The sequence below is a fragment of the Leuciscus leuciscus genome (genome assembly GCF_965113295.1).
Source record: "Leuciscus leuciscus genome assembly, chromosome: 10".
Classification (NCBI taxonomy): domain Eukaryota; kingdom Metazoa; phylum Chordata; class Actinopteri; order Cypriniformes; family Leuciscidae; genus Leuciscus; species Leuciscus leuciscus.
The window spans coordinates 2167952-2312130 of NC_138734.1; the positions used below are offsets into that span (position 1 = coordinate 2167952).

General features: G+C 38.9%; 1 protein-coding gene and 1 long non-coding RNA gene across 5 annotated transcripts; one reads left to right on the forward strand and one right to left on the reverse strand.

Moving 5' to 3' along the window:
- Positions 1–16971: 16971 nt before the first annotated feature.
- Positions 16972–91590, reverse strand: insyn1 (inhibitory synaptic factor 1). 4 transcript variants are annotated; one of them, XM_082182286.1, is made up of 4 exons: positions 90866–91590; positions 90351–90453; positions 89363–90141; positions 16972–17876 (listed from the first exon to the last, which is right to left on the reverse strand). In XM_082182286.1, the coding sequence occupies exons 3-4, from the start codon at positions 89504–89506 to the stop codon at positions 17112–17114; spliced, it is 909 nt and encodes a 302-aa protein (XP_082038412.1). In that variant the 5' UTR covers positions 89507–90141; positions 90351–90453; positions 90866–91590; the 3' UTR covers positions 16972–17111. The 4 variants fall into 4 exon arrangements, with proteins under 4 accessions (XP_082038412.1, XP_082038410.1, XP_082038413.1 ...); XM_082182284.1 differs by having other exon boundaries at positions 90351–90652; XM_082182287.1 differs by lacking the exon at positions 90351–90453.
- Positions 91591–122197: 30607 nt separating this feature from the next.
- On the forward strand, positions 122198–122685 carry LOC309507167. Its single transcript, XR_014209064.1, has 2 exons — positions 122198–122392; positions 122426–122685. It is a non-coding gene; the product is annotated as an uncharacterized lncRNA (long non-coding RNA).
- Positions 122686–144179: the final 21494 nt, after the last annotated feature.

A 144179-nucleotide genomic window follows, 5' to 3' on the forward strand; every position in this document is an offset into this window, starting at 1 on the left:
AGTGTTTTTTTTTTACCCTTAATTGCATTAAATTTACAATTAAATGAAAAAGTGTTATAGTTTATTTTGATATTAAATGCAATAAGTTGAACTTTAGAGTGCTTTTTCACTCACTTAAGTTATGATCTTTACATGTAATTGCATAATTCTTTTGTCATTAAATTTTTTGTTAGAGTTACTGCCGAATGTGACAAAGATTTATGGTAAACTAAAATATACTTTAATGTCATCCTTATTGAATCTTAAATGTCATGTATTTGAATATATTAGTATTTACACGTGTAATGATGAAGTTGCAATTTAGAACATTTCAAAATATATTAACTTTAAATATCGAACAACACACTAGAGCTGAGATTATAATCAAGTGCTTCACATGTGCTTTAGTAAGTCAACATGTCAAAACATTATTAAAACACGATCATTTAAAATGATCAATTTAACATTATTTTAAATTGCATTTTTACTGATGTTTAGGTGTGTTATTAACAGTCATGAAAGTGAGCTATCTTGTTAATATGATATTATCTGCAAGTACAGTTTTTATTTTTTATAATTTTTAAATTAAGATTTAAAAAAATACGTTTTGAAGTAGTACAAGTGCACATTCAATGCAGTTAACCCTTTTTAATTGCATGGCATATTTGCTATTTATGTGTCTTTTTCCACAAAGGAAATATTGATTATACTGATAGAAAAATGACTTTTGGTTGAAATCATGTAAATATTGATAGGAAAGCTCATTGTCATCGTTGGGCCATTGTGAGCGATCCGTTGACTGAAACAGTCTTTCCTCTCTATTAAGAGCGGACAGATTTGTGGACCTGTGGACTTTTTTAAAGGACTGCTATAGTCCTGCACTAAAGTTCATTTTTAGCTCTCCACTTCTTCACGATGACAGAATCTTGGCATGCGCTTTTATGAATAGAACTGAAGTACTTTCCAACCGGCCAATAAACCGGGATCCCAAGCACGGCGTTGGGAAGAAACTCAGCAGCAATTCCACGGACACTCGAACGGATGCTCTCGAGCGCCTCAGGAGTGATTGAACAACAGGACGTCCAGGGAATCATTATTGCCTGATTTTTGAGGGTGTGTGGGACATGAAATAATATTGATTGAGTCTTCTCAACATGTGGTCTTGACTCAGACAGTAAGACTGTGATGGCGGCTCTCGAGTCGAGAGATCAGGAGATGAGTCTTCATACTGACACTTCAGCCTCAGTGTTTTAGGCCAACTGTAAATATAAACCATCAAATCATGAAGAAAACTTCTGGAGTTGACCATACTGGACCATACTGACCATACTGGACCACACTGGACCATACTGACCATACTGGACCACACTGGACCATACTGACCATACTGGACCACACTGGACCACACTGGACCATACTGACCATACTGGACCACACTGGACCACACTGGACCATACTGGACCACACTGGACCATACTAGACCATACTGACCATACTGGACCATACTGACCATACTGGACCATACTGACCATACTGACCATACTGGACCACACTGGACCATACTGACCATACTGGACCACACTGGACCACACTGGACCATACTGACCATACTGACCATACTGGACCACACTGGACCATACTGGACCACACTGGACCATACTGACCATACTGGACCATACTGACCATACTGGACCACACTGGACCATACTGACCATACTGGACCACACTGGACCATACTGACCATACTGACCATACTGGACCACACTGGACCATACTGACCATACTGACCATACTGACCATACTGGACCATACTGGACCACACTGGACCATACTGACCATACTGGACCATACTGACCATACTGGACCACACTGGACCATACTGGACCACACTGGACCACACTGGACCATACTGGATCATACTGACCATACTGACCACACTGGACCATACTGACCATACTGGACCACACTGACCATACTGACCATACTGGACCATACTGACCATACTGGACCACACTGGACCATACTGACCATACTGGACCATACTGACCATACTGGTACTGGACCATACACTCCATTTAATTTGTTCCCAAATTCCTTTTTTTTTTTTTCTTGGTTTACTTTTTTTATTTTATTCCAAAAGCATGTGTAATTAATTGAATTCATTAAGCTTTAACGATTTAATGAATAATTTGTCATTTTTACAATAATTGGATCCTATGAATTTTTTTTGAACTTTTTTTCCAGAAATTACATTTTTGTGGATTCTGTGCTTTACGGTTTAATGATCAAAAACATGAAACTTTCTTTAACAATAAGTAAGTTGATCTTATTATTAGTTTTACTTTGAGAAGTACATTGTACTGTACGATAGTAATGTATTTCTGTAATAATTTCTTGAAGTTAAATCAAACTTTTATTTTGGCCTTTGAGTTTCCGTGTGTATATCTGACAACAGTTTTATCAAATTAAATTGTTATACAGTAAATTCTGTTTTTATGACGAGATGTTTTCAGCACTGTGGAAAATCATAAAAAGTTGATAAAAGTGTAACCCCTTTAAGACTGAACTGCATACTGGATACAAGTTTGCTATTATCAATAACAATATTTTACAATATACATATCTGTGGGCAAGAGTATGTGCTTAGTAGGATACATATGCAAAACAGGAGAATGATGGACTAGACAAAAAAATAAAAAATAAAAAAGTTGCTATTTCAGCAACTAACACACGTAATGGAATTTGAACTAGATTAGCTTGAACATGATTTGCTCCTGCTGAAGATCCACCTCAGGAAACGTGGGAGGATCTCGCTGATTAAACAAATTCATAGATGGAATATAGTTCACCACATACTTTCAGGCTCATAATTAACCTGTGCCAGCGCTCCACGCCTTTACATATCACAGCCTTTTCTTTTAGTCAGATACCAGAAAAACAACAACAACAACAGGAAAATCACACACACACACACACACACACACACACACACACACACACACACACACACACACACACACACACACACACACACACACACACACACACACACACACACACACACACACACACACACGTCTATTTGTCAATAATATATATATATGTCTGTCTCTCTCTGTAACGTTTAGCAGATGAAGGAAGATAAGAAACACTGGATATGATCAAGATAGAGTTTACTGGTGACTCACATGAAGAACAGCATTAAACAAAAACTGACAAAGAACTGAACAGAACAGGGAGTAAAAATACACAGAGTGAGATGAGGGAACTAACCAGACACAGGTGGAGATAGATCAACTAATCTATCTATCTATCTATCTATCTATCTATCTATCTATCTATCTATCTATCTATCTATCTATCTATCTATCTATCTATCTATCTATCTATCTATCTATCTATCTGTCTGTCTGTCTGTCTGTCTGTCTGTCTGTCTGTCTGTCTGTCTGTCTGTGTGTGTGATACATTAACCAATAGATTTGATCTGTGATATCAATATAATTATCTTTAAATAAAAAAAGGACATAAATCTGTCTGTCCAATTCACCTGTACCAGATGTTTCTGGCTCTCTGTATCTCTTATTTACATGTTGAACTGATCTGTCAGCGAAAGCGAGCCCTGCTGACCCTCACCTGTGATTGCCACTGAAGTGCTGACAAGCTGACACACTCGTATACGCTTAAAAGGAAAATAATAACGTTGTGTTTTTCTTTCAACCTTATTGTGCTCTGTCAGAAAAGTGGTTGCTAGACACATCAAGCATTAGATTTTTTCCCAAACCAACAGCTTTCCAAGCAAAAAGTGTTTCTATTCAGACACTGTGCTTCAAGTGACCTCAATTCCCAGAAGCGAAGAGCATGAATTGACTCATTGTCATTGTGTTTGAGTCTTATTTTATTTTTTTTAATCTTTGCAGCTAAATCATGCGGTATAGATTTAAGATAGGTTTAGAGATTAATTTACCTGAGCTTGTCTTTCACATATCCTTGCAATCTTATTAGACATTTGCCTACTTATTATCAGTCACATAAAATCATACGAGCATTTGAGTGAAGCTTTGTTTGTTCTTAATATATATATATATATATATATATATATAATATATAATATTAAATATTAAAGGTATTTAATATTAAATATTTCGCACGAAAAAGTTTTGATTATAAGCACCACTATTTAGATTTTTACATATAATTATATAAATGTTATATGATGTTATGATATAAATTGCATTTAACACTACATGCTCTTGTTTTGCACAAGCACCAACATTTGCTCAATATGAGTGATCAAGCTGATATTATTTACATCTTCCTCAATCTCAGCATGTAGGGTTAAGTAGAATAAAAAAAATGTCTGTTACTTTTTAAACACATAAGACCATAACTAGAGTTATAAGGAGCCTTTTGAATTAAACCAGTCATCATTTATTTTTACATCATGCCAGACACCATTTATTCCAGTTCCTATTGAACAGATGAATGAATGAGCTTAAATATGTGAGCATTTGGTGGACTGAGTGAGATTAATCTAAAGATACATACTGTTTTACATGATGTTTAGCCGGTCTCGAGGCCATTCTTTGAAGGCCTCAGTATTGTCTCGGTCTCGACCGCATTTGTACTTGGTCTTGTCTCTGTCTCAGAACAAGAGGACTCCGGAGTTTTTTATTTCAAGACCGGCCAAGACCACAACTGCAGGATGCATTGTCTAATTTATTTGTTAAAGGTACACTATGTAACTTTTTTTTGTATTTGACTAAATATAAATAATGAGTCAGTACATCATCAGTACTTCTTCCACCATGTGTTTTTGTCTAACACAACGAGAGAGAAAGGTTGACATGGAGCCGCTAAATCTCCAACCTCCAGAGAATCACCCATTTTAAACAAACGCTGAACAGAGGAGAGACTGCTGGAGAAAAGAGAACGAGACAGAGCTCGCAATAAAACAAGAATCAACATCAGCTTGGCTTTTCAGTGACGAGAACTGAGGGATTTGAAATTTTGTAAGAGCAACGTGGAGCTGATGGTGATTACTCAACAGGAGAGTAAAGTCTTGGTCTCAACACACGCTGGTCTTGGTCTTGTCTTGGTCTCAACACATGCTGGTCTTGGTCTTGTCTTGGTCTCAACACATGCTGGTCTTGTCTTGGTCTCAACACATACTGGTCTTGGTCTTGTCTTGGTCTCAACACAGGCTGGTCTTGGTTTTGTCTTGTTTTCAATACATACTGGTCTTGGTTTTGTCTTAGTCTCAACACACGCTGGTCTTGGTTTTGTCTTGGTCTCAACACACGCTGGTCTTGGTTTTGTCTTGGTCTCTACACACAAATAAAACAAAAACAAAAATAAATAAAACAACCACCATCAGCGGTCTGACACACACATCTTAACAGCTAACACTGACTGAAAAATCTATACTTTTCTTACACAGAACAACCTCCAGGACAATAACCAGTCTGGTTTCAAAAGCGGCCACTCAACTGAGACTGCCCTGCATTCAGGTCACTAAAGCTCTGAGACAGGCAAGAGCAGCTTCCAAATCCTGAGCTCTCATCTTGCTGGATCTGCTGCGTTTGACACAGTTGACCACCAGATCCTTCTATCACTCCTAAAGACGAAGGGCATCTCAAGTACAGCACTTCAGTGGTTCAGGTCTTCCCTCTCAGAAACATGTTTTTTCCCATCACTGTTATCATCTATCTACTGGAATGCCTCAGGGCTCAGTGCTGGGACCGCTTCTCTTCTCCATCTACATGTCATAACTGGGATCTGTCATTCAGAAACATGGTTTTTCCCTTCACTGTTATCATCTAGCTACTGGAATGCCTCAGGGCTCAGTGCTGGGACCGCTTCTCTTCTCCATCTACATGTCATAACTGGGATCTGTCATTCAGAAACATGGTTTTTCCCTTCACTGTTATCATCTAGCTACTGGAGTGCCTCAGGGCTCAGTGCTGGGACCGCTTCTCTTCTCCATCTCCATCTCATCACAAGGATCCGTCATTCAGAAACATGGTTTTTCATATCACTGTCAAGCTGACGACACACAACTCTACCTCTCATTCCAGCCGGATGATCTGATGGCAGCTGATCACATCTCAGCTTGCCTGACTGACATTTCTTGCTGGATGAAGGACCACCACCTTCAACTAAATATTGTGAAGACAGAACTGCTTGTAATCCCAGCCAACCCAACTTTGCACCACAATTTCTCCATTCAGCTATACTAGGTTCATCAACCATAACTTCATCCAGGACAGCCAGGAACCTTGGAGTTGTGATTGATGATCAATTGAACTTTACAGACCACATTGCTAGAACTGCCCTCTCCTGCAGATTTGCCTTATTCAACATTAGGAGGATCAGGCCCTTCCTATCGGAGCTATACAACACCTTGTCCAAGCACTTGTTCTATCCAGACTGGACTATTGTAATGCTCTCTTGGCAGGCCTTCCAGCATCACTGTCAGACTTCTGCAACTGAGCCAGATGCTGCAGCAAGTCAAAACCAAGACACACACTGATCTTGGTCTTGCCTTGGTCTCAACACACACTGATCTTGGTCTTGCCTTGGTCTCAACACACACTGGTCTTTGTCTAGTCTTGGTCTCAACACACACTGGTCTTTGTCTAGTCTTAGTCTCAACACACACTGGTCTTTGTCTAGTCTAAGTCTCAACACACACTGGTCTTGGTCTTGTCTTGGTCTCAACATGGTTCTGTGGTTTGACAAACCACATTACATGTTTAATTGAACATATGATTAGCCACAGTTTTGCAGATTCGGTCCAAAATGTGGAAATACAGTATACAAATTATTCTCAGGATTTATTTTTATTTTTATATTGTTTTATATTTATACTTTATTCAAACCTGAAAAAAAAAACATTTAGATGAAATCCCCCTTGGTAAGATAGTATTGCTTATCATAAAGGAAGGATACATTATAATATGGTCCCTCTTTAATGTTCTTGCATAGTATGTAAAGGTGTGTGTGTGTGTGTGTGTGTGTGTGTGTCCCCCCCCCCCCCCCCCCTTAAATGTGATCTTTAATGTCCCTGCAGTAGGCATAGTAAGTACTTTTTCAAATAGGAGCGATAAGACTCAGATGTTAGTCAGGGGTCAGTGCTGCATTGTCTATTTAGTCGCCTTCACTGGAACATCAAAGATGTTTCCACAGACAGAAATCACACATGAATAAAAATCACACCAACCACTTTGTAGAGAGAAAATATTAGAAAGGCTGAGGGAAGAGAAATGGTTTGTTCTGGTTGCGGCAGGAAGTAAATGACAGAGATGAAACAAATGAAGTCTGAGTAGCTTCTCTGAGTGAGCCGATTCTGAGTAATCAGTGTGACTGTATTGAGCTCTCTTCTGTACGGACCCTGATTTGCCACCAGAACACACAACTGTCTGCATTCACTACAGAGCCCTTGTTTTGTCACATCTCTTGCATTTAAAAACAGAAAAAGTATAAGAATAAGCACAAAAGCGTGAAGTGATTTTGGGTATCGAGATGATGGGTGAAGATTTGGATTTTGTCAAAATGAAGGTCCGGTCGTCTTTAATATGTGTGGTCGTTGATCGGATCACTCAAACCACAACTAGCCTACACAAGCAATATATGGTATAATGCAGAGGTTGTGCTACAAATAAGTATCCATCACTTTGATGAGATGTAATCTTTCCATCACGCTGCATTTTTATCATGCTTTATTATTTGTATAATATCCATGAAAGAAGACATCCATACAGTATCATAAAAACTTCTGTGTCAAGTTCTGTGTAATTTTTGTGTATTTTTTTTTAGTAATATGAAAGAAAAAAAACTGAGTGTGATTAAGCAATCTAGTCACCCGCTTCATTAATGAATATCTCATTCATTTTCCCACTGAACAGCATTTAAAATCTGTACTTTCTCTCCTCAAATCCTCACATCTCTCGCTGGGTTTATATTCACAAGAGTGCTTAAAATATTAGTTTTTTTTTGCCTTTTGACTTATTTCAAATCTTCAAATCCTCCTTTACTGTTTCTTAACCCTAAAAAGCCTACTGTATCATATTTGATAGATGAATTTCCAAGGCCTCTAAATGATCAAAACTTTGCTGATAAACCTGTCGCACACAATCTACTCCATTCCTTCTGTCGTCTGATTGATAGTTTAGACTTTTGTAGCAAGTAAAAGTATAATTGCACAAAAATCCACCTTCACGTGTCTTTCTGCTGTGACATCTTTACTGATTTGTATTAAGTAAACGCAACAATATCTTTTATATTGTTAGTAATATTTCAGGATGAACACTTACTAGACTGAAGCAACTGACGTTTACTTGATTATCCATAAAAATGAGAGTATCAATTATGATCCTTAAGGCTTCTGAGAAACGTTTATTTGTTCATCTCTCAATAATCAGTGTATTGCATTGCATTATCATTTATAACTACAGACTATCAGAATTTTCATCTTACTTTTTGGCCTCATAAATATCAGCATATTTTTGCTTGAGCCTCTTCGTGTGAGCTTCGTGTTCTCACACTTTTTCTAAAGGTTCAATAAACTGTTCCATTTAAAAATATATATTTTCGGACTATTATTTTGTATGTCAGGCTGTACAGGGTTGAGTAGGAAGGACTTGTTGTATTTTGTATCTGTCCAAACGACAAAAAACACGTTAAAATATTCATCAAAGCTTTTAAAATCCAGTAAATGACCAAAAGTGTTTTATCATGGCAAGCCTCAGAGACTGTCCAGAGCGCGTGCATGTGGACGTCGAGTGTATCAGAGAGTTTTCCCCTGACACACACACACACACACACACACACAGAAACACACATCTAACAAAAGTCTTCACACTAATGAAATGTCCCTGTTCTGTTTAGGGATGAAGTAATGATGGCCCGGAGGCAGTGCAATGCTCTCGTTTGAAAGCCTGTCTGCTAGTAGTTAAAAATGTTCTCCACTTTTCTGCTACCCTCTCAGATTGAAGGCTTATTAGTTCCCGTCTCTTGGACTGCAGTCTCCAATAAGACTGTATCAGCAAATCCACTTCATTATCCTCTTTAATTGGCTAAATAATCCCTCTCGCTCCCCACTGAACTTGTTTGTTGGTGGGCAGACTGGCGCTTTATGGCTGACTGGAGAAGATCTAGTCCATTTTTACACACACACACAACAATTGAAAAAAGATACACACTGTCATACAAACTCATCCACATTTCGCTTCGGGGAGCTAAAGCTCTGTAGTCGTTGGATCGCTTCAATTACCAGCCCGAGCTCGTTCATTAAAAGGCAAAGCTGTCGATGTCGATCTGATCAGCTAATGGCATGTTAGCAAAACCAGAGAGGGAACTTCACTCACAGCGTTTAGCCCTTTGAAAAGAGGAAAGCGAGATCGGCTGTAAAGGTGCAGCTCTTGGTTAGTTTTTCTCCTGATAGATGGCTTCTTCTCGCCGCCGTGCTTTGCTTGTTTATGTTAATGTGTCTGATGACCTGTTGGTCTTCAATCTAACTGGAGGAAATGGCAGATGGAGCAGCGGGGTGTGATCCTTTGATTGTTATTCAATGCGTCCTTCACCACAAAGCCTCACCAACATTAAACACACAAGATGAATGGAAATGTGCACAAAACGCCGAGCTCGGTTTGCCAGCGTGAGGCCAGACGTGAGCCGTGTCTGTTTACTGCCATTGCTTGATGATTGTTTGTCTCGACTGCAATACACAAATCTACACTGATTCTTTCATAATAATGCCTTACATTAATCAAATCCCAAAGTCTACCAAAAATACCATAGTTAATGCAAATTAAACACAGTTCATGATGTCAGTGGTGGTCAATAGCAAGTTACTGGAGTTTTTGGTGACACTTTACAGAGTCTTTATATAATGTGCATAATAAAAACATTTTAATGCATTAATAATTATATGACCTCATGAATTGTTACCGCAGTTATAATACATTAACACTTATCTATTCATTGTTACACCTTTACTTATAAGTAAAATGCATTAAAACGCACAACCAATTTCAGATGTAACTTATTATAATGCATTTTAACTTTGGTTGCAATTATTTCTGAAAATATAAAATGCATTATAATGTACATTATGAATAATCCATTATACATGAAGGCTTTAAGTAAAGTGTTACCAAGTTTATTTTTGGACTGACAATCATTTTGGCAGAATCAGAAACCATTGGACATATTTTAACAAGACATTATTAATAAAGTTGTATGATAGACGTTGGCAAGGAATTCTTTTAAGATGCCGGTTTTTCTTTTACTTTCTTGATAACCTCTCATTCGCTTTAGCGCTCGACAGAAACTCTCCTCTCCACAGTTCATCGGCCCCTGGACGTTTTAAGAAGCTGTTTTAAGAGACACAGAAAGACATCTGAGCCGAAGCCCACAGCGGTGATTCCCAAACTCTTCAGAGAGCCGTAGCGATGGGACGATTCACTCAACTCGCCATGCAATAGGATTCACAATACTGGTTTCACGATACGACTTTCTCACAACAAAATGAGATTTAAGACGTATTATAAATGAAAAAGTTTCCTTTTATTATTTCTCAGTATAATAAAACAATGCTGCACCTTTCTTTTCTTTTATGTCATATAAAATAGATAAAACTAAATTGAAATTTCAGATCCACAGACACTTTCTTCACGCTCTTCTTGCTCAGAGGAATAGCAGAGGAAAAGTCTACGTAAATTCTACGTACAACAGTGACAGGGGTTTCACATTGTTATATAAAGGCAATGTTTTAATACTATTTGTTATCATTTGTATCATTACACTTGCAAGAGTTAGAAAAATGGAACACATTTAGAAAAATATGCCATATTAAATCAACAAATTATTTAAAAACAATTCCATGTACACATTTAGAGATGGTAAAATAAATACAATACCTGGTTCTCGCAGCTTTCTCCTTTCTCCGCTGGTCTTTCTCTTACGGAGATCCCAAAGGGACATTGTGAAAATAAAAAAAAAGAGATCGGAGGAAAAATTATTTGGCAATGCTTTTGCGTTCCTCCATGCAACTTTAGACTCACTTTCTCAGGGGAACACACAAGTCTGTGAACGACCACAAAGTTTCTTGGGGGAACACACAAAACATTTGCTAGAGAACGCAAAAGCATTGGCTTATTTTTCCTCACATTTCATATTTTTTTCATATTCAGCACCGTGTCCCCTGCGTATCCTCCAGATGAGGATTAATTTTCTACGACGACACGAAAACACCAAAGCACTTTGAGATCTCAGTGGCTCCGGTCAGTGTGGTTAGGCTAACATCTTCTACGAGCAGATGGAGGAGACTGCAGCTTTGGTGATGGTTTAGATGCTGCATCATGTTTGTTGTGCTATTAGTGTGTATTAACCATAGACTGTAAAAAATATGGACAAAGCGTCTGTGACGTCACCCATAGACTTTCTGAAGAACGGGTTTGAAGCCGTTTATGGGGGGTATGGGCGGCGCCATCTTGGAAAATCTTGGGAAATACTAACCCCGCCCACCTTCTGGCCAATCCATATATGGGTAAAGGACGCGAGTCCGGTTATTCTGCAAATGGAACAGGGCGCGTCACTCAGCTCGCTCTGCTACTCCGGTTATCTCTGTATGTATATTTTAGGCAACAATAAAACGAAGTATGTTATACAACACCATACTAACTCTTTTCATTTTCATTTGAAGAAATCTTAAACATTATAGCCACACAAATGTGGTTCAGGCAACGCGTATTGATTATATTCACTGCATGTAACGTTAGCCTATTTATAACGAAACGAAATATAAAACTAACCCTGCCTCTTTTCGTTTACATATAATATAAAAATATTAAACATTTGAATATGGTCCAGGCAATATGTGCATTTGTACTAAACAACAGATGTTGCAGTAAACAACATTCCAGATCATCTTCGTTGTATTAAAATCCTCAACCTAGTCTCTTTTTGTTAAATTTCAGTTTTATCAATATTAGCCATTATAAAAGTATAAGTAAAAGGTACAAGAAGCTATACAAATAAAGCAAACAATTCAGTCAAACATACAAAGTCAGCGCTCTAGTCTAACCATACAACGGTAAAGTTAAATATTATAAAGTTATGAAACTGCATTTAGCCCTCAGCCAAAACGATTGGCCAGGGAACAAATTATAGATTCACGAGACCAAATATCGCCCGTTAGATATACACAAGACGAATTATATCTCATGTTTAACCACTAAAGAGACGTCAGAGTCAGCGGCAAACGTCAGAACGTCTAGCCGAGGAAAGGCTGTTCCAGGCGGGGTACATGAACGCCGAGCGCCCGGTCATCGCTGCATCTCACAACCCGGATAAAATGTTCATAAATCTTTATAAATAAACCACAGATTTGAGCTTTAAACAACTACATTCTCGCCTGAAAAACTCTTAAAACTACATGTCATGATACAGAAACAGTTGTATTATATTTCAACTGTATATTAAAAAATGGCGCTTCTTATGTTGTCATTCTCCTCGCGCAGCCTATGCTCGTTATCAGCTGTCAATCAAGCTGTCAATCAAAGTTAACCACGCCCTTATTTGTCATACATTTTATATCTAAATACCATCTAAACTAACGAGTTAGAAAAAAATTCACCCCCCTCACAGTTGTCAGGCACTCGGGACCTATCGAAACATACAATAAAAGTCCATGGGACCAACCTGTAAAAACATGAATTTATGCTGTGCAATCGGACATTTTAACATGGGGTCTATGGACATTTGCTCCCTTTTGGGACCTGCCCCTAGCGGATTTTCGATGTATTGCAGTTTTTCGCACTTCCGGGTAGGCTTCATTTTTCAGATTAGAATGTTGCCGCTTGGTATTAACATCTTCTTGCAGGATCTGCACACAGTTTGTGTTCAGTCTGTTTAGTGATGTATGTCTCGAGACCGGTCTTGGTCTCGAGACCGGTCTCGAGACCACTTTTACGTGGTCTCGGTCTTGTCACGGCCTTGACGGTCTTTGGTCTCGGTCTTGTCTAGGTCTCGCTGTCTCAGACCAACATAGTGGTCGGGGAATTTAGCAATACAATACTACAATATCCACGACGACACAACGTTCGATAATGCAACATTATTATCCGCAACGGAACGGATTGAAGCGCGCGTCCGAGTGAAAGTTCGGCGTGTGCGTGAGCCACACCAGAAAACACTTTATCCGCGCCACTGATCGCAGCGGCAACGAGCACTTTGATCACTTGAATTAAAAAACACATATCAGTGACATCATGATGGGTTTTAACTTCATTCAGGAGAGTTTGGGTAACTGCACAACTGACAGATGACTTTGATCGCACCGCCAACGGTGTGTGTGTGTGTGTGTGTGACGTGTGTGTGTGTGTGTGTAACCATAGCGACAAAACGACCAACTTTCGGATCCTGCACTTAAGCCTATAATTTCGTTTTTAAAAATTGAATTATGTGAGACTCCGAAATCGGCAGAGATAGGCAGGCATTTGCTTAGATGAATTTGTGACTTTGATATCTGTGTGTGTGTGTGTGTGTGTGTGTGTGTGTGTGTGTTGTTTGATTACAGTATTGTATTTAAGATGGTGTTAGACTAAATAAATGGTCTTTTAAATATCATATGCATATCTCCGTTGTGTTGACTAAACATTAGGCCTAATCCAAGTTTATAATTGTGTATCTTTAATTTGATGTTACGATTTCATCTACACATTAAGTATAATTTCAATTGGTTACATATTTCTCATTCTTTAGACAGTTGTTGGAGGAGCAAGATGGTGTTGGAGGTGTTTGATGTTTTGTCAGATGAACCATCAGTACCAGTAATCTCAGTCCTCAACAGTACACAAAAGTTAAGGGAGTTTCAATCCTCTAATAGTGCAGTAACAGCCGTCATGCAATTGCTACACATAGGCCTAGTTGATCTCACCCAGTCTGCAAAAACATTTACAGTGAGCTCACAGTCACACACATGACATGGTCTGTCTCTGTATTGTTCTGCCTGTGTAGTTGAAGTAATACCGTCTAATATGTATTGAATGTAAACTGCGGCTGAAACCTAGTATGCTGCTGTTCTTGAATTCATACAAGTTATTGCTTAGCTTCAACACTAGTCTGTTTTTTTTCCCCTCCGGTCTCGACTTGGTCTCGGTCTTGGTCTCGACTTGGTCTTGGTCTTGACTTGGTCTGTCTTGGTCTTGGTCTTGGTCTTGTCTTGGTCTCGATACCCTCTGGTCTTGGTAGTGTCTTGGTTTCGGTTTAGGCGGTCTTGACTACAAGTCTAAGTCTGTTACCACCTCGTTGAGTCGTCGCTTTCATTTTTAGTCTTCGGAAAGTCAGAATGTCCACACCTCAGATTCGAACAATCTACGCTTGTTTGCCATGTTGGAGGTCACAGCTGACCTACAGCGCCCCTGCTGTTCAAAACATGTATCACCATTCCTTTAACATCTCAATCCACTTGAATCGTCACATATTTGTATTGATTTTTAACCAGTCTATCGTTACATCACACCTTTTCCATTAAGGGACAATGTTGATATAATAATGAGTGAGTCATCGAGTCATTCATTCATTCATTCATTCAGTAACGAATGAGTCATTGAATCGCTGACTCTCCCGTTTCGTTCAAAGCCGCAGATTTGTTCACTGACGAAACACCGCTGTGTTTATCGGAGACGCACACCAGTTCTGCTGTGGCTTTCATCTGAACTATTATTTCATGGCAAAATAGAGAAAACAATACTGTTATATATCAACATCACATAACATTACCTTTTTGTTTGTTTGAACTGTTGCATAAAATCAATGTCACATTCGTAATCATGTGGATATTCGGGAAAACTGCATTCTTGCTCGTATTAAAAACAAGAACTCACACAGGGTCGTCTTCTGTATCGAAGAGAGTTTGTCTTCAACCGATCTCTATGTGTCAGTCTGTGTCTACATCTGTTCTTTATGCTAGTAAGTGCTAAAAAACTCTTTATATACAGTACATATCTGCACGCAACCTTTCACACACACGCTGCTTGTGTAGATGCAGTCAGTTTTGACCACAAAAGATGAGGTCATTTGATTGGACGTCATGTATTTGATCTTTTACACGGTTTTAACACTAGAAGTGACGTTTTGCCTGTTGGAAATACATGCTTGGTTTGAATGCTATTTTAAGGTGGGATAGAATTAAATGAAACTAAACTTAGCATTATGTTCACATACCCCAGTTTGGGAAGCACTGGCCTACAGAATCCCCTTTGATTTACACCAGTCGTCATCAGTCAGCGAGCTTGATATCACTCCACAATCCGACCTCGTGACCCGCCTTCAGGATTCACAAGATGGACGTCTTGTCTCGGAAAAGGAAGAAGTGTGTTTGGAAGGCCATTAGACGGAGGTTTTCAGAGCAAGCCGGTCGTTCGGGATCTATCGGCCTGACCGTCTCGACTCCCACGGGAGATGAATCCGAGTAAATGATTACGCTGAGGGGGTAATTAAGAACAATCTGTCTTCAAACACTCATTTTGCTGGGCTACTTTGCCCTTCATTTGCCTTTCCATTTTCTCTTATGTATAATTTCGCTCTCTTTTCCCTCTCTCTCTCTCTCTCTCTCTCTCTCCCACGCACTCACACATTTCTTCCCACCACAGGATTGTTTTGCACTGTAGAGTAAATACCAAAAGCTCTAACAGAGAGGCAGGTTTTTGTCAAAGACCCTCAAAGCCGGGAGACGAGGACCCGAACGAACGCCCTCCTCGCGAGGATCGATCAGCTGTGCTATTGGCAACATCCCTTTGAATAAAACACAGCACTATTGAGTTCACAATCCCCACTGGGCACAAGAATGGGGAGACATAACCTTTCGCATCTGGGCTTTGTGCGCCGGGATTCAAGTCGTCCCCCCCGACGACCCCGACCTCCCCGCCGAGAGGAGAGAGGCGAGAGAAGCAGAGTAAATGTCAGAGAGGAAAGCAGGCACTTCAAAATACGCCTGTTTCTATCTCTTCCCTCATCCGTCCAAACCAAAGGCTCTGAACTCTGGGAACAATCCTCAAATATGCCAGATTTAGCTCTCTAACATCTGTAGAGGTTTACACTTCCATTCAAATGTTTGGAATAATTAAGAGTTTTTTTTAATGTAAGAAGTCTAGGCTACATTTGTTTGATCGAAAATACATTATAAACAGTTGTGCTGCTTCATATTTTTTATGGAAACCATCATACAGGATTTTCAGGATTCTTTGATGAATCGAAAGCTCAAAAGAACAGCGTTTATTTTGAAATAGAAATCTTTACATTGTAACATTTTAAATGTCTTTACTGTCAAAATAATGCATCCTTTCTGAATAATTATTTTACAAGAATGTAATTCTTCTTTATTGTTATTTACAATAAGGTCTCATTTGTTAACATTAGTCAATGTATTAACTGACATGCACTAACAATGAGCAATACGTGTGTTACTGTATTTGTTAATGTTAGTTAATGAAAATCCAGCCGTTCATTGTTTGTTCATGTTAGTTCACAGTGCATTAACAATTTTTAACAAATACAACTTTTGAATTTATTAGTGTATTAGTAAATGTTGAGATTAACATTACCAAAGATTAATCAATTATGTAGACGTGCAGTTCATGTAGTGAACTAATGCTAGCTAATGAAACCTTATTGTAAAGTTTTACCGAATAAAATTAAGAATATTTTGTATTCCTAAAAATTCCCATTTTAACTTCCAATTGAAATTGTAATATTATTTCTCAATATCACTGTTTTTGATGTATTTTTGATCAAATAAATGCAGCCTTGGTCAATAGTGTAGTTTTGAAACTTTCCTAACCACTAAAGTTGTCGTATGAACACTTTTAAGAGCTGGTTATTAATAAATCTTAAGCTGAATAACGCTCAAAAGAAACTAATCTCTGATAATGAATGAAGAAAGAGTCGAGAGTGTTTCATGCAGGACAAAAGTCTTGAAATTTCCCCATATATAATTTATTTAGTAATTCATTAGTGTTTTTTTTATTTTTTAATCTATTATCTATGTATTTAATATTAAATAGTATATAGTTCTTTGTAATCCTGTCTCAGGTCCTTCTTGTTTCGTATATGCAAAGTTGTCTGTTCTCTCAGAGGTCCTTGCTCTTCTGTTTGGCGGGGACGTATGGCAGTACAGTCTGAGTGCTCTTATCCGAAACCGTCTGTGTGCTGCTGTTGCGTAACAGTTTTTTCCGGCAGCCCGGGTTAAGAAGACCTTTCCTCGGGAGCGTATGAGAGCCAATCATTGACACCTTCACTGGCGACGGGCCCGCGGACGCCGTTTCCCGACAATTGTAGAGATCGGAGGAGGATAGCGGCGGGATCGGAGAACTGGCTAACGGACTCGGCTCGCTGTCCGTATCCGGGGTCCCACACTCGCCTTTATCGTCCTCCTCGCCGCCGTCCTCCTCCTCGTCTTCATCGTCGTCGCAGCACAAGGCGTGGTAGAGGATCTTATCGCTGAAGCGGACCCGTTCTCTGGTCCCGGAGGTCCGGGAGGTTTTCTGGCTGTGCGTTGAGCTAGACGCCTCTTCGCTGGAGGAGTCCGGTGTGATGATTAAAGGTCCGTTCGGGACGGGGAGACCCCCGTTCATCTGCGAGTACACGCTGGCGGTTGTGGGCCTCGTCTGGGCCTCGTCCGGCTCATCCCTGTGTGCTTTCCGGTTCGCCGACTCCAGGAAGTTGCAGAAGTCCCAGCTGTCCGAGAGCATGTCCTGGCCGAGGAAGTCCAGTCTGAAGGCCTCGCCCAAACCTCGCTCGCTACTCGAAGTGCTGCTCGCCGTCGCCACCGTCCAGTCATCCGGCTCCAGGTCCAAGTCAAAATCCGATGTGAGTTTGTCGATCTGACCCACCACCTGCGTGAGAGAGAGAGAGAGAGAGAGAATGATGAAATAATGGCTTTTCCTTCCTTGATCATCAAACATGCATTAGCGTCACCCTGAAGGTCAGACTAATTTAACTTTGGTCAACTTCAGTTGCTCTCGGAAAGCGCTGAAGTGATCCAAGGATCATGATTCATTTTATTAAACTGTTTGAACAAAAATTGAATTGAGTTGACTTGCAGGGCCCTCGTTGTCCAACACAATATTCGATGGAAGTGTCAGTATATGAAATTAATTTTCACAATTATTTTGTGAATCCCAGCGTGGGCTTTTATGATTCGCCCAGCGATCTATCTACACACACACACACGCACTGCACATTTATGATCTTTTCTTTATTGAATATTTTTCCCTTTAAAAAAACACACGGTTGAACTATATATATATATATGTGTGTGTGTGTGTGTGTTCAGTTTCAGAACCTAAGATAAAATTATTGCATATACTGACAAAGCAATTATTATTTTATAACCAATGAATGTTTGAATAGATTACAATTAAATACATCAATAAATAAATATATAAATAAATAAATAAATAAATACAAGACAGTTTAGGCATCACATACTTGTTCAGATATGAAAAATAGATTATTAATTTTGAGATTTGCAAAAGATTACAGTATTATAAAATGATTAACGAGTATTATGGGGTGAAATATTAGAAACTCTGTAATATCAGTCCAAATGGTTCTGATTTGAATGCTAAAATCATGCTGTTGATTTAATAATAATAATAAAATAAAATAAACTCCCAATAACCTAAATAACCTGTGCGTTTATTTCCCAACATTCTTTCCCAATGTTGGTCTCAGCAGTTAGTCCAGTTAAGATCTGAATAAAGACTAACCCTTTAACCCTTTGTGGCCTTAAGAATGAGGAGAATTTGATCTAGATGTTCTTCAGACCCGTGTCACAAGGTTTCTTGGTTTAGGTGTGTTTTTTTTCCTGTCACTTTGTGGCATAAACACAGAAGGATCAGATGAAAATGCCCTGCTGGCATGAGGGATTAAAAATCTAATTCATTTATCCGGCACAATGACTCCAAAGGAGCAATTAGGAGCTCTAAATCCCTGATTACACCGCAGCGAAAGCCAGAGGAGGGCTGTGTTTCCGTGATCCGCTCACTGATTTAACAGATGAGTTGCCTGAGACACTTTTTCTCATCTCTATCTGTAATCACTGACTGAACGGGTGATACTATATTTAAGCATGTGCTGCAAAAGCCGGTTGTGGAGTTTGCTCAGACGCTTATGGACTACGACAGCTTGACTTCATGAAATTGCTTCGTTTACTATATGTTACTTGTATTGTGTTGTGTATATAGAGTTCATTTATGACTGGACCTCCCATTGTTTTTAAGATGTTTTCCCACCCATATTGTGTCAAATAGCTGGAGAAACATGACGTCCTGCATGATTGAAACCCCTCACAAAACCTCTTTAGAGAGAGATGTCACATTTATTAGGCCAATCAAATGATAAATTGGCTCGGAAACAGCTTTTAGGTAAAGGGCAATTGGATTGAATTGAGTGACAGATTTTTAATAATGTTCCCATCATCACTGCCACCCAATAGTTGTCCAACCCTGTCTGTCATTGTCCAATTAAATCATAGAACTACCAGTTATGATAACTTCCATAAAACCACAGCTGTTTTTAACATTGATATCAATCAGAAATGTTTCTTGACCATCAAATCATCATGTCAGAATGATTTCTGAAGGATCATTAAAGACTGCTATGCTTTCTCCCTCTTTTATTATTTATTTATTATTATTATACCTCCTTGGTTTTCAGTCTATGCTCCTGATTTCTGGTTCATGATGCTCATGACATTGCCTGAGCAGTGTAACGTATGCGATGGCGTCTCTGGATGAAGGGTAGGAAGCTTAAAAACACACACTGAGGTGCTGAGGATGTGAGATGAATTGCTGGCCCAAGGGCGGATGAGATAGCTTTGTTTACTAGATTACTCGTCCCGCAAAAGCAGGATTTAATTCAATCAATGTTTTCCGGATAGTCTGGCACCGTTAGACACATTTCACAAACCGCTGTCATCCAAGAGAGGAGCATAATTTTATCTATATTAGGTCCGTTATGACTCATGCCATTTTTAATATTAATTGGAACTGCAGCACATCCTCACAGGAACAAGTGCACTGTCAGTAAAAGTTATTTCCAATTCCAATTGAAAGGTGAAGTGTGTAATTTCTGAGCCTCTAGAGGCACCAGACGTACACTCATAAAATATAAAGTTTCCAAAAGAGTTTTTTTTTTTTTTTTTTTTGCAGTGATGCCATAGAAAAAAAAAAAAATTGGCTCCGGAAAGAATCCTTCAGTGAACAGTTCTTAAATATGACCTTTTGTGCTTTTTGTGCATCTTTCTTTAGTGTGTAATGTTGCTGTTTGATCATGAAGAAGCTCCAGTTCTTCTCTATATCAGTGTCAGTGTTTCTGAACTCCTGAAACGCCTCCATTGTAGTCTTCTTGAGTTTCTTCCGGGAACAAACGTCACAATATTCCTCATTATAATAATCAATACGCAGAATAAAGGGGCGGGGCCTGGTTGAGTTAGTTAGTAGTGTGTTAAACTGGTGGTTATGGTAAGGGGCGGGACATTTCCCAAACACACTCGAAGCGCTCGACCAATCACAACACACTGCACCAGCCGACCAATCAGAGCACAGTGTGCTTTTCAGAAGGAGGAGCTTCATAGAGACAGGAAGTAAACAGAGCGTTACTGACAGACTGGGAAGAGAGGAGCCGCAACAATGGAGAATATGAGGAAAATAATCAACATTCAAGCAGGAAAACCTGTTCTAGTAGAGCCTGAAAACAAAACCAAGATTTTTAATAATCTGAAGGACCTTTTTCCACTATAAAGAACCTTTTGTGCATTAGATGTCGAAGGTCCTTCATAGAACCATAATGACAAATAAAGAACCTTTATTTTTAAGAGTGTACGTAGATAAAAAGGTTTCTTGAACACTCCCCGTCTGCTATTGGTCATTAACCAGTGCTTCTTCTGATAACTTCTAAATTAACAGGTTTAAAAACGGTATGCAATCGAGCACAAGTCATTTTATAGGTCAGATCTGGTAAATCTGTCTCATGCTGGGAAACGTACAGTTTATTTTGGTCATTGGCACTTGACTTTTTTATTTATTGCATAATAAACACTGCATTAGCTATTGAACGATATTACTTTTACATTTGTTGGCTCAAATTTGAGTTATATGTACGCATAATTGTATGCATGCTTATTTCACATATTTTTGTACAGCATAGTCCCGTTTTAAGCCATCTAAATCCATTGTTTGAGCCCACCTGCTGTGTCGGGCCGGATGTCTGTCTACATTTAACACAGGCAGAAGGAAGTATGTTAACACTGCACAAATTATACCTCTCCACCTCCCCCCTCCAAGTGCAACACGAACTGCTAACAGAAACAGAAAACGTCTAATTTGGCTGATAATGTCCGTTGTGCGGCGTAATCACGGAAGCAGCCGCCTCCGTTCCCGCGGCTCGCTCGAAGAACGCAGGCATTCCTCGGGGGAAAACAAAATCATTCAAATGAGCCAGCCTAGGCGATGCCCTCACCCCACAACAGCTCCTGAAGCAATCTAACTAGATAGCAGCGCAAGCTTAAAGGGTCTGCGAAACCTTTCTAGGTCACAGATGGGCTCGACGCAGCCACAATGAGCAGTAATCCCTGCGCCTTTCCTCCGAGATGCAGAGAGAGGGAGTGGGCTATGGAGTAAATTATTGGGTAAACAGATTGCCTAAGTGTAAAGGATGAATGAACACATCAGGAAGAAGTCATTAGCGTTGGGACACGTTGCGTTTTAACTGGAAGGAGCACAATGAGAACCTGCAATAGTAATTACAGTCTATAGGGTAAAAATCACATCCTTTTGTCGGCCTCGGCCCTCATAATGGCAGAGATTGCAGCTGGATTATTCAACGCAGAACAGATTCCTCTTCCCACTCCGGCGCTTTCAGCTTACGCTCGTCTCACTGTAGCTAAATTACACATCAGCAACATCCAGGAAAACTGCACACTGTGGGCTGAAAGACCTGGCGTTCAGAACCATTATATCTGGTGTTGCAAATGACACCAAACTGGCCTTTCTGCAACTCTGAAGATGTGTGAAAACAATACGTTTATAATAAGCAAGTCAATATTGAGTTACATTTTAGATACAATATGGCCAGTTACTTTGTAACAAAGATAGGCTCTCTCTGCAGTTACATTGCAAGCGAATCACGGAATCATTCATTAATCTGATTACTTCAAACACACCAATTGATTCAATTAAAAACACAGATGAGAGATTCTTCATGAGAGAGTCATTGAATCATTCTCTCAATAGTCTATTATAAAGTGTTTCTAATAGATTATACTACAATATATTGGCATATAAAAATCAAATAATGGCACAATCAAGAATGGTTTGTCACAACTGAATCACTGAATGTCTAGAGTATTTTAACAGTGTGTGTTTACTGCTAAATTACAACTTATAGAAACGCTATTCTATAAATTCTGCATTTTTAATGCATTCAATTCTTCATTCACAGATTAACTGTTGGGAAATGTTGATGTAAAAACAGTAAAGGCATTAATAAAATCATAACTTTTTAATAAATTGCTGAGATGGGATTTAGTGACCTCTGACCGAGAGGGAAAAAAAGGGAAAAGTTCCTTGTATATCAACACAGCTTTGATATTAAATATCTAAAAATAACACATCCACTATGACATCATGTAAATGTGTCTATGGAGTGTAGATCAATGCTCAGGACGTTATTTCTATCGGCGTGTTCCTGACGTCTTTTGCTCTACCTCCGGAGAGCTGCGAGGGATTAGCGATAGACTTGCTAGCAGGGCTACGATCTGTACGGGTACAGGACACTCCTCTCCCATCCGTGAGGAACTGTAGGACACTCCTCTCCCATCCGTGAGGAACTGTAGGACACTCCTCTCCCGTCTGTACGGGGAACGGCAGGACACTCCTCTCCCGTCCGCGAGGAACCGCAGGTATAGCGGGAGCTAGCATACAGAGGTTAGCATTCCTACGAGTGACAGCTGACTCCCCGCCAGAGCCTCCTGCTAAATGTCATCTGTGGCGCTGGTCCGTGAATAACACGCACTGGAAAGGCATGAAAACACGCGCTGCTGTTGTTCTGTGCTTTAGCTCAACTCGGCCCTGCTTTGGGGTCACTTTCATTTGTATTGAACATGTTTACTGCAGGACAGTTCCCTTTCTGTGTTCATACACAACTTTAATTGTGAATAATACATTTACAAATGCAACTGTATAAAAGTATATGTATAAAGATATGTTTAATTTATTAAATAGATAAACAGGTAATCACAGCTGTGTTGATATACAAGTAAATCACCAAAATCCCTTCTCAGCATGATTTATCAATACCTAAAATTATTTTATCTATAAACATCAACATTTGCTGACACTCAACAGTTAATTTGTGAATAATTTAAAATGTTGCATTTTAGCAGTAAACACACACTGTTTATAAGAAACGCAAAGCAAACACACTTGTTTTCCCCGTGATTTGATCGTGACGAACCATTCGTGATTGTGCCATTATTTGATTGTTTATTTGCCAATATATTGTGGTATAATCTATCAGACACACGTCTCAGTGCTTCATTCTAGAAGGAATCCATTTTTTTATAACAATTTATGACTCACTAAATCATTAAATCATAAATATGTAACAAACAGTTAAGAGCGTATAAATAATCATAATCTACATATGCCCCCGGTTTCACAGACAAGGCTCACGCTAGTCCCAGACTAAAATGCTTGAGCTGTTTTAACTGAAAGCATTTCTTAAAATATGTCACTGTCTTTGTTTTGTCTCAAGATTCACACAATAATGTTTTTTTTTTTTTCTAAGGCATGTTTATTAAAGCTACTTAAATGCCCTGACAGAACCATAAGGCCTAATCCTGTCTTAATCTAAACCCTGTCTGTGAAACCAGGCCATAGTCATTAGTTCGTCCCTCATATTTAAATATTTACCTCATATTTTGGTTGTTTTATTGAACTTGTAGGGTCTTTATCCCCTCTGGACATAATATTGGCCACTACTGTATATATACAATATATATTTAAATGTATATGATTTTGATTGACAATCTCAAAACTCTTCACAGATAAATTTTTCACAGTTGTTGATGTGTAGTATTTGTGCTTCTCATTTCATCTGAAAAGCTTCTGAAATAAAGGCATATGTAAGTTGTGAATGTGTTTGTCCAGTACTGTCCTGCTGAGAGATATTACAGTAATACTGCTGTCCTACTTACACTTCTGCTGAATACTGCAATCCTGCGCATTAATAATTGTGGGCATTTATAAAGTTCTTCAGTAGAAAGTCTTTGAGTGCTGTTTTCATGCTGTCTATGTCTCAAACAACCAGCACAATCAGCCTACTTTACATAACAGTATACACACCAAAAAGAATAATAATAATAATAATAATTTCCATCAACTCTAAATAGCTATAAAAAAAGAAAAAAGAAAAAAAAAAAGAAGAAAGTTTGTCAGGCAAAACTTTCCAGTCCCCCTGAATGATCCATTATATAATATTCAGCCTCTAGCATGAGTTTCCCCAAGAATCTGATTGAAATGTGAGCACTATGGGAACAGAGAGCTATTAAAACCGCCTCTCCATAGTTAGAGGCCGAATTTGATGATTAGGAACTGCAAACAATTACTGCAACAGCGTCACATGCTGATTTCAAAGTGAACCGTTGGTAAATATTTCCTTAATGTATTTCGCTCATGCAGCGATTCAGACTTTCAAGCGCAGAGAAATCAATTCATCGTCCGCTCTGTTTAAGTTCACTTTGGGATGCATGCGGGACGTGCTATCCTGCTCCGGCCTTTCTATTACATTCTGCTGGCGGATTCATCATCGTCCTTATCGTTGTGAAATTTGCTTAAGAAAAACATTATAATAATAATTTCAGCAAAGGCATCAGATTCTCAGTCCAGCTGATACTGTAAATGAATATTAAAGGTGATGTCATAGAGCAAGAAAAGGTAGAGACAACGAGGAAATAATCACAGCTCCTACGGCGCACGTACGGGACATCGGGTTTACAGGTTATCGGGAGTCTTGTGGAGTCGGACTTTCGACTCGCGGACAAAAATAAAGTCTCACTGCAGCTTTTAGGGGTTGAAAACGGTTTATCTGAAGTAGATAACACAATATTTTGGGGTGTAAAAAGAAAATGAGAAACCAAATAATGGTAGTCATGAATGGTTCGTCACAATCAAACCATGCACAAATTATACAATATATATATATATATAAATACACTCACCTAAAGGATTATTAGGAACACCATACTAATACTGTGTTTGACCCCCTTTCGCCTTCAGAACTGCCTTAATTCTACGTGGCATTGATTCAACAAGGTGCTGAAAGCATTCTTTAGAAATGTTGGCCCATATTGATAGGATAGCATCTTGCAGTTGATGGAGATTTGTGGGATGCACATCCAGGGCACGAAGCTCCCGTTCCACCACATCCCAAAGATGCTCTATTGGGTTGAGATCTGGTGACTGTGGGGGCCATTTTAGTACAGTGAACTCATTGTCATGTTCAAGAAACCAATTTGAAATGATTCGAGCTTTGTGACATGGTGCATTATCCTGCTGGAAGTAGCCATCAGAGGATGGGTACATGGTGGTCATAAAGGGATGGACATGGTCAGAAACAATGCTCAGGTAGGCCGTGGCATTTAAACGATGCCCAAATGGCACTAAGGGGCCTAAAGTGTGCCAAGAAAACATCCCCCACACCATTACACCTCCACCACCAGTCTGCACAGTGGTAACAAGGCATGATGGATCCATGTTCTCATTCTGTTTACGCCAAATTCTGACTCTACCATCTGAATGTCTCAACAGAAATCGAAACTCATCAGACCAGGCAACATTTTTCCAGTCTTCAACTGTCCAATTTTGGTGAGCTCGTGCAAATTGTAGCCTATTTTTCCTATTTGTAGTGGAGATGAGTGGTACCCGGTGGGGTCTTCTGCTGTTGTAGCCCATCCGCCTCAAGGTTGTGCGTGTTGTGGCTTCACAAATGCTTTGCTGCATACCTCGGTTGTAACGAGTGGTTATTCTGATAGTTGCTCTTCTATCAGCTTGAATCAGTCGGCCCATTCTCCTCTGACCTCTAGCATCAACAAGGCATTTTCGCCCACAGGACTGCCGCATACTGGATGTTTTTCCCTTTTCACACCATTCTTTGTAAACCCTAGAAATGGTTGTGCGTGAAAATCCCAGTAACTGAGCAGATTGTGAAACGCATTGAAGCAACTGCCATGTGATTGGTTGATTAGATAATTGCATTAATGAGAAATTGAACAGGTGTTCCTAATAATCCTTTAGGTGAGTGTATAATTTGTGCATGAACTGATTGTGACGAACCATTCATGACTACCATTATTTGGTTTCTCATTTTCTTTTTACACGCCAAAATATTGTTATAATAATATATTATTTAAGTTATATTATTCTGCAAGTTATTTTTTATACAAACGACATATATTTTAAAATATTTAAAATATATAATTTTGAATAAAAAAAAAATCTTCACAATTATCTGTTCACAAATATTGATGTTTTTTTTTTATTTTTTTTATTTTTTTTATTTTATAAACATTAATAACAACAAAACCACCGCACCACAAATTGGTTATAAAGAACAAAAATGTGAAAAATAAATTAGTATAGCCCTTCTGTCCCTTGGTAATCCAATCAATTCTATAATTGGCATTTAAAATGTTTCACAGATTAATTGTTCACAAATGTTGATGTTTAGATTAATAAGAGGATAACCAATCAATAAAATGTTGAGATGAGATTTAGTGACCTCTATATGGTCAAGTTGTATTTCCTAAAAAAAGTGCATCAAATGAAACTCAATGCAACACAAACCTGTGTGTCTTCACTACTGAAGGAACCAGGGAGTTTCAGTCAGAGCTCGTCTGATGCCGGAGTAAAGTATCGGCTATACTGTATATGTGTGAGAGAACAAGTGAATCCTTTGTCATGCATTAAGATTTCAAACGCGAGCATGTTTTTTTCTTCTTCTTTTTTTTTTTTGCATGGATCCGCGTGAGAGCTTTAACGGATGATCTGGGTCACGCAGACCAGATTGGTACGATGTGTCACTCATCCCGTGCTGAGTGTGTGAAGTGTGTGTTTGAAGTGCTCCCCCCGACCGTTAGCGGCTAATTATCCCGTCATACATGGGAGCATGGGCTCGGGCGTTCATTAAGCACACAACACCCTCCTTTTTATCTAGACTCCGGAATAACACTTCAAGCAGACCTTAGCACATGCTGCATATTCACACACACACACACACACACACACACCACGAGTGGGGCGACGAGGCTCTCAACAGCTGGATAATCAGAAGCATGAACACACAGCTGTATAATGGGTGTCAGTCAGTGGCTCCTGTGATCTGACGCACACTTTCCTCTGCTCCTAATTGCAGTCGGATTGTCAAAAGCGGTCATTATTTTTCCTCTCCTCTTACAGAAGCTTGGCTGTAGTCGTTTCAAACTCTCAGAGTAAGGCTGAGCTGAAGAATTATGTGGGCCACGGCTATAGATATGCTAAGGCTATCTTTAGATATAGGCTTGGCTAACTTTGGATGTGGGTTTGCTGGCTATTAACGGCACTGAGCAGTTCTGTGATACTGGGCCGCTCTGTGGATCCCCGTTACATAACTCGCCGACTGCTTTACCTGAGGCATACGGCCAGATCCAGATACAAGCACGTATTCATCACTGTTTGAAATAGGGTTAATTTAGTTTAATTGATGTCATTTTCGCTGTGTTATTACCAGGTGGCTTGCACAGGTTCTTTAGGCTATACATGAATTATTCATTGCAAACAAGTCACACGTTAATTGTTGAACATAAGAATTACTTACAGCACATCAAAGTCTCTGAGAACTGCCAGCAATTCAAAATGAAATGATCATGTGCGTTTGCATTTCTGACAGTATAATGTTATTCATGTGTTATAAATGTATTATAAGCAGTGCATTTCTAAAAAGAGAGATAAAGCATCTACTATGACGATTATGTAACATAGCTATTTCTGTCCATGAGTACAGCCAGTAATTCACAATGAAATACTCTGACCGTATAATAATGTCATACATGTGCTGTGTACAATAAGCAGTAAAATTGCTTAAATAGAGATAAAACATCAACTTTACAGATCATGCAACATAATCTCTCTTTCAGTCTCTATGAGTATTGAGTCAATCATAATGGGAAAAAACATGCATTTTTTGCATTTTTGACTGTGTAAATGTTATACATGCATTATAATTGTGTTATAAACAATAAAATAGATTATATAGCGATAACTTGATTATTATGTAACGTAACTGTTTGCCCCTGATTACACTTATTCATGACATAATCATGCACTCCTGCATATTTGACATTATAATAATGTTATATACATATGTTATAAGTGTATTATAAATGTGTTTTGTATGTGTGTTATGTAGCGATAAAACATCTGTGAAGATTATGTAACAACTCTTGTTCTGCCAGTCGTTTGCAATGAAATAATCACATTTGCATTTCTGACTGTATAATAATAGTAGTTATACATGTGTTATAAATGAGTTATAAGCAATAAATTTGCTCATGCAGAGATTCTACTATGAAGATTATGTAAAAATATCTTTCTATCTCTATAAATGATGTGTTTAGGTGCGTATGATGATGTCCATGTGTAATCTAGCAACGTCTCTGAGAAGCATCTGTGGAGATACTCGTGACGAGGGCCTGAAACAAGAAGCATATAGTTGCATTTTTGCAATAGACTATTTGTTTGTGGTTTCCTCGTCCCAGGACCTTGTTTTCCACAAAGAGAAATACAGTCCTCTATCAAATCAGCTCATGATGTCTGAGACGGTGTGCACCACTATTCAGAAATGAATCAGAAGGTACAGTATATACAATGGATCAGCTCTGCCCATTAGAAACACACTGTAGATCATATTTGCCGTGAATGATGACGACAAAAGGCTCAACAAAGAAAGATTTCAGCAAAGAGAGGCACGGCAAATCCATGGCATGACTGTCGAAAGTCAAAAATGAGGTTTTCTCGCCTACACTATATCTCAGTGGTTGGACACATCTTAACACTGTCAGCATGTGCTGTAGTTTCTTTCCCTTGCTTTGAACCTCATGATTATATAATGAAGTCATTTCATCAGTGAAATAAGTGTTCACTGAACAGATCTGGAGCATGCACTCGATTGGCTGATGCATTTGCTTATGGCAGTCTCTGGAGAAACAGCAGAGTAATCTGAATTTCACTTGCATCTCATAACTTATGTTCTCTGTATTTTCCCCAAAGATTTTCTAATGCTTAAAAATTTGAATATTTCTCACATTGACTTCACGACACAAGCTCGCAATACACTAAATCCTCCGTAACTACCACGTTTTTTATTACCGACTTTTTCATCTGTTTGAAGAAACAGTCGGGAGTTTATTTAGACTACCTGACGGTGGCTTAAAGAGAGTAATTTGTGCATTACAGTGATGAAGCCCACAGCCCCGCTCTCCGTGGCTGACAGTATAATTGGAAGTTAGACAGGGAAGCACATTTGAAAAGACATAATAGAAGTATATTAGTCACTAATTAAGTCACATGCATTTTTCTCTTCCCCTGACACATTCATCATCTTTAAATCCCTTCATGTGTTACTCTGTGAATAAGTGTGAAGCTGTGTTTATACGTGTGAGTGTGTGTGGATGTGAGACTCTCCGAGAGAGTGTACACAAAGGGCACAGGGGTAGTAATTATCTCTCAGCATGTATAACCTGGATGACGTACTGGAAATGGCCAACACATTGTAAACTGAGCAATAGAAAGTTGGATTTTCACACTGTTTCTGGAGGTAATGCAATTAAAGATGCTCAAAGAGATCTGCGGGATTTCCTACATTGAAATAGACCATTCCTTAAACCCGATGTCATAAAATACATAATGGCAGGGAGTTCTCTGACTGGCTCATAAACAACTAAACAAAACAAATCCTTATATTGTTGCATAGTTACATTTTACTTCAATATTGACTATTATATCGATATTTGAAGGCTTTCAACAGGGACTGTATAATGTTGAGATCCATCTTTTGACATATTTTAATGAGGGATTCATTACAATTCAAATATTTTCCACTCTTGCATCGTTTCCTTCTGGTTGTCCAATGAAACACAAAATCTGAAAGCATTCATTGATGCTCAAGAAGGAAACGATGCAACAAGAGTGGAAAAGATTTGAATGCGATGATCAAGGTAACATACTCAGTTTGTCCTTGGATAAACATGTAAGTATCTTATTTAGCTACTGTACTTAATAAAAAAATTATAATAATTGCATGTCTTCATTAAAAGTTTACACCCCCCAGCTATTAATAAATTGTGTTGTCTTCTTGAGCATTAATTAATGTATGCACCTTTACAATATGCACATCGCGAGAACCATGCTTTATGCATGAATATGTACGATAACTAATGAAAGATACGGGTGTTGAATCTCAGTAGTGGAAAGCGTGATCTGAGCGTCATCAAAGAATTCATATTCAGAGTCTTGGATCGAGCAGAGAAACTATCAGTCTCTTCATTTTGTCTGCATTGCTTGTGATTTTCTTTTTTAAAGGGAATGTTTGTGTGCGTCCTGCTGCAGTTTCCTGCCAGACTTCATATTTTCCCAGACTGTGGTTTGCCCTTCGTCACTCGTGGGGCAAAATCAGGAATTAAAATAGTATTGGGCGGGAGACTGTGAGGAAGACTCTCTCTCTCTCTCTCTCTCTCTCTCTCTCTCTCTCTCTCTCTCTCTCTCTCTCTCTCTCTCTCTCTCTCTCTACCTCTCCCTCTCTCTCTCTCTCTCTCTCTCTCTCTCTCTGTCTCTCTCCCTCTCTCTCTCTCTCTCTCTCTCTATCTGTCTCTCTCTCTCTCTCTCTCTCTCTCTCTCTCTCTCTCTACCTCTACCTCTCCCTCTCTCTCTCTCTCTCTCTCTCTCTCTCTCCCTCTCTCTCTCTCTCTCTCTCTCTCTCTCTCTCTACCTCTCTCTCTCTCTCTCTCTCTCTCTCTCTCTCTCTCTACCTCTCCCTCTCTCTCTCTCTCTCTACCTCTCCCTCTCTCTCTCTCTCTCTACCTCTCTCCCTCTCTCTCTCTCTCTCTCTCTCTCTCTCTCTCTCTACCTCTCCCTCTCTCTCTCTCTCTCTCACAGACTCTCATTCTCTCGCTGATACCGCCGGCCGTCAGATCGATGTCTCTCTGGCGCTCTGCTTTGTTTCTCTGGCCCACACTGCATCTGTTTAAATAGCTTCCGCTTTCTCATTTGGAAAAATCCCATATATCATTACCCAACAAATGTAACTTGCACTCCCATACTGAAGTGAAAACTCCAGCATTCTGAATAAATAAGGACAAAAAAGAAAGCCAGTGATTTATGTTACTCTGCTCTCAGAGCTGCTTTTATACGGCATGAAGCAAAGCAGCAGCAAATCTATTTCCATTCCTCAATCCTTTTTGTTTTGGACTTGTTCAAGGCCTGGATCATCAGAATCACCTTGACACGGCCAGGTAACGCTTCACAATCAGTGATGCAGTGATCTGATGTATGGCGTGGCAGGATCCAGGCGTCCAGATGAGACAAAAACATCGACTCAATTGCTTGAATTGAGCAACATGAGTCACGCTGTTCAGTTTGCTTAATCAAGAGAACAAAGCTTTTTGATTTTGTGTATTATTATTCAGATAAATCACAGGGGGTGTTGCAGTTTAAAATCAGCTGGGTTGTGGAATATTATTCACAGTTTATGTTATGAATTTTTATGCATGTTTGAAAGGATGTTAAAAGACTTAAGAGGGAGATTAAAGGATTCTTAACCCTCAGAAACACCAGCCTTGATATTGATGATGTATTTTCTTTTTAGAGTCATTGGTTATTAAAATCATATGCATATTTATGCGTGTTTTGCTTCGGGGTGAATTTTTGAGAAAAAACAAAACAAAACAAAACAAAAACAAACAAACATTGCAATATTTCTATGTTGGGTTTTCAAGGTTGCAACATTTCAGAATGAAGGATGGAACTGGAAATATTCGGACATTCTGGGCTTGACTTTCATGAGAAACATGAAGGCTGAAATTTCAATATGTTTATACAATTTCATATACAGATATATCAATTCTAGTGCTGGGCAATGATTAATCACATCCAAAATAAAAGTTTGTGTTTACATAATATATGTGTGTGTATAATTTGTAATAATGTAATATAATTTGTATATTATATAACTACACATGCATATGCATATTATATTTTTATTTAAAATATTTATATTTAAATATAATTTAAATTATACATATATTTACAGTATATATACATGCAAATATTTCTTAAGTATATACATGCATGAATGTGTAATTATCTATACAAAATAATTATACACAGTACACATACATATATTATGTAAACACAAACTTTTATTTTGGATGAGATATACACACACACACACACACACACACACACACACACACACACACACACACACACACACACACACACACACACACACACACACACACACACACACACACACACACACATCCTCACTCTCTCCCCTCCATCCTCCTCTCCCTTTCAATTTCTGTCTTCCGATCCATTCCTTCCCTTTCCTCTTTAGCAAGACCTCGGAGAGGCTGTGACACCTTTATCAGACTTGTTAGTTTGCTGAATCAATGGTTGCGGTGTAATCTGAATGGAGGAGCGGAAGCAAAGGTGAGTCTATTTGCAAACACAATCACAACAATATATCCAGCAGTCCCCGGGGAACCTTCTGCCCGCTTAACCTCCTAAAACACACACTAAATCTACAATCAGGGTCTATTCAGCAGCAGATGCTGACAGGTTATTAGCATCATAGGATTTATTCAGTCATTTACTGTCAGGAGTTTCCGAGTCAATGGTTAATTTTCGTCATGGTTTGAAACGAAAGAATCACTCATTGCACTGGCGTGTTTTCAACTGGGCTCAGATCCACTAACACAACTGGAGAAGCTCGGCTCGTGTGTAAGTTTGTGATTTATCATTATCCTTCTGTGACCAGTTTTGGGTCAACGTCACCAGGAACACTTCCATGTAAAATACTGGGGATATTCATTAATATTAAACTTTTACCGTGACAAATAAAGTATCTGAATGAATTTAAAACCCAACAGGGACAATATATGCTGTACATATGCTATTCATTCATTCATAGATTCATTGATTCATTGATTCATTTAATTGATTTGGTGATTCATTAATTGATTTATTGATTCATTTCATTGATTCATTCATTGATTCATTTAGAATTTGTATATTTGTGCCAGAAGATTAGCTGATTATTAAACTTTTAACGTGACAAATTAAATATCTGAATGAATTTAAAACCCAACAGGGACAATCTATCCTGTACATATGCTGTTCATTCATTCATTCACAGATTCATTCATTGATTCGTTGATTCACTGATTGGTTCAGTGATTGATTGATTGATTGATTGATTGATTGATTGATTGATTGATTGATTCATTGATTCATTGATTCATTCATTCATTCATTCATTCATTCATTCATTCATTCAGAATCTGTATATTTCTGCCAGAATATTAGTTGATTCAATAGCCTAATTCATTTTACATTATCCAGCTAGCATGAAATGCTTTAGTGGGTGATTATGTCTGGTTGCACTGCAATACTAGAAAATCAGATTCAGTTTCTTACAGAGCCAATAAATGTTGCTGATAGAGTTGGATTCAGAGCGGCTTGGCTCAGTGCAATAACAGCAGAAACTCATTCTGACTCAAGCAGACCTCGGTGTGACAGCACGAACAGGGCAGCAATTATATCAACAGCATTAATTATTAGCCTTGTCCACTTTTTTCAGACAGAGATGTCATGTCAGATGAAGTTTAATTGGTTAGAAGTGGGCTATTAGTTTAGAATGTGGGCTGGTTACAGATGGTGAAAAACTCATAATGATTTGTGGTGAATTATGAAGAACATTCAGATTAATTGACAATCATTTTACTGTCACCTGTCAGTCCGGCAAGCATTTGATGATTCGCTAAGCTCCGCCCCCTCTTGATTACAGTAGATCCATATATAGGGCTATTTCCATAAACAACACTAATTTCGCTAAAATGTGCTTGCTGGAGTAAGTAAATATTTAATGTTTATTATTCATATATGGACTCGGATTAAGTGTGGGATTGCAAATAATTCTTCTCAGTTACACTTTATTTAGATATTCTACTAACTATAATTAGCTGACTTGCAAAGTTACTTATAGTTAGTAGAATGTCTAAAGTGGACTATCAAAATAAAGTGTGCCGTAACAGAATTGGGGGCTCGTCCGGGATGCGAACCTGGGACCTCTTGCACCCCAGGCGTGAATCATACACCTTTCTCTGACATTTTTCAGTAAAATAATGATTAAAAACTGAAATTAATTAGAATTAAGACAACTGAAAAACAGAGAAAAGCATATTTTGAAAAAAATATTAATATAAATAAACTGAGCTGTTAATAATGTTTATATGCATTCATTCACAAAATAGTGTACATCACAAACTACAATGCACACTTTTGTAACGAATCATTCAAAAGTCGTTTATTTACTTGTTTATTTTTACATGCCGTCAGATGCTGTTGAAATGATGCATTGCTTTGGGATGCATCTTGCTTCGGACTTGACTGACAGATGGCATTCTGACACATGCTTTCTATCCTTAAAAATCCACTTTTTGTTGTTGTTGTTGTTGTTGCAATTATTCTGCTTATTGTACATATAAAATACAATAAGTTTTAGTCAATAGTCCCATATTCATAACTGTGACCACACAGTCTGTTTACAATGTCTTTATACAGTGTGTGTGTAATATATATTCCTTCCTTCCGTCTTTCCTTCCGGAAAGGTTGAGATTTGCTTCAAAAATAACAAATGATCACTAATATAAGATCAGTTTTATAAAGCTGAACATCTGCTCCCTGCTTTCACAGTTAGTTATCACCCCTGAAAATCTTCAATGGCATCGGCATTCTGCCAAACATGCTTTCAGTGCCGTTATTAGAGTGACTTTTAGAGCCGACTATTAGAGCTGAGAGATGTGAAATATGACACGTCTATATGATAGATCTGCATCTCACGTCTCACAATGCCTCTGGAACATGGACAACTTAAAATTCATGTACATTTAATAGTCATATTTTCAGAGTAATTGCAATAATTATCTGTATCCCTGAATCATGGTACAAAGAAAAAGGAAAAAGATGTGAAAAAGTACAGAAATATGCTGTATGTGCTTCACCATTGCAGAAGAAACTATTCTGCACAGCAGACGTCTTCTCATGAATGCTTGGTTATATATTTACATAACTTAAACAACACTTCAGAGGATATGTAGTAATGATTTGTCATTAAAGGCACAGTGTGTAAGTTTGGCCACTAGAGGTCACTTATTCAAAACAATAGCAGGCGTAGCTTGATGACGCTGTGAGTGAACAAGTTGCGATTGCTTTGGTCCATTCATGCAACTGATTATGTACAATTGTCTGCGGTTTCCTACATTATCGGTTGCTAATGCCATGTTGCTGAAAATGTATTAAATAGTTCTCTGTGCAATAGTCTTACCCCTCAAAACATCTAGTCATTAGTTCATCGTATAAGTCATTAAATGCAAAAAGGTTGATCTAGTTGTCATAAACTGTCAAGCATATTTTCTACACATTTCTATTAGACTTTTTGTAATTGTGCCATGAATTGATGAATTGTGCAGGTGAATCTTGACTTTCACTAATGAAGAGAATGTAGATCAACCAATGAGAAACCAGTTCTCCTGTCTTTCATTCTGATGGCACTGACACAGATATTTACTTTTGAGAGATGAACTTAGGATTTTGAGCAAGAGACTGGCTTTTGCTGGCAATCCATGGTGTTTTGCTATTTGTAAGAATTGTTTTGAGAAATGCACTTACTTACTGTTTTGTAAAAGTCGAGGATGATTCGAGAAACGTACCAAAGCGACTGAGAAAAACTGTAATAAAAGCTGGATGAATTGTGTTGCTAAATATCATGCAATTCTTTTTAAAACATTGTATGTTGGAGAAACTGCTAGCACAAATAAAGCTGTTTCTGATTATGCTATGTTAGCCACTTGACAAAACAGTGTTGTTGGATTTAATTATTTTTAAAAACACGTTACTCGCGGTAAATCAAGAAAACAAGAGATTCAAACGTTAAGACTAACCGTGTTGAGCTACATAACACTGATTTGTTTTCTGTCCAAACAGTTGCCCACCTGTCTAATTAAACACAGATTATATTAACACATCTTTGATGTTTAGATGGTGGATGTATGTATGTATGGATGGATGGATGGGTGGGTGGATGGATGGATGGATGGATGGGTGGATGGGTGGATGGGTGGATGGATGGATTGATTGATTGATTGATTGATGGGTGGGTGGGTGGGTGGGTGGATGGGTGGGTGGGTAGGTGTATGGATAGATAGATAGATAGATAGATAGATAGATAGATAGATAGATAGATAGATAGATAGATAGCAGCCATGAAGTGTATCATCTATTCATCAGTTAACACTGTTAAGATTATGTTTGATTAATGATTCTCTATATAAATCTCTCTTCAGTAATACAGTTGTTTTGGCGGCCGATCCTGGGCCTGTCGTCCTGAACGCGGTGTGAAATCCTCCCAGTTAGAGGTGAATGACTGTGTGTGTGTGTGTGTGTGTGTGTGTGTGTGTGTGTGTGTGTGTGTGTGTGTGTGTGTGTGTGTGTGTCTGTGTGAGAACATGTACGGGACGAGCTCCTGCATGACGCCGGCCCTCAGCGCTCTTAGAAAGGCTTTATGAATAATGAATAGCTCTGTGTCTGTGTCTGGGTCTGAGCTCGGTGTCTCTGCCGGCTGCTGCAATACTCTGACACCTCGTGCCATCGTCGGCTCGGGCACTTTCAGACCCAGATGGAGGAAAACAAAGGGAAGAGAAGAGAGATCTATCCTTCCGGGAAAGGGATGGAGAGAAGGAGATAAGTGACTAGTGCTGATGAGTCAATGGATGGGATGGGCCTGTTCCTGACAGACGAAAAACAAGAGAGAGAGAGAGAGAGAGAGAGAGAGAGAGAGAGAGAGAGAGAGAGAGAGAGAGAGACAGAGAGACAGAGAGACAGAGAGAGAAACAGAGGGCAGACAAGGAGAGAAAATGAGAGCAGGGAATGGGAGAGAGACTGTGGATGAGTCGAAGAGAAAGCCAGGCCTGACAGAGGGAAATACAGTGTCATGGGCTAAAGATATGATAAGCACAGAAAGCTGAGAAAGACAATGAAGAGAGATTTATACTCACTAATTAAAGGGACAGTACACCCAAAAATAAAAAAAATGCATTCATCAGAAAGGATGCAGAAGCACCACAGGCCCTGTTTACACCTGATATTAAGATGTATTTTGGTCGATTGATCACAAGTAGACGAGGGAGACACATTTTGAATCCGTCTCTTTTGTCCACTTTCATCCACTTCTGTCCTGATTTCTTCGAGGACAGGGTCATGGGCAGGTAAATGTATCGGCTTATTCAGATTTTTCGATCTTATGGACAAAATATGGGCATAATGTTAACACATTAGGTCAGTAGGCGGTCTTTTGTGGCTGTTCGATCACATAAGCATCTAAACTACGAAAGCAATCCGGTCAGATGTGTTTTCGACTTCCTCTGGAAGTGTTGGAAAGTGGACAAGCTCAACATGTTTTAGACCCCATTTACACCTGTATAAGCATCGTCCACGTGTGATCCGATCGACCAGAACCACTGCGACTGGATTGAGTCAGTGAGTAAGTGAATGAATCATTCAGACTGAATCAACAGATTCATTGAACAGATCAAGCTTTAAAAAATTATTCATTATTCTCCATGTTTCTTATGAACTTGAACGGCATTAGAATAATCACTGTACATTAAGACAGTTGTAGTGAATTACAAGATTTCGGAGAAGTTGTTTAAATATGCAAATGAGACATTATCGAATGCAATATGCTCAAATTTGCATACATTTCCAGGACAGAAATCTGAACATTGGATAACTGGATAAACTGTGAAGTTTAGTGTATTTAGGTGGGGTTTTTTTGAGAAAACTGCCTTTAAATACAGTATATTTACTGTATTGTAAGTGCAATAGATATAAAATGCAATAAAATAAACACTTAAATGTGCATTTGGGATGTTTTCTTTCGACTAGTCTGAAAAAAAGGAAACAAAATGGCCCAAAATCTCAAGACTGACCAGTGCATAAAAACAAGTTTTTATTTATTTCTCTAGTGTCTTGCCTTTGACACTGGACTGAACCCTCAAAATGACAATATTTTTCTTCATGCACGGAATACACAAGTCGCTTTTGAAATTATTGAAATATTTTTTGTTTCAAGTCAGGACACACACATGTGTTTTCTAGCACTGTTCAAAAGGCAGTGACGTCACTACACTAGTTGCTCCGTTTGGTTCTGCACACACTATGCAGATTTAATGTAAAAGCGGTCTTCACTTTCATTAACATGCATGCAGCCAGTGTGAAGCTTATGCGTTCATCCAACCAATCAGTGATGAGCAGTACGGTGACATCATAAGCATGGCTGAATGCCACACAATAAGACTGAACCGTCAAATCAACCCACCGAAACACACACTAACATGCACACACTATATCCGTGCGAAGTCCAGTGTTATTAATATAAAACATCCATGCATGTATGGCTTTCACAGTAACCTGCATGATTCCATGCCCACAACGTTCACAAACGACACTTCCCAGTCCTGACCAGGCAGCGGACAGAAAACCACTGCCTTAACTCATATGTGCTGTCTGAGGTAATGTAATTGTGACTGAGACTGAAGTTAAGTGAGGTATAGTGATGCTATTTTACGGTACATGCTTTTTGCACAAGGTAAGAAGGATGATCTCATGCATGTCATCCGACGCTCTGGGATGCCCACGGAAACATGATCCATCTTTTAACATATCAGAAACAACACTTAACAAGACTCTAGGCAACATGAAATCAAAATATACCACATTTTACATATTGCTGGAGTTATTGAGAACAATTCATCAGTGCACGTTATTCCAAAGTTTCTTTGCAAATGAGGTTGAGGAACAATATTGTTATTCATTAGCCAAACAGATATTGTTTTAGGCCGCTGTTGCAATGCAGTCTTTTTAAAATAGTGCAAATAGTTAATGCATTCATTTTATGCAGGTTAACAATAATGCAATAAAGGTTACGGCAATAATGGCAAATAATGATAGACTGGAAAAATAAGTGTTACCCTTGGGATCCGTCAAGAAGACACTCTAAAGGTGAGCGTGATGTTCAGCCTCCATGTTCCCAGGAGAGAAATGGACAATCAAACCCGGAGGAAAATGTGATTGCTCCGAGGATTCTCTCAGGAGTTATGGACATCTCAGCTATATCTCTCTGAAGGATCAACTCTGTCTGTCATGTTATCATTAGTTATGTTATGTTAATGTTATGTTTATTATGTAATGTTATGTTAATGTTATGTTACAATATGTTCTGTTGTGAATTAGTTCATATACTGTATATATATATTAGGGCTGGGGGATTTAACGCGTTTAATCGCAAAAAATTGAGGAAGTGGAGCGCACTTCAGAATGGCGGCTGGGATTCCCCTGGGAGGAAGTGCTTAGGGACGATCATGAGCGAAGTGCACCATCGAAGATCACAGAGACATAAGGTGGGCTCTTTTGACCACCAAAATCACCCTAGTAACCACATATTCATTTTGGGGTTCAACTTTGTCCTTCTCTTGAGAGTTAAAGCTGTTCAAATGCTAGCCAAACAAATTGTTGATTATAAAATGAATGAATTGAGTTGAATAGGCTTAATTGTGGACTTTGTGTATTTTCTTGTGTCTTTGGGCGTTGAGAATCATCAGCAGAATGATTTTTCAAAAAATATTAATAATGAATTGATGGGCAATAACAATGATTTTTATATATACAGTCTTAAGTGAATCAAACTAAAATTATTAATTCAGCTGATTCAAACTGGCCGATTAGTTCATGAACGAAGCATGTGAATGTCTTTATAAATAGGTTATTGAATCATTAACCCAAAATGCGATTGATAAAAAAAATTTTTTTGCGATTAATTTGAGATGTTTAACGCATAAAAAAAAAAATTACGCAATTGACGCAGCACCTTTTTTTGCCTCGTTCTAATGACTTCCTGTTGCGGCTGCTATTGAAAAGGCCGAAAATATGCCATCCCGCCCCTCCGTGTTCGGCGATCAGGTTTCATTCTCGCAGAGCTTTTCCGCTCCGTGTGTGTGTGTGTGTGTGTGTGTGTGTGTGTGTGTGTCGGCGCGCTGCTGTGCTCTCTGCTCAATGTTCCGCTCCGTGTTTGCGCTGCGTGTTCTGCTCTGTCGTTAACGGCCCAAACATGTACCGATCACGCACTGGAAAAGCAAAGTTCGCTCAAATAACATGAAATTTCTCAGTAGTAGACTTCTGTTTGCTGAGCTGGTATAGTCATGCTGGGCAACAATGGTAAAATGACCTGCTCTAATCACATGCTCTGGTAATAATAGCTTTGTATGACTATACTTTATTTTGATAATTAGTCAAAAAATAAATCTGTTAAGTCTGAGTATGTTGTATAGAACTGAATGAATGCTGTTGTTCTGTTTTGTTAATGTTACTGTTTTATATATTTGTTGTTATGCTTCTGGTTTTTTTTTTTTTCAGTGTTATTTTTTGCATATATTATAAGGTTGTTATGTTGTATGTTATATGGTATGTTATTGTAATGTTTATGGTATATTATGCTACAGTATATGTTTATGTAATGTTAATGTTATGTAATAGCATGTTGTGTTATAATAAGTGTGTTATACACACGCAAGACACTGGGGTTATTTTCCTCAAGAGATGATTATCTGAGGAACATTAGGCTTCAGTAAACATCTAATGTTGCCTGTTTAATCTCAGTGTTTTTGTCTAATAACTTAAAATAATTGGGACATGAAAGAGATCTCATTTGGGATTTAAAAAAAAATCAATTACTCATTGACTAGCATGAACACTCATGAATATATCACAGAAGTAAAGTCAATGCTGTTTTGTGTCGACTGTCAAATCACTGTCAGCATATTTTCATATTCTTTCTATGTTGATGCAGGAAAATATTCAATATGTGAGTTTATCTGTTCTAAGCCGACCGTGTCTGAAGATCTCCGTGAGTGTTCATTCTGTGTGTTTATTTGTATGTATGAGGGGAATGTATGTTCTTGTTCTGCATGCTGGTGTTCTTTAAATGGCCCTTGATTTGAATCTCCTGACAGAACATTCTTGACAGCTCCGGCCTGTTTACCTCTCTCTCTCTCTCTCTCTCTCTCTCTCTCTCTCTCTCTCTCTCTCTCTCTCTCTCTCTCTCTCTCTCTCTCTCTCTCTCTCTCTCTCTATCTATCTATCTATCTCTCTCTCTCTCTCTCATAGTCTACCTCTATTTCCCTCTCTCTAGTATGCTGACCGTTGCTCTCTGGCCCCTAAAGCCGTTGTCTCTTCTGCTCTGCGTCTGCATCTGAAAACCCAGTGGATTTACAGAGTTTACTGTCAGCTCCCCTCTCTCTCTCTCTCTCTCTCTCTCTCTCTCTCTCTCTCTCTCTCTCTCTCTCTCTCTCTCTCTCTCTCTCTCTCTCTATCTATCTCTCTCTCTCTCTCTCTCTCTCTCTCTCATAGTCTACCTCTATTTCCCTCTCTCTAGTATGCTGACCGTTGCTCTCTGGCCCCTAAAGCCGTTGTCTCTTCTGCTCTGCGTCTGCATCTGAAAACCCAGTGGATTTACAGAGTTTACTGTCAGCTCCCCTCTCTCTCTCTCTCTCTCTCTCTCTCTCTCTCTCTCTCTATTCCCGCATGCTTCCTGCTCACGCTCATCTTTCTCTTTCTCTCTCTCCCTTCACCACATGCTATTCCATTTTTCATGCCATTCCTTTCCGTCTGGTGACACTGTCGTTATTCTCATTATGATCTCTGTGCTTCCGTTGTCTTAGTTCGCTGGAGCGAAAGTGACCGCCAAGGTTTAGATGGGTCGTTTACTTTCATATATATATATTGTAAAAGTCTGTGTGCATGTGATCTGGATGTATTCTGCATGTGATCAGGGCTGTTTACTGTAAGAAAATGGATTCAGTGCCTATTTCAAAAAATGATGAATGAAATAAGTCACAGTTCAAATATAAAATGAAAAATACTGCAAAGCATGAGTTCAGACTCTGATAAGTTTCAGATGGAGGCAGTGTCACTTTTCCTCCAGCACATCATGTTCTCAATCACAACTCACCACTTACAGTTACAACTGCAGATAGAGATATTTGACTCATTTCCCGCAGATTTTGAGCTCTCACCCAAAGTGTGCACACATCAAGCCACCTCTCACAACTAAACTGAGTTATTTTTCAATTCTTATTGCGCTTTAACAGTCAAATAAACACAAAATAATATCAAAATGCCAGTCTTGGCGAGTATTCATGTACATTTTAAGTGAATGTAAACAGTTGAGAAAGAAAACACATGTGTAACTGTATAATGGATCCATGCATCAGGTCTTAAAGTGACAGTACTGGTTTCTTGATGAAGTAAAATGTTTTTTCCACATGGGTTAGGGTTCCAATCCGGAAACAGAGTAAACATAAAAAGGACTGGATGATGAATTTACATAAAACCCAAACACAGAGACGAGACCAAGCACGACTGATTCTGACACCGTTTGCCCCCATGATGTGCTTAGAAAGAAGGCCAAGAGTGAAATCTGTACACTCAGCATGTGCTTGCACAAAGTCAACATGTCTTTTAAGTGTGCTTAGATAAATATGTCTGCTGTGTGTGTGTGTGTGTGTTAGTGTGGGAGAATGAGTGTGTATCTATGGTTTTGCGTCATCCTGCAGCGCCCCGAGAGCTGGGATCAGAAGTGAACATCTTTCACACGCCGCGTGCGCACTAACAGTGTCAACAGTCGGTGCCGAGCTTCTGCGAAACACGAGACATGAATCTGAGGAAGGCTCTTGAACACAGCTGTGCTCTCGCCTCAGACGCAGAGGAAAGCTTGACTGAGAGACCGTGAGTCACACTCACCTGCCTCGGGCCTAATTTAGCTCATATTAGCGGAGCACCACAAACAAGGTACTAACACACGGATAAACGTCTTTCACGCTCACAATGTCCTTCATCGGCACTGCAAAATATACAGAATCGACAGCAGGACAGTGCAAAAGTCTCTTAAGATTCCTCCAGTCTCTGGCTATGTTTACATGCACAACTTTTGTTTCAATCGGACTGAATTAATTCCGATTGATGAATCTGAATGTAGTGTTTACATGGACGCTAAACAAGTGATCGGGTTTATGTGCGCGTTTATAAGATTAAAACTGGAATATATTTTTTGACATGCACACATGTCAGAGTTTGAGTTTGAGTTTCCTGCTGTTTGCGCATAATAACCATTCTCCTTCATTGGTTCTTTATTCGTTTTAAACAGCTAATATTTACCCATTTCTGGTCATAATTTGGAGACGATGAGCATATGAACCGTTGTGCCGCTGCTTATATTGATCACGCAGTAAAAATGCATGTAAACACAGACTGCTGCCTTACTAGCACTCATTATTAAAAAAAATACAATATAATGATATTATAACAGCTATGATACACAACAGCACATATATATTTACATGTACTGTATGTATAGTTGATTAAAAATAAATTTTTGGTGGTGTCACGGCTTTTGTATGTTGGGGGTAATAGAAACTGATTGTGAGAAACTGTGCTTTATTAAAGTATCCATTTTGGAGACTTCTAGGGCAGGAGCTAAAGGGAATATGTGTGCTAACTGTGCAAGCCTGAGATATTTTAGTCCGTGTGTACGAGGAAGAGCTCAGCACGGACGTTTGAGAAGCTGACCTTTCCTCGACACTCGAAGGTGTGTGAGTCTGTGAAGCAGCTCGAAGCACAATCCCCATCCGTACTCAATGGCCTATTCAACATGACACGCACTCTCACACCGACAACAGTTCTTCCCCTTTTCCTGTCATATCTTTTTGAATCATGTAATTCCTCACTCTCAGAGCCCATAATTTGCCCACCGTGACCATATGCCAGGCATTTCTTTTCTGAATGGGTCAGCCATCACCAAAGTACTCACACAATATTCCTGTGTTTCCAAACAGTCCTCGTTTTTTACAACTCCATGACAGTGGAGAGAGCGGCTTTATTAATGGACGAGGTACATAATGACAGAACACACATACATTTACTTAGCTATCTAAATAGGGACATGCCACAGACGTAATGGTTTTTATACTGTACAAACTTACACTGAACAAAATTATAAACGCAACACTTTTGTTTTTGCTCCCATTTTTCATGAGCTGAACTCAAAGATCTAAGACTTTTTCTATGTACACAAAAGGCCTATCTCTCTCAAAACTGTTCATAAATCTGTCTAAATCTGTGTTAGTGAGCACTTCTCCTTTGCCGAGATAATCCATCCACCTCACAGGTGTGGCATATCAAGATGCTGATTAGACAGCATGATTATTGCACAGGTGTGCCTTAGGCTGGCCACAATAAAAGGCCACTCTAAAATGTGCAAAAATGGCAGGACCTGGAACACGCTGTCAGATACGCCGATCCAGAGCATCCTAATATGCCTTTTGTGTACACAGAAAAAGTCTTAGATCTTTGAGTTCAGCTCATGAATGGGGGCAACAACTAAAGTGTTGAGTTTACAACCCTACATCAGATTTACACATGAAGACGTCTCTAAAGGGAGGTTTTTGGAGATTTTGAAAGGTTTTGGTCATTTCTGGGTACAAATTTGTCCCCAGAATATAGTTAAGTAATAATAATAATAATAGTACATTTTATTTAAAGGTGCCTTTCATGGCACTCAAGGACACCTTACAAAATTCATAAAAAAAGACATTAAACAATCAAATCAGTACAGCAACAAACATTAAATCACATAAAAGCCTGCCTAAACAGATACGTTTTAAGACGAGATTTAAAAATTGAGAGACTAGAACTGTTGCGAACTTCTACAGGAAGAGAGTTCCATAAATGGGGAGCAGCATAGCCAAAAACTCGTGACCCCATAGAAGTTGTCAGAGTGCGTGGCAGAACAAGTGTAAGTGCAGAAGCAGATCTTAGAGTGCGGGAAGGAGTGTGTATTTGAAGAAGATCTTGAAGATATGAAGGAGCCAAATTGTTAAGTGCTTTGTAAGTTAAAAGTAAAATTTTTAAATGTACACGGAATTTGACTGGGAGCCAATGCAACTTCTGTAAAACAGGGGAAATGTGTTCAAAAGTGGAAGTTTTGGTAATGACTCGAGCTGCAACATTTTGCACTAACTGTAATTTATGAAGAGATTTGGAAGGAAGCCCATAAAACAAAGAATTACAATAGTCGATTCTTGATGTTACAAGAGCATGCACAAGCGTATCAGTACTCTTGAGTGAAAGGACAGGACGCAGACGATTTATATTGCGAATATGGAAGAATGCAGAATGGGTAACTCTATTAATGTGAGATTCAAAAGACAGAGTTCTGTCAAGAATGACACCCAAACTTTTGACCTGATTCGATAGAGGAACAGAACAGTTATCTATTTCCATGGAAGAAATATTCGACTTACTTATTGTGTTTTTTGAACCAACAAGAAGAATTTCTGTTTTACTGTTGTTACATTTTAGAAAATTACTTGAAAACCAATTTTTTAATTCACTTAAGCACTCACCAAGAGCAGAAGAGGGAAACTTTGAAGAAGGTTTAGAAGACAGGTAAAGTTGGGTGTCGTCGGCATAACAATGAAAATGGATATCATATTTCCTAAAAATGTTGCCAATAGGTAAAAGATAAATAATAAACAGAAGAGGTCCTAAAACAGAACCCTGGGGAACACCAGTGACAACAAAAGTGGGTTTTGATTTAAACTGTTTAAGTTGTACAAATTGAATGCGATCTGTGAGATAAGAATGAAACCAGCTTAAAGCCATACCAGTAATTCCAATAGATTCCAGCCTGCTCAAAAGTATGGGATGTGAAATGGTGTCAAATGCTGCACTAAGGTCAAGAAGTATAAATATTGATAAAAGACCAGCATCAGCCGCTAGTAATAGATCATTTGAAATCTTTACAAGAGCAGTTTCAACACTGTGAAAAGCACAAAACCCTGATTGTAACTGCTCATATAAACTATTGCAAGAGAGATGTTCGCGGAGCTGAAGAGCAACAATTTTTTCCCCCAGGATTCTCCCTTAAGTAGGTACACACACACACACACACACACACACACACACACACACACACACACACACACACACACACACACACACACACACACACACACACACACACACACACACACACACACACACACACACACACTTTGACATAATTCAGCTGCTCAGCTCCTTCGAATATTACCAGTTGCTGTTTGCAAACACATAAGCCCACATAAACCAAATACATTTCAATGACGTGAGTGCAAAAAGACACAAACAATGCATAAAATCATTAGTTTGCTTCTTTCTGTACAACAGAGTTTGTTAGATTGTCTCCCTTCAGGCATATTTCATTATCTTGTAGCTCACACATGATTTTTGTGGGTTTAGCCTTCTGCCAACATTGACAAACAAGCTCTACTCCAGCTCACAGGGAACGTTCTGGCAAGGTTCAGTCAAGGTTATGAACAAACGTTCTTCGATTAACATTAATTGAATGTTTGTTCAAAGAATTCTGGTAATAGTGTTCTCAATATGTTAACACAATTTTATTTATATATTTTTTTCTGAAATATTTCAGTTGGACGTTTCATCTAACATTTTTCAAATGTTACTACTTGTTTCAGAACGTTCCGAGAATATAAAAAAATAACGTTCCCACAATGTTTGAAGGATGATACAATGAATTGTTTCCTTAAGAACTTTAAAAAAGGACAATATGAAATGAACAAATACTGATTGTTATGTGCTTTAGGGTCTGACTTATAAGTTTGTGACACTTGTTGCTGAAAATGAGAAATTAAATAAAAACTGTGAGCTCTCAATGACAATACAAAGTATAATACAATTATTTTGCCAAGGTTAAAGAGGGAAAGGTGGGTCAATTTGATGGGTCAAAAATCCCATTCATTTTCTCAATAGGGGATTGATTTGTAACAACAAATTATAAACCGTTAAAGACAGACGTACTGTGATCTACGAGGATGTTAATCAGTGATATATGCTTCAGTTGAAGCCATCAGACCACATTATTTCATCTTGTTTTTTACATTTTTATCATTTTTACATTTTTTTAAATAGCAGAATTCCAGGTGAAAATTGCATTTTGATTTCGAAAAGAAATCTTCATGAATCAGAGAATGAATAATAATCGAATAATCGAGTGCATAATATGCATATTTTGTATTAAACATAAAATGTTTTCTATATACATAATCAACATCATTAAATCAATCGTTTTATATTTATAGTTTTTATTTCATTTTTATTATGTCATTTGAAATACTTCATGGCATTGTAGTTCTCCCTTCATTAAAGCCTGCTTGTGTTGTTGTTACTTTTTAGCTTCAAATTAAAGCTTGTAAAGTTGTGATTCACCTCGACTCTGGTTGGTTTGGTTCATGACTCCTAAATGAAGACGTTTTTAAAATCCCTATTTACTTCTGCTGAAAAAGAGGACGGCACTGTTGCAACGCATTGGCAAACTCCTCTAGCATTGTTGCATTTTAGCATTAGCGAGACATAATCAAGCTGTATTTCTTAATTTGCTAAAACTTTTGTCACTGATAGCCCAGGGCAAGACATCTGAAACTTTTCTATTAACATCCTGCAGAGTGGTTTCCCTCTCTTTGACATGCAACAATCATTTATTCGTGATGAAAATAGATTGAAGCTCCCCTTAGTTTCTAACCAAAAGCGACTCTAAAGGGTTCTACTGAAGCTGCGGAGTTTACAGAGCTTTCAAAAAGATTTTATTGCTTCGCACAGAATTACTGTGTATTTAAGTGAATATTTTTGTAAGATTTCAAATGACAATCCATCTATCGTTGTGTGTTTCAGTCACAGAGACGACGCTGCCATCACAATGTGTTAGTTTTGCACTAAACAAAGCACTTATAGCACTGAGGCTTGAAGTTCAATTTTGGTCTCATCCAGCCACAGACTCTTCTTACAAATTGGCGAGTCTCGCGCGCCTTGGGCAGACTAGATGCGATATGAGATCTTTCAGCAAAGGGTCCCTTCATGCTTCCCTTTCCCAGCAAGATTCATGAAGTGTATGTTCTGCTGTTGGACAGTTTCTCCTATCTTTGTCATACGAGAAGCTTTAGGCCTTTCCTACTGACTGCTGTCCCACATCTTCTCAACTTTCAATGACAATGTGCTTGAAGACATACTGGATATTCTTTATATTCAGGCCCCATTTTCACAAACCTCATCCCAGACATGCTAGAAAAATTTCTCAATGCTTCCTAATGGTCACGTGTGTATTGCTCTATAATCACAGGCATGTAAAGTAGTATTGTCAACCTGAAATCAGATAGTAAAGCTGTATCATTTCTCAACATTGTCGCTTAAGTGTCTGTTAATGAAATCTGGAAAATGTAAACTCTTTGACAACCGGCTGTTTTTCGCTTAAAGTCCCCCTGTGGTGAAAATCAAGTTTTTAATGTTGTTTATGTGTCTATGTGGTGTTTTTAATCTGCTTTAAGTCAAACCATGTGTAAATTCATAAGTCGACAGCATTGCTGAGTATTTCCTCCTTAAAACTGCAGTGAACCAAAGACAGTCTCAAAAACACGCTTTGAAATCGTTGGTGTTTCTGACGTCACAAACTACCTTGTAACCAATCAGATCAATGTGTGATCGTCAACCAGTGGATCTCTGAGCTGAGTGAGTGAGTGGAGGCGGGGATCATTTGCATATTCATACATAAATGTGGCATTTATACTAAATGAGGCAAGGGTGTCGAGTTACATTCAAGATATTTTAAGGCATGAATACATTTTCTTCAAGGACAAAACACTTAAATATGTCATTTTGGTGATCAAAGATGAGTTTTAAGGGATAACATGATTGATTACTGGGGTACTTTACAACAGCTGGTCATATCTTCACTGGTTTTAGTATTGTACACCCTCGCTCAGAACAATACTGACAAACATTCAAATCTCTTAATGGGAAAAAAAACGACCGACATTTAAATCTCTTAATTGTCTTTGAATGCTCAGACGTGAACCCGAGTATAACCGTTATACTGCATATCAATATATCGCCCAGCCCAAAAACCTGCTCTCTGGTAAAGTGGCATGTACACATAACGCCATGACTTTCTACGCATTGTGAAAGCGCTATACAAAGAACTAACTCAACTAACTCTCATTCATTTGCAACTGCATGTCAACTAACTCTCATTAGAGTATTAGTAGAGTGTTAGGTTAGGGTTCAGGTTAGTAGAATAAGTTGCAAAGTTACTTATAGTCAGTAGAATGTATGTTGGCGGACCATAAAAATAAAGTGTTACCCTAAATTTGACTTAACGTGTATCAAGTACAGACAGGTGGGTTTTATATAATTACCTGAACGTAAGTTCAAGGATAATTAATCTATTGGGTGCATATATGTGCATCTATTATGTTCTATTGTTTATCTCTAATTAATTCAGGGAAATATCTTGATTTTTTCACTATTTTTATTCAGTGAAATTTTAATGCATACATTATAAAATGTGTAAAAAGGGGCCAGATTTACTAACAGCTTGCACCAGCACAAACCCTCTTCTGGTGTATTTGAAAATGACTGTCAGGATTTAATAAAGACGCAATGAGAAATTGGCGACATGAGGCGTTTATTTTTACGGCTGAACTTATTGCATATTCATTTGTAAGAGTTTCCATTTCAGACGCAAAACTTATAAGAGGAGGGGTTTTAAAATAAATCATGCAACATAATTTACTAAGATTTGCGGTAGTCAATTTATTTGTACTAGCGCCATTATTTAACTCGCGTTCGACACACTGCGATAGTTGCTCAGCTTTTGCTAGATTGCATTGGTTATAATGGAGACAAGCTGCTGCATCTGTGCTCTTGAGCGGCTGTTCACACGACACTGTTTTCAACTAAAAACGGGAAAACTTACACGTTCATTTACACGACAACAGTGTTTTGGTGGCCTGAAAATGCTAACTTTTGAAATCGGGTTTCAAAGTGTACATTTTTGAAAACTATACCATTATCGTCTCCATGTAAACAACAAAAACGTGAATTTGTGAAAACGGTGATGTAATGAACGATATGTTTCCTTTACAAAGTGACATCGCCATCTACTGGCCTGGCATGCATAATAAAGTGTTTTCAGTGGTTTTCATGGATGTCGTTGTCTAAACTCGAAAAAAGCAAAGGAAATACGTTTTTAAGTTTTAAGTAAATTTTTAAGACATCGTCGTTGTGTAAACATGCCCTTAATGTGCGCACTGTCAGTATCAACCAACTCTCATCGACACCGAGTTTTGGATTTGAGGGATTTACAGTGTCAGCCGCCTCCAGATGGCTAATGTTCCTACAGTGACACGGATGAGGGCTGGAGAAGTGTTCGTGAGGATGAACGTGGATGATTACCTCTAAACTAAATGAAAGTCACAGGTTAGAAGGACAGAATGGCTTTAGTTCTCGTCCACTTCTACACTTCTACTGGTCGTCGCAGGAGCCAGACAGTGGGAATGGATCGTGTTCAGAGATGAAGTCTGGACGGTCTCCAATGCTGGGGGGAATATGGGTCTCGGCCAGACAGCGGTGAGGTGACCGCCGGACATGTTGCTCCAACACACACATACACACACTCGCTGTGCACTTGTCATTTGAATGATGAAGCACCTGGACCCTCCTCGTGTCTCTCGTTTTCTCTCTCTCCTTCATGAAATCCTGTTACACTTCACTCGTGTATGCCAGTTCTACTCTCTGAAGCAAAGCTCTCTTTCTTTAGCCTGTCTTTCACTCTCTCTCTCTCTGAGACTAAACAGTGTGCTCTGATTTGTGTGTTGTTTTAGCACCTAATTCACTAAATGCATGAGCTAAATCAGTCACAAAATCTGCACAATTTCAGGACTTGTGAGTTAATTTTCGGTTGCATAGAGCTGCACAATTAATCGTTAAAAGATTGCGATCCAGATTCAAACATTCACGCGACCTTATTCCTAAATGACAACGATTCTATTAAACCTTTGACAAGTAGGATAACAGCGAATATTCAGGTCTGCGTTCTGATCCAGAGAGAGCAGTTGTCATGCACAGGTCTTTTCAACCACACAGTATCATATTTGTCTTACAATAATTCACAGAATCACTGAGATAAAAGGTTATAGTTCAGATATAAACACTGATGTCTACGGTAGCAATCAAAATAGAGTGAATCATCTTTTGAAAGTAACATGGCACGTACAATAAAGATTGTGTCAACTACACCGTTACACCAGTAGGTGGCGGCAAGTGACTGTTAAAAAAATGTATGTGTCATTGAATCATTCACTTAAGAGATTTGTTGTTTTGAAAAAGTGCTGATTCATCCAGTAATGAATCAAGTGAAGTTGAAGTGATTCATTGAATCATTCATTCAAATTGATTTTTTACAAATAATTCATTCAAATAAATAAAAAAGTTTGTAACAGACTGCAGATGGCCTGGGTCTGTGGTGGAGTAGTGAGTTTGATGTGTCAATTAAACTGGAGGTTCTGTGGGGTGCGGACTGGATCCACTCCAGTCCTAGAGCTTCTGAATAAATGGGGTTTTGGGGTTTGGACTGATGGGGCAGTGAACCCGAGGTCAGTCCTAGAGCTCATCATGTCTGATTTTAGGGAAAAATCGGGTCTATTGGAGACGTCAAAAAGATTGTTTTTAGGCGCGTTGAAAGATCACCACAGACACAGTACAATCCACATGGGATAATCTCTCAGTATAATAAGCAGCTGTACAACATATGATACACCGGTGTTTTGCCAGTTTATCTCTTTTGATTCTCTTTATAAGAGAATATATGTATCCACTGTACGTCCGACTGACTGACTGACTGTATTCTTCCTTTGATTTTAAACTGAACTCAAATGACACTGAGAATTGGGTAAGAGAGAAACATAAACCACTTAACTGGGGGAATTGAAAGATGCAAAATAAGATATATATGAGAAGTTTATTCTATGTATCATCTTTCTACTACTTTAATTCATTTTACTCTAATTAATTGTATAACTGTATAATTTATCTCTTTTAATTCCGTTTATAACTGTTTTAATTTCCCTTGCTTTTATTTTTAGCTTATTCTCTATGCAAAGAACTTTGAATTGCCATAGTGTGATATTTTAATTCCTTTCTATGTAAAGCATTTTGAATTGCCATAGTGTATGACATGTGCTATATAAATAAACTTGCCTTGCAGCAATCATGTTATTTTGTGTAATTGTCTATTCAGAATCATGATATGTGTTTTAGACAAAAGTAAAGTAATTATTGTTAATGTATCCAGCTCTACTGCACAGGATAACACACTTCACTGCAATCTGACTCACTTCACTTCGACTTTACAATCTCACTGCATCACTGTCATGCAGGAAAACCAGAAGCTCTAAAACGCCCGGAAGCATTCCCAGTTCTCCATCATTTGAAGAATAACTGCTGTCATGATCACTGGAAAATGTAAAGAAAGATCGGTTTAATAACGGCACCTTTATTTGCAACAGGAGTTTTGAAAATAATGCACAATTTGAATAATGAGTCTAATTTATGAAGAAACAATAGAAACTAAATTACATACACAGTGACTTTTTGGTTACACTTTATTTCAATGGTCCACTTTAGATATTCTACTAACTTTAAGTAACTTTGCAACTACATGTCAGATAACTCTCATAAGAGTATTCAAGTCAAGTCAAGTGCTTATTTATTGTCATTCTTCTATATAACAGGTATACATTAGAACGAGATGGCGTTTCTTCAGGCCCATGGTGCAACACATTACCCAAAACCACAAATTACTTTAAGTGCAAATACTTAAAACAACAAAAACAAATAAACACAAATATGTACATGTATATATGCACATATCCACATATCCACCACATATAAAAAAATTAATTAAAAAAATTAAAAAAAATGTTTTTTGGGGTATTAGTAGACTGTTATGGTTCAGGTTAGTAGTATAAGTTTACATGTAGTTGTAAAGTTACTTATAATCAGTAGAATGTGTGTTGAGGAGCATCAGAATAAAGAGTTATCAGATATTAATCAGACAATCTAATACTCTAATGAGAGTTATCTGACATGTAGTTGCAAAGTTACTGGTAGAATGTCTAATGTGGACCATCGAAATAAAGTGTTATACCGCCTTTTGTCAACATTAACTTTATATACTATATGTAAAATATGCAAATACTCACCTGTTCAGTGCATTAGCACCTGCTTAAACAGAAATGCAGGCAGTGTTCTTTTAGTATTATTACATGTTATTATAAAAGGGATAGTTCCGGTCCTTGATTCTGATTGGTTGAGCCGCGTTCGGAGCCGTTGTAAATGACTCAGCACACACACATGTGATTACATTAGTGTTACCGCGCGTTTGTGATGCTTTGTTGCTGCATGTGTTGCTTAGCAACATCTTTGGAACTACATTGCTTGACGGAGGAATAAATGTGTTATAACGTTATATTTTTTGTTGCTGGTGTTGATTTTATGAATAAAATAAATATTGAAATGAATATTTTCATGGAGTAACCGTTTTATAAAAGCAATAAGCCCCCTGAAGCCGTGCTTTACAGTGGATTTAGAACAGCTGAGGGGGTTTTAGGCACTCCGCTATATCCACTGTAAAACACGGCTTCACAGGGCTTACTGCTTTATTATAGTATTTATTAATATCTAGAATAAGCTTGTGTGTGTGTGTGTGTGTGTGTGTGTGTGTGTGTGTGTGTGTGTGTGTGTGTGTGTGAGAGTGAGTGTATGAGTGTGTGTGTGTGTGTGTTTATTAACTGTGTGTACGGGTGATTTGAGGTCTCATCGAGTGCCAATGCCGTAGCAGTGAGAGAGAGAGAGAGAGAGAGAGAGAGAGAGAGAGAGAGAGAGAGAGAGAGAGAGAGAGAGAGAGAGAGAGAGAGAGAGAGAGAGATCAAAGGCCACAATACTCTCCATCCATACAGCCTGTCACCGCTTCCCCTCGATCTCACCCCTCCATCCCTCAGCCAGACTCCTATTAAAGTGCACAGCACTGACGGACAGATGCAGAGATCACTGCAACGCATGATGGATCTCCACTTTGAAGTTATGCGATATAGCACAAGCCATTTTAAGTAAATCAGTTTGTTTAGATGGTTCATTTAAATCAAAAGGTCCCACAAGTTCCACTGATTCAGTCCCAGTTCAGCATTTAGACAATATTTAGTGGCTTATTCATGATGCTTTGTTTTCAAAAATTAAATTGGAATATAATTCTAAAATGGTTACACTTTATTTTAAGGTGTCATTGTTACAGTGTAATTATATATTAAATACTGAGTAATATTAAGCAACTACATGTACTTACTATAGGGTTAGGGTAGGATTAGGGTTTGGTTGAGGGTTAGTTGCATGTAATTATGCATAATCTACTGTTATTACTTTTGTAAGTACATATAAAATATCTGTAAAATAAAGTGTTTGAACTATCCTCCTACATACGGTCGCATTGTAAACAGTGGGGCGGTTCTTCTGCCGGCGCGACCTTTCAACGTGATGACGTAGTTCCCTGTCCGTTTGTTGATCTTGGATGGCATTGGGGTGAGCAAATTATTAGGAAATGTTCATTTTGGGGTGAACTAATCCTTTAACATGACAATAATAAAAAATAAAAAAACATTAATTCATCTTAACTGGTTTAATTTTAACATGTACTAATACATTATTAAAATTAAAAGATGTATCTGTTAATATTATTTAATTGATCAGAACGGTTGTATATTTAATACCTATCATTAACAAAAATTATTACTTTAACAAATGCATTGCAATAAACACCATTAACTAATATTAACTAATGGAACCTTTTTAGTGTAAATGTCTCTGTTGGTTTTATGTTGTCGCTCTAATTGAATCTTTACAAGATCTTGAAAAAAAAAAAAAAAAAAAAAATGTTACACTTTATTTCGATGGTCCACTTTAGACAATCTACTAACTATAAATAATTTTGCAACTACATGTCAACTAGCAGTCATTAGAGTATTAGTAGATTGTCTGATTAATATCTGATAACTCTTTATTCTGATGCTCCTCAACACACACTCTTACTGACTATAAGTAACTTTACTACATGTCAATGACCTGAACCCGAACTTGCAAAGTTACTTACAGTTAATAGAATGTATAAAGTGGACAAATCAAAATAAAGTGTATCCGCAAATACTAATAATAGAAAGTATACCACGACCCCTCTAATATCAACGTTTTACACACCAGAATCCAGATGTGTTGTAAATCTTTTTTTATCGTGTCCCCATTTAATCACTACACTACTACTACACACATCAAGCATGGCCGTGCTCAAACCCGCCAGGAGACAGGACAGATGTGCATGTACGTCATCTTTATACAGATGTGCATGTGCGTTCATCTTTATGCCTGTGAATAATTCTGCAGTTTGGCCTCTGCTACAGTCGTCCGCCAGAGAAGAGGAGGAGAAAGAGACACGGGGGTGTAGAGATGGACAGAGACACAGGGAGGACGCCGAAGGGAAAGAGAGACATGGAGGATGAATGTAAATAAAGACGTCAGAAATAACAACAAACACATTTGAAAGAAAAGAAAATGGAGTGCTCCTCCTGTTTACATGTTTCATATCTGTCCATTAAACGTCTCAGTGCTACTATGCAAACATTAACTCTATTGAAAAAAATAAGGATATTCAGAGTCTTGTGGAAAATGATATTTCCAGGCAATAATTTCCCCTAATCAGATTGTTTGATGGTGATCATGACCAGATCAGGCGTTAGAGCTGAAGTGTCTGCATGAGATTCACTGTGCAGAGACTCTTCCTCTTCCTCGCCGAGGTTTGCAGTGTCCTGATTAGTATTCTGCAGAGGAGCAGGCCATGGGCTAAATATAGCCAATGAAAACAAGACCAGTAGCATCACACCGCTAGCACTGGAACACTGACTGCTCACCAGTCAGACACCGGCCCAATCAGGAGAAATAACACATATCCGCTCAAAAGACACTGTCTATTCAGTGTTTAAAAGTGATGCATTTTTTTCTAAGCAAAATGCCTTCTCTTATCCCACATTAATATGCAGAGACGACTATAAATAGACATTCGTAGGCCGGTTCACCTGACGTGTGTGAAACTGTGCAGCTTTTAAAACATTGCTTTGCTCTGTTTGACAGAAGAACCAGTGGCGTGAGTTTGGGGGCGGGGCTATTTGTTTTTCCGACCAATGGCTAAATGAGTAGAGGGTTCAGGAGATTTGAAGTTACTTTTGCAATTTTAATGCAAGTCCACAAGTCCTCTGCAATCATCAGGTCAAATTCATCTCTCTGACCATTTTGAAATCCAAATCTCTTAAAGGGATACTCCACTTTAAAATGAAAATTCTGTCATCATATACTCACCCTCATGTTGTTTCAAACCTGTATGAATTTCTTTCTTCTGCTGAACAGAAAGGAATATATTTAGAAGAATGTCAGTAACCAGACAGTTTCTGGTACCATTGACTTCCATAAATATATATAGTTTTCCTACTATGGAAGTCAATGAGACCAGAAATCTTCTAAATATCTTCCTTTCTGTTCAGCAGAAGAAAGAAATTCATACAGGTTTGAAACAACATGAGGGTGAGTATATGATGACAGAATTTTCATTTTAAAGTGGAGTATCCCTTTAAGCTGCATTAAAATAATCAATAGGATAAACAAAACATGCAATGTTGCAGAATATTTAATGCATCCTGTCATTTATATATAGATATAGATATCATGCATGCTATGCTCTACATCTCCCCGTTGGCCTTTTACATGTCCATTAATGCTACCTGAATCTTTAATGTATGTCTTGTGTAATTGTACTACAAAGACAGTAGAACAAACTTCAAGCCTTGTCTGGGTTGTCTGAACGTTTAGTCGTCTAGTCATCATAAGGCTGGTCATGTCTATCAAAGAGCTGACTTTCAGTTATTGTCTCAGGAGGCCATTTAAAAAAAATAATAACAAAATAAATAAAAATAATACAAAATAATAATAATAAAATAAATAAATAGCCTAAAATAAAATAAAATAAAATAAAATATAGTAAATGACATAAGATCAAATAAAAATAATTAAAACCTTTTAACTGAATGAAGTCTCTCTTTAATGGCTGTTTCAGTGGATTTTAAACTAAAATAAACTAACTGACAAAATAAAATAAATGACATAAAATGACATAAAATAAATGGCATAAAATAAAAAAGAATATATATATATGTCACTGGATTCACTGGACTATTTACAATTGGTAAGGTGACCTGGAAGTGGACAAACCCTCCCTCTCTTTCCAGACCGCCATCAGCTGTCTCCCATATGAACAGAGGACGCTTCAGTAACGTCCTCGCATGGGACGGACAGATGCTAGCAAAACACACACACACACACACACACACACACACACACACACACACACACACACACACACACACACACACACACACACGCGCTAAATTACAGCCTCAAAACTCAATGTTCCCGTCAGCCGCTGCACACAGCTCAAACTAGGGCACAGTTAATCTGTTGAAGAGATGGTAGAGGTGTCCTAGTTTATTTGACACACTGCAGTTACTACACACCACGCTACGGAGGTTGAAGGTTTACAGAAGTGCAGTACAGAAGGAAAGGTACACACACACAAAAAGAGGAAGATTTGTGTTTTGGTTATTCAAGCTACAAACAGAAAATTGCCCTCAGAGCCCTAGATTATAGAAAGCACTCGGCTTGAACAAGCATGAGACAGATCTTTTTAACTGAACCAAGTCTCTCTTAGTTTTGTGGATTTTCCTGCTCTCAAGACTAGCATTAGCATCTACTGAACTACTGAACCAATCCAGCACTTTGACTGAATCTGAACCAATCCAGCACTTTGACTGAATGTGTCTTAAGATTCAGAGTGCCACTGAATGAGATCTTTAGTTTGTGAATAAACAAATACAAACTCAACACACTGGCAAAGTATTGGTTCATCTAATTAAATGATTCTCGTGAATGAACTGAACAAACTGTTTCGACACTGACCGAGATGTTTTGTTCATTTAAAATGGTACTTCTAGTTCGTGAATAAACAAGGAATCTGTTCATTGATGAAGTGAATCAACTAGGATGTTTCTTTCATGATAGAACTAGGCATCTCGTTTATATATTACAATAAAATAAAATCCTAATTTGTATCCTTATGTTTCTAGCATTTTTTTGTCTCCAAAAGTCTCTCTCATGACTGTTTCTGTGGATAAAAAAAAAAAATTCAATCTACAAACAGAAAATTGCCCTAAAAGTCCCCATGGTAAAGTAAACAATCATGTTGCTTGAACAAATACAAACAAATGTGTAAATCTTTTAACTGAACGATCTCTCTCATTTAATAAAATATTAAATAAATAATCGGCGAAAAAATAAACGACCTGCCACAATAAATCACAGCCTGCAAAAATTACACGGCTGTAACTCGCCGCTTCACTACTATAGTACGATACATCGTTGAAGAAATCAACTAGCTCCAGTCACGACTGTTTCCCGAAACTGTATTGTCGCAAAGTCGCCGTTCAACCACGTTAGTTTATGACATCACGCAGATGTTGGAGTAATAACTTATTTTAATGAATCTGTTTGAGATTTAATTAACGCTAGATGTTTCGCTATAAATTACAGACATGCATCTGAGGACTATTTCTCATTTTTCTCAGTTATTTTGCTTTATTTCCAGATTCACTCATAGACTCGTTCTTACACTAGAGCTCGTTCACACATGCGCACTCTTCAAAAACGGTGCATTAAATCTCTTGACAAACTAAAAGACGTAAATTACATTTGTATGTGTTCTAAATAAAAGACACAGGTTGTACTGAATGTCAGCTTGCTTATTTTGCACAAGATCAGGATTTATTGAGTCCACATGTAATGCAAACTCTGCGATGCTGTTTGTGAATGTTCGTTGGAACGATGGTTTCGGGAAACACAGACTCGTTGAACTATGATGATAACGACGGAACTTGCGAACATAGTTGGCTAACGATGCTTTTGGGAAACACACCCCAGATTGAGCTGTGACATCTAATATTATTTTGAATGAATCGGTTGAGTGAATCATTCAATGACTCATAACACACAAAAAGACACTGAGTGGCGCTGACAGATTAATGCTCCATCATGCTTTACACTATACCCTAAACCTGCACTATACCCTAAACCTACACTACACCCTAAACCTACACTATACCCTAAACCTACACTACACCCTAAACCTACACTTGCAACAAAATGATATCTATGAAAAGTTTCAGTCTGGATTCAGACCGCATCATAGCACTGAAACTGCGCTCGTTAAAATCACAAATGATTTACTTTTAGCTTCTGACCAAGGCTGTATCTCAATACTAGTTTTACTTGATCTTAGTGCTGCGTTCGATACTATAGATCACACATTACTCTTAGATCGACTACAAAATTATACTGGTGTTCAAGGACAAGCACTAAGCTGGTTCAAATCATACCTATCTGACCGCTACCATTTTGTCTATTTAAAAGGAGAAAAATCTATCATAACTCCAGTAAACTATGGAGTGCCGCAGGGATCTGTATTAGGCCCTCTGTTATTTTCAATATATATGATGCCACTTGGAAATATTATAAGGAAACATGGAATTAGTTTCCATTGTTATGCTGATGACACTCAAATATATATTTCATCACGGCCGGATGAAAACGCTAAATTTTCCAAATTGACAGAGTGTGTTAAAGATATAAAAGATTGGATGACGCGTAATTTTCTTTTATTAAATCCAGACAAGACAGAGGTAATACTTATCGGTTCAAAAAACCGCCCACAAAACCTCACACAACACAAATTTAACATCATAGGATGTCCTGTTACTTTATCCTCTACAGTAAAAGACCTGGGTGTTAGACTCGATTGCAACCTGTCTTTTGAAAATCATATTTCATATGTTACAAAAACAGCCTTTTTCCACCTTAGAAACATTGCTAAGCTACGTAATATGCTATCAGTTTCTGATGCTGAAAAGTTAGTTCATGCATTCATGACCTCGAGACTGGATTACTGTAATGCTTTATTAGCTGGTTGTCCTGCATCCTCAATAAACAAGCTACAGTTAGTCCAAAATGCCGCCGCTAGAGTTCTTACGAGATCAAGAAAATATGATCATATAACACCGATTTTATCATCACTGCATTGGTTACCTATAAAGTTCCGTATTAATTACAAGATATTGCTACTGACTTATAAAGCCCTAAACGGCTTAGCTCCAGTCTATTTAACGGATCTTCTATCACCCTATAATCCATCGCGCTCTTTAAGATCACTAAATTCAAGGCTTTTGGTCATACCTAGGATATCCAGAACCACCAAAGGAGGGAGAGCATTTTCACATTTGGCTCCAAAACTCTGGAATAGTCTTCCTGATACTGTTCGTTGCTCAGACTCGCTCTCCCAGTTTAAAACTAGATTAAAGTCTCATCTCTTCAGCCAGGCATTCATATAATCCTACAGTTCAAACTACAATCCGGCCTCTAGCTCATAAATGCCAGAGGAGAACTGGCCCCCGACTGAGCCTGGGTTCTCCCAAGGTTTTTTTTTTTTTTTCTCCATTAGGTCACCTGATGGAGTTTTAGGACACCATTAGGTCACTTGATGGAGTTTTTCGGTTCCTTGCCACTGTTGCCTTATACCCTAAACCTACACTATACCCTAAACCTATACCCTAAACCTACACTATACCCTAAACCTACACTATACCCTAAACCACCCTAAACCTACACTATACCCTAAACCTGAACTATACCCTAAACCTGCACTATACCCTAAACCTGCACTACACCCTAAACCTACACCTGCACTATACCCTAAACCTACACTACACCCTAAACCTACACTATACCCTAAACCTACACTACACCCTAAAAATGCACTATACCCTAAACCTACACTATACCCTAAACCTGCACTATACCCTAAACCTACACTATACCCTAAACCTATACCCTAAACCTACACTATACCCTAAACCTACACTATACCCTAAACCACCCTAAACCTACACTATACCCTAAACCTGCACTATACCCTAAACCTGCACTATACCCTAAACCTACACTACACCCTAAACCTACACTATACCCTAAACCTACACTACACCCTAAACCTGCACTATACCCTACACTACACACCCTAAACCTACACTACACCCTAAACCTGCACTATACCCTAAACTACACAACACCCTAAACCTACACTATACCCTAAACTACACATCCTAAACCTACACCATACCCTAAACCTGCACTATACCCTAAACCTACACTATACCCTAAACCTGCACTATACCCTAAACTACACATCCTAAACCTACACTATACCCTGAACCTGCACTATACCCTAAACCTACACTATACCCTAACCCTGCACTATACCCTAAACCTAACCGATCGCGTTAACAACAAGTGCGAATCGTAATAGTAACCATGTCATTTGAGCTTGTTTTTGAACTTTGAGCTCTCATATATTGTGCCTAATCTTTCACGAGGTTCGTACCGGATCTCTCCAAATCACAAGTATAATTCTGTCCCAGCTGAGCTATCCAGCAAGCTTAATGCATCAGTAAAACTGAACATATGGAGCTAAGTGATACAAACTCCAATATATATTAATTTACAAATCCTGCACTATGGTAAAAAGTGTTTTGAGGTCATAACATAATTGTGCAAGGAGCCGCGTGAAAACAAGTCTTTATTAATCCATAATCTGCCCCTGTAATCATAATTGTGTGTGAAAACGATTAAAAGTGTTTGCTGTTTTACTGCCTCTAGTGGTCATTTATGTCAGAAACTGCACTGATATGTACATATTGGTGTGTATTTTGCGTTTTGCACTAATGTTGCCACAGGAACGTTTCTCCAATGAGCCTGTGATGGTGTTTTCTCTCATGCATCCTCAGAATGTGTGTTACTTTTCAGTTTGGTGTGTTTGTTCAGCTGTTCTCAGTCAGACACACGAGTCGCTGTGATTCAGCAGTCTCAGAATCCATGGCTCTTTTCATCGGCTCTTAAAGCAACGCCCCATTACCCGGTCCGCTGTATTTGTTCCTTTTGAACTCTCAGCTTCCCATTAGTCATTTTCTCAGCACTGGGAGACATTACTGACAGATATTCTGACAATCTCACAAATGTTTGGCTTGTCCTTTCAAGCATTTGTGTGCCATTTATCTAAAACCTTTTTCTGTGTTTAATAGCTTAATAGCTTAATGCCTCTTACTGAGATGATGCCTTGGGCAGAAGACTTCTTTTTTCCCCAGCTTTGACCAGTATTTTTCTCTCCCAGAATGTTTGTCTCTTCAAGCGAACCTGCTGAGAGGAACCAAACTGGCTTCCCTTGAATTAGGAACAGTATAAAAGAGAGTCACAATGCTGAAAGCCACGCGGATTAGAGCGTTCCACAGCAAACGCAATGAAAGCGCATTAAAAATGTTAAATATAAAAAGGCATGGGCTCAGACTCAGCATGGTCCACATCCAAAGGCTGTGTCTCACATATTGGCTGAGCTGGCATTGATCATTTTACAGTTGGCTGGAGGTTTGCGGACAGCAGACGTGCAAAACAAATTCCCTCAGTCGGAGCCGCTCGCCTCGCTGGCCTTTATAGCAGTGCTAACACACTGGCTGTGGTCTCTGGGTCCAGTAATCGCACGACGGCTGTCAGAAAACACTGCCGAGTGAACCCACTCGTTTCCACACGTGAGCGCGAGCTGTCTGTTAAAGTGATTGTCTTGTGCTTGTGTCAGATACGCTCTCAAAAAGAAATGTTCTATATTGAACCATAAAGGGTTCTGTCAGGCGTTTCACATATAGAAACAATTTCACCAAGTTACAACATCATTGTTGATCCTGGAACAACATTTCAATCAATCAATCAATCAAATTTGAGGGACATGTTTACAGTCTATGTCAAGTTGAGGTGTTTTTGCATCAGTGTTATTCACATATCACTTCCCTCTGATTTGTTGATCCAGGAACATGTCTTACTTGTAGAGGTTTCACAATATATCGCAATACAAAAATACAACAATATGTATCGTGGATAATTCACCCAAAATGAAAATGAAATGAAAGATTACAGAGTTTTAGTGTCAGTACTACATTGAAGGACTATATATAATGTTGAATATAATGTATAATAATGCAATGGGGGGATATTTGTGGGTCCTGATAATGCCAAATGTCTGATGTTACAGTAAAAAAGTGGCCTACGTTATTTAAAATATATCTAGTCAGTGCAAGTATATTCGTCTAAAATAATTCTGTTTTCAGAATCATTGTTATTCTGGTGTCTCTATTGTCCTGTGCTTTGGGTTTTCAGCACCAAGTCCAAGCATATTAATTTACACATCCAATGTAATACCAAATTTAGCATTTTAATCAACAGTTAATTTTTTGTTAACCATTTACCATACGTCTTGGAGTATCGCAATAATATCAAATCATGAGTTCAGTATCGTGATATGTATCGAATTGTGACATGAGGGTATCGTTACACTCCTACTTACTGCACAATTACACGCAGACAGCAATAGTGTCGGCCCACATCCGGGACGCGTGGAAGCCACATGCACCACATGCACCAGATGTGGACCGGATCTGGGCCGACACTGTGTTGCTTTCCAGGCAGTGACTCCAAGGTCTAAAAAAATAAAATAATTGGGTTAAAAAAATAAATAATAATAATAAAAACTTATCCAGTAAATCACAAAAAACTTGAAAAGTCATGGGGCCTTTAAATATTGTTATGGACAATGGGGGGACATGTTGTCAAAACGTTGAGAACCACTGTCGAAAACTCGACCAGCGTCGGCCAATAGTGAGCCTGCGTGTGACGTACAACACAGATGCGCTGCGCAGTTACACTACGTGAAAACTCGAGGCCCAGAGAGAAGGAAATGAATAGTGGAATAAAGTCGTTATTTTTGTTTGTTTTTGCGCACAAAAAGTATTCTCGTCGCTTTATAAACTTAAGATTGAGCCACTGTAGTCACTTGGACTATATTAACGAGGTCTTTAATGCATTTTCTGGGCCAGCAAGTTATAATGTCTTAGAAGCCTATGGAGGAGTGAGCCAGCTCTCAGATTTAATCAAAAATATCTTAATTTGTGTTCCGAAGATGAACGAAGGTCTTACGGGGTTGCACAACATGAGGGTGATTAATTACTGACAGAATTTTCATTTTTGGGTGAACTAACCCTTTAAAATGGAGTCAAGAACCATAGAGTTCTAAATATACTTACTGCAAAATTACACCCAGACAGTAACAGTGTCGGCCCACATCCGGCCCAGATCCGGGACGCGTGGAAGCCACATGCACCAGATGTGGACCGGATCTGGGCCGACACTGTGTTTTTTATTCCGGGCAGTGACTCCAAGGTCTAAAAAAAATTATAATTATCGGGTCGAGAAATAAACAACAAATATTGTTATGGACAATGGGGGGACATGTTGTCAAAAACGTTGAGAACCACTGTCGTAGACTTTACTTTATCACTAGAAAAACCCTGTTGGACATCAAAGTGCTGTTCAATCATTTAAGACATTTCACCTTATAATGAACCTTTTTGGCATAAAGTGTTCTTTAAAATGGAGTCAAGAACCCTAGAGTTCTATATAGAGCCCAGTTGAGTGAATTCAGGCAAGATGGACTGTTCAACGTATACGGGCAAGGCAGTTTAATTGGCTCCCATTCCAATGCTCGTAGTCTATATTCATCAAACTTCAGACAGGAACTCCGATTGTGTTAACAAAAGGTTCAGCGGGATCTAAAGTAACGTAATGTTTTTTAACAACAGAGATCGTTGAGCAGCTCTTGGCATCCCTAGAAAGTTTGTTATTTTCCCCGCTCAAGGTTATTCAGCAGTGTTGTTCAGTCAAAGATCAATACTATAGCCTTTGCTTGCCCAAGGTTTCCATAAAAGAGGTTCTTTGTGAATGGAATAGCAGCTCATATTGATTTGCTTGTTTTATGTGTGTGAAAAAAAGTCTTGCTATTTACAAAAAAAAGCTATAGATTCATGTGACAAGTCTGACTATCGCTCAAAAAAAATTATCTCTGGGTGCAATGACACATCCGTGACGGAAAAACAATATCGTTTTGTGGCAGGAATACCACTTTCAGTGTGGAAGTGGGTGATGTTTTCCAACAAGCCATACATATTCATTAAACTCGGAGACATGTTTTGGTGGAAAAATTAGAGGGATAGGTTGTGCATGGCGCTTTGTTTACCTAATTGCATGACTTGTAGATATTGCATCATACCGACTCAGTTCCCTGCAGCGACACCTCAATCTTTCGCCCTGCCGTTGCTAAACAAATATCCACAACACCATAAACTCAAAGTCAAAGCAACCTTGAGGACGCTGCTGGCCGATATTGCCACCTGTCAATCAGATCTTGCAGCATTAGTGGTGCGGTGTCACTGCACTCGAGGAGCCCATCAGCTCCTTTGGTTGGCCAACAATGACAAATGGATGTGTGTCGCCACATCTGATTGTTTTTATTACAATTTTGGGGCTTTACTATAGATACTACAGCAGTGATATGATGCCTCCTTCAAACCAAAATGTATTCAGGCACCTTCAACATTTCTCACATTATCACAGTTTATTTGCCATAGTTTAGAAAATGGGTTGTCAAATCAGTTGATATTTGACTGGTTTTGGTCCGTCCTTCTATTAGACTGTCTCACACATGAATTATGTTGAATATCTGTCAGCTGTTAAATTTAACTACACAATTAGATAATACCAGTTTAGCTCAACCAATCACCAAGCAATGCTTCATTTTGTTCAGTCTGTGTGTAGAAAGAGCATTAGCAATTAAAGACAAAACACTTCAGCAAAACATGATCAGCTCAAAGTGTCCCAATCATTTCTGGTCCCACATTGTTCTAAATGTCACTGGTAGTCCCAGTATGAAGAGCTTCTGGGTGTAATATGTCACAGTTTACTTTATTCTGCTCTCCTCACTCACATTAATGAACTATAGTGTCCTGATCACACTAGTGAAAACATATATAAAAAATTATATCTGGTGTCTAACTAGTTTTTGGTTTGACTTATATATATATATATATATATATATATATATATATATATATATATATATATATATATATATATAATTTAAACAAATGTAAAATTCACTGTAAAGAAAACCTGTTAACTTGGTTAAGGTATTTATTTGTTTAATTATTTGGTAAAAAGCAAAAAAGGAAAAAAAAAGGTAAACTACAGCTACAAGTTTTCTATTTTACAATGCAAAACATCTATAGAAAAACATAAAGCGCTTTATGTTATTAATATTTCGTTGGTTTTCTCTTGTTTGTAGTTTCTTTGTATGACAATCCTGGCCTAAAATTATGGTGGCACAATTTGGTATCGTTCATTATGTTATCACAAATAAAACAGTCAACTCCAAGCACAATCTGCAGTATGCTGACAAAATCTTTAACAAAGTTTTAACAATATTTAAATAAAGGGTGAAGATCTCTAAAAGGCCAGACATCACTTTTGGCCACTTTTGTAAGCATACCCACATTATATAATATTTATTTATATTATTTGTGTGCATACATGAATTCTACAAATAAAACAGTAGTAATGATATACATTACTGTGTTAAACAGTTTCTTTAGTTAATAGACCCTTAATACTGTAACTTCTGAAATTCCTAACACAATTTCTCCAAACATGCTCTTGCTTTAACAGTTCGGCCATGAATCCAACACCATACTGCTAACGCACTGTAAAGCGTGGTAATTTGGTGTATTTATAGTGTGCTGTCCAGCTCTTCTCACACAGGGAACATGTATTTGCTCTCATACAGTTACAGTAAACAAGGCCATTATACTCCAGCCGTGTAATTCAGCGAGTGTTTCTCGTGTGCCGCTTCAGGTGCCCTGCTGTCCCGGGCCTGTCCGGTCCGGCTAAATCATCTGTCCGTGTGAAACTCGCCGCAGGTTCATCTTGAAGAGCACGAGGGCTCTTACTGAGCTGTCACACACACACACTTTAGTTTTCCTCTGCCGGAGGCATCAATTAGTGCCGGTGCAGAAAAGTGTTGGAGACACATCCACAACCCGGTGGTGTTCAGGCGGGTTTATGTCGAGGTACAGCACTGTATGAACAACGTCCTCAATCAGACTCATTACGGTGCTTGATAATTCCCTATAGTATATCAGAACAGCATCTGCAGGTTCCCAGCATGCATCTGGACCATTATGACTTATTAGAGAGAATTAACATTAAGGGATATTTTTTGTGAATATGTGATGCACATTTATTGCTTGAATTTCCTTATAAATTTGACAGAATTTGAAAGCTGAGACTTTGTTTCAAATCAAAAGTAATAAAGCACGAAGCTTATTGTGATAATTGGATGGGAAGCGATACAAATAACATTTAGTGAAGTTTTGTTCGTGCATCAACATAAAACAGCACAGACTAAAGATCTAAGTTCATCACCGTCTCCGTAAAAATAAACATGGCCAAACTTGTGACGTTCGAAGGAAGGAGGACCCAAAAGCAGAATAATGCTTCACTTCAATGTATTGAAACAGTAATACGGTTCAAGCTGCTCGGCTCCAGAACTGATAAACAGCAGCGAAGAGAAGAGTCGAGGATAATCAAATCCACATCGAGAGGCGAGAACCAGTGTCAGACAAGCAGGGAAACTGAGGAAAACGAAAAAACAATGTTAAATCAGGGGGGTGTTTTGATACGATCTCTACAAGAAATCAACTGGAAAGCCCAGAACATAATGATCAGATCTCTTCCTTCAGTGGCGTTTAGCTGGAACTCTGTGTTCTTTCAGTGAGACGAAGGTTTCTCATCGCATCTGCTTTCTAGAGCGCCAGCAGAACATCGACTAAAGCCTCCAGCTCGGAGAATCAGGACGACCGAGAGAAACATCCGCACCAATGTTGCAGGAGCGCAAACATAACCATCGTCTAATGCAGCGATCTCACCATCAACACGCCAGCGATCTCACCATCAATACGCCAGCGATCTCACCATCAATACTCCAGTAATCTCACCATCAATACGCCAGCGATCTCACCGTCAATACGCCAGCGATCTCACCATCACACCATCAATCACACCATCAATACGCCAGTGATCTCACCATCAATACGCCAGCGATCTCACCATCAATACGCCAGCGATCTCCCCATCAATACGCCAGCGATCTCACCATCAATACGCCAGCGATCTCACCATCAATACGCCAGCGATCTCACCATCAATACTCCAGTAATCTCACCATCAATACGCCAGCAATCTTACCATCAATACGCCAGCGATCTCCCCATCAATACGCCAGTGATCTCACCATCAATACTCCAGTAATCTCACCATCAATACGCCAGCGATCTCACCATCACACCATTAATACGCCAGCGATCTCACCGTCAATACGCCAGCGATCTCACCATCAATACGCCAGCGATCTCTCCATCAATACGCCAGTAATCACACCATCAATACGCCAGTGATCTCACCATCAATACGCCAGCGATCACACCATCAATACGCCAGCGATCTCTCCATCAATACACAAACGATCTCACCATCAATACGCCAGCGATCACACCATCAATACACAAGGGATCTCACCATCAATACACAAACGATCTCACCATCAATACGCCAGCGATCACACCATCAATACACAAGCGATCTCACCATCAATACGCCAGCAATCACACCATCAATACGCCAGCGATCTCCCCATCAATACGCCAGAGATCTCACCATCAATACGCCAGCGATCTCCCCATCAATACGCCAGCGATCTCTCCATCAATACACAAACGATCTCACCATCAATACGCCAGCGATCACACCATCAATACACAAGCGATCTCTCCATCAATACACAAACGATCTCACCATCAATACGCCAGCGATCTCTCCATCAATACGCCAGCGATCTCACCATCAATACGCCAGCGATCACACCATCAATACGCCAGCGATCTCACCATCAATACGCCAGCGATCTCACCATCAATACGCCAGCGATCTCACCATCAATACGCCAGCGATCTCACCATCAATACACCAGCGATCTCACCATCAATACACCAGCGATCTCACCATCAATACGCCAGCGATCTCACCATCAATACACCAGCGATCTCTCCATCAATACGCCAGCGATCTCTCCATCAATACGCCAGCGATCTCACCATCAAAACGCCAGCGATCTCACCATCAATACGCCAGCGATCTCACCATCAATACGCCAGCGATCTCACCATCAATACGCAAGCGATCTCTCCATCAATACGCCAGCGATCTCTCCATCAATACGCCAGCGATATCACCATCAATACACCAGCGATCTCACCATCAATACGCCAGCGATCACACCATCAATACGCCAGCGATCTCCAGCAATCTTACCATCAATACGCCAGTGATCTCACCATCAATACGCCAGCGATCTCACCATCAATACTCCAGCGATCACACCATCAATACGCCAGCGATCTCACCATCAATACGCCAGTGATCTCCAGCGATCTTACCATCGATACACAAGCGATCTCACCATCAATACGCCAGCGATCTCACCATCAATACGCCAGCGATCTCACCATCAATACGCCAGCGATCTCACCATCAATACGCCAGCGATCTCCAGCGATCTCACCATCAATACACAAGCGATCTCACCATCAATACGCCAGTGATCTCTCCATCAATACGCCAGCGATCTCACCATCAATACGCCAGCGATCACACCATCAATACGCCAGCGATCTCACCATCAATACGCCAGCGATCTCTCCATCAATACGCCAGCGATCTCACCATCAATACGCCAGCGATCTCACCATCAATACGCCAGCGATCTCCAGCAATCTCACCATCAATACACAAGCGATCTCACCATCAATACGCCAGTGATCTCTCCATCAATACGCCAGCGATCTCACCATCAATACGCCAGCGATCTCACCATCAATACACAAGCGATCTCACCATCAATACGCCAGCGATCTCTCCATCAATACGCCAGCGATCTCACCATCAATACGCCAGCGATCTCTCCATCAATACGCCAGCAATCACACCATCAATACGCCAGCGATCTCACCATCAATACGCCAGCGATCTCAATACGCCAGCGATCTCTCCATCAATATGCCAGCGATCTCACCATCAATACGCCAGCGATCTCACCATCAATACGCCAGCGATCTCTCCATCAATACGCCAGCGATCTCACCATCAATACGCCAGCGATCTCTCCATCAATACGCCAGCGATCTCACCATTAATACGCCAGCGATCTCACCATCAATACGCCAGCGATCTCACCATCAATACGCCAGCGATCTCCAGCGATCTCACCATCAATACACAAGCGATCTCACCATCAATACGCCAGTGATCTCTCCATCAATACGCCAGCGATCTCACCATCAATACGCCAGCGATCTCACCATCAATACACAAGCGATCTCACCATCAATACGCCAGCGATCTCTCCATCAATACGCCAGCGATCTCACCATCAATACGCCAGCGATCTCTCCATCAATACGCCAGCGATCTCACCATCAATACGCCAGCGATCTCAATACGCCAGCGATCTCTCCATCAATACGCCAGCGATCTCACCATCAATACGCCAGCGATCTCACCATCAATACACCAGCCAGCGATCTCACCATCAATACGCCAGCGATCTCTCCATCAATACGCCAGCGATCTCACCATCAATACGCCAGCGATCTCACCATCAATACACCAGCCAGCGATCTCACCATCAATACGCCAGCGATCTCTCCATCAATACGCCAGCGATCTCACCATCAATACGCCAGCGATCTCACCATCAATACGCCAGCGATCTCACCATCAGTACGCCAGCGATCTCACCATCAATACGCCAGCGATCTCACCATCAATACGCCAGCGATCTCACCATCAATACGCCAGCGATCTTACCATCAGTACGCCAGAGATCTCACCATCAATACGCCAGACATCTCACCATCAATACGCCAGCGATCTCTCCATCAATACGCCAGCGATCTCACCATCAATACGCCAGCGATCTCTCCATCAATACGCCAGCGATCTCACCATCAATACGCCAGCGATCTCACCATCAATACGCCAGCGATCTCACCATCAATACGCCAGCGATCTCACCATCAATACGCCAGCGATCTCACCATCAATACACCAGCCAGCGATCTCACCATCAATACGCCAGCGATCTCTCCATCAATACGCCAGCGATCTCACCATCAATACGCCAGCGATCTCACCATCAATACACCAGCCAGCGATCTCACCATCAATACGCCAGCGATCTCACCATCAATACGCCAGCGATCTCACCATCAATACACCAGCGATCTCACCATCAATACGCCAGCGATCTCACCATCAATACACCAGCCAGCGATCTCACCATCAATACGCCAGCGATCTCACCATCAATACGCCAGCGATCTCACCATCAGTACGCCAGCGATCTCACCATCAATACGCCAGCGATCTCACCATCAATACGCCAGCGATCTCACCATCAATACGCCAGCCATCTCACCATCAGTACGCCAGCGATCTCACCATCAATACGCCAGACATCTCACCATCAATACGCCAGCGATCTCACCATCAGTACGCCAGCGATCTCACCATCAATACGCCAGACATCTCACCATCAATACGCCAGCGATCTCTCCATCAATACGCCAGAGATCTCACCATCAATACGCCAGCGATCTCACCATCAATACGCCAGCGATCTCACCATCAATACGCCAGCGATCTCTCCATCAATACGCCAGCGATCTCACCATCAATACGCCAGCGATCTCACCATCAATACGCCAGCGATCTCACCATCAATACGCCAGCGATCTCTCCATCAATACGCCAGCGATCTCACCATCAATACGCCAGCGATCTCACCATCAATACGCCAGCTATCACAAGCACTAATGAGGCTGTGGTGTCTGCATACTTCCTGAACCAAATGAAACATTTAAGACAAAAGACAATACTGACATTTCTAGACCATATCTGCACTAGAACAAGAGCTGTGCAGTTTTCCCTGTTTTCATTGCAACACAGCGAGTAGAGAGCAGACTCTGAGACATTGATCTTTCTGGACTGATATGTGAAGTATCAAGACGTTTCTGTAATTCACATAGTGATTGGGAGAGATAATGTTGTGGGATATACATCAAAGCTTATTAAGGCAGACTTTAATTAATTGGCAAATGTAAGCACATCATCACACGATGCGTAATCCTCTATAGAGAATTACGTGTTCGCCAGTGTGTTCGCCACACAAAATCATGTTCTGGCCGTGCTTTTGTTGTAAGCGGCACATCATGATTCAAGTTCACAAACCATTACTGACAAAGAGCAATAAAGCTCATGCTTTAATAGGGTTGAAATTCTGTGATAATAACAGACAATACCGCTGATGACAAATACACAGTAGCAAGATAAAATCACTCATTTTTTTGTGTTGTGATGATGGAACCAAAGAATAAATATAATAATTACTCCAATCTTCCTAAAACTACATAGATATGGTTTAACTGTATAAACTGGTAGTTCGTTAATATTTAGACGTTTAAACCCATCAACCTTGGGATTTTACCCGAAGGTCGCAGTCATCCGCCATTTCATTTATTGTTCCAGCCCAGGCTTTTAGTCAAACGAGCTCAGGAATTAGTGGCTTTTCCCATTAGTCGTTTAATTGCCTCTGGACGAGTGACATGCATGCAGAATTACAGACTGACTGAGGGTCAGAGGGGAGGAATTTACAGCAATTAATGAGATTGTGGCTTGTTCACTGCGTCAAATAGCAATGCTTTAAACAATATTATTGCTAAAATCTTTCTTTCTGAAACTCTTGAACTCCAGCAGCTGAAGAAGCTGAAGCTCTTTTCATGAATCCAGTTCATTCCCTGTGAGTCGAACCCATGACCTTGTACTAAAACATTCGAGCTGCTTCAGATCCATGGACCAGTGAGGCAATGAGAACACCAGTGCATGTTTCTCCATTTCAATAAAACAGCAAAAACTGGCCAACGATTAATCGCATCCAAAATATTTGTATAATTATTTTGTATATATAAATACACACATATGCATATATATTTAAGAAATATTTGCATGTATATATATTTAAACATCATTTATATTATATATAAATATACATGTTATATATAAATGAATAAAAAATCTTAAATATATAAATGCATGTGTGTGTATGTATATATACAAAATAATTATACACAGTACACACACATATATTATGTAAACACAAACTTTTATTTTGGATGTGATTAATCGTTGCCCAGCATTAAAAAATAATATATAATATTTTTTAAGCATTGCAATAATCATGCAATAATATTTAAAGCAAAGTATTATTGCATTCAATTAAATGTTACATATTTAACATACAGTAGGTTCTTTTTTTTTATTTTTTTATTTTTTACTCAAATGTAAAATAAAATGCTTAAGCTATTGTATAACAAACACTAAAACAACAAATGCAAAACAAATGAGCCAGACATCAGCTCTAATAGTCTACAGTTATGGAACTTCATCTCTCCTCTGTCCTGGAGATTACAGTGGTTTCGTAACAGATGCACAGACTGGATTCAGACTCTGCTCGTCAGAAGTCATGCGAACCTCACAGGATGTTTCGCAGTCAAGTTCAGAAATGATTCTGTGTCATTTTCAGTAAATCAGCATATGCTGTCAGAAACTGTCCACCGATGACTGACGTGTGTGTGTGTGTGTGTGTGTGTGTGTGTGTGTGTGTGTGTGTGTGTGTGTGTGTGTGTGTGTGTGTGTGTGTGTGTGTGTCACAGTTGAGTCGAGGACAGTAAAGCATCGAGAGAGAGAGAGAAGTGTTGCTGTGGTGAAAACACCTGAAGTTAAATCTGATACACATGTACAGTTAAACACAGATGTCAGAACAGGTGCAGGTATTTAGACATATTTACTCTTGACATATTCTAATGTAATATATGTATATTTGTTTTATTTCAGGATTGAGTGTTGCTCGGTTCTTCACAGTCTTTATCATTGAACAATTTATCCATTTATTATTATTAACATTTTCATTTATTTAATAAACTACATTTATTCTTTAGTCTTTCTTTATTGTAAATATATTTAAACTGTAATGTCATTTTGTCTTTTTCATTTCCTTTTAATAAAAAAAAAATATATATATATATATATTTTTTTTTTGCTTTTTATTTGCAATTTTTAAAGCTGTAAAAAGTACATTAATGTTCAATCTGACCACTCAAATCAACATCTGCTTTTTACTGTAAAACACTGCACTTCATCAATAAACCATTACATTCATGTATTTATTACCATTTTTAATGAATCTTTATTCTTTAATGTTATCTCTTTGTTATCTAACAAAAAAAAAATTATCTACTTTTTGTGTATTTTTTTTTTCTTTTAATAAAAAGGCAAATAGTAAAACAAAAGCCATATTGCTTTGCACTATTTTTTATTTGTAAAATACTATAAATAATACCATAATGTTCCCAAGCATGCAGCTCTCTGGTAAATGTTTAAGTAAAATAGTCTAATATTTTGATGACACTGTCAGCCTCTCTCTCTCTCTCTCTCTCTCTCTCTCTCTCTCTCTCTCTCCCACTCTCATGATGCAGCTTGAATAATGAATCTTGGCCGTGGTCAGCATCTCTTTGATCACGGTGTGCCTGAAGCTGACACCTGTGATGGGGAACGAGGACAGGACAGTCACACACACACACACACACACACACACACACACACACACACACACACACACACACACACACACACACACACACACACACACACACACACAGGGCCAGCTGGTCACTCACACACGCTGACTTCGATCAGTTACAGGTGAGGGCCGTCAGAAGGACATCTGAGTGGAGATTTATTACAAACGATTATTGAAGACCTGTTTCTTATAATATCATATTTTATAACAGATAGAATTATAATCATACATTTTATGTTATGTAATACTAAATATAAAATAATAACAATATGCTCAATTTCATAATAATGCCATAATAATAAGATAATAATAATAATATTTTTTACTTATATATATAATAATGTTATTAATTTATTATTATCATCATTATTATTAATACATAATAATTTTATTAATGTATTATTATTATTATTATCATTATTATTAATATGCACAAAGCCATAAGTAAATCTCATAATATTGATGTATTATTGCATTGAGCACAATAATAATAATTGTTATTTCTTCCTCTATTTATTTTTATTGAATATCCAGCTAAATGAGCCAGTGACAAAACACAGCACATCCCCCCTTTATGCTTGGAAACAATTATCTGGGTGATTCTATAATTTAGGGTACACTGCATGTCCACTGATGTTAAATATACTTATACAATCAAATTTCTTCAAACAAATTGCATTTTATGTGTAAACTTGCTTCATGAAATAACATCACACAGACAATATGTGCAATATATTCGTTTTGCTTAAAATGTGTCATTATGGCCCTAAATGTACAGTTTTGTCCATGTCCGATTTCAATGTGAGAAAGTTGAGGGTCCAAAAACATCCATTAAAATCAATAAAATCAATAAATTCTGTTTGCAATCTTTTACAAAAGTCTTAATATTAAAGGGAAATAATAGTTTCAAATGTAAGTTATTTATTTAAATACTTAAAATATATTAATTTATTCGTGTCCACAAAATGTTGGTCAACTATGTTACAAACAAAACCTCCCCCAGCAACTCAAAAATGGTTTGTCCCAAGACCATGTGACCAGCACCATGTGATGTCATTTTCCTCTGTGGAGGCAATGTCAAACACACCATAGTCTCCTCTCAGTTTTTTCAAAATTTGATGTAGAAAAGCATATTGTCAACGGCCGTATTATTAACCATCAACTATGTTATGTACATTGTCATGGCTAAAAAGTTGTATTTATTATAATGAAATTTTGTGTTGAATTCTTACATTAACCTGCTCCAAAAAATTGCATGTGGTTAGCTAGGCTAGGTCCAGCATTTCTGTTATGGGGAAGAAATACAGTAGCACCTCAATGCAGTACACGAGATCCGGGGGGCGGAGTTGGATCCAGATATAAGGGGTGGAGATTGGTAGGTTTAGGGGTGGGTTTAGGGATTAAGGGGTGGAGATTGGTAGGTTTAGGGGTAGGTTTAGGGATTAAGGGGTGGAGATTGGTAGGTTTAGGGGTGGGTTTAGGGATTAAGGGGTGGAGATTGGTAGGTTTAGGGGTGGGTTTAGGGATTAAGGGGTGGAGATGGGTAGGTTTAGGGGTGGGTTTAGGGATTAAGGGGTGGAGATTGGTAGGTTTAGGGGTAGGTTTAGGGATCAGGGGGTGGAGATGGGTAGGTTTAGGGGTGGGTTTAGGGATTAAGGGGTGGAGATTGGTAGGTTTAGGGGTGGGTTTAGGGATTAAGGGGTGGAGATTGGTAGGTTTAGGGGTGGGTTTAGGGATTAAGGGGTGGAGATGGGTAGGTTTAGGGGTGGGTTTAGGGATTAAGGGGTGGAGATTGGTAGGTTTAGGGGTAGGTTTAGGGATCAGGGGGTGGAGATGGGTAGGTTTAGGGGTGGGTTTAGGGATTAAGGGGTGGAGATGGGTAGGTTTAGGGGTGGGTTTAGGGATCAGGGGGTGGAGATGGGTAGGTTTAGGTATATGTAAGGTGGGAGGAGTTGGATCTAGATCCGACTCCTCCCCGTGGATTTCATGTTCTGCAGTGAGGACCATCTCAAGAAATATGGAAATTGTCAACTAAGTTATGGTCAACTATCTTTCAACTAAGTTACATCAGTGCTCTATGGCATATCATGATCATTAATTGTTTCTATGTTATTTATATGGACTGAACATGTGTGTGTGTATATGTATATACATACATACATTTTTTTTTGTTTACATGCTTAATGTCACCATAAAATCTGAAATATTTCTTGTGCATTTTATGTCATAATGTCTCTTTGATTTAAGTTCTTCACAATCCTAAAAAAGTTCTGTTCATTTTCACTTTGAAATGGGATTTCGGATCCTAATGTTTTTCCATGCTTTTTCAAACCAATGTCTTCGGTTTAAAATTCACTTCAGATCTGTTCTACATTAATATGAAACTGTTTCACGATTCAACCTCCCATGACCACAAATTGGTCCAAAACATCCGTGTCTAGCACGCTAATCTCGGCCACCTCCCTCCATCCGCACAGATGTAATAAAGACTGAGCGGCCGATTGAGAGGCTTTAAAGGTTAAAGGCTGCCTCTGCCCTGTTGCTTAAGCTCTGGCTATAACAGTTCATGCTATCAGCAGAGACATTACGAGATCATTGCAAACTGGGTCACACTGAAATATTGCAGTCCTGAGATGCTGTGGTTGTTTTAAGAATGAGCGTTATTTATTTTCAAGGACATGGCATGGAGTCGAGGACACGCACATCGCACATACAGTCGTCGTTCGTGATGTACGCTCAGAGATTACGCTCTGAAAAATGTGTTTGCTCTCCGGATCCCATTACGCATTCAGTCCCTGTTGTAGTTAAGGCTGATAAAAGCATTTGTGCCTCTCCGTGTGCTAAGCATGCTTGAAAAACAATTAGCCCATGTAAAGAGTCAGTCTGCCATTTCTCACCCCATTAAGTTCAGCCCAGTGGTTTAATTCATGGCGTAAAGACGCGCCAGGACCCGTCCCGCGCGTGTCCATCAGAGCAAACCAACAGAGCCGTAAAGAGAGGAAGAGCGATGACGAGGAAAAGAGGAAAAGAGGACAGACGAGCAGGAGGCCGAGAGCCTGAGAGATGTGTCTCATACTGTGCAATGAATGCAATACCTCTCTAACGGATTGTGTATGTTTGAGGTCCTGTTTAATAAAGCAAAAAATGAAAACATATTTTGCAGGCATATTTTTATAAGCACTCAAGTAAAATAAGACTTTCAGAAAACTAACCCTGAAATCTCAGTGAAAGGATTGCATCACATCACAAGTCAACAAACTTCACCGTGAATATAATAAAAAGGGTGATGTTAAAAATGACATTCTGTTCACTATAGGTTGCATTGCACCTACATGTCTACTAACTCTCATCACAGTATTAGTAGAGTATTAGTAGAGTATTAGTAGAATGGTAGGGTTAGAATAAGTTGACATGTAGTTGCAAAGTAACTTATAGTCAATAGATTGTCTGTTCGAGGAGCATCACTATACAGAGTTAGCAGATATTAAGCATCAGTCTACTAATACTGTAATGAGAGTTAGCTGACACACTGGTTCAAAGAGGACCATCAAAATGAAGAGTTACCATTTGTTCATAAAGTTCAATGGCAGACGATGGCTATGAAGCTCCAAATAGGACAAAAGCGCCATAAAACGAGTCCATACTTCAATACAAGTTACACTTAATCCAAATAATTTGTGGCATAATGCAATAATTTGCAATCACAAACAATAAACTTCAGCAGTCTCTCTCTCTCTCTCTCTCTCTCTCTCTCTCTGTCTATCTAAGGAGTTCCTTTGTACTAATCAACACTGACAAATCCTCTCGATTGAGCTTAATTTGCACTGAAACTGAAGCTATTGAACATTTAGAATAAAGTGCATGAGTCATATGGACCACTTACAGTCTCTGTTTTTGCAGTTTTTGCTGTTTTTAGGGCTTTTTGTTTCTTTAAAATGTGTTATACTGAAGAAAACAAAGTGCCTACGGGCTTAGAATTGACATGAGAGTGAGTAAATGGTGGCAGAATTTTTAGGTGAACTATTCCTTTAAGTCAAGTGGAAATCTTTGCCTCGGTGTCCAGGAAGCCTCTAATGGCCACTAGAGATGGAGGACCCGGTGCGAGCCGAAGTGGGAGCTAATCCATGGCTTTTACCAGCATGATGAGGCGGTCAATACCACCCTGAACGAGTCTGGAGAAGCTGTAATGAAGCTGGAAGCTCACAGGGTTTCGTGGCTGCGGGCTTGTTTGCTGTTGGCCTTCAGTTATCACAGCAAAAAGCCTTTTGAAGAGTTTTCTTGAAGTCGAGGGGTTGTTGATATCTTCTAATCGTCATGTTATCACACGGGGCTGACGCTAACGTTATCCAGCGCAACGCTGTCAGGCCTCTCTGAAGACTGACTCGTTCCTAAGGTGACACTCGTTAATTTAAGAAATTAATTTGAGCAAAGGAAACGAGGTCAAGAGAAAATGGAAATGGGTCTTTGAAAGAGGGTAGAGCCGGAGCCGGGGTTTGGCGGCTGGTTTCTCTTCCAGGCGTGCGTTTCCCAAAAGCATCGTTAGCCGACTCTGGTCGCAAGTTCTGTCGTTATCAGTAGTTCAACGAGTCGGTGTTTCCCGAAACCATCGTTCCAACAAACATTCACACACGGCATCGCACAGTTGTGTGTTTGGAGCGACAGATCTCGACCTGTGGTTAGAAGAAGAGTTTCTAGTTTGCATGACATGTGGACTCAATAAATCCTGATCTTGAGCAAAATAAACAAGCTGATATTCAGTACAATCTATGTATTTTATTCAGAATACATTCAAATGTCATTTACGTCTTTTAGTTTGTCAAGAGATTTAAAGTGTAGTTTTTGAAGAGTGCGCATGTGTGAACGAGCTCTAGTGTAAGAACAAGTCTATGAGTGAATCTGGAAATAAAGCAAAATAACTGAGAGAAATGAGAGATATTCCTCAGATGCATGTCTGTAATTTATAGCAAAACATCTAGCTAGTTGATTTCTTCAACGGTGCATCGCACTATAGTAGTGAAGCAGCGAGTTACGGCGTTGTACGGGAAACACACACCAGGCCGGTGTGAGAGACGGATGGTTAACAGGTCCCTGGATCCACCAAAGCCTCCACATAATCTCCAGCAAATTGAGTCTCCAGCTGCGGGACGGATGGAGGCGCAGCTTTGGATCAAAGAGGGAATCGATGCACTGGCCAGCCAAATAGAAAGAGCAAACCCATCCAGTTTTTAAAAGCAAGGAACAGGTTTTCTGAGTTTGCATGTGTTTTTTATTGATCGTATTTGATATATAAGACTTTTATGCCTCAAATAGTATGATAATAGTGAGAATATGGGGGAAACACCACCTCAATTTGGCCCAAACTGAGGAAAAATATGCAATTTGGTGCAGATGCTGATATTTATATGGACAAAAATAAATGAAATTCTGATGCTTGTAATGTAAATAAATGAGATCTGTATAACAGAACAGCAGATACTTACATAAAATGCATATAAATATCAATATCTGCCAATAATATGTCTTAGTTTTATGATCAAAGCTCTGTAGTTTTAAAACAGATAATGCAATACAATGATGATTGAACAAATAAACCTTCATCAAAAGGTTTGATCATATTTGATCCTCACAATTTTTCCACAAAAAAGTATGTATGGATAATCAAGTAAACCTGAGTTGCTTCAGTCCAGTAAGTGTTCATCTTGAAATTTTACTAACAATATAAAAGTTGCAAAGCAAAAAGACACGTAAAGCATAATTATACTAAAAGACTTCAGTCTATCAATCAGACGACAGAACGCATGTAGATTGTGTGTGACAGTTTTATCAGCAAATGTTTGATCATGTTTATCGTTTAGATGTCTTAGACATGTGCAAATCAATTGATACAGTAAGGCATTATGAGTTAAAATCTCTTTAATATCTCAAAATATATAAATATACATGGAGACTTCATCTTCTCAGGTTTCTCCTCAATTATCAGGGCTGTAAATGTGAGAGGACTGAGTTCAGGCGGTGCATTTCAAGGGTCGGCGGCGTTCAGGTTCAGACTGGTTAACGTTTTCAGGGAAATCACAAGTGTTTCTGTCCTTCATCCACTTAAATATGAGAAATGGCAGTTTTAGGTCGATGCAGATAGCAGAAAATAGACTGTTACGTTGAATTAGTTTGTGTGTCTTGAATATGTCAACAAGAAGATTAGTCAGAGCCCAAGTCACCGGCAGCTCATGCCCACCATTTACAGTCAAAGGAAATCTGAAACATGCTTGTTAGTAATGCTTATATCATTTCAATTATGTTCAAACATATTTAATTGAGCACAGATCTGACCTGAAATGGTTGTGATTTATTGGTGCTTTGGAGTACAGACCTAAGATTGGTCTCTTTTTAAAAAAGGATACTCAACATATTATTGCTGAAGTGAAAGAACTTCAACAAAATGAAAGAGTAAAAAATGATAGAAGTTTAGGTTTACTGTAAAGGAAATGTGCTGAACTAAACATTTATTTCATACAAAATATATATTTTACAATAAATTTGGCCTCAAAATTACTATAAAATCAAAGCCATATAACCATGTTGTGTTCCAAAAACTTAAAGGTTTTAACGCACCGTTTTCCAATGTCTAATTTAAAAACTTTTTCACTGGATGAATTTTGGATGTGTAAGCTTTCGAAAAGCTTTCCTAATTTATGATGATTACTAAAAGATGTGGAAAAAGGGCAATAAAGAAGCGTGCCAAGTTAACAGGCTATAAACTGAAAATCATATTTATATTTCTTCAATATAGTGCCCTGAAATCAGTATAGAATGTTCACTCAGAAATTGCTAGAAAATGTCACGCATTATTACAAAGAAATGGCAAGTAACATTGAATTAAATGTGGAATTTTGAAGTAGAAAGATTGAAATAGTGTTCAAAGCAAACTCCAATAAGCTTTTCTTTATTTACATCTTTGTACAGTATAGTTTGGGCCATGATTGATGTGGACCAGGAACATCTACATTTGCTTCTGAACAAACCACTGTTGGATCTGATGAATCGGCATGAAAGGATCTCTGCATTCGCAGCGGCTCTAGTCGGGGCGGTGCTGAGGGGTTAGGGGTCCTGAGGGGTCCTGAGGGGTTAGGGGTCCTGAGGGGTCCTGAGGGGTTAGGGGTCCTGAGGGGTCCTGAGGGGTTAGGGGTCCTGAGGGGTTAGGGGTCTTGAGGGGTCCTGAGGGGTTAGGGGTCCTGAGGGGTCCTGAGGGGTTAGGGGTCCTGAGGGGTTAGGGGTCCTGAGGGGTCCTGAGGGGTTAGGGGTCCTGAGGGGTCCTGAGGGGTTAGGGGTCCTGAGGGGTCCTGAGGGGTTAGGGGTCCGGAGGGGTTAGGGCGACTCTAAGGGCCCACGCACTTCTGGGGCCCCAGAGATCAGGGTTATTAGTAGTAACAGTACTAGTAGTAATGTAATAGGGGGCCCAACCTCATATTCTTTTATAGGGCCCAAAATTACTAGCGGCGCCCCTGCTTCTGGTGAATGACGTGCAGCGTAGCGGACGCTGTGCAGAAGGCATCTAAGACAGAGTAAACAGTCTTTGATTCGGGGTTTAATCCCCCCGTGCCGAGAGACGCTCCGGTCACACACTCGCTCTGTCTGTCGTGGGACTGAGACTTTATCCTCAACACTTGCTACTATCTCTCTTCCCATCACTCATCTCTCTCTTTTCCACTCTCTCCGTCTCCATCTATCTAATGCTGTGTGTGTGTGTGTGTGTGTGTGTGTGTGTGTGTGTGTGTGTGTGTGTGTGTGTGTCTGTCTGTTTTCAGATGTTCGGCCCCACTGGAATAGAAAAACATTTTTCTGGGCTCAAAATGTGCCTCATGTGGTCACATCTAAATTCACAGCTTTTATCGCAGCCAAGAAGCCCAGCCTGAAGCCCAGGTGAAGAGAGCACCACAAATAACTAATAGATTTCGCCATAATTCCCCAGTTCATTGATCACACTTGGTATTGCAAACATTTATTTTGTATTACAGGTTTTCTCAAATGCTATGTTTGAATATGCAAATTAGGCAACATCTAAGTAAATATTCACTAAAGCGCAGAGCAGAAATCTGAAGCTTAGGTAAAGACCTTCAAAATGTGGTTACACTTTAATAGTTACACTGTACTTGTACTTACTCAGATAAATACTGAGTAATATTAGTAAACTAGATGTACTATAGAGTTATGGTTCGGGTTAATTGTGCATAATTTACTGTTATTACTATAGTAAGAACATGTAGTAACATGTAACTACGTCACCTTAAAATAAAGAGTTACCCAAAACTCTTGTTTCATTTTTTTGATATATTAGAGAACGTTTTTTTGTAAAGAGGATTCTGCATTTCTTTATTTTTTTATCACTCCATAAATACTGAAAATACTGTTAACAGCCAGAAAACAAACACATTTCCACCATGTTTTGGGGAATAAAATGCGATGATATATGAGTGTAAAGCTGCTGACTCGGAGAATACTGACTTTAAAGATATATATATATACGCAAACAGATCAAGTGCAATAAAATAAACACACAAAACTGTATTTTGGACGCTTTAGTTCCATAACTTAGCCCAAAATCTCTAAATGAAAAAACGATGTTATTAGTGTCTTGCCTGAAGGTCACAACCACATTTTCACATTTTGCTCTGCTGCGACTTTACATTATCTACATCAACATAAGAGTAAACATAAAATCAAAACTCGATTTACCTTATCTTCATCAAAACACACTATCTTCAACTATCAAAAAAGCAATAACTCGCGATGTCTCTGAACTGACTTTCCGTTCCAGCTGACATCAGAAATCCTGCTTGTTACGTCAACTTTTCACAATCCAATCAATTCCGGATGGATAAAATCAAATCCTGTCCTAAATCTTTCCTCGTTGAATATCCTGTATCGTATATATATATTGAGAACAGCGTTTCATTTTGACTTTAAGCGCTGACATGCTGTTACTGTAAAGGCCACTTTTCAACGGTACAGGCTTTGTGTGGTATTGAAAAGAAACGAGCCTCCGGCACAGTCTGATGTTATTTGATCAGAGCTGCTCAAGTGAAGTCATTTCTGCCTCCTTTGGCTTGATTGAGCCTTAAAAGCGCTAGATCTGTGAAAGCATCCAACATGACTGTTGCATGGGAACAGAGAAGTGATGGATATATGCAACGTAATCATGTTGGAAGGAATCACTCAACCAAAAACTAAAATTCTGCCATCATTTAATCACACTTATGTTGATCCAAACTCATACAATTTTGAATAATCCACAAGCCATTTTTAAAAAAAAAAATTTTTTTTAAGCAATTACAATTATCGATGATGATGAGCTTTCAAGCATCGAAAAGGACAAATAAGTAGTTCAAAAGTTTGGGGTCGGTATGATTTTATAATGTTTTCGAAAGAAGTTTATTTTCTGCTCACCAAGGCTGCATTTATTCAATCAAACAGTTACATTTTGAAATATTATTACAATGTAAAACAGCTGTAAATTAAAGTGTAATTTAATCCTGTGATCAAAGCTGAATTTTCAGCATCATTACTCCAGTCTTCAGTGTCACATGATCCTTCACAAATCATGCAGAAACACACACACACACACACACACACCCTTTCAGAATATATGGTGTTTTGGCCTCATTTATGAGAATAAAAAAATAAAACAACATTCTTGAAAATCTCTACTTTTGTCTTTCAAAGAAGAAAGAACATTGACCGACTCAAGTGTGAATGGATGATGACAGAATGTCCATTTTGGAGCATCCGATTCCTTTAATGAGTCGTCTCATTATTATTTTAGCCAGGACATTAAAACACACCAAGCGTTGGGTCTGAAATCTGGACTGTCAGGAAGCCATGTTTGCTGTTGCATCACCGGCTCTGCTTCTGTGTGATAAACCAGTCTCTCAAATTACTGCGCTCAGGCAGAGACACTTAACCAAGCGTTAGACACTGCACTGGAGCAAAGATAAGTACTCTTTGTCCAAATGACACTCGTCCCTCTCATTACATGCTGTGAGACACAGTCTCCTCTCCGTATTGTGTCTTTCTGTCTCTGTCTACTTACTCTCTCTCTCTTGTGCTCTTCCCTAGAAAGAATTTCCACTCTCTTCTGACACTTAATTTCAAGCACTTGTATTTTATGACAATCCATAGGCAGCTCGTGTGGGCCTTTAACCGGAGCCGTAATGGGAGTGTTTATGTTATCGATGGCTTTTTGCATGTCGTGCTCCGTCCCGTAGAGAATTCAGACGGGATTCGGCTTGCTGAGGGCATCGACTCATTAATGAAATATATTGATCATCAAATTCAGTGCAACTACTAGCGGACTCCGGTGGGAGCGTTGTCTGTTTCAGTCAGCATGATGCAAAGGCAAATAAAAGCGAATGCATATGATCTTATAACAATATTATGAATAATATAATGTGCTTAATACATATAGATGTTTTACTCCAAATCAATTTACAGTAGGGCAATTGCACGAGTCCCTTTGGAGCAGCGATGGGTTAAGTGTTCAGCTCGAGAACACGACGGCGGTAGGACAGAAACAGGGTCTGTGTTTAATGGATCATCTCTAAGTGGGATCAAACCTGCCGCTTTACAGTTAAAAGCCTTCAGCAAACTGAATGAGGATACCGGTAATTGCCAAAATGTACCAAGGTAAGCATCAGAAGTGGCATTCCTATTCAAAGTGAGCGCGTATGAGTGGAAAACAAGTGGATTTTGTATGCAAAATGCTAAAAAAATAAATAAAAAAAACAACAACACACACTCACAAGCGCACACACACTGCATTAATAACAACAATATTGCAATAAGTTTCACTTTGTTAACATTAGAACTACCAACATTTTAACAGCATTTATTAATCAGTCAGTAAATATACAATTATTCATAGTTAATGTTCATTCATAATGCATGAATGTTCATTTATTTAACTTGAAATGTAAAGAATGATTATGCTGTAAAAGTACTGTGTGTTCATTGTTATCTTGATGTTAACACACACACACACACACACACACACACACACACACACACACACATATACTGTATATATAAAGCATTTTTCTGAAACACCGTCTAAATCAATTAATGTCTAAATTTAGTGAGTTCATTAAGTCATCGTCTGCCGACCCTCATGTCGCTCCAAACTTGCATGACCTTTTCATCAAAGTTATTAGCTATTATCAAAATGTCAAATGGTGATCACTAGCTGTCAAGTTCGTCTCTAATTTAAGTTCAGTTGTAATTTAAGAATTTTTCATTCATGCTCCCTCCCAAAAAACCTGCCCACGGTAAAGAGTTGTCTTTATTATTAATGAAACCCATCACAGAATTGCCTAAACCACTCTCCCGGTGTGCGCTGCGTCTCCTGCTTGAACATCGGAGGGAAAGAACGACAGCATTTCCCTCAGCGTTTGTTTGCAAGGATGATCTCAGCCCGAGGCGGTTAGCATTAATTAAAAAGTGCGGCAGCAAAAGCTTGAGGGGCTGGATTTGAGTTTGAGTGAATGGGAGGAGATGTGAAAAGATCTCAGGCTCGTGTGAGATGCGGAATTCCTGCAGATTGACAGAACTGATGACTAATTCAGAGCTGTTTGTGCTGTTTTATGTAAGTTACTGGTAGAGTTACATAAGTCTTTTCCATCTCAGCACAAACTTGCAGCACTTTGAAGTCAAACAGGGTTAAAGGGTACAAACACACACGCACTCGAGCTCACACACACACACACACACACACACACACACACACACACACACACACACACACACACACATATGCTCTCAAACACCAGGAGCATTAGCTCTCTGTGGCCTATGAGGGGTAGAGATGGTTTAACTGTAACGCTTTTGATCTAACACTCCCAAACGGGAAGAAAAGCAAATGTTTCTACAAGCAAAACTACTTGCTGATGTGTCAATACAACAAACACACACAGTAGGGACTTTCCATTGACTTTTTACACAGAGCTTATGATATTTTCCTACCGGCTAAATCTCATGGAAACCTTTTTTACATTTTTATAGTTCAATTAAGATATTATTCTGTATGTTTACTAAGCCATTTTCCTCTTAACGGCCAATGACTAGCCTCAAAATGTATGTGACCTCAGCTTTTACTGTCCTTATGGGAACATTCAGTCCTTACAATGTAGGCAAAACCTCTCTCTCTCTCTCTCTCTCTCTCTCTCTCTCTCTCTCTCTCTCTCTCTCTCTCTCTCTCACACACACACACACACACACACACACACACACACACACACAGGCAGAGTCTGCAGTCTCATTACGTGCGATGTGACCCCATTATTGCGCATCCCTGAAGTATCATCCAGCATTGAGTGTCATCCATCAGGCAGTCCTCTAAAACAGCCAAAAGAATTAAAGATTTTATCCAACATTCACCATCTACACATCTTCCCCTGGACTGATCATCAATACTCCTTAACGTAAACCTCTACAGACATCCCATATACTCAAACACACACACACACACACACACACTCACACACACACTCCCGTCAGCTTTTAAACATTTGACTTTATTTTTAGCCTGATCCATATGTAGTGTGGGCGTAGAGCCGTTTACGGGCGACTCCGAGTCCTGGTGTTTATAAATAGCCGGAGCGAGCATTATTCCCACATCATCAATCACATTCGGGAGCGAGGGAGAGACTCGAGGGTGTAGTTCTGCTGTAGTCTGGGCTTCATGAGCGGGACGGGCTAATCTGGAGGGGAACAGATGCCGGTCCCTCCAAAAGATGAGCGATGATTCGGGAAGGGCGAATTTCTAACTGGTGTACAAGCCTAGAAATATTCAGAGTCCAAATGGAGCGGGAGAGAAACGAGTCTCGTGATTGTAGCAGAAAGCAGAATTCATTATTTTCTCTCATACATGCGCAATTCTCATCACTTTCATTTCTAAACAAATTATTGCCCATTTCTGTTCCAAGTACATTTCTCACACACACAAATCTATTCAGCTGAAATGTGACATTGACGCAGACACACACTTGTCTTTTTTTTCAATGCAGTCAGCTCACTCCTAAACACTGAGAGAGGAACACACACACACACACACACAGAGGAATCTTTTCATCTTGTAACCATGGCAGTTGGTAGAATACAGTAGGAATCCAGCCGATAACAAAGTGCTTACATAACTATAGCATTGCCAAGCCCGACTCCTACCTTGCACACCTCTTTCCCTTTTTCTTCTGCCTCTCACTTTCCCTTTCTATTTTCCAGCATGATCACTTTGTAGCAGTTCCATCATTAGGCATTGCAGCGGATCCCCGACATGTGTCACGTCATTGGCACGGGAAAAGTGCACTACTGTCTCTTCTGGATAGAGCAGCTACACATCTCTCTTTCATTCCCAAATTCTCCTTTGGTTTTCAGTACAATGAAATTTCTAAATCGATGTGTACAGCCGTCTGTCGGAAGCTAGTGATTATAGTTAATAAAGTTTTAAATATGGATATTTTTCTTGCACAAATGCATTGCTTCGCTTCCGAAGGCCTTTATTAACCCCCCCGGAGCAGTATGGATTACTTTTATGATGAATGGATGCACTTTTTTGGGGGGTTGAATTTTTCTCCAGCCATTCACTCTCTTAAATATAAAGCTTGGAAGAGCCAAGCCATTTTTTTATACAACTCCAATTGTATTCGTCATATACACCTAGGATGACTTCAGGGTGAGTAAATCATGGGCTAATTTTGAGTTCATTTTCGGGTGAACTATACCTTTAAGGCTGTTGCTCGCTTTGGTTTTCAGTGCAATGAAGCTACATTTACTCCTGGTACTCCTTCAACCTGGAAAGCATTGATTATTTATCACTGCAACTGTTCTATCATTTGGCATTGCAAAGGATCACGTCATTGTCACGGAAAAAGGCAATCTTCTGTATCTTCTGGATAAAGCAAGCTACACCCCTTTCTTTCATTCCCACATTATCAGGTTAAGGCTTTGGTTTTCAGTGCAATGAAGCTACATTTATGCCTGGAAACCTGGAAAGCATTGATTATTGATCTCGTCTTCAGGATAACACTCGAATCTCCTCGTCTCCCTCAATAGTAGAACCGAAATGAGTAGCGATCCTTACCTCCCGCAGTTCATGTGCCACATCTTTCAGCTCTTTGAGGATTCCTTCCAGCTGCTCGATCACCATCTTCATGTGGCTGCGGATCTGTTCTCTCTGACTGCGGGTCTCAGAGGGTTCCCGGGCTTGAGCTCCGCTCTGGGACATCCTTCACAGGCTTCTCACGGGCCGGGGAACGGAGCGCTGAGGGCAGGGCCGAGCCGAGCCACGATCCATGTCTGGGGCCTCCGGGAGCCGCAGTGCTACTGATCCGATCTGGGGCTCGGGACACACGGGAAGGGTTCAACATCTTAAATACGCCTGGGCAGCCGAGAGACCTCGCTGGGTCTGGGGTCAAGCCTCCTCTTGAGGTGTACGACGGGGCATCTCGGGGTTCGGGAGACTGACACGGATGGAACGGGAGATGCCGGAATCATTGAAGGATGCTATATCCGAGAAATACACACTCCAGCGGGAAGAAACAAAATGTGGTTCATTTCATTGTAGCTTGTGTGGAAGAGTCCTTATGGGTAATTCTGGATGGAAAGCTGGTGTCTATGACGCAGAATTCTTCTTTTCCATGAAGACATGCTCGTATTCAGCAACTGATCCACGGCAAACTCTCATAAAATCCAATTTAGGAAGAAAAAGGAAACTCCCAAAGTTGCATTTCTTTCAGAGAATGATTGAAGTGCTTCTTTTAAAAAACAAAGCAATGTTTTGTCTTTTTTGCTTGGGTTTGAAGTAAAAAAATTCAAACCAAAAGATGAAATATTCCAACTTTCATTTTCCTTGAACTGGATCTGGAATAAAAGGAGCGAGAGAGAGAGAGAGAGAGAGAGAGAGAGAGAGAGAGGGATGTTAGTTCAGTCAAAAACAGACAGTGTGCTTCTATATTATGTGTGTACATACGTATGTTTGTCCTTGCGCATTTGTGAATGTCTGAAACGATAAACCAAGGCAACCGACTTAATGCTGTCAGAGCGGTCGACAAAATTATAACTACACTTACAAATAAGTGTTGTGATGATGTTTCACACGTAATCCCCCACAGGGTGTCAGACGAAGTGGTGCATCCTTCGCTCCGGGTCAGAGAAGCATTTCTCACACGTTTCCTTAAATGGAGACGGATCACAATCTTTCATGCCCTTTTCGAATAGCGCTTTGTTCTTCAAAAAACATAAAAATCATCAGCGGAGGTAAATTCCATGTCTTTTTGCTCCAGGAGGATTGGAAGGGAAAGAAATAGGACAACTTGACCCTTCAAAACCTCTGCTGCTGACAAAATTGGCAGGAGGCAATTTTTCACAACACCTGGAAAGACAGGAATGAGAGCAATTTCTCTGTGTATCTGGTAACGTCTCTCTCCCGGTCATTTTTTATTTCCCTCTCCCCCACTTTCTATTCTCTCAGACACACATCTTGATTTTCTCTTTTAACCGTGCTCAAGCTTCAATTTACTACACAAAATCAATTACAGACAGCAAAGAGAGACCAAGAAGAACAGATACAAATGAACACGCTCACCAAATTGAATCGCACCAGCCCCAGTGGAAATACTCTTCATAACACAGTGTTCTCTCTCACTCCTTCCCGTTCCCGTTTCTCCGCTGGTCAGTGATGTGCAGGTTTGCCTTTCCGTCCTCCTGAGAAGGAACAGCAGGAACACAGTTTTCGGATCGGCTGAGATCGGATCATCCTGTCGGTTTTGTTGCCACGTCAGTCACCATCAACTGACTGTCTCCCTCCCACCTCTCTCTCTCTTTCCCACACACAATCCCACTCTTTAATGTCTTTCCTTTCACTTGTCTGTCCAGCCACACTCGCCCACCATCAGAAGGAGGGTTCGTTCAGATCTGTCCTTCAGTGGGAGGAGGAGGAGGAGGAGGAGGAGGAGGAGGAGGAAAGATTGGCCCCGGTCCCTCTCTCTTCTGGAGCCCTGGCTTCTTCAATCCTGCGTGGAATCCTGGAACTCCTCGAATGCGCTTGTTGCCGCGGCGACCACTAGATTCCGTCTCGCATTCCGTCTCCCCGGTGATGCTGACACCTCCTGTCGCCGTGACGATGGAGGGATGCTGCCTTTGCCTCCGATTTGAAACCCTGTGGATTCACACGCACTCTGGTCCTCTCTCTCTCTCTCTCTCTCTCTCTCTCTCTCTCTCTCTCTCTCTCTCTCTCTCTCTCTCTCTGTCCCTCCTGCCAGATGGAGGGAGGAAGAGGCTGGAGTTTATGGACAGGCTTTGGCTGCTAGTGGAGACGGCTCTCTCACTGCCTCTAAAGGAGGGGAGGGGGGGTGGGGGTGAGAGGAGGGACCGGTTTAAAGAGACAGTAGCGAGATTCACACTGTAATTCTATCTCTTCGTCTATTCATAGCCCTCCATTTTATTTATGGGTGCCTATAACCCTTCTCTCTTCTAGTGTATGTTATACATCCCTTTTTACACAGTACAAATTTTCTGGTTTGTCATAAAAATATCATCATCTAACATCTTTAACATTTTACACTCTAAAAAATTCTGGGTTGTTTTAACCCAGTTTTGGGTCAAATATGGACAAACCCAAACATTGGGTTAAAAATGCAATTAAAAAGATTAACCCAATGGCTGGGTTTGTCCATATTTGACCCAAAATTGACAGAATTTGTTTTTGTGTTTCTGAGACATAATAAACATATTTGCTGTTTTTAATATTTTTTTGTAGTTTATAATAAGCACAAATCCTGGAGGGTTTCTGTAGTTTTGTGTTCTTTCACCACTCACTGGCACCAACAAATTGAGAAAATGATGCTGAGTAAAAGATTCCCTTTTGTATCTTCCTCTTTGATCAATAAAACATTTCCCCCTTCATAAACTCCGCACATTAACACAATGTGCACACTTGGCATCAAACATATGTTTAGAGTCGGCACACTGTGTTTGTAGAGCGCTGTATTGGCTTTCTCTGTATTTGTTCTTCTCCACACACACTTCTGTAGTCATTTCAACTGAAACCACTTCACGCAATGACTCAATTCAAACTGTGTTTTGCAGATCATTTCAGCTAATTTGGGGATTTTTTTAAACTTTCTAGTTGATAATGTAACTGTCAATCATCATACTTTCATTTGCATTCCAATCAGTCTACACGTTTCCTTAGAGCAATTTGCATACAGAATTCTAATTGGTCTTTCTTTCTTGTATCCATTTAACTATTCCAGCCAGCAACGGCCAAATCGCAGAACAAAAGCTTGAAAGCTAAACTTACCTTTTAAAACGTACCTCATTTGCCGCATGTTTTGCATGCGCTGAGATTCTCTTCAGGAAATTCAGATCTAGTCATGACGAGTGTAATATGTGGGTTAATTAAGGGGCTATTATTGATCTACAGCTATGAAGAGTGTGATGGGTGAATTCTCCGTTTCCAAAAGCAAATGCGTCCCAAAGGCTCTACGTATCTGTGAAATAAGATTATCTATAATGCTTCGGGTGCTTGAATTCGCTTATACGTAAAGCCAAAGTGTGTAGCTGTGTGTGTGTGTGTGTTCACATGTAGGGTCAGAGTGAGTGTGTGTGTGTGTGTGTGTGTAGGTGGAGGCTGATGTGGCATTATTCTCACAGATCTATGTGGAAGTGTGTAGGCTTTGAGAAGCAGTCGTACTGCTGGATGACAGAGAGATGTCCTTGCGATCCTTTTAAAAGTCACAGATCATTTCAAACTCTCTTAAACACCTTTACAGCCATCCATAATCCTGTTTAGCATAATTTGGTGTCTAATGAACATTGATAACGGAGTCTGCTGTTGCACATTTGTAATCGTTGAAGAGTCATCGACACACACACACACACACACACACACACACACACACACACACGGGTATCGGCGTTTGACTCTCTTCGTCACCCCTCTCCTGCCGGTATGATATTTCTTCAACGCTAAGGTCATTCTGACTGCTGGTTTTTACTAGCAGAGCTGGAGCGAGGCCAAGGAAATATCAGCCCCACTTAATATTTCTGTCCTGGATTTATTGCACCTGGCCCGATTATGGGGAAGTTTTATAGAACGCAATATTTTTCTAGCAGGGCCTCACGCTGGTGCTTTCACAGGTGTACCTCCAGAGGAAATCACTCGGGTAATGTGGTACTACAGAGAGAGGGCAGGGGAATAAAGAGAGAGAGAGAGAGAGGAATAAAGAAAGTGTTGGAGGAGAAGAAAGCGAGAGTCTAGTGGGAGTTTATTTGACCACTTCTGTTTACACAGTATTGAGCAATCATAGCCCAGTTATTTGATACTTCAAGATCAAGTATCTTTTTATTAGACGAGTCAGTGTTTGGCTGGCTTGCTGCGCGCCGAGATACAGCCGACGGTGTCTCAGTGTGTGTGTGAAGATTTATTTTTTCTCATAAACCAAAACTTGAGGGACCCGGCCGGTCGATGGAGGTGTTCTAACCCTGCTCCTGTTTCTTTGTTAAAATATAGCCTCTCGTCCATCACAGCCAGAGCTTAGTATTGGTCAGAAACTTCATGCTTCACACGGCTATTTTAAGACGCATATGAAGCACACATCATTTTTTCTTATTGCAAACCTGTGATTCTCCTCTCCACAAGGTGGCGCAGTGGTGTAGTGAAGTCCCTGAATCTCACAAAAGAGCAACACAGAGAACACTGGACCTGTGGCATCAGGATCTGCTGTTCATTTACAAGAATGTTTTGGAAATAAATTTGGAATTTCTGTTTTTAAAGATGTGTTTGGTTGTTACATCATTATTAATTTAATAAAATATTTATGTGAAGTATGAAGACAAGTATCCTATCAGAACTCTCCCTGCATTTGAGAAGTATCCCATTTGGTGTTTTATTTTATTTTAATTTCACACATGATGTCAACAAAAATAAAGCAGGGATATTAGAGCTAACTAAAAGTAATATATATATATATATTCTTTTATTTTTATTTTTTTTGTTACTAGAAATTAAAATCAAGTTAACTGTGATCAAATAAAGTAAAAAAAAAAAAAAAAAAAAAATTTTTACTAGTTGGCAACATTTTTTTTATATTTTTTTTATGGAGTGATGTACTAAAATTACAAAACAAATGATTAATAAAAACGACATCGATATTTGAAAAAAAATAACAAAATTTAATTACTAAGGCTTTAAGTAAAATAAAAAATGAACACTAATTCAATATATTAATATAAAACAGCTTCTCAATGATTCTAAAATAACACTGATTTAAAGAAAATATGACACTAACGTATTTTTCCTTCATTCACACACGTTTATACACAGAAATTAGACTTCATAGTCACACTTTATATTAGGTATCTTACATTAAATAATAATAATTGTTAGCTACAATATACTTATTCATGAACTTGTTGAACACTTGTGGGATCCGGGTAAGGTTAGGCACAGGTTTGGTGGTATGGGTTGGTTTAAGGGTTGCTTAAGATGTAAGCTAATGTCAGAAATGAAAGGTTAAAAAAATAATTACAACTGTAATTACATGCAGGTGTTTTAAAGGGGTCATTAACTGCATTGTTTTATCATGTTTTCTGAGATGCACTTATAATGTTAGTATGATTTTTACATCAAAAATGGTCATAAGAAATAAAAGGCATTTTTCCTACCCTGATTTTAGCCTCTAATTTGAACGCTCTGTTTGAAGGGGCGTGTCTGTGTGAGACTTCAGTGTAAACGCCCACTGCTGTGATTGGCTGTGAGACTTCAGTGTAAACGCCCACTGCTGTGTTCGGCTGTGAGACTTCAGTGTAAACGCCCTCTGCTGTGATTGGCTGTGAGACTTCAGTGTAAACGCCCACTGCTGTGATTGGCTGTGAGACTTCAGTGTAAACGCCCACTGCTGTGATTGGCTGTGAGACTTCAGTGTAAACGCCCACTGCTGTGTTCGGCTGTGAGACTTCAGTGTAAACGCCCTCTGCTGTGATTGGCTGTGAGACTTAAGTGTAAACGCCCACTGCTGTGATTGGCTGTGAGACTTCAGTGTAAACGCCCACTGCTGTGATTGGCTGTGAGACTTCAGTGTAAACGCCTATTGCTGTGATTGGCTGTGAGACTTCAGTGTAAACGCCCACTGCTGTGATTGGCTGTGAGACTTCAGTGTAAACGCCCACTGCTGTGATTGGCTGTGAGACTTCAGTGTAAACACCTACTGCTGTGATTGGCTGTGAGACCTCAGTGTAAACGCCCACTGCTATGATTGGCTGTGAGACCTCATTGTAAACGCCCACTGCTGTGATTGGCTGTGAGACTTCAGTGTAAACGCCTACTGCTGTGATTGGCTGTGAGACCTCAGTGTAAACGCCCACTGCTATGATTGGCTGTGAGACCTCAGTGTAAACGCCCACTGCTATGATTGGCTGTGAGACTTCAGTGTAAACGCCCTCTGCTGTGATTGGCTGTGAGACTTCAGTGTAAACGCCCACTGCTGTGATTGGCTGTGAGACTTCAGTGTAAACGCCCTCTGCTGTGTTCGGCTGTGAGACTTCAGTGTAAACGCCCTCTGCTGTGATTGGCTGTGAGACTTAAGTGTAAACGCCCACTGCTGTGATTGGCTGTGAGACTTAATTGTAAACGTCCTCTGCTGTGATTGGCTGTGAGACTTCAGTGTAAATGCCCACTGCTGTGTTTGGCTGTGAGACTTCAGTGTAAACGCCCACTGCTGTGATTGGCTGTGAGACTTCAGTGTAAACGCCCTCTGCTGTGTTCGGCTGTGAGACTTCAGTGTAAACGCCCTCTGCTGTGATTGGCTGTGAGACTTCAGTGTAAATGCCCACTGCTGTGTTTGGCTGTGAGACTTCAGTGTAAACGCCCACTGCTGTGATTGGCTGTGAGACTTCAGTGTAAATGCCCTCTGCTGTGATTGGCTGTGAGACTTAAGTGTAAACGCCCACTGCTGTGATTGGCTGTGAGACTTAAGTGTAAACGCCCACTGCTGTGATTGGCTGTGAGACTTCAGTGTAAACGCCCACTGCTGTGATTGGCTGTGAGACTTCAGTGTAAACGCCTATTGCTGTGATTGGCTGTGAGACCTCAGTGTAAACGCCCTCTGCTGTGATTGGCTGTGAGACTTCAGTGTAAATGCCCACTGCTGTGATTGGCTGTGAGACTTCAGTGTAAACGCCCTCTGCTGTGATTGGCTGTGAGACTTCAGTGTAAACGCCTCTGCTGTGATTGGCTGTGAGACTTCAGTGTAAATGCCCACTGCTGTGATTGGCTGTGAGACTTCAGTGTAAACGCCCACTGCTGTGATTGGCTGTGAGACTTCAGTGTAAACGCCCTCTGCTGTGATTGGCTGTGAGACTTCAGTGTAAACACCCTCTGCTGTGATTGGCTGTGAGACTTAAGTGTAAACGCCCACTGCTGTGATTGGCTGTGAGACTTAAGTGTAAACGTCCTCTGCTGTGATTGGCTGACATATTTGCATATGAAATAAGTATTACATGTGGAACTCTCTCGAAAACTTTTAGCACGTTTTTACTATTGCAGCTCTCAAGGTTAACTAATCATGAAAAGTATTAGCATTATTTTTAGATCGGTTGCAGTGATGAGCATGCAGCCGATCACAGACATGTTGAGCGCATGAATGCAGTGATCTCATCATTGCAACTCGATTTCTGCTCACTAACGAATGCTTTCATCATAACTAACAGTGCAAACATGTAAATAAGAGATTTGTTGATTAAGTCCAGAACTCAGTCACTGATAAACTCAGTGATAAACGCGCTGTTTGATTGACAGCTCCAGAGATTGTAAAGGGAGCGTTCTTTGATCGATTTTAAATAACAGATTATTTTCATCCTACGAAGAGAAACATTGTCAAGTTGACCTGGTTTGATTTACTGACACATCTGACTCTACATGAATCACTACATATCAGAAATCACAGGTCACAGATCAGGCATTAGAATTAACACACATGTTGTGGCATTACTGTCTATTCCATGTTGTAAAAGTCTGTTTGCAAAGCCTGCACCGAAATTGCGACTGATTTACCAAAGAATCCACAGTGAAATGTACCAAATACTAATAAATAACGCTACACTGAGACATTCACATTGTTGAAAATAAATAACCACATTCCGAGCATTAAGATCCTTTGAAAGGTAATGTTGTGTTTAGTCCAGTGATCCTGCATTGCTCTTCTCTTCTTCATCTCACTAACACACCAGTGGGCGGGGCCAAAGTTGCGATGATGAAGTAGCCCTTGATCTTCTTCTGCAGAGGCAGTCTTTCACTGATCCATGACAGGACACCGATTCCACGAGTCGTTCGCTGAGCTTGGTTTCAATAAAGCTGGTTTTGGACTAACAAGGAAGTTTTTAGTTCTGAAACTTACAGGATATTTTTATAGTATGACGACCTCTTATATGTCAAAAGCTCAGGGAAAATTTGATCTCTCAATTCATGAACCCTTTAAAATATTAGTATAATGTAAAAACAACATGCATGTACACAATAAGTGCACTGTTTCAAATATAAAATTGGGACTATTACATTTCACTATTTATTGCACAATATGCATTACAGTGACTTTACCACAATTAAGTTTTTTTACAGAACTAAGAATAGCTCATTCAATGATAAAATCATTATAACACACATCCTCGAGTGGCTTATTGCTTCCTCCCCACATTTATAGACCTGGGGTCTCATTTATAAAACTGTGCGTAGGAACCTTACTAAAAGTGTACGTACGCCCGAAAGCCAAAAATTGCGTACGCAAAAAAATATTCAGACTTATAAAACCGTTCGTACAGATTTCACTTTATAAATCCCAGTCAGCGGAAGATTGTGCGTACATGCGTCTCCACCCCGAAATATCCATATATGGAGCTTACAACGCCTAGTTTTACTATGCAGATCCTCATCTGCATATCATTTGCATATGATTATTCATCCACGTGATTACGTTTAACGGTACAAGACACATTACATTAATAAAAATCATGTAGTTGCCTATCCTTGCCTTGTTTTTGAATACATAAATCAAATAGTGTAAAATACATTTCAGAGAAAGTTTTTCTTAATCTTTTCCACTGGCCGAATTGTATTTTTAATTGATTTATATTTTTAATGGAAACAGATAGGCCTTGGGCATTATTTGCACGAAACTATTTTCTCAGACAATCTGGTATTATTTATCATGATGAGCAATTATCTCTGTGGTTAAAACATTAAAGCACGTAAAAGTGGAAAAGTGGCCACAGGAAAAGTGTTCAGAAGCATCGCATCCACAAATTTATCTTGATTGAATTTGAATATAAAAAATTTTGTAACTTCTCAGTAATGATTTCATGTTTAAGTGTTTAACTCCATTCATTTCATTATTTATTTAAACTGTTATTTGCGTCAGTTTCACTAAACGGAAGAAGGGATGGATATTTGCTTCAAGTGACAGGCTTGGTGAGTGAAATTATATTTGTATTATCTTTCTGTATATGTTTAATTTTCTTTAGATTTTCTGTCTAAAAGTGACCAAAAATACACTTAACTCCAGCTCCCCATCTGTGTCGCCAAACTGCTCCATCTCCAGAACGCTCGTACGCATGGGTCAGAGTTTGCGTGCAGGTGCGCACATTTTCCCGTCAAGTTTGTTTTTATAAATCACAACTTATGCGTCGGAAGTGGCGTACGCACATTTTCAGCCCCGATTTGAGCGACGCAACGGTTATAAATGAGACCCCTGAACTTCACAGTTTACACTTTTTCAGCTCATTTTCCTTATTTGTCAGATGCATAAATGTGTGTGTGAGCGAGAAGCTTGCCATGATGTTATTCCAGTGCATCTGCAGGACGGTTGAAAATGTAAGTGATAATTTGTGAGCATTTACTGCTAAGTGAGAGAGAGAGAGAGAGAGAGAGAGAGAGAGAGAGAGAGAGAGAGAGAGAGAGAGAGAGAGAGAGAGAGAGAGAGAGAGAGAGAGGTCATCCAGCCCATCATTTCATTCACTCACTCTTCGTCCTTATTTGGGGAGTGGGGGACATTTAATATTCAACAATATTATTGATCTGCCTTACTTCAGCTGGACGATGATGCAATCTTCTTCTAGAAACAAACTTTGTTGCATTATTTTCCTGTAATCACTGTAAAGCTGCTTTGATACAGTCTGTATTGTAAAAAGCGCTATATAAATAAAGGTGGCTTGACTTGACCTTATGGATGACCAGTGTGTCCTCCAGTCCTCCTGTCTCTCTCACACACATCTTCTTATGGTCCTCGGGTCGGTGTGTTTTGCTGTTTGCCGAGGACGAACTGCGCATCACCAATCATCATCCTTATTCCTCATTCAGCAGGAGTCCCACCAATACAGATCCTCACATTTCCCTCCTCGTTTAGAGCCGCGCACCTTTCAGGAAACTCACCGTTACGCCAGTTATGTAATGCTTAAGGAACCGGACTGCATTGGAAATGTCAGCGCGCGGCCATGATGAGGAATGGGATGTGATGTGGAGATTGACACGCAGGGTGTTTGACTGAGAAGTGCAGATTACTGGTGCCGGCATCTTTTGATTCACTCGCAGCTCGAGCAAACACAATCAAGGCCGAGGTGTCACTCAATATCATCGCTATGGAGACGAGTGCGGATGCTGTGCCATTCTAGCACTTTCCGCTTAGATAACGTCTCATTTTACTATGCTTGGCTTCAGTAAATAAAGGAAACATACGAGCTAGTTCTGCTTTTGACTGAAGCTGCCATTGGTGTCACAGCAACTTAACACAGATTTCTGGGAATAGCGGCAGTGGGGATTGTTGAATGCTTTGTGCATGTATCTTTTCCAGTTACTTTTTGCTATTAAATGAAAAGGTCCCCAATAATAACTGATATGATATGATATCATTTCATATATTAATTGATATGAGATATGATATGATATGTCCATTATGATTTATTCATATTGAAGAGAAATGTTGACAATGTCTTGGCTGCTCTTTTCCACATTATGTAGTGCTTTAAGTGCTTTATGCACTATATTCCATGTCTTCACAATGCATACGATAGCTTTGTGTGATGATGAAAATACAGATATTGAACTATTAATATATTAATAGTTCAATATCTAGTGATGTTAATCACTGGAAATCTTGTCGTCCTCTGAAGCTCTTCAATTGAATATGCCACTTTTAGACGTCACATAAAAGGTCTTTCAAAGCGTCTAAAGGCTCATTCAAAATGTTTTTTTTTTTTGGTTTGTTTTTATTTGGTTCATGGGTTCAAAAAATATTCTTTATTCTCATTTAAGCCCACCGGCAACTATAGTTGCCGCAGTGTATAGTTGTCATTTTCCTTTTGTAAGTATTTTTCTAAATGTTGTCCATGTTTTATGTCTCAATGACATGCAAGCAAACAACCAAATTAAGGGTTTCAAGAAAAAAAGAAAAAAAAGAAGAAAAAACAGGTATTCACTTCCTTCCTGTCACATTAGGCTGTCAACTTCCTACCTCTACTTCCAGGAAGCATGGCGAAGGCAAACCCTCCCAAAGAAAAGTCATTTTCATGTTACCAATAAGAATTTTTTGTTGGCATATATATCTACATATCTCCATAATCATGAAGGTCTCTAGAATCATCCAAACGAAACAAATCAGATCTATAGTTTTTTGTATACTTAGTCTAAAGTCCAAGCAGCAACTATAGTTGCATACATATATCATGGGAAAAATATACTGTGTTAATAGGTTAATAAATCAAGGTTATTGGTCTTTTTTAGTGCATAAACATAACTTAACCCTTTAAATTACATCTCTACTGTTCATAAATTGTCTGTATGTACTTTTATTTTTGTTATTTGCCATTTAGTTATTTTTGTTGTTGTTATTTTTTGTTATATAGATATCATTTTTTCTTCATTCTATTTAATTGTATTTATTTATTTTCATTTAACTTTTTGATACACAATGCCCTGTTATGGCTGCACTTAGTTCTGCACTTTGTTCCACCCAGTGGTGGAAATGGGCAAAATTCACTGGGCGGACTCTATATATATATATATATATTGTTTTTTTAAATAGAGGTCATCTGGCTTTAGATGACCTTTCAGATGTTTAAAAACCTTTATAATCTATATTAACCAAATTATATAAATTATTTATTTTATGTTTCATTTGACCCCCTGGGGTCGGCTATTGCAAATAATAAAAACAAAACGTTGTGTTTTTCGTAAAATAAAATATAAATAAACATGATGCGTTTTCAATCCGTGTATCATTCGGGTCCGTGTACTTTTTGATCATTTCATTTCCTGTTTGGAATGGAATAACGAGAAATGAAAACCAGCTCATTTATTCGTTTTTTAGTTTAGTTAAAAAAAACCCAGAAAAACTAGATTTTGGTTCGATTTTTCATTTTTCGTTTATGGTTTACAACTCGGTTTATGGGTTCGATGTTTCATTTGCACATGTGGGCGCCGCTGACACGCCCCTTTCATCTGATTGGTCAAACCGCTCCGCCTTCAGTAAGCTGTGAGCTTTTCTTTCTGTCAGGCAGAATAAGAGTCAGTACGAGTGCGGCACGGACAAATGCACTTTAATAAAATAATGTCTGAAACCACCACTCACTGTTAACTACACACAATATCTGAAGCAGAAATATGTTGCTGGTCACGTAATTCGTGCTGCTGCGATTTGCAAGTAACCCCATTAATGTGAGCCACAGTATCCTATATGACAGATTATTTTAGCATATTTCCCATTGATAAATACAGTGCAAATAGTTCCGTCTCTTTGGATAAAAGTGAAGTGGAAATGAAAATCAATAATAGGCTGAACTGTACCATGATAATATGTCTTTAACATTTACCACTCTAGTCTTTTATTTACATCAAAAGGCCGGTAGGCGTGTGTGACACAGCCTATGGGCTATAAATAATTTTGAAAATTGAATAGAAATAAAGTTTATATTTTTTTAAATATAAGCATGTGTAGCCTACTCAGTTCACATGAAAAGAAAGAGACAGAAAAGAGAGAAGCCAGAATCAGTGAACGTAAATTAAATACTGACAAAATTACCAGGTTTGGGATTAATTGTTATTATTATTATGAGAAAATGACTCTGGCTAGAACTTTAATGCTTCACCAAACTCAGCTCAGATCCTCAGACTGGTCTGCTTACTTTCCCAAAAAATCCATCGACTTGCGTTATCTGAGCAATGAAGGCCGTAATACTTAATGCTGTCCACTAGAGGGAGCGACAGGATAATAAGTGTTTTCTACTCTCTTTCCCTGTTTGCATCAGTTTAAATGACAAATAAATGCATGAATTTCATTCATAAATAGGCCATATATGTGTATCCACTCATAGTTTATTTTAAGATATTGTTATTCACACTGGTTTTTGCATTTAATGTTTGTCCATTGTCATGAGCTTTGTAGCCTACTAGGAAAAATATATGATTCAACAACACAAACTCTGTTTTTACTCGGCAAATTTGTTTTTCTTTCAAGTAAGCTATAGCCTACAAGTTATCCTGCTTTTTGCCATGACTTGCCATACTGCCCAGAATAAACAATATTTTCAACACACGAGATGTTTAAAAACCCTGTATTTAGTTTTTTGTGAAGACGAGCGCATATCTTACAAAGGTTCCAGTTCTGTTTAGGCTGTTGTAGTTTGTAATGCTTCACAAAGGAAGTCCATTTGTGCGGTCGTTGGCGTTAAACGAAAAGGACATTCTGAATATGAGCCGACTGTAAAATTAGCTGGCTTAAAAATGCGGACTGATGATTGCAGAGAATAACAGACGCCTCCCGGTGCTAGTCGTATTGGAATTGTGTAATCACAGATTATGAACAGATGTTTTACACAACAATATTCCCATTGGGTTGTTGTTGGGTTTTCATGTTTAATGGGAACTTTATAGACATAATGATTTTTATACCGTAGCCTACAAACTGTATTATCCCCTAATTCTAATGTAACAGTTATGGGTAGGTCATCTACGGACATCTAATGTTACGGACATATTATCATGATACAGTTCATCCTATTATTGGTTTTCATTTCCACTTCACTTTTATCCAAAGAGACGGAACTATTTGCACTGTATTTATCAATGGGAAATATGCTAAAATAATCTGTCATATAGGATACTGTGGCTCACATTAATGGGGTTGCTCAGCAGCACGAATTACGTGACCAGCAACATATTTCTGCTCCAGATATTGTGTGTAGTTAACAGTGAGTGGTGATTTCAGACATTATTTTATTAAAGTGCATTTGTCCGTGCCGCACTCGTACTGACTCTTATTCTGCTTGACAGAAAGAAAAGCTCACAGCTTACTGAAGGCGGAGCGTTACGTTTGACCAATCAGATGAAAGGGGCGTGTCAGCGGCGCCCACATGTGCAAATGAAACATCGAACCCATAAACCGAGTTGTAAACCATAAACGAAAAATGAAAAATCGAACCAAAATCTAATTTTTCGTTTTTTTAAACTAAACTAAAAAAACGAATAAACGAGCTGGTTTTCATTTCTCGTTATTCCATTCCAAACAGGAAATGAAATGATCAAAAAGTAGGCAATCCGTGTATCATTCGTTCAGTCGTTTTTTGAATTAATATTGAATATAGAAAAATGAGAAAACGGTTCCTTTTTCGTTTTTAAATTTTTTACAAAAAAACGAAAAACAAGAATTCAGCTTTCAACGAGGATTCAACGAGGATTTCTTTCTCAGTTAGAAAAATTAATAAACAGCTTGAATATTCGATTTCTACATGTGGGCGGGAATTAAACGCCCATTTCCTCTGATTTGTCAGCCGAAGATCCGTCATCAGTTCTGCACAGCAGAATAAGAGTCCTCCATTGTGCGGATTCTTAACGTATTTATTGCAACTACATTTAATCTTTTTCTCATCAAACCACCAGACTAACGAATGTCTCGACACAACCCGTACCGGGGAATAGACTAGATAGGGCTGATCATTTCAGCTACGTTAATACAGCTTACCCATACGAAAGTTTCTGTTATGACATCTGTTAAAGTAGCGGTTTCTATTCAGATTTTCGAAAAATATTACAGTTCATCATCCAAGATTATTTATTTACCTCAAGCGGTCTGTTTTGAAGTTCTGTGAGTAGTAAGAAAGACGTGCACTGATAGAGAAGCATTTCCATTGGCTGCAGTCTGCAGGCATTGGCCAATAACAAAAGACGACAGCGCAGCCAATTTTACAGAATGCCATTGATAAATATCAATATCCCTCTAAAGCCCCTTTCACACAGAGATTCCGGAAAATACACGGATAAAGTGACCCGGGATTTGACCCGGGTTCGTTTGATTTTGGTTCATTCACACTGCCAGTGATTTTCCGGAATCAGAGAGTGTGTTCACACACAACCCGTAAAAATTCCGTAAAGACACGTGACATCGATGTGACTTGTAATGTCTCCGCAGCGTCTTACGTTTGCTTATGAGCTGCGATCTCTCTCTTGAGAAACCACTTATTTCTCTCTCTAGAAACCACGCTTGTGCATTTTTTCTCTGATTCGATCATAAACTTGCGCTTTACGTACCGTTTCACAGCTGGTGAACGATCGCGGCTTCAGCGTCATCACTACGACACGCCATTATTCCGGCTTTTGTTCACACAGCGCGCGTTCCGGGACTGAACACGGCAATGTTACTAGATCCCCGACCCGTCATAAATCCGGGGTCGTGTTTGCGTTCACACAGAAGTGTTCGGGCAATTTGCCGGGTTGAAAGGGGCTTAAGTTTTTATTATCATAAGCCCCTTTCACACAGAGATTCCGGAAAATACACGGATAAAGTGACCCGGGATTTGACCCGGGTTCGTTTGATTTTGGCTCATTCACACTGCCAGTGATTTTCCGGAATCAGAGAGTGCGTTCACACACAACCCGTAAAAATGCCGTAAAGACACGTGACATCGATGTGACTTGTAATCTCAGCAGAGTCTTAAGTTTGCTTATGAGCTGCGATCACACAGAAGGCGCTCTGGCAATTTGCCGGCAATTTGCCGGGTTCAAAGCACTGTGTGAAAGGGGCTATATATTGTGCTACGTTTATGTAGCTATTATATTGTAAATAAAATATAGTAATCGTTACAATGTCCCAAAAAAAAAAAAAAAAAAAAAATATATATATATATATATATATATATAGCCTATATATAACCATTTATTTTATTTTTTTTCAACTGGAACGCCGTCCCCCTCAAAATTCACTCCCCACACTCCGTCCCCCCGCGTCCCCCGACGAGAAACATTTGCAGAAAGACGATGTAGTCCGCCATTGTAATTGTTATGTTTGAATTTGGCGCAAGCGTTTCTTGGAAAGCTAAAGGGGGTCGCACACCGGACGCGCAGCTCAGCCCCGCGCCGCGTCTTTATTCGAACACATTATTCTCTAGAAGTGTAACGTACACACACCGGCGGCGCCTTTCGGTGTCTGTCCGCGGCGCCCAGCAACGGCTCAGGACCGTGTTCAAAATCCTGCCGCGCAACAGAGCGCCATTTAACGTTACATAGTTTTATATTAAATTTGCATGTATGTGTCTCATATCGTAGTTAATGTATACTGACTTCACCCTGTGCTGCAATATACATTTAGTTTTATATTCATTTACAGAAATCAGAAAATTGCTGATGTTATCGGATTTTCAGGTGAGAGCTGTAGCCTACTAGACGTGGCGCTGCGCGTCCGGTGTAACATGTAGCCTATGGCAACGTACACAGTGATGACGTCGTTCGCTGGGCTCTAGTCAGTGGAAAAACAAACAGGTTCTGAGAAGGTTCGCAACTTTGAACCAGCACCAGTTCCGAACCAGTTCTTTTTTGGTGGAAAAGGGGTATGTGCTGTGCGTTTGCGGTTTACAGTCGGGCTGTTTGGAGTCTCAGAGACCACAGGCAAGAAAAGTGACATTTTGTAACAAAAAAATTATAAAAATAAATAAATTATATATATATATATATATTATAATGTTTTTACTCCCCATTTGGACATTTTTACTCCACAAAATGTATATAAATAAATGTAAAAATATTTTTGTTGGGGGGTTTTATAAAAAAGAAGGAAAAACGTTTTTATGTAAAATTCACCTTTTAAAAGACCCACATTTCTAAATTTCATTCATGGGGATAACATGGATAATTTGACATGGTTTAGTGTGTTTTTTAAGGTTTTTGCCCATATTTTGGAAAATGCAGTTTTAAAAGTAAAAAAAAAAAAGATCACTTTAACCAGTAGATGGCTGCAGAACTCTAAAAGTAGGCCTACTAACAGTTTAAAACTTAAAGACATCTTTTCACAAGTTTTTCCAGTTAGATTCATATCTACATAATTATGAAATCACAATTATAACAATAAAAGTTATTTTTTGTCTTAGTTTAGCAGTTTTTGTACTGAAAAAATCTGTTTTTCGATAATGTTTATGAATGATTAGAATCAAACCTGATCAGGATGTTACAAAGAGAAAAGTTGGAGTTATAAAAAATTACAAAAATTTTAGTAATGAAAACAAAATAAAAAAATATTATCTCATTCAAAAAAGTTATACAAACTATACTAATAATATAGTCATGTTCCACTGAAGAAAGAAATAATATGGGTTAGAAACCACATTTATTTTTTGGTAAATTATCCCTTTAATAACTTAAGATGACTCAATTCTGACCTTTCAAATTTGACCCTTTTCAATGAACTAGTATTCAATCTCATTTTCTTTATACTCATATTTTCTTTCTAGAAATGATATGAAATGAATGCATGTTGGCCTTGGAGTCTGCCTCAGTGAATCAATATGGAATAACAGAAATGCAAAACAGAATTTAATACTTAATATATAGAAATAAATGCATGCAGGTGGTTGCACACTGAGTCTGCCTTAGCGGATCAATATGAATAACAAATGCAAAACGTACCTAATATTAGGTGAATAATATCTTGTGAAAAGTTTGAATACAAGTTTTACTTTCAGCTTGCAACTGGAAATCCAATAGCAGTGCTCTGAAACAAATCTGATTCCAAATTATAGAGGTTCACGATATTACAGAGAAAATCCTGTGTGTGAAATACCAGTGGTCACACATAACAATAGTGGTTCCAGAGGTTTATTCTGCAGGTTTGCCCCCCAGGATATTCCTGGTAATGCAGGCTGAAGGAAGGGGAAGCCATCCCACTTATCACAGAGCAAAGTGTTCAGTAGGCGTCCCTTCAGCGCTTCTCCAAGCCTGTCATCACTGCTACAGGCATGCATCTGTTCGCTCGCAGTCAGTTCTGTCCGTAGCCTTGTGCATCAGCTTACACACACACACACACACACACACACGGGAAAATCCTTCCTCGTAACAGAGCACATAATGCCCTGCTGTCGTTCCTCTGTGAAACTGAGTGCTCTATTTAGGGTGCAGTCAGAGGGTTGTGCGAGCTAAGGTGAAAAACACAGCGAAACACAAGCACTGATCCTCACGAGAACAACCCATTTGTCTTACTGACCTCTGCACACAGAAAACGCCTCGTGCACACGAGTCAGAGGACCGGAAACCTGAACTGGGGAGTAATAACTATCACCTTCACTATCACCAAAGACACCGTAAGGGGAAGAAGGACTCAAATATCTTGAGTTATTTTTTTCTCCCAAATCCTGGGTTGAGCCTTTTGGGTCAATTTGTGGGGTTATTTTTATAGTGTTGGTGTAGTTTTTGTGTCACCCAGATCCTGGGTCAGACCTAACAACTAGGGCTGGGTATTGACACAAATTTCACAATTCGATTCGATTTCGATTCGATTCAGTATTGATTATTTTGGATATCTGGTACAATACATGGCAAATTTTCTCAAGGAAAACAAATCTCTTAACTAATGCTGTAAACTATGGGAGTCAGTGGTAGCCTATAGGCTTCATTAGCCTACTATAATATTGAAGGTAAAAATGAACTGATGTGTATACAAACACTTAAATTACACTTATTTATTTTTATTATAATAAAGTTATATGACATAAAAACCTGCCAGATTTATTCAAACATGCATTCAAAATTGAAGAACATTAAAAATTATAATGAATATGTAATATTGTGCATATATTGAACAAAATGCTCCTCTCTAGAGTTAATTCTTCTCGCTGACTAACGAGTTTATGGTCAGAAGCTCATTCATGTTTATCTCGCGCTGTAACTGGTGTTATTAATGCGGAAGAGAAGATCATGTGCTTCTCTAGAGATGAACCAGAGCGATCTCACGCCACAGCGACAACACGGCATTTATGTTTTTGAATTTCGTAAGAAAATGGACGTAATTTGAAATCTGAGACTTTGTTTCATATCAATAATAACAAAGCACAAAGATTATTGCGAATTATTGGATGGGACACACGCTACAATGTTACATTCATTCATCAGCTGAAAACAGGATGACTAATCGATTCTTGGGATTTAAGAATCAATATAGGTTTGTAAAAATGAGAATCGATTAAAATCGAGAAATCGATATTTTTTACCCAGCCCTAATAACAACCCAATGTTTGGATAGTTTTTGTGTTACCCAGATCCTGGGCCAGACGTAATAACCCAGTATATATATATATAAAAAAAGATTTAAGTTAATAAATTTAAGAGAGAGATAAATAATTTAACAATTTTTAAAAAAAATATGTTTAAAGATCATAAAAAGTGGGTCAAATAATTGCATTTAAAATAAATGTAAACCTTCAAAAAAAAAAAATATATATATACACATTGTTCAAACTTTTTAAAGTATATAATATTCATAACAAAAATTATTTTTAAAAGTATGCTAAAGTTGAATTCTTTTTCACAACAATCATCCGTTTGTAATCAATGCCAGAGTAACATGTGCATTAAAAGCCAGAGCAAAGCAAGCGTCTCTCCTACAGTATCATTTACTGTAACTGCAACCGTACGTGTCGGATCAGATTTCAGCTCTGGGAAAGTTACATCAGCTTCACCAAACCAATAAAAGCTTGATATATTTATGGGAAAAGGCCACATATCACAGTTACTTTAAATCGTATCTACTTTAATATCGTTTGTCAGACGAAGACACACGATGATGAAGATAAAGTTCCAACAGAGACTTTAATACTCATTCCCAGGGTAAACGAGCAGAAGGAACAGATTCAAACGCAACACACTCCGAGGAGACCGAACACTGACAACACAGGAGCTTAAGGACTACTACAAACACGGTTGATTAATAATACACAGCTGAACTAATGACTAATCATATCAGTAACCATGACAACTAACAAATGGCGGGAAAACTAAAAGGCAAACTAAAGAATACAAACTAAAAGTCCATGAAAATGACAGAACAGACACAAAAATAACAGACAGTGACAATGTCATATTAACTAAATGTAAAGGCCCACTGAAAGGCCTTGGAGAGTGCAGCTTTATTCAGTGTGTAGACGTAATGAAATACATGAGGGTGAGTAAATGATGACAGAATTTTCATTTTGAAGTGAATTCATCCTTTAAAGGACACTTTCAAAAGTGTCAAAATCAAATCAAAAGACAAAAACTACAACAGAAAACAGTGTAAATTGCATCCGATGCGCGGCGCCGCCACAGTGCTGTTGTGCAAGCGTTCCGACTGGCTTGACTAAAACAATATGATTTTAACAAAATGTGAATCCTCTAATCAGCTTAAACGGGTCGAATCTCATGGCACTCCGCGGAGCCCGTGATGCATCTCCCATTCACCTGGAAACTAAAGAGGGATTTTCTCTGTGATCTGCACACCCGTGGGGAACTGCGGGAGCGAGAGAGTCCCGCTTCAGTCGGCAGAGCGGGTGACAGAGATTCCCTCTGATTCGACGTGGCTCTTCAGCTGAACCTGCCACATCGGTGCGATGCGACAGGTAGAGGAACGAGAGGAATCCTCGCTCGCCCGGGATAATTCATCTCCTCGCGCCGCTCAGTCTACTCTCTTTACTTCACCTGTCCTCTCCACTCACCCTTCCCGCTTGTTTTCCTCCTATTTTTCCATTATCTCCCTCCTCCTTGGTTAACTTCAATCAGATTCCCTGGTTTAATTTGCATCTCACGCCTCACATGTGCACTCACCCGTCGTATCCAGGGACAGATTTAGTGATTTGGAGGCCACAGGCAAAATATATGGGAATGGGGTCCTTTACCAACACATTTACCATCTACACTTTACCAAAATTTAAAGCATTACCATAGTGTATGAAAAGTGCTCTATATAAACTTGTCTTGCCTGGATCATCCTCGAGGTTTTCTCTGATGCTCGCTGCTGCACAGCTGTGGCCCATAGTTGTCCAACTTTTCTACATTTTTCATGTAGTCTACGTTATAAAGGCTTTTATTCTTGTTTTTAGACCCTGAAATAGCAACAGGCTATATGGTGAAATCACTCATGGAACTGTCCGGGTGGAAATAACCGGGTGTGGTGTGGCTTAGACTAGTTGATATTAGTTGATTAGACTTGTCATATTATAATTTCCACCCCAGTGCTGTTACAGTATTCACGTTTAAACGGGTTATAACAGTATTAGCGTAGGTTGGACAATTGGTGGTGCTTTGGGGTCATTTTCACTGCGCAAGTCCTGTTTCACAATAACACAAAGCTGTTGTTCTAAACTTTAAAGTACCCTTAATTTGATTTATTTCAACAAACTGAAAATAAAATTAAAATCAATGAAAATGAACTATAATTTAACACACTTAAATGATTATTTCAACTAAAAATGAATTACAAATATGCAAGTGCATTCAGTGGGGTGTCAGCGTGAGGAAAGTAACTGCGCATGCGTCCTCTACTTCAGTGGTTCTCAACTCCAGTCCTCGGGACCCGCTGCTCTGCACATTTTGTATGTCTCTCTTATCTGACACACTCAAATCAGTTCATGGAGTCTCTCCTGACGAGCTGATGATCTGGTTCAGGTGTGTTAAATAAGGGAGACATACAAAATGTGCAGAGCAGCGGGTCCCGAGGACTGGAGTTGAGAACCACTGATCTACTTGATCCTTTACAGAACACGAGTGAACGCCATTTAAAACAATAAAAATATAATACGCACTGGTGCTTAATATTAATTGAAAGCATGAGATGCATGATATTTTCATTTGATATTTTTCATTCCAATCATCACATCATTCCAACCAGCTTTCAACAATCAGTAATCAACATGTCTACCCAATCAGCAAAATGAGTTGAGGCCTATATATATATATATATATATATATATATATATATATACACATTTGACTCACCTATGTTCTGACAGTGTTCAGCATTCCTCCACCACCCCGTCTCCTCACACTCGCCTTGTTACTTTCCTAACCAGAAATACGGGGGAGTTCTCTGGACTCGGGCCAACTATTTGTAAGTGTGAACTCATGAAAAAGCATTTTTAGGACCCTTGGATTTTGGTCGCCTACCTTTGCCTAAGGGTAAGTGTGCCTCTGGTCTTATCAGTGTGTTCTTCCGCGCCGCCAGTGAGTGTGTGTGTGTGTGTGTGTGTGTGTGTGTGTGTGTGTGTGTGTGTGTGTGTGTGTGTGTGTGTGTGTGTGTGTGTGTGTGTGACATGCAACGTCACATGCGGTGAAATATAGGCCGAGACAGCGGAGTCAACGCCGCCACTATTCTGAGGTGAAAAGCAAAATCGCTTTCGATCTCTCAGCACTTCTGCGTCGCTCTATTGTGATGAGGAGAAGTTTGCAATGAGATAGAATCGCTCAACTATTTCCAAGCATGCAGACACTTAAACGTATCTATTTTACAGAGCTCGGATCTCCATTAAAGAGTTGTCGTTCCTGGCTTCTATCTCTTTCCCTCGCTCTCTCGTGTGGCCAGTCACCGCGGTCTTCTCTAACTCAGTCTGACACGAGAGAGCATTAGGCCAGGAGCTGTTGATGGAGTGGTTGATTGGACCTGTCACCTTTTATTGTGGCAGTGCAGCTGAGCCGCGGCAGAGCCGAACTGTCACCGACGCCACACGCTTTCCAGCGCCTCACACCACACGTGCACTTTAACCTTCGACCTCGGCCTTGCACAACCAGTCCCTGAAGCTCACGGTCAATGTGGATGACAATCAATCAACGGCTGAGGGACAGACTTGAGAGGCAAGTGCAGGGTGCAAGTTTGCTGGATCTGCTGTTGTGAAAATCGAAATGTTATGAGCTGGATGGTGATTAGCATGGGTTAGTTAGGCTCTTCTGGCGGATGATATATTTATAAAAAAAACTTTTTTCTCCATTTACAGGCACTCAAAAGTAGCTGTGTATTCCAACCCGATCTCACAGGGAAAAGTATCTATCTTACGAGGTGGTGATTTCGTACAAGTTCACATAGTACAAAAACGTACATAAAAATAAACAAAAAAAATCCATGAAAAGTAGTTGCGTATTCCAACCGGATCTCTTGGGAAACCATTTATATTTCACACAGTGGTGATTTCGTATGAATTTACATCGTACAAAAACATACGACTCTCATGGGAAAACGTACAGGAAAAAGTATCTATCTTACGAGATGGCGATTTCGTATGAGTTCACATCGTACAAAAACAAACAAAACCAAAATATACATGAACAGTGGCTGCGTATTCCAACCGGATCTCTTGGGGAAACATTTCTATTTCATACGGTGGTGATTCGTATGAATTTACATCGTACAAAAATACTATTCTCATGGGAAAATGTAACTATTTTAGTAGATCAACCCAATTTCTTTGGAAAAAAATACTATTCTGTTATGTGGTGATTTTGTAGGAATTTGTGAATCTACTGACAATTTGTTTAGTAAAGAAGCATGAAAAGTAGCTGCATATTCCAACCCGATCTCATGGGAAATGTAACTGTTTTTACGAGGTGGCGACTTCGTATGATGTGAATTGTAATGTAAGATTATTAGAAAAGAAAGGTAAGTATGAAGGTCCAGCCCTAAACAGCAGATTGTACGTAAACATACGAATAAGATCATAGAAATTAGCCACCATTTCGCCAAAATGTAAAATAGTTACAAATTGTCATGAGATTATGTTGGCATATTCTAACTTTTTTAAATTGCAAATCACAAATAAAGTATAAATATATCATTTTATTATAGTAGATGCTTTAGTAGCCTGATTCTTCTTGGAGTGATATATTTATGTATATATATATATATATTTGGGCTGTTTCTGGAGCATCATTCATCCCGCATCCATCCCGAGTCTTTTCCCGAGTCATTTCTTTCGGACTGCCGGATCTGGGCTATCATCAAGGCAAACTGTTTTGGCTACCTGGGTGTGTTATACCTGGGTGTGTTATACCTGGGTGTGTTATACCTGGGTGTGTTATACCTGGGTGTGTTATACCTGGGTGTGTTATACCTGGGTGTGTTATACCTGGGTGTGTTATACCTGGGTGTGTTGTTATACCTGGGTGTGTTGTTATACCTGGGTGTGTTATACCTGGGTGTGTTGTTATACCTGGGTGTGTTGTTATACCTGGGTGTGTTGTTATACCTGGGTGTGTTATACCTGGGTGTGTTATACCTGGGTGTGCACGAATGCTAATGATTTGTACAGGTGAATCACATCTGTGCATGTGAACCCAGACACCGCTTTGGGATGACATGCTGGTTAATAGAAGTGATGTCTTTGTTGGCTTGAATTTCTCTCTCATACCTCTCAGCGCAAAATAAATGGAGCTGTCCTTTCAGCTCTGGGTCAACTACCCGTCGCTCGCCCTCACTCTCATCCCGTCTCTTCTCCGTCCTATGATCCTGTCCTCCACCGTGCCCGTGTCCTTTTCATTTTAGCCTTATTATATGGCTGGCGATGGGCACTGACGGAGTGGCTTTGCCATTATATGAAAATATGACCCCATCTTGCCAGGGGTCAGTGCCAATAAACAGGAGACACGGAGGTGGAGCCACTAAGCTGGAGATTCGAATCTTCCGTTTGCACTTTGACGTGGGGTCAGAGGTCACACTCTCGTTCGCTCTTCTGCTTCCTAAGGTAATGGGTACCATCTCTCTCTCTCTCTCTCTCTCTCTCTCTCTCTCTCTCTCTCTCTCCTTATCTCGTTCCCCGTCCCTCTTTCTCACTTTCCCTTCTTCAGCTGGATTTATTGATGTTGACCTTTTGCTGAAATTAAGCTTGCCAATCCCCAGGCAGCGAGGGCAAAGTTTAAACCAATTAAAGATAACTTCACCAATCAGCAGCTCGAGAACGAGTGATTCTGCCCTGTCAGGGGCATTACAATAATTTGTTCTGTGTCACGGACGGGCAAGAGGAGGTGAAGTGGGTGAAAATGTCTAAGCACAAATGCCACTGTTTTCCAGCATTCGGGCGAACGCGGGCTCAGGTTTATCGCCGACACGTACTGCGAATTACATAATGACAGCACCTAATGTACATCAGGATTCTGTGACATCTAATGGATCGCGCATGATTATGCCCTTAAGAGGGATAGTCTAACAGGCCGTGATTAAAGCTCCATTCAAATGCGCTTTAGTGAAGCATGTGATTATGAAGTTGTCACCCTGGGCTTTCAAGGATGAGTTAAAAACGGACACTCCTTAATGTAGCCGTATGAACAATTCATTTCGGCCTGATGTAAATGTAAATGCACCGCATGTATGTGTAAATAGAGACACTGAAAGCATAGTAAAACCTCTACATTGGGGCTGTTTGTCAACCTTTAATGCATTCATTTCTGTATAAAGCAGAATAATGTGTTAATGTTGAACTTGTTGAAGAATATAATGCTTCAAATTCTTCTTGGAAAGTTTGGAAATCGTAATTGCGGCGTGATGTTTTTTTCAATTGATTTTGCATGGCATAAAATGAGTGTGTTGTGCAGTTTCATATTCATTCTCTCTTGTATTCACTTCCCGATAAAGACATGAAGCTTGTTTAGCGTCAGTGTAACACAATGAAGAGTAAATGCTGCACATTAGCTGTGTAACTGATGCGTTAGATTTGCATTTTGTCATTCTTGTTTTGCTGCCAGAGAGAACTGTGGGAAATATAGTTTTGCTGTGTAAGCCTGTGTCCTCATAAATTAGCAGTATTTATCACTCTTCTTCATCAACAGTGCACAAAATGTCTATGCCATTTATGCATTTTGCAGACACTCTTATCCAAAACAACATGCATTGCATTCATATCACCGTTTCCACAAAAATATGAAACAGCACAACCATTTCCAATAATATTTATAATAATCATAAATGTTTCTTGAGCATCAATTCATCATATTAGAAGGATTTCTGAAGGATCATGTGACACTGAAAATTCAGCTTTGATCACAGAAATATATTTCACTTTACTAGAGTATATATTCACATAGAAAACAGCTATTTTAATTGGTAATATTGTTTATATAAAATATGCATTAGAGCATAAGAGACTTCCTTCAAAAGCATTAAAGTAATCTTACCCGCCCCAAACTTTTGAACAGTAGTGTGCAAATCCTGGGCCTAAAATATCATAAACAGCAAATCATAGAAATGCTGAAATACAAACAAATCCTATATTATCTTTCCCTGTCCCAGTGTTTTTAATCAAGGAGAACGTCCGACCACAGTCCAGAAACACATTATTTGAGAATATATCCATCCTTTAAATATTCATTCGGTCTAAAGCCTGAAGCTTCTAATGCCATGCCAACTTAGTGAATGATTTCTTCACACTATATATCAAAGCCGAATATCCTTTGGCTCCTCGTTCTGAGGAGGCTCTCCGCTTATATTCAGCTCTTTTCTTAAGGTGAATCTCTGATTTGTTTACAGGGTCCTTGTAAAAAATTGATCCATCTCTCAGAGAGTGAATGCACCGGGCTTACGGCATCCACTCAGTATGCTTCATACAGGGTATCTCCGGCCACCTATCGACAGCTTTTATACCCAGTGTCACCTTGGAGATTAATTCAACCTCTCAGAGAGGAAAACCTGAATGCCATTATCTCTCCTGGGAATAGACATGTACTGTATGTCAAATTCCCTCTCTCCTTATGATTATAATAGAGAGAGAGAGAGAGAGAGAGAGAGATGCAAGCAGAGGTTTGGAAATCTAATTGTTCTCAATGGCATTGATGAAAGGGACGAGACACGAGCCTGGCGTCAATCAAAATATAATCTCCTAAATGTTTGTTTCATCTCACCTGTCATCCATTATAATGCCGGCTTATTCTCGCTCTCTTTCCTTGCTTTTCTTACTTCCCTCCTCCATAAATGTGTCACAGGGTTTTCTTTGCTGACTCATGCATGACTGTTGTCTCATTTCTGTAAGCATAGATCACACAATTTGACAATAGAAGATTTTCTCTGTAATTCTCCTTTTCTTTCATGGCTGTTCCTCTTCTCTGTGTCTAATCTTCTGGGCATCTGTGTTCACAGTGTTGTGATGCTGATACTCACTGGAAGACATTTTATTTTGGGGCTATTTTTCAGTTATTGTGAATGTGAATTCTGTTTTTCCAGATCATTCGGACACATCTAGAAATCAATACAGCCACAGCTTGGATTCTCCAATGATGATTGCAACACACTATATGACTAGTTTACTGACTAGCATCCGATTGGCCAGTGCTTTCACACGCTCACCAGAGATGATTGTGATTGGCTAAAATGCTCAACGCTTGTAAAAACATGCTGTAAATAGAAACCTCTGATGCTCACAGAGTTCTCAAACAAGCGTGAGCGAGACTGTTTGAAAGCCGAGTCTATCGGCGGGTTACAACCATGATGATACGGTCAACATCTGTCAGGTACGTTTGACAACCCTACTATGAACTAAAATATTCTTCACTGTTTTCTGTCACCGTTCCCGTAACCTATACCCCCAAACATTATCTGTGCAGCCGCTGTTGGAGCGACACCGGTTTCTGTTGACTTTGAGGAGGACAGCAGTAAAGCCCAGCGCTCTGTGGAATTATATATTATTTGTTCCTTCCATGCGTTATTAATGGTGATTCTCCCTGGCCCTGCCGCTGCCGGATTAACTTGTCCGCAATGAACCTTGCGACGCAGTCAACAGCACACATCAATCCACACACCGTGTCTGTGTAAACACACACACACACACACACACACACACAGACATCAATCCAAGGTTAGAAGAGAGGTGAATTCGGATGGAGAATGGGATGGATGGGTAGACGAGTGCGTCTCTTATTTTGACCTGACGGTTACTTCTGAACTCCAGGGTTTGGACTTGCTTCACACAAACTCGCTGTGATGGAACTCAAGTACCAGAAAGAAAACACTGTAGCTCTTTTCCACTTCAGTAAGCCCTGGCTTCCGATGGCACAGCTATGCATATATACGTGTCTTCTTCAGGACGCTCTGAAAGGGTTTGGATTGATGGTCTGAAAAAAAAGGAGCTCTAGAATACTTGGAGAGAGTTAAGCATTTGCAATAATCTCAAACATTTTGTCATACCTGATTTGAAATATACCATTTACGTTTATGTGGTCCACCTGTTGAATTGAGTATATTGAGTTGAATTGATTGTAATGCCGGCAGATCATTTAAAAACATATTATACAAATAAATGGAGATGGTGGACAACCAGAATGCCTATTACCGCCGCGCCAGCTGCCGCGGCGAAATCACCGCGGCAAAAATAAACCAGCCGCATTTCAAAGTCGTTCCCGAAATGACCGCCAGGTGGCGCAAAGGGACATTGTGCAAAACAGCAGCAATTGCCGTATTTTAAAATGTAAGTGGGTTAAATATAAAACCCTAAGCCTAATAGGCATATTTTTCATATATATAAATAGGCCTATTAGGCTACAACAGAATAGAACCAAAGATAGAATCAATTTTAGAACTGAAAAAATATAATCAAAAGTTAAAAATAGAGACGATATTTGGAGCAATGACGCTGAATATTTTTACTATTCTATTGAGGAATTAGATAAATGAAGAGCTCTCGTGAGCGATACAATTGCATAGTAATTTATAGTGATTTCAAAAGCAGTCCTTAAAAAAAAAAAATACATGGAGTAGTGTGGCATAAATTTTGAGAGATTACGCGGAACGCGTTTTAGTTAAGATCCTGGTTTCAATGCTCTTAATGTATATAGGCTAGGCTACTGCTTTAAAAAATGTCACAACGCGTTTTGAGATTGTTTTGAATTAAACATTGAAGTTTAAAATGTAGTGTTTTGGCACACCAGGCCGAGTGGCGTTACGCATTGTTCAAAAATCAGGTTTTATTCTGGCATGTTGAATTGGCGTTAGAATTTTGTTTTAGATTTATTAGATTTAGATTTTAGATTTCGTTAGATTTATTTTTCTCATAACAGCTAAAATAACTTAATATATGCCTTGTCTTAATATGACCTACTTAATATAGGCAATAGGCATATAATAGCCTATATAATAAATTAGCAAAACTTGGCCACTAAATATTTAATTTTCAATTATTTTAATTATCACAATTAAAGTTTTCATTTTATTCAATTGAACAAGCGCAACAATCAGCATTTAATCAAATATTCTAAAAGATGTATTATTAATAATAATGTTATTTCAACATAATATTTCGTTTTTTCGACATAATATGTGTGCGTGCAACAAGCAAGATGTGTATTTGTAAATCCGGTGATGCGTGCAAAATTTTTATCAATAAACTAGTGTTTTCTGACAGTGTCGACTGCAAAGATGAAGTTGACGATCGCCATATTTGTAGTGAACGCACCTAGAGAGAAATGCACATAAAGACATAATCAGAGAGTAGCCTTTTTCTTTTCGTTTTGAATTATTTCGTTTGAAGACATTTCAAGCTTTGTGTATTTGATGTATTTATCATGTCTGTGTGAGGCATACGCTGAGTTTCGTTAAGTTAGGAGGATGAGATGCGCTCCAGCTGACGTGCAATGCAAGTGACCGCGCGGGCGCCTCCATGATTAGTGTCTGTTATATTTGCTTCTCTTAGGCTACTTATAAAATCCAGCAATTGGTTGATGAAAAATTGATTAAAATTAAGATACAATTTATAGAAAACGAAATTCACTTTAAAGAAAGGTTTTCTACTAAACAAAACTTAATGAAGTGGTCAAAATCATGTCTGACCCACTCCATATCCATCTCTCGATATAATGCATCCTATCTTACTCGTGCTGTTCACTTTTCATATTCAACATAGATGGAAAAAAATAACATTATAATATTTTAACAAATATGATACTAAATGAGATTATTTAATGGCTACAACAGTATAGTAGGCCTATAGACTCTATTTGTACAAATTGCTGCACATTAATTTAATTAAATGAAACCTTGTAATGAATTCACACTGTAGGGTAGACTGTGTACAGTTGAGACACCTTAAATAACTTGCGTTCGCAGCAAGCACAAGTTGTGATTTTTGCTGTGCACTTGCATATTAGTGTCAGCTGGGAAGGAAATATAGAGACCAGACCTCTTGGAACTTTAATTGAATACATAGCGTTGGTAAAGCATACTGAAATTACATCCCTACAAATGTATTAGGCCCTACTGAAAATAAATGTATCGAATTTAAGCAAAGTAGCCTAAATGTTAAGACTGTAAGCCCTTTGCTTTTTTCGTAGCCTATAAAAGATTCTTATAGCCGACTTTGTGTTAATTTAATCTGTAGAGGATTTTTTTAACTCAAACATTAACACTGAAATAAATTAAACTAAATTATTGTACATTTTTTGCCACACCACGACGAGTGGCGCTATGCATTGTTCTAAAGCCAGGTTTTATTCTGGCATGTTGAATTAGTGTTCGACAAACGCGGCGGCGCGTTCTTTTGAATGAGGAGCGCTTCTCGCTCGTGTGAGCGAACTCACACTGGAACATTAGGCCATGTCGCAACGAGTGAATCGTGGCAGAGTGGTTCAACTTACGTTACGATCATTTAGATAACACGGTTTCGAATCCCGAACTAACTTGGACTACTGATATTTTTATATTAGCCTATTAATGCATTTGATAGTCTATTGTTGATGCAGAGAGATTTGTCTAGTTCTAAAACATAGTTTTTTGCTTATAGCCTATTTACAAAATAAAATCACCATGCATTTCCATTTTACACTAAGGAACAAATATTATACAATGACTTTACTTCTGTAGCCTATAATAATTCCAATCGTAATTTCAAAAGCAGTTCTGTTAAAAAAAATGTATATATAGGCCTATATAATTATGTATATATAATTATAATTATGTATATATAATTATATATATATATATATATATATATATATATATATATATATATATATATATATATATATATATATATATATATATATATAGGCTATATGACGTTTAAACGACAAACAATAAAATCAGAACCAGTATTCTGTTGCGTTCATGGTTCCAGTGGCAGTAATGCATCCACGGCTTTTCAAAATGTCACAAAGCGTTTTGAGATTGTTTTGAATGAAATATTGAAGTTAATAATTAAGTGTTTTGGCACACCACGACGAGTGGCAAACTCTTTGTTTTGTTTTGCAAACTCAGATAGCCTGTGGGGGGTTTGGAGAAGGCAATAGTTGCTTTATCGTGGGGGTGCAGGACAGAGGTGTTAATGTTCCGTCTTTCATATGGAGAGTGTCGGAGCCAGCCTGAGCCTGATGAGCAGGCAAAGGCAAAATTATTTTAAGGATTAATCTCAAAATCTCAAAAAGTCCATATGTAGGCCCTATATCTTATTAAATTATAAATATTGTAGTTTTATTGATTGTATTTAAAGGTTTTCCACACACAATTTCAATTTAGCAGATACAGAGCTCTTTAATTCGCGACCCACCTCGTTTTATTGTAAGGTGAATTCAGCAAGGCATGCTTTATCTTTGAAGCAACAAAGGCTATTTGTAACAGTTTTTTTCTTTCGTGATTTGTGTGGATGACACACAGCGGCATATACAGTATTATCAGCTGTATGGTGTTTTTTTACGATGAAATGCTTAATTTCGAGAAAGACCCGCCGCGCGCAGTGAGGGAGACCAAACTTACTAAAACAATATCCAGCGCGAGAGAGGCAAAGAAAAAAACGCTTGTTCTTAATTTATGTTGCTTTAAACTTTTTTCGTTTTGTAGCCTACCGTTTTAATTTTAATTTAGCTGCAATTTCTTTGACAATAGAAATTTTAAATGTTGCAAGAATAAGATTCTGTGTTTCTTATTTTGCATCACAAAGGGAATAAACTCTATCGATGCAACCCTGTTTAAATAAATAAACTGTCCCGACACTTTATTCGTACCTTGAAATGTGCGATGGGTTTTCAAACTTAATTAATTTTCTTTTTCTTTTACATTTTCATTGTTTATTTTTTAATTGAAAGCAATACTGTATTGAAAATTATTTTTCTGATTTGTTCGATCTGTTTTGAAAAATGTCTTCCGTTGCTATGGCCGGGTATAACTGTCAGTCATCTCAATCTCGTGAATGATTCACACACACAACAAAAATAATTTAGCAGATTAAAGACGAGCTTCATCATTTTCATTTTCTGGTGCGATCGGCTGACGGTCTTCCTTCATCAGATGTGTCGTCTTTGCAGCGGCTCAACTGGAATGTAGCAAATTTATGTTGTAATGTACAATTGATAATTAAACAAGATGATTGACTTTAATAAACAGATGCATATTTAAGCATCAAGAACGGAAAAAACATTAACACTGTCGGCTACATTGAGATTCGATCTCAGATCGCATTAAGCTCCGAGAGGCTATTGTTAATGCATTGACCACAGAGCTATCGCCTGAATAGCCTAGGTCAACTATTTTCTCTGTTTTAAAAGTTTGTTATATTCTTTTTTTTTTCTTTTTCTTTTTTTTTACATTGGCAATTTACTGTCTCGAAATTATGTGTCGACAAAAAAAAAAGTGTTTTTACAAGACCTTGTGCTGTTTATTATTATTATTATTATGTAGATGTTAATTCAGCCATTCTGTTGGATAAAAATTGTCCCTAATGTAAAATGGAAATGAATGGTAATTTTATTTTATAAATATAAAATATTTAATATAGGCTATAGGAGAAAAAAAACAATATAGTGTAGCAATATTTTAGAACTATCAAATCTCTCTGCATTAATAATAAAAAAGTAGCCCATGTTTGTTCGGGATTTGAACCCGTGTCATCTGAATTATTGAAACGTAAGTTATAGCCTACCACTCGGCCACGAATTTGTTTTGTTTTATTTTGTTTGAAATGTATGTTTACATATTTTGCTTTCGTTAATGTTAACCAATTCTGTTGTAGCATAATAGGCCTATATTTTTTCCCTAAAAGTTTGTTTTATTCTCTGCTTTGTTTGTTTATATTTTTACATATTCAATCAGTCTCATTTTTGTTCAAATAATGAAAAAAGTTTTTTTTTTTTTTTTTACAAGATCTAGCGCCATGTTTTTTTTTTTGTTTTTTTTTGTTTTTTTTTAAATAAACAGATAGGAAACTTACCTTTTAAAATGCCGCAGTTGCTGCTGTTTTGCCCTGTCACTTGCGCCACCCGGTATAGTCATTTCGCGAACGACTTTGAAATTCGACTGGTTTATTTTTGCTGCGGCAGTAGCCTAATAGGCATTGTGGTTGATTATTTATTAAAGAATTCAATTGATAATCATAACAACATGTAAGCCTATTTAATTCTGAATATAACAAAAATGCTTAAACCGATGACATCGGTTATAACTGCGAGTCCTGAAAATGTTTTAATTTTACGGTAAATTATTTTAATTTATTTCACTGTTATGTTTCAGTTAATAAATCTACAAACACATTAAAATAACACGAAGTAAATGACAAGTAACCTATTGACATAGTAGGGGTGGAGCCGAACCCGAATACGGTATTCGGAAAGCACAAATAATGTGTTTTTTACGAATACTTATTTCGAACAAATACTTTTAAAAATATTTGTATTCGGGAACAAGAAAAACTTTATATCAAAAAGCTACGTTTCCTCATGAGACATGGCGACCGGCGGTGCTGCTGATGTGGTGGCTGAAATATTTTGGATTAGGCTAATGTCACGTTGTCATAAGGGGTAGTTCACATAGCGCGTTTTTTGCGCGTGCAGATTTCAAATGTAGGCGCGCGGCAAGCGCGCTGCATAGCAACGACAGACGCCACGGGAGGGCAAGCGCTTGTGGAAAGGAGAAAGCGTGCGAACTGCGCTCTTCATGATTACGAAGTATCAGCAAAGAATTAATTGATTTCTAGCCCTTGCATTAGCTTTAGATATATTTATGGAGATGAGAAATGAAATAAAAAAGCCGTCATTTTGTCATTAATATCAGTCCGTCAGAAAAGCAGTTCTAGGCTTATTCTTGGCTGGATAACTCTTAGCAGGTTTAAAAAGCTCTTTTAAAATTAAATATGAATGCAGTTTTGGATTAAATATAAGTACAGTCAAGTCAAATAAAACATGTTTTATCTCCTGTTTGGTAACACTACAATAAGATACCATTCATTAACATTACTTAATGCGCATCTAACATCAACACATTGAGTGAACAATATATTTTTACAACATTAATGTTTGTGAATGTTATTTAATACAAACACTTGATTGGTCATGTTTGTTCACTTCATTCATTGTGCATTAAATAATGTTAACATAAATAATGTTAACTTTTGATTTTAAAAATGTATTTTTAAATGAACCCCAAGGAGAATAATTGCGACAGTATATAGCCTAACTATTGTTTATTGTTAGGTCATTTTATCTATTGTTATCTAACAAATGTAATATTAATGTAGTGTTTTTAATACTACAGTTTCCATCTTTGTAACCGTGATATAAACTTTAATATATGTAAATTTAATCTAAATTAAGCTTTACCGAAATTGTTACCGAGAACCGTGGATGTTCACAGGTATTGGTACCGAATACTGAAATTTTGGCACCATGACAACACTAGTAGCTCTGTTAGCTTGGTAATTTAGACAATATGCTGTTGACAGAGTAACATTAACGTAGGTAATGGCTGTTATGTTATTTTCTTTTCAATGACGTTCCTTGTTACATGTTCATTGCTGGATTTATGGAAAAACATCAACCAATATTGCATATCCATAATTATTATAATTGATATATAATTAAAGAATACTTACACTATAACGTAAATTAGAAGTGTAACGCAAAAAAATGGATTTTTACACCTATTTTGAAATTTACTCGAATACAAATACAAATACAAATACTTTTCCTCTCTCAACAAATACAAATACAGATACAAATACCGGCTGCTTTGCACACCCCTATGACATAGCCTTTCTAAATTATAGAAAAACTGGGCACACAATGTTAACGTGTGTCTACTTTGTTTAAATTTAATGAATTTGAATTCGTTTAACCACAATATTTATCTTGAATTTATCTGTGACCTCAGCTCAGATTACTGCCGCGGCAGATTACGTCATAAAGAGAATAAACTGACACTTTTCAAAGTCTGTGATTACAGCGCCACTCAGCGGTAAAAGGCAGCAAATACACATCCCAATTTTGCCGCCGCGGGAACGGCGGCGGTAAAAGTCTCATTCTGGTTGTCCACCATCTGTATATTGAGTTGAATTGATTGTAATGCCGGCAGATCATTTAAAAACATATTATACAAATAAATCTAGGGCTGCAACAACTACCTGAGGAGTTAGACAGTAATAGATAATGAAGACAATCAGCACAAATATTTGATCATGGATTAATCCGGTCCGCCATTAATCAACATCCACCAGTTTATTGCAGTGAAATCTGCATTTCTATGGACAAAACACATCTGGAAAACAGTGAGCTGCTGCGGGAAAAGTGCACGGCCCTGTCCTGAACATTAAAATGCATCAAACAAAAGCATACAATGTGGCTTGATGGATGTGTGTGCTGTCTAATGCGTTTGAGATGTGTTTTCCTCATCGCATAAGTTACATTTAATCTTTATACGTATCCCTAAAAGTATTTCTCTTTTGTATTAAGGCTCGTCCTGACAGCAAGCAAGTCTCCATTAAACAGATTATCCAGTTATTAAAATAATCATTACTTGCAACCCTGAATAATACACATAAAAAGTTATAATTGAACATAGGCTAAGCTAGTATGATTAGTCTGCAAAACTAACATCTAACACAAAAAAATGAGAAATGTTTATTTCAAGTCAAGTCAAGTATATTTGTATAGTGCTTTTCACAATACAGATTGTATCAAAGCAGCTTCACAGTATTAAATTAAAATAATACAACAAGGTTTGTTTCAAGAGGAATTTATTGATTGATACAATTAAATTAAATATCCCCAAAATATCCCCAACTGAGCAAGCCAAAGGCAACAGTGGCAAGGAACCGAAAAACTCCATCAGGTGACCTAATGGAGAAAAAAAAACCTTGGGAGAACCCAGGCTCAGTCGGGGGCCAGTTCTCCTCTGGCATTTATGAGCTAGAGGCCGGATTGTAGTTTGAACTGTAGGATTATATGAATGCCTGGCTGAAGAGATGCGACTTTATTTTAAACTGGGAGAGCGAGTCTGAGCAACGAACAGTATCAGGAAGACTATTCCAGAGTTTTGGAGCCAAATGTGAAAATGCTCTCCCTCCTTTGGTGGTTCTGGATATCCTAGGTATGACCAAAAGCCTTGAATTTAGTGATCTTAAAGAGCGCGATGGATTATAGGGTGATAGAAGATCCGTTAAATAGACTGGAGCTAAGCCGTTTAGGGCTTTATAAGTCAGTAGCAATACCTTGTTATTAATACGGAACTTTATAGGTAACCAATGCAGTGATGATAAAATCGGTGTTATATGACACCGATCTCTTGCTTCAGTTAAAAGACAATAAAGGTCATAACACACTGACTGCACAACATTCATAATAAAGCGATTTTGCAGGATTTATATTCAGACATATACACTGAATATAGCAGCAAATTGATTTTAGACAATTGCACTGGGTTTTAACTCTTTCCCCACCAGCGTTTTATACTTTTTTTTTTTTTTTTACGTTTTCATCCGGCGCCATCATTTTTAAAAAACTTTCATGGCCCCTAGAATATTTGGTTGTATGAATATCTGAACAGTCAGTAGGCCTATATCAAAAGAAAGAATAGAGCCTCTGCTTTTAAACAACAAACCAACCATTTTATTCTAGCTTCATGTATTTTTTATCAACACGGTGGGTAAGTTTCATTTAAAAAGCAATATTTTAAAACAAAAAGCTGTGAAAATTACCTGTTAGCCAAAGAGTTCGTCCAGATGGGATTCAGAACGATGATCAAAACACAGATCAAGTCTATAAACACCCCTAAAGCTTCGATTAGTCCTCGTCATTTCATTCAGAAACATTAGTCAGTTTTGATTTATATGCTGTTTAATGTTTGATGATGGCGTTATTTTACATGTGCGTCAGCAATGCTTCTATCGCTCATTTCTGCTTCTCTATTCACTTGTTTCTAGACCCAGAGATTATACACTCTTTCAGAAGATGTGTAATTACACTAACGCCAGTGAAAACATGGATTTCCATCAATGATGGGGAAAACAGAGCCCTACAAATAAGTATAAGACACTGCATGGTAAACATTAGAGCTGGGTATTGACACAAATTTCACAATTCGATTCGATTCAGTATTGATTATTTTGGATATCAGGGACAATACATGGCAAATTTTCTCAAGGAAAACAAATCTCTTAACTAATGCTGTAAACTATGGGAGTCAGTGGTAGCCTATAGGCTTCATTAGCCTACTATAATATTGAAGGTAAAATTTTACTGATTTGTATACAAACACTTAAATTACACTTGTATTTATTTTTATAATAATAAAGTTATATGAAATATAAACATTTAAATGGTGGCTGTCATAAAAACCTGCCAGATTTATTCAAACATCAAAATTGAATAACATTAAAAATTATAATGAATATGTAATATAGTGCATATATTGAACAAAATGCTCCTCTCTAGAGTTAATTCTTCTCGCTGACTGACGAGTTTATGGTCACTGGATATGGTTTTTCTGAGGTAAATGTGACGTTACATGACATTGTTTACAAGCTGATTTACTGACGTCTTTCCACGGTTGAAACACTGATTGGGCGATTCCATGTCACATGATACAGACTTCGATAAGTTGTACTGTACCTTTTAACACACTTTCAGAAGCTCACTCATGTTTATCTCGCGCTGTAACTGGTGTTATTAAGGCGGAAGAGAAGATCATGTGCTTCTCTAGAGCTGAGCCAGAGCGATCTCACGCCACAGCCACAACACAGCATTTATGTTTTTGAATTTCGTAAGAAAATGGACGTAATTTGAAATCTGAGACTTTGTTTTATATCAATAGTAACAAAGCACAAAGATTATTGCGATTGGATGGGACACACGCTACAATGTTACATTCATTCATCAGCTGAAAACAGGATGATTAATCGATTCTTGTGATTTAAGAATCGATATCGTTTGTAAAAATGAGAATCGATTAAAATCGAGAAATCTATATTTTTTACCCAGCCCTAATAAACATACTAATACAAAATGTTTGCAAAATAATGCATTTCACATCCAAAGGCCGTCAATGGAGAAAGATGCTTTTTGTATCCAGATGGTTTAGTTGCGACATCTACTAGCGGAGGCTAACCAGCTAAACCTAAAGCTCTGTTCATCAGGCAGTTTCCACAGCTCGAGGAGTAACTAACAGGAATATTCAGCTGTGTTTACACGTGTCCGCAAGGCTTTTTACAGAACAGATTGTAGCAGTTTCTGTCATCCCACGACTTGTGAAACTCCAACCTCTTGCCAGTATACAGTAATTATCCCTCAGGTTCCTCTGGAGGCTGAGCAGACTCTTCCCGTTGATGATGTGTCAAAGTTTTACTCTAACAAGTTTCTGGTCGCTGGCCATTCGGATACTGCATTATTGATGTTATGGCCTCATTCGAGACAGAAAATAGCACTTTCCAAGTACAGAGAGCAAAACGCAGCATTTCGAACACACACACACACACACACACACACACACACACACACACGGCACAGATATTAGAGCCCGGAGGCTCATGGGAAGCAGAAAGCCATGTGCTGGTGTAATGCTGACAGAAAACCACGGTGGCACATTTGATCTGGACTCTTTCAAGGTGTTATAGAGTCCCTTTTATGCCCATGAAATATCCATTTCCGCTCTGCATTTGCTTCTGTCCTGGATCTTCCTCCAGGGGTCCGTCTCTTTATGTCCATATTCTGACTTCCAGAGCTCAAATCGATTGCATTTCCGCTCCCCACCGCGACAGTGGCGAAACCAGACTCTCCACCTCAGTATCTCTCTACCTTTCTCTCTTCACCTGAGCTCTAATCCCAGCTGGTGTTTATCCTGGACCGGCAATGGCTGAATGGACAAACAGCTCTGAATGCTAATGGGCTTCTCAGCCGCATTATGAAAGTAGTTTGTGCCGACTGTTTGTTTGAGTGTGTTTCAAGAGCAGACATGCATATATATGTTCAGCTGAGAAGGCCTGTTTACATTGTGTGATCGCTGGGATGTGCGCTTACTCTGTTGTGGGTTCAAAGGAGAGTGAAATACTGAGGTTTTTTCAAGCCCTGGATCTGTTTGTTCTGTAATTGGTTCAGACCCAAACTGCTCGCGGATTTTCTTTTCTTTTTTTATTCCTCTTACAAGGTTAACCAGTGCAAATGAAAACTAATTCTAATAAATAAAACTACATTTTCTACGTTTGATATTCTCAACCATGACAAAATCCGACATGACAAATATGAAAACGATCCTTCTTTGTAACACTTAAATCCAGCTTTTAATGTTGTGTATGTGTCTATGTGGTGTTTTTAATATGCTTTAAGACAAACCATGTGTAAATTCATAAGTCGAAAGCATTGCTGAGTATTTTCTCCTTAAAACTGCAGTGAACCAAAGACAGTCTCAAACACACGCTTTGAAATCGCTGGTGTTTCTGACGTCACAAACTACCTTGTAACCAATCAGATCAATGTGTGATCGTCAACCAGTGGATCTCTGAGCTGAGTGAGTGGAGGCGGGGCTTATTTGCATATTCATAGAACCACGCATACTAAATGAGGCAAGGGTGTCGAGTTACATTCAAGATATTTTAAGGCATGAAGAAATTTATTTTCAAGGAAAAAATGCTTTAATATGTCATTTTGGTGATCAAAGATGAGATTTAACCGATACAATTATAGACTACTTTAAATTATCTACGTTTTTAACCCATGCTGGCATATTGTAGCTTATATTTAGTTTGAGCTTGAGTCAGTGTAATGTTGATTAACTTCTGTTCAATGTTGCAAAATTTGTCAATTATGAAACTAAGTCGAATCAGCTGTAAAACAGCTCTACAGAAAACAAAGGTGTCATCGTCCATCTCAATCAGTTCAAGTCAGTGTAGTCAAATCGATAAGATTACTGAATATTAAACAGGCTACTAGTGATGCTCAACCTTGATTTATAAACTCCTCCAGAAAGAGGCATGTGCTCTGGGGCAGATGAAGCTGAATGGATTGGGAGTAAAGAGGGAACATTGGGACACTCTGTACCCGTCTGTCAAAGCGAGTGACAGAAAACATTTAGCTATTTAGCTAACTCATGTGTGCTGTCTGCAGGCCAGATTCAGACTTTGACGTTTAACTCCTCTAGAGAGCGCAGAGAGGCAGTCCTATTTTGGTTATCAGTCAATCGATTTCATGCTTTGCACAAATAACCAGTGTCTTCGAACAGTTTAATCCCCTTCGACCAAGAACTCCCCCCAGAAGTAATTAGATGGAACAACCCGACTATTCCGCAATTATCTCATCAGTTTAGTCTGGACATGTGCGTGTGTGTGTGTGTGTGTGTGTGTGTGCTGTTTAAGTGATGATCCACACCAGGGACTTTTCTCTCAATGCTGAGGACATGTGATTCTTCTTCTGTCTATCAATGTCTGAGCCTTTCAATGCCTGTAATAAAATCAGCCAATCCATCTCTAAAGGTCCTCTCTCAAACATGGGCTCTGCGCTCAAATTTTTCCTCCATTTCATTTTTCCTCTCTCTCTCTCCCGGTCAGGCCTCTAGAGTCCTCGGCCTCAGTAATGTGTGGAATAAGATGGCTGTGGTGTGGAAGCTGGAGAGGTTTAGAGTAATTAGTTCATGGACTGAGAAACTCAGCAGGGACTCGGAGGAAGTCAGCACAATCAAGATTTCACCGCAACACTTTTGCTAGCAAAACTCGTTCCTGTGCGGGCAGGGCAAACACACACAGGTACTGTGTGATCAGCATTAGGGAACGCTACTTTTAAAAGTGTATTATTGGAAGTTGTGTATTTGTTACTTTTTAGCTTACGGCTGGAATTTAGAAACGAATGGAACTGATGTCGCCATATCATGCAAACTGAAATGTATATGAGCAATAAGTTATGACAACATATGTTTGACCAGCTCACGCTCATTCGAAAAATGAACCTGTGGCAACATTTGTGCAAAACGCAAATCTATTATTTGTTCCTTTCATGCGTTAATAATAGTGATTCTCCCTGGCCCTGCCGCTGCTGGATTGGTTAAGAGATGCAAACTCTCAAATATATTCATTTACAAATCCTGCACTATGGTAAAAAGTGTTTTGAGGTCATAACATAATTGTGCAAGGAGCCGCGTGAAAACAAGTCTTTATTAATCCATAATCTGCCCCTGTAATCATAATTGTGTGTGAAAGCGATTAAAAGTGTATGTAACTGCCTCTAGTGTTCATATCTAGAAACTGCACTGATATGTATTGGTCCATTGGTGCAAACATGTTGCCACAGGTTAGTTTTTCTAATGAGCCTGTGTTGTTTTTTACATTGTTTCAACTCATCAAAATAAGTTAACTTATGTTTTTTTTTTTTTATAAGTTATTAAAGATTCAACTCATTTTTTTAAAAAGTCAGTCTAATGTCAATTGAAATGACTTAAACATCCAAGTTGATTGAACTTAAAAAAATAAGGCAGCAACTATTTTATCCACAAAGGTATTTAATTGTAAGTATACATAATAATATGATTATATTTATGATTTAGAAAGTTATGCAAGTATGGCAAAAAGCAACATATACGCTACTTACAGTTTCATAAAAGTAATTTGTACAATAAGGTCACATTAGTTAATGTAAGTTAATGCATTATCTAACAATAACAAAAAATTAGCACTATTGTACTCGATTTATTAATCTTAGAATTAACATTAGTTAATAAAAAATACAACTTTTTGTTGTAGTTCATAGCTCGGGTCCATTAAATAATATTATGGATTATTTATGGATTAAAGATGCAACTTTTGATTTTAATAATGTATTAGATGAAATTAATATTTTTTTATTTTTTTTAAATTATGTTCACCCAAAAATGACTATTTTATAATTAACGTCAAGACCGTATAAACCGTTTGCAGCCTCACGGTCACTTTCTGTTTTTGTCTTTTTATATTCTTCCGTCAACATTCTCTCTGGTCTAACAGCCTCTGCCATAATGAAATATGTGTTATTGAAATATGTTTCCAACAAAACAAGAACACACACACCTGCTATTACCATACCATTATTTTCCTGTTCTGAGAGTAAAAGCAACATTGACACACATGCAAACCCTCTGCACACACAAAACAGATGTGAGACCTTCTCATTCAATCTTTCATGTTCCTGTTTGAATGGCTTTTTTTTTTTAATGCCAGTCTTTCTTTTGTTCCTTTAGTCTCCGCACAATACCCGTCATGCATCACCATTTACCTCAACAGACTTCATATCCTTCAGATTAACAGAATGATTAGTTGCCTCGAAGTCGGGCCGATACTGTTTACTCCCCCCGTTATATTAAAAACTAGAAAGCATGAAATGAATGGAGAGACCAAGGGCAGATCAATCAGCGCTGAATAAAACAGTTCCTAAAGCATCTGGGCCTTAAATGATTGAAAGCAGGAAAATAATTCATTACAGGCCAGCAGCCTTGAGCTCTTTAGGGCATGGAAATGAGCCCGGAGCGTCTCAGACTCAAACAAGCCTTGTGGAGGAACCGGAACACAGAATAGAAGAATAGAGGACAGCGCCATGTTTCATTTCTGCCAGGAATGAAGAAGAGGCTGTGAGGGTACAGTTCCTTCAGTGGATCTCACTGGTGCTTCTCTGTCTTCTCTGTCAATCTCGGTTACTTTAATTTGACTATTATCACTGTAAAGCTGCTTTGAAACAATCTATATTGATAAAAGCGATATATAAATGAAGGGGACTTGACTTGTTTAACAACAATCAGCTGACCAAACTTACAGTAGACTTTTTCCACCTTTGTTGCCATTGGCTTGCTTAGTTGGGGACATTTAATTTAATATTCAACAAAAAATATTGATCTGCCTGCATTAACACTATTATACAAGACCTGAACTGAGCTGGACGATGACATCACGGTTTACTCCAAAATATATATATATATATATATATTTTTTTTATTATAACTTTTTTTTTAAACAAAAATTAAACATCACAGAACTTACTTCTTTGGAAACAAACTTTTTTTTGCATTATGTTCCTGTTATCTCTGTAAAGCTGCTTTGAAACACTCTGTATTGTAAAAAGTGCTATATAAATAAATGTGACTCGACTTGACTTGATAAAAACTCCATAAAAAGTTGAGTAGTGAAAATTCAGCCCGTTCTCATCCTAGGGCGTCATAATATTGACGCTTTTGACATTTCGTCTACATCGAACGCACATGGCACCCTTTAGCGTCAATATGAGACGCAGCAAAAGCGTCAGTATTATGACGCCCAAGGATGAGAATGCGTTGCGAAAATTAGGACCCTTTAAACAGTGCGTGCCATTGCAAATACTGTACGTCTGTCTCTCTCAGCTCTTTTCCTCTCTGTTAAATATGTATTCTAAGGTCTATAGATATAATAATATGACATTGACAGAAGGGTGATGCAGGGATGGCATCAACTCTAGGAAAGAAGACTAATTCTAATTCGCCTCGAGATTTTCTTACGGGGTTTTTCAATTTCAAGCTTGTGGTAAACATAACTAGATGATAATTTGGCGTTTTGTTCCGCAGCGTAAACTGCACACACTCGCACCCCAAACTGTCTTATCTTGCAACTAATTTTAACTGCTTCAAAAATGGGTGTTTTCTGTATGGGTGTGTGCAACAAGACAGGGGACTTGATTAATTGCTGATTAGTCACACTAAATGAACACGTTTAAATGCATGAGGTCCAAATCTAGCATTTCACACGGGAGGAGAGGAGATGCCAGCCACAAATATCCCTTCATTGATTCTGACACAAAATTTTATTTTTATTTATTTTTTTGGTCATTTGTTCTTCATCTATCCTTTATAAGGTTCAGGAATGAGTAGCCTACACTGTAAACCAGAATAAGTTGTCAAAACTCAAAAAAAAAATTAAAAAAAAAAAAAATTAGGCAATCAGTTACATTTTATTTTTATTTTAATTTTTTTGTAAGTTAAGAAATGCAAAGTTTAAATTTACATGAGTGTCATGGCAAAGCATGCTGAAAAATAGAAATCCCAGCCCAGGTTCAGTTAAATTTAAATTAGTCTAAATTAAAAGAATCAAGTTCATAAAACTCAAAACAATGAAACAATTCAGATTACTTGAAATGTGTCAGTTTTGTGAACTCAAAAGAAAAAGAAGGTTCTAAATATTCATAAAAGTTGATTTGTTTGAACTAATTTGTTTAATGTAAGTAATTATTCTGAGTGTTAGGGTTTGCAGTGTTCTGTAGATGCATGAGGCTGAGGATAAACCTCATGTCACACCATGCATATCAGCTTCGGGCAATGTAATGCATATGGAAATGCATATAATGCATGTCTATTACCAGTGCATGAAGCAAAACTCTTGCACATGCAGACAAATTAACTTTTTTTTTTTTTTGCCATTGCAAACTTTTGCACCGAGGAATAAATGTCCTGAAGTGACTGAAGTCACATGATCTCCTGCTTTTGCATTACAGTCAGCAGCATTAAGCTGTTTCCGATGCACGTATCAGCTCCCAGGGCTCAGTTTGATTACTTCCATGTACCTTTCACCCAGAAACAATATGGATGTTCAATATAATTTAGGTTGCTGATATTTAAAAATCCCTGACTGTTCTGTCAACAAAGCACACAGGGGTTCGAACGTGCATCTCAATAAAAGGTCTTTGAGCGGTGAGCACAAACTTATAATTCACCGGAGCGTTGCTGAGCCCTTATCTTGCACTTCTGCTATTGCCAGATGAGGCTTTTTGAGCCGGCCGGTACGTCCTCGAAAAATAATGCTGCCTTTAATTGTTTCCGGAGGCAAGAAGTGACCCCGCCGTGACCTCTGATGAGAGAAAATGCCTCTGAGTTGCAAATTCATCCAGCTGGCCTTTAATACATTTTGTTTCTTCAACCAGATAGGACTGATTAATATGTAAAGGCTGAAACATCAATAAAAGAAGTGTGGAGATTTGTATGCAATTACAGAGAGCCATTTTAACCATTAACTTGTGATAATGTGATGATGCCGTGAGCCGTGCACGGCGGTTTGATACCAGGAGAGCGGCATGAGTGTTGGTATTTATAGATGTAATGGTGAATAAATATGTTAGTTCAAAGTCCATGAGGCTTGAAAAATCCAAAAACGCCATGAAAAATTAATCTACTGCACGTAACGGCTGAGGTTAACTTGACAAAGCCTACATTTTTTAATAAATACATGTATTTAAAGGTGAAGTGTGTAATTTGTTCCATGTTAAAATGTTTTCTATCACAGATTGATACACAAAGACCAACCAATGGTGTGAGTTTGGGGGCGGGACTATCGGTTTGCCCGGCCAATGGCAGATGACGGAAGCTCCGGTGATATATAAGAGGATACTGAGAAAAAGGGTCAAGGTTTTGAATTCAATTATTTTATTATTTTAAAGGAGACTAATTATGATATCAGATATCATGCTCATCATAGAAGGGGTGTATTCAAAATTAACTGCATTTCTAATGTATTTCTGAAAAAATCAATATAAAAAAAATAATAATCACGGCATTGAGCAGCGAGTGTTCGGTAAACTTGTTTGAAAGCAATCATTATTTTTCCGGTTCCACACATACTTCAGCTTTAAATCATGAAATGACCAAGCTGCTTGCCTATTGTCCTGTAGCCCATCCCAGCCTTGTGCAGGTCTACAATTTTATCCTTGATGTCCTTACACAGCTCTCTGGTCTTGGCCATTGTGGAGAGGTTGGAGTCTGTTTGACTGAGTGTGTGGACAGGTGTCTTTTAAACAGGTAACGAGTTCAAACAGGTGCAGTTAATACAGGTGGAGAACAGGAGGGCTTCTTAAAGAAAAACTAACAGGTCTGTGAGAGCCGGAATTCTTACTGGTTGGTAGGTGATCAAATACTTATGTCATGCAATAAAATGCTAATTATTTTAAAATCTTTTGTGATTTACATCTGCATACAATGTGATTTTCTGGATTTTCTCTCACAGTTGTGTACCTATGATAAAAATTTCAGACCTCTACATGTGGGAAAACCTGCAAAATCGGCAGTGTATCAAATACTTGTTCTGCCCACTGTACTTCAGCTTTAAATCATGAAATGACCAAGTCCAAATTCCCTCCAAGATGCATTCGAAAAAATTCAAATCGGCCGCCAAATCTGGCATCATATTTATTCCTCTTAAACTGAACTACGTTAGAATGCAGAAGCTTTCGGCACAATCACAGATGTTTCAGTTGAATATGGCACAAGAATAATATGTGGCTTTCATATCCATTTTGAAGACGCTTTTTTCTGTATCCAAGTGCAAACGTAACAGCAATTCGACCAAGATGCATTAAATAAATGTAGTTCGCCACCGATACTAAGTTTCTTGCCAGTCTGAGGATCTTGTCCTCAAAACGTCTGTCTCGAGTTGTTCAACCCAACTATAATTACAGACCACAGCCAGAAATTGTGTTGCGAGACAAGCGGAGCGCACAGATACCCCTGCATGTGTCTGTCAGCGGGCCTGCTTGAGCTCCATCCAAAGAGCTGTTTTTTCATCCATAATAGAGGGTGAATCAAAGTGCTCTCCTCTCCAAACTCAGCACCCATTACACAATGTAACTCTTGCTGCAAACCCTTTTATCCCACTCCTTTGCTCTCCTATACTCTCCTCTGCGTTTGATCTCTGTGATACTGCTAATTAGGGCATGGTCCTGGCAGGCATATGGCTCGCACACTAAAGACAAACACAGCGGCAAAATATGAAAAGCCTTCACATTTCATTCCACGACTAAACAACACACACACACACACACACACACACACACACACACACGATCACGCAAGTCAGCAAAGATGAATCGCAAACGCCGCCCACATTTGCAACCGTGCCCTGAATCTGTTTTCCTTGAACAAGGAAAAAGCAAATCAGCAACTAATCTTTGAGCACAATAAAGCTGTTAGCGTTGGCATGTTGTGGACGTCTGAAATCAGGAGGCAAAGTTTGTTTTCTAGCCTAATATATCTCATGCTTCAGCAGCTCTGTTGGATGTGTACATGGTTTCAGGGTTATGGCACAGCGTTTTACCTTACAATTGACTTTCAATGAACAACCAATACTGTAAAAGCAATATTTAAGCAGTAAACACATCATAAACAAGAGGTTAATATTGAGTAGCTTACATTTTAGATCCGATCTGTCAGCGAAAATAGACTCAACCAAAACCGAACGAGTCGTCAGTGTTTTGAATGAATCAGTCGAGTGAATGATTCAATGACACACTCACAAACACAGTGGCTATACGTCTGAAATCGTGTGCTCTCTGATTAGGTACTTTTTAAAATAAATATGTACTTTTATGACAGTGAAAATAGTGTGAATGTGTGTAGTGTGCATGTAATCACATTCGGTTGCTGGGCAGAGTATTCGTGAATATTCATGAGTGTCCTGTATCGTGTTAAAGCCACTCAAATGAATCCATCAAAGAAATGTTTTCAGACTGGTGTTGAAATAAGCATCGAACGAAGTTAAGCTTAGATTACATGTTCATCTATATGCACATCACTCTATCCTGTATATTGTGTCTTGTGGCGTGTTTGATTTAATGACGACAGTCAATAATTTGCCGGTGTCATTAAGATACGCTCCAAGTAAATGTTGTGTTATATGCTTCTGTTTTAGCTTGAGAGCTTAAACTGTGTCTTTTGATAACTTTGCCAAAATGTATCTAATAAAGTTTCTGTTCTGATTCTTCTGTGCCATTCCTTAATCACTTGCTCAGTTGGTAAAGATTTTCAAACGGGCTTTAGTATTAAATCACAAAGGGAACGACTAATGTTTTCCCAAACATGAACAGGAGTATCTGCAGATGCAAATAAAACTTAACACTTGTCTGCTGTGTCTGGTGTACAGGGATATCGACTGACTCCAGCCAAGCTCAATGCCATCTAGGATTTCTATGGTAAAGAGTCAAGGCAATATTGTGAAATATGTAAGGAATAATTTGACGGGCCGTTGAATTAAAAATAATGCAAACCCGAAGTGGTTATTATTCCGCTTATCTTACGGTTACCACACCTCAAAACAACGTTCAGATGATGTATCTCAAGACGTGTGTCAGGTTTTCGTCCTTAAAACGCGTAATTTCTTACGCATCTCATCCCAAGTTTCTGTTGCTAATTCCAAAAGATAATTTTAGAGCTAGTAACAGAGACTTGAGCCACTGATAGCAGTCTACTGCAGTTATTAATGAAGCTGTGTGAGAGAGAGAGAGAGAGAGAGAGAGAGAGAGAGAGAGAGAGAGAGAGAGAGAGAGAGAGAGTGTGTGTGTGTGTGTGTGTGTGTGCATGTGTGTGTGTGTGTGTGTGTTTCCGTACTGTATGTGTGTGCATTTGAGTGGGAGAGATAGCGCTTTTCCATAATAACTAATAAATGCACAATACGTAATAAAACGTAATTTTGTGAAAAAAAAAAAAAAAAACGTGGAAATAATTTGTCATTTTTATCCTGTTGTTTACTATATCTCTTTGCTCGGTCCGAGTCGTTGTGGGTTTTAGTTCAGTGGGCTGTGAAGACCTTTAAAATAACTGAAATCATTCGACGAAGTGATATGAGGCTGTAATGCGGTCAAGACCTGCCGGGAACTACTTCAACCGGGCGTTTCCCTGAAAATAACTGCACACCTTAGAACGTTCGTCAACCAATCAGAATCAAGCATTCAACAGCAAACTGGTCATAATCCATCCCTTATAAAAACATGATTCATTCACAGAAAATGTTCTCATATTTTTCATATATTCACATATAACGTGAAATTCAAGTCTGCCTATAGAAGTGCTTCTAGGAAATTGGATTAATAACATGTATACACATTTTACACACTTAAATATCATGCATTAAGCAAACATTTGAAGAAATACCCCATGCTGTGAATTCGGATATACGGATATACTCTTCTCACACAGACTCTGGGAAGTAAATGCCCTTTAGGTGCAGCCAGACACTTGTTTAATCCCATGATGCACACAGTAATCCATTTTTTTTTATGTATATTCTTAATTGCTTCAAAAATAATAAAATATATTTATGCTTACCCCAGTGGTTTGCTGGTAGACTCACTGCAGTGTGCCATCAGAGTTTTCTGACTGACGAAGTGTGTTTTGTGTTTCTTCTTTCTCTCAGTTTGCTATGCGGCGTCCTGGCTTTGCCAATGGTAAGCTTTGGCCTTAGGCCATGGCACACACAGAAATGTGTTTCTAACTATAGTTAAGCCCAAGCCAGATCCAGTGCAGGCACACACTGGTTTAAATAAACCTTAAGGGCACACATTCAGTAGTTGTTCAAAAAGCTGTGTGTTTTCCCAGGACAGGTACGACTGAAGCCAGACACACACACGTGAGGCGGTGAACGTGATGAGACGGTGACAGCCTCCTAATGTTGGACTGACAATTATTTTCTCATCTACATTTTCTTGCCTCAATCACTGCCTTGTGTAAAAATACATAAATAATGAATACAAATTCCCAGCTGTTAGATGAGAAATATTATCCATATTGGTGTTAGTTTCACTGAGATACTATTGTAGTTTTCATTAATATTTTGAATTAGTTTTTAGTTTTATGTTTTTAGTTTTCATTTTCATTTTACTTAAAAGTTTTAGTTATTTTTTTTTTGTGTGTGTTTTGCCATTTTTATTAGTTTTTTATGTCTGTATATATATATTTTTTTATTTAGCTTTAGATTTAGTTATAGTAGGCTGCATCAAGTTAAACTAAATGAAAATGAGAAATGTTGCTTTGGCAACTAGAAGAGAAAACATGTTTTATATTTTATTTTACTTCAGTTAACATTAATTTTATTTCAAGTAGTGTATTTAAAAAAAAATGGTTTTAGTTTTATTTAATTGTAAAACCCTGATTCAAATCTTAAAATAATAAAACCAATATATGCCACTTCAAACATTATAAGAATCTACTGAGTTGTGATGGATGGATGGATAGATGCATGCATGCAGTTATACAGTTATTGATATGGACCTTTATATAAGGATTGATGTATATGGATGTCATCCACTTGCATGTGTCATCTACTGGGAATAAATCACACTGTGAATGTCTGAATGGTTTTAACATGGAGACATATCAGATTTATACATTCCTGACTGATTGATCACCATCTACTCTCTCATGTTCCGTTCGCGCTGTTTCACTGAAGCTCCTCGCGCTGCTCCTCAGTAATTGGTTGCACATAATGAATTTGTTGTAGCAGAAGCCCACCGCTGAGTTCAGCTAATCACTGAACACCGAAACTCCTCAGCTCACCCTGAAACACCCCTGTGTGTGTGTGTGTGTGTGTGTGTGTGTGTGTGTGTGTGTGTGTGTGTGCGTGCGTGCGTGCGTGTGTGTGTGTGTGTGACTGTGTGTGACTGTGTGTGTGTGTGTGTGTGTGTGTGTGTGTGTGTGTGATCTACAGACGCTGTCGATGTGAAAACTGTCTTCCGATGTCAGCTCGAGATGAGAGCATCAGGCGATTCATCTCGCTGGGGTTTAAAGGGATACTTTACCGTTTTTTCATATTAAACTATGTTATTCCCTTAACTAAGACGAGTTGATACATACCTCTCTCGTCTCAGTGCGTGCACTAAATCCCTCTGTCTTGCGGCGAAACTTTGTTAGCCCAGTTCATTTAATATGGGCCAAGCAGAGAAGCTACCAAACACCTCCACGTTTTCCCTATTTAAATACAGTTACTCGCGAAGTGTAACTCGACCTAGGACGGTGACACAAAACAAAACGTTGCGCTTTTCTAAGCGTGTAAAATGGATAACTATTTTGTATGGCGGAATACCATAGCAAGTGCTTGTAAGCACTTCGACTTGGCGCAGTAATATCTTCACTCGTGGAAAAATCCTCTCACCGGCCCCCGCTCCCTCTAGTGAAGATATTACTGCGCCAAGTCGAAGTGCTTACAAGCACTTGCTATGGTATTCCGCCATACAAAATAGTTATCCATTTTACACGCTTAGAAAAGCGCAACGTTTTGTTTTGTGTCACCGTCCTAGGTCGAGTTACACTTCGCGAGTAACTGTATTTAAATAGGGAAAACGTGGAGGTGTTTGGTAGCTTCTCTGCTTGGCCCATATTAAATGAACTGGGCTAACAAAGTTTCGCCGCAAGACAGAGGGATTTAGTGCACGCACTGAGACGAGAGAGGTATGTATCAACTCGTCTTAGTTAAGGGAATAACATAGTTTAATATGAAAAAACGGTAAAGTATCCCTTTAAAGCCGCACGCTGGATTCAGTGTGTGTGTGTCTGTGTGTGTGTGTGTGTGCGCGCGCGCGTGCACGTGTTAAACCTCTCTAACAAAAGCTAATCTGTGAATTTGCGAAGATAGCGGTTCTCCAGCAGAGCTTCAGACAGAGACACACACACATGAACATGGCAGAGAGCCTGAAGAGCCTCCAAAAGCCCCTGATTAAGAGGAAATCACACACTTCTGTGATGATGCGTTTCCTGTTTGCTCTGAATGAACCTCGCTTGATTTCCTGTGCTCACAATCTTCATTTTCTCTCCCGATGAATGATGTTTGTTTCTGTCCCCCGACAGCACACCATGTAAGCCATACATCTGTAATGTGTCAGAAGAGTACAGATGACTCCCGGAAATATAAGAGAAGAAGCATGATCCCGCCGCCAGCACTGCTGAGAATGCATTCATTTAAAATATATAAGCATATATACATATTTAACCCTCTATTGCACAGTTCTGCCTGAGGGAAACTAACAAACCCATTGTTTTCACAAGGACATCCTGCGTATAAAGCAATACAACGGTTAATAATGAAGAGATGACTTTTAGAAAAGAAATTAAAAGCGTGGTGAACGTTTTAAAATATGTGAGGATGTATACTTTATAAGCTGCTCGTGCATTAAACAACATTCATGTTTTTTATAGTGTAAATTTAAAATAATTACAAGTTATGAGGATAAAAGCTGTTCGTTTGAACTTTCTATTTATCAATGAATCCAGCAAAATAAAATGCATCACGGTTTCCACTAAAATATGAAGCTGTTTTCAACATTGATAATAATCATAAATGTGTATTGAGCTTCAAATCATCATATTAGAATGATTTCTGAAGGATCATGTGACACTGAAGACTGGAGTAATGATGCTGAAAATTCAGCTTTGATCAGAGAATAAATTACACTTTACTATAGGCCTATATAATATTCACATAGAAAATATGCAATTTTAAGTTGAATTCTAATGCGATTACAATATTATTACACTTTTATTATATCATTGTTAAAGTATAATATGTGCTACAAAAAGACAACAAACAAATACACAAACTATATTGTTCCAAGCAATAGTCATGCATGCATTCATATATTTGATGTATAGTGGTGTTAGTGAGCGACTTCAGGCTCATGTGCCTAATGTGTGTTTCAGAGAGAGAAAGCCTGTGTGTTTCAGAGAGAGAAAGCCTGTGTGTTTCAGAGTGAGAAAGCCTGTGTGTTTCAGAAAGCCTGCAGAATCGTGTCATGTGATTCGGGCCGAGCGTGGATAATTCTTTAGGCGTTCAGCTCTCACCGGTTCAGAACCTGTTCACAGCATTCACATGATATGCTTGAGGATTTATAGTATTTAGAGTAGATATTTATATTCATAGTATATTGAAGCAGCACAACATTATACAGATGCTGGTCATAAAATTAGAATATCATCAAAAAGTTGATTTATTTCAAGAATTCAACTTAACAGGTGAAACTAATATATAGACTCATTACATGCAAAGTGAGATATTTCAAGCCTTTATTTGTTTACAGCTTCCAGCTCATAAAACCCACGAAAACAGGATTTAAAAAAAAAATTAATATTACATGAAATCACACAGTAATTACACAGTAATACCATGGTCATTGAACCAGGTTTTGGTTATTTTGGCAGTGTGGGCAGGTGCAAATCCTGTTGGAAAATGAAGTCAGCATCTCCATAACGCTTGTCTGCTGAAGGAAGCATGAAGTGCTCTGGAAATGTCCTGGTAGACGGCTGCATTGAGTGGACAGCACAGTGGACCAACACCAGCCGATGACATGGCTCCCCAAACCAACACAGACTGTGGAAACTTCACACTGGACTTCAAGCATCTTGGATTGTGTGCCTCTCCATTCTTCCTCCAGACTCTGGGACCTTGGTTTCCAAATGAGATGCAAAATTTGCTCTCATCAGAAAAGAGGACTTTGGTCCACTGTGCTTTATTAAATCCAGAGTCACCGCAGCCGTCTACCACCAGGACATTTTCAGAGCACTTCATGCTTCCTTCATTTTCCAGCAGGATTTGCACCTGCCCACACTGCCAAAATAACCAAAACCTGGTTCAATGACCATGGTATTACTGTGTAATTACTGTGTGATTTCATGTAATATTCAAATTTTCTGGGATTTTGATTTCGTGGGTTTCATAAGCTGTAAGCCATAATCATCAAAATTATAACAAATAAAGGCTTGAAATATCTCACTTTGCATGTAATGAGTCTATATAATATATTGTCACGATCCACACACGGGAAACAGGGAAGATCCAAGTGCATTTATTAGGGTAAATCGTAAATCTAGTCCAGGCAGGGGTCAAAACCAAAGAACCAATCCAAAACATAAAACAATACAAAACAGGCAACAAAGCAGAACTCAGAAGTGGTGTGATAATAGACAAGGACTCGGGCGGGGCGAGCAGCTCGGGCGGCGCGGGCAGAGCAGGACGCCTGGGCGGCGCGGGCAGAGCAAGTCGCCTGAGCGACGGATCAGGGATGGCAGTCACCTCCAGGATGGTCTCTGGGTTAGGAGCCACCGAACAAGTCGTTGTGGAGGGGTTTCTCCTCCTCCTCCGTCTCCGGACCACCAGACTCGAGACCACCGGAACTGGGACCACCGGAACAGGGACCACTGGACTCGGGACCACCAGACTCGGGACCGCCGGCACTGGGACCGCCGGCACTGGGGCCACCGGAACAGGGGCCACCGGAACAGTCACGGAGGGAGTCTTCCTTCTCCTCCTCCGTTTCGGGACCACCGGAACTGGGACCACCGGAACTGGGACCACCGGAGGCGGGACTGGAGTAACCCACTGGCTATGATGATCTAAGTAACTGGTGAATCCCCAAAAGTCCAGGATTTCCAGCCCCTTCATCTCCCACCCCGGCAATGGGTCATCAAGACACTTATTAAAAAGGTCCTTGAGTGTGGCATCATTGGCATCATTGTAATTCATGCCAGACGAAAGGGAAAAAAACATCTGAGCCAGACAACCCACCATCTGGCCCTGCTGGCGTAGGGCCATCAAATTTTGGAATCTTCCCCTCCTCTCCATTTCTGTGTTGGGGGGGAAGGATACGAAACCCCATAATGCTGGATCTTTTTGTGACGGAG

Coding starts and splice junctions, on each gene's coding strand:
- insyn1 (XM_082182287.1), bottom strand. CDS start 89,506: ATGTCCCAGAGCGGAGCTCAAGCCCGGGAACCCTCTGAGACCCGCAGT. Junction 17,877..89,362: donor TGGCACATGAACTGCGGGAG/GTAAGGATCGCT, acceptor TCTCTCACGCAG/GTGGTGGGTCAGATCGACAA.